Source organism: Thamnophis sirtalis, unplaced genomic scaffold (genome assembly GCF_051295495.1).
Source record: "Thamnophis sirtalis isolate CommonGarterSnake01/CBP01778 unplaced genomic scaffold, rThaSir2_p1.2 scaffold_13, whole genome shotgun sequence".
In the NCBI taxonomy this organism is placed as follows: Eukaryota; Metazoa; Chordata; class Lepidosauria; order Squamata; family Natricidae; genus Thamnophis; species Thamnophis sirtalis.
The window spans coordinates 45,627,760-45,770,646 of NW_028261393.1; the positions used below are offsets into that span (position 1 = coordinate 45,627,760).

At 42.6% G+C, this 142,887-nt stretch overlaps 5 protein-coding genes across 13 annotated transcripts; 3 read left to right on the forward strand and 2 right to left on the reverse strand.

Moving 5' to 3' along the window:
- Window positions 1-2,115: 2,115 nt before the first annotated feature.
- Window positions 2,116-44,085, forward strand: ZNF185 (zinc finger protein 185 with LIM domain). 3 transcript variants are annotated; one of them, XM_087727138.1, is made up of 26 exons: window positions 2,116-2,202; window positions 3,107-3,242; window positions 3,970-4,041; window positions 4,632-4,673; window positions 6,727-6,795; window positions 9,370-9,441; window positions 10,735-10,815; window positions 12,352-12,435; window positions 13,567-13,605; window positions 13,714-13,797; window positions 15,111-15,185; window positions 16,580-16,663; window positions 18,357-18,434; window positions 21,448-21,486; window positions 22,731-22,835; window positions 23,494-23,574; window positions 25,519-25,614; window positions 27,814-27,897; window positions 32,797-32,955; window positions 33,877-33,972; window positions 35,182-35,259; window positions 35,657-35,725; window positions 37,865-37,945; window positions 39,553-39,655; window positions 40,426-40,524; window positions 42,379-44,085. In XM_087727138.1, the coding sequence occupies exons 1-25, from the start codon at window positions 2,178-2,180 to the stop codon at window positions 40,522-40,524; spliced, it is 2,031 nt and encodes a 676-aa protein (XP_087583264.1). In that variant the 5' UTR covers window positions 2,116-2,177; the 3' UTR covers window positions 42,379-44,085. The 3 variants fall into 3 exon arrangements, with proteins under 3 accessions (XP_087583264.1, XP_087583266.1, XP_087583265.1); XM_087727140.1 differs by lacking the exon at window positions 32,797-32,955; XM_087727139.1 differs by lacking the exon at window positions 15,111-15,185.
- Window positions 44,086-48,856: 4,771 nt separating this feature from the next.
- LOC106555229 (SLAIN motif-containing protein-like) lies at window positions 48,857-71,115 on the forward strand. Of its 7 annotated transcripts, none has more exons than XM_087727524.1 (10): window positions 48,857-48,875; window positions 50,545-50,638; window positions 52,841-53,570; window positions 54,946-55,079; window positions 57,854-58,003; window positions 62,483-62,623; window positions 64,161-64,475; window positions 65,190-65,327; window positions 66,402-66,723; window positions 68,938-71,115. In XM_087727524.1, the coding sequence occupies exons 3-10, from the start codon at window positions 52,861-52,863 to the stop codon at window positions 68,990-68,992; spliced, it is 1,965 nt and encodes a 654-aa protein (XP_087583650.1). In that variant the 5' UTR covers window positions 48,857-48,875; window positions 50,545-50,638; window positions 52,841-52,860; the 3' UTR covers window positions 68,993-71,115. The 7 variants fall into 7 exon arrangements, with proteins under 7 accessions (XP_087583650.1, XP_087583652.1, XP_087583651.1 ...); XM_087727526.1 differs by lacking the exon at window positions 48,857-48,875 and adding an exon at window positions 49,010-49,081 and having other exon boundaries at window positions 50,548-50,638; XM_087727525.1 differs by lacking the exon at window positions 48,857-48,875 and adding an exon at window positions 49,153-49,173 and having other exon boundaries at window positions 50,548-50,638.
- Window positions 71,116-71,571: 456 nt separating this feature from the next.
- Window positions 71,572-87,476, reverse strand: VAMP7 (vesicle associated membrane protein 7). The gene is made up of 8 exons (XM_087727530.1): window positions 87,335-87,476; window positions 79,473-79,631; window positions 78,810-78,867; window positions 77,973-78,110; window positions 76,529-76,619; window positions 75,291-75,358; window positions 73,553-73,645; window positions 71,572-72,850 (listed from the first exon to the last, which is right to left on the reverse strand). The coding sequence occupies exons 2-8, from the start codon at window positions 79,616-79,618 to the stop codon at window positions 72,782-72,784; spliced, it is 663 nt and encodes a 220-aa protein (XP_087583656.1). The 5' UTR covers window positions 79,619-79,631; window positions 87,335-87,476; the 3' UTR covers window positions 71,572-72,781.
- A 207-nt stretch (window positions 87,477-87,683) lies between these two features.
- On the forward strand, window positions 87,684-96,735 carry LOC148043169 (DNA-directed RNA polymerases I and III subunit RPAC2-like). The gene is made up of 5 exons (XM_087727235.1): window positions 87,684-87,790; window positions 89,141-89,238; window positions 90,638-90,714; window positions 93,038-93,120; window positions 94,702-96,735. The coding sequence occupies exons 1-5, from the start codon at window positions 87,749-87,751 to the stop codon at window positions 94,747-94,749; spliced, it is 348 nt and encodes a 115-aa protein (XP_087583361.1). The 5' UTR covers window positions 87,684-87,748; the 3' UTR covers window positions 94,750-96,735.
- A 4,519-nt stretch (window positions 96,736-101,254) lies between these two features.
- Window positions 101,255-118,074, reverse strand: LOC106556195 (endothelin receptor type B). Its single transcript, XM_087727236.1, has 7 exons — window positions 117,537-118,074; window positions 109,929-110,041; window positions 109,638-109,842; window positions 107,178-107,327; window positions 105,463-105,596; window positions 103,855-103,963; window positions 101,255-102,865 (listed from the first exon to the last, which is right to left on the reverse strand). Exons 1-7 carry the CDS (start codon window positions 118,026-118,028, stop codon window positions 102,722-102,724), a joined length of 1,347 nt encoding a protein of 448 aa, XP_087583362.1. The 5' UTR covers window positions 118,029-118,074; the 3' UTR covers window positions 101,255-102,721.
- Window positions 118,075-142,887: the final 24,813 nt, after the last annotated feature.

Below are 142,887 nucleotides of genomic sequence, written 5' to 3' on the forward strand. Positions count from 1 at the left end.
ATGGCAGGCTAAAGATTGCAAAGAGCTGCGTTCAAATCCCAGCTCAAATGAGCTCCGAACTTCATTGGGCACTTCTGCCTGTTCTCCCAGTTTATGTAAAATGAACTCCAGCACTTTATGGACTTTTTTTTAATGCGTAAAACAGGAAAAAAAAGCATCCATTACAGTCTGGATTATTTAGAAAGGATAGATAAAGAAAAAACAGTCATGATCAACCTTAGAGAATTTATAATTCTGCTAATAAGTGCCATAAAGAAAAATGGAAGATAGTTTAGTTCACTTTATTGTCATTGCACATTGTACAACGAAATTAAATGCCATCTTCAGTGTATATTATACATAAAAAATAAAACAATAGCACACATCCTTCACATTCCATACAAATGAATTGAAAACCCCTGATATTGCATTAATATTGCACTATACAGTAGAATTCAATATAGTTACCGCTCTGGCATAGAAGCTGTTTTTCAGCCTATTTGTCCTTGTTTTTATTGTCCTGTACCGTCTGCCAGATGCTAATAGTTAAAAAAATAGGGTGCCCAAGATGAGATGGATCTTTAAGGATGTTTTTAAAGTTACCTCTTTCTATCTTGTCTTTTTTTTCTACTTTTCTCTTAGTTTTTCTTTCTTGCTCTTTCGTCTCCCTCTCTCTCTCCCTCCCTCCCTCTCCCTCTCTCTTTCGGTTTAGATTATGGTTTTACCTCTGGTTTTAAAATTTTCAATAAAATTATATTAAAAATTAAGTAACTGTGGGATATTAATCTCAGAGTGCAGTGGGTCCCAACCTTTTGGGCACCAGGGACCGGTTCCGTGGACAGAGGTTTTTTCCGTGGATCAGGGGAGCTGTGGTTTTGCATGCTGCCTGAGGCTTTGCTTATTTGCGTGGACTGATTGCTGGAATGCCATTAACCAGTGGCAGTCCACAATTGGGGGGTTGGGGACCTCTGTCATAGAGAGATATCTGCAGGATGTTATTTAAAAATCAGGATGGTAACCACAGTGGAACAATCAAACCTCTACCCACTTTTTTATGTGGTACCCAGACTAGAATAGGATAGAATAGGATAGAATAGGATAGAATAGGATAGAATAGGATAGAATAGGATAGAATAGGATAGAATAGGATAGAATTAGAATTAATTAGAATTAGAATAGAATTAGAATTAGAATAGAACAAGAATAGAATAGAATAGAATAGAATAAGAATAGAACAGAATAGAATAGAATTGTGTGATTGGACACACAAGGAATTTGTCTTTGATGCATATAGAATAGAATAGAATAGAATAGAATAGAATAGGGAATAGACTAGACTAGACTAGACTAGACTAGACTAGAACAGAACAGAACAGAACAGAACAGAACATAATTCTTTATTGGCCAAGTGTGATTGGACACACAAGGAATTTGTCTTTGATGCATATAGAATAGAATAGAATAGAATAGAGAATAGACTAGACTAGATTAGACTAGAACAGAACAGAACAGAACAGGAACAGAACAGAACAGAACAGGAACAGAACAGAATAGAATAGAATTCTTTATTGGCCAAGTGTGATTGGATTCCCAAGGAATTTGTCTTCAGTGCATAAGCTTCCATTGTACATAAAAGCTATAAGTGATAAATCATGATCATAGTCATCATAAAAAGACATTCATCATAAATCATAAGATACAACAGTGATAGTCCTAGGACACTAAATTAGCAATCAACACAAATCATACTAGGAAACAAAATAAAATAATATAAATCATAAAGATACAAGCCACAAAGTTATAGTCATAAGCAGAAAAGGAGATAGTTAATAGGAAAGATGAGAAGAAGAATAGTAATACAGTCTTAGTAAATAGTTTGACGTTTTCATGGCAATTATTTGGCATGGGGTGGGGGGAACTGTCCCTATGTCTAGTTGTTCAGGTGTGCAGCGCCCTATAGTGTAGCTTTGAGGGTAGAGACCATTCTGACTTTTCCCCCTAACCTATAGAGATCCTAGTTTCCAGAACAGGTGTGTTTTGTGAGTACGGCTTTCTTGGAACATCAAGGGAAGGCTGAGGAGCATCTATTTGCTTTCTGCTGCATTTTACAGGAATAATCTGGTTTTCATTTCTTCTGTCCTAGTTACATTTTTGTGTCAAACGCTGGAAACTGCACCGTGAGGAAGCCAGTGTGAATCATGCTGTCTCTTGGCGCCATGAAAGGTAAATGAACATTATGGGATGCTTAATCCCAAATTTGTATAAACTAAACCTGAAATACGGAGATACCTTGGAGTTATGCTACGGGGTTAACTGTAAATGACAACACAACTTGATTACTTATTAAAAAAATCCAGAAATCAGAAAAAAACAAATAGAGATGAGTCAGGAGGAGTCTAGTAAAGCTTTATAAGATTAACACATTTTATTAAAACCCATAAGCTTTTATGAGCTACAGCTGATGGCATTAGATACGTAGAACAATTAAGGATTTAAATTATGTTGGATTTAAATGGTTGTGCAGGTACAAATTACGCCTGAGACAAATTAGGAGCTCTTTCTCAGTTAACAATTGTAATGTCTTCCAATTGTGTTTATTTGTTGAGACCTTCTGAGATAGGCTGAAAGCAGGGGTGAAATTCAGCAGGTTCTGACAGGGTCTGGAGAACCAGTAGTGGAATTTTTGAGTAGCTGCGGAAAGTTTTGAGTAGTTTGGAGAACCGGCAAATGCCACCTCTGGCTGGCCCCAGAGTGGGGTGGGAATGGAGATTTTGCAGTATCCTTCCCCTGCCATGCCCACTAAGCCACACCCACCAAGCCACACCACACCCACCAAACCACGCCCACAGAACCGGTAGTAAAAAAAATTGAATTTCATCAGTGGCTGAAAGTTGTTGATGGATGTGAACCCAGCACTTATCCCAGTGATGTTTCACTTTTTCCAAAAAACAACCTTGAGATCTTTAAAGCCACTTTTCCTCCTGAATAATCCGGTCAAAACTGTGTAGAATGATGAGGTCCTCAAGACAACTTTGCAGTCCAAGCTTTCTAAGTTTATCTGATACTCATTGGGTTCTCTGCTTTGGGGGGCTTCCAACTTCTTCTTGATCCATATTTTTTTTTTAAGATGGCGTCATCCTACCTAGTGAGGAAGACCGGAAACGGATTATTACCCAAATGAAAGTAAGGACAACTCTGAAAGGGGACAAGAGTTGGATCCATCAGAGGTCTGATTCTGAGGAGAAGCAGAACCACAGTCCATTGTGAGTAGGAAGCAACTCTGCACTAATATTTGCTCCAGTTTCCTGAACATTTTCTTCCCTTGAAAAAACATGGCTTCTTTTTAACCTTCCTGAACCTCAGAGGACACCTCCATACTGTCCTCATGTCCTTCTGGTTTGAGGAGAGCTCAAAGAACGACACTCAAACAGTGTCTGCCTCTCATACACAGGTTTGATAAAATGGGACCCAAATTGTTGGGGAAGTATCCCGACTCTGTAAACCGCTTAGGGCTACAAAGCACTGTGAATTGGTATATAAGTCTAAGTGCTATTGCTAGAAAGAGTGCAGAGAAGGGAAACCAAGATGATTATGGGGCTGGAGACTAAAACATGTGAAGAATGGTTGCAAGAACTGGACATGGCTATTCTAGTGAAGAGAAGGACCAGGGGAGACAGGATAGCAGTCTTCCAATATCTGAGGGGCTGCCACAGAGATGAGGAGGTCAAGCTATTTTCCAAGGCACTTCCAAGGCAAGATGAATAATGGATGGAAACTGAACAAGGAGAGATTCAACCTAGAAGAACTCCCAGACTTCTGGTTTCAAGCCTGATGCCTTTACCGCTAGACCAGACTGGAAATACTTTCATGCACAAGTCATCTCTCTCAGAGCGCAGTGCTAGATCCATTGTAAATTTGAGGTGCTTCATCCAGCCTTGTCCAACTAGAACAATCATGTCTTTATTTTTGACAATTTCTGTCTTCTTCCAGGGCATCTTGTACAGCGCCATCTTCCCACAGAGAACCACAGTCTCCTTCAGCACAAAAAAATATTTCCCCAAAGTGAGTATAAACTTTTTTCATTATATTTTAATTGTTGTATCATATCCATTTTTGGGATATAAATAGGAAGGTATGTGGTGGCTCAGTGGCTAAGATGCTGAGCTTGTTGATCAGAAGGTCGGGAGTTAGGCGGTTCGAATCCCTAGTGCCACGTAACAGAGTGAGCTCCTGTTCCTTGTCCCAGCTTCTGCCAACCTAACAGTTTGAAAACATGTAAAAATGCAAGTAGAAAAATAGGAACCACCTTTGGTGGGAAGGTAACAGCGTTCCGTGCACCTTCAGCATTTAGTCATGTGGCCATCATGGACAGTGCTGGCTCTTCGGCTTCGAAACGGAGATGAGCACCTCCCACTAGAGTCAGGAACGACTAGCACATATGTGCAAGGAGAACCTTTACCTTACCTTTATAAAAAAAAAAAGACACTTCTACAGTATATAGATTAATCCCTTGAATTTTGAGCTCAGAAGAAAATGCTGATATACACTTGTATAACCGGGGAAGGATTGGATTAGCTTCTGTCCTTGAGAAAGTCACAGGGTCACCTCTGATTAAATGGCTCAAAGTTTTTGTCTCTCTCTTTTCCATCTAGTTCTTCTTCAACTGCCACATCATCTTCTGGGTATCTCATCAGGTGAGTCAGAAGAAATTGCAGTACTCAGTTGCATCAACAGAGGGATAATTTCCCTCTGTTGATGCAACGGTGGCGGTGGTGAGCCAGGGTGGTGCAGTGGTGAGAGGGTAGTACTGCAGGCTACTTCTGCTGCCTGCTGGCTGCCTGCAACTTGACAGTTCAAATCTCAGCAGGCTCAAGGTTGACTCAGCCTTCCGTCCCTCCGAGGTGGATAAAATGAGGATCCAGATTGTTGGGGGCAAGAGGCTGACTCTGTAAACTGCTTAGAGCGGGCTGTAAAAGCCCTATGAAGTGGTATATAAGTCTAAGTCAGTGGTTCCTAACATGGGACCCACGCCTCAGAGGGGGGCAATTTGATTTTTAATGGGGGCAATTTGAACCTTGTTTAAACCAAGTTAATGGCCTTTTAGGCTTCCTCCGCATGAGTAGAGTTCACTTTTTGAGTAAAGTAAGAACTATTATGTGACAGGGGGGTGGGGGCACCAGGATTTTATAGATGCTTATGTGCGGCATGGCCAAAAAAAGGTTGAGAACCACTGGCCTAAGTGCTATTACTGTTGCTATAATTTCAAATTCACATAAAGTCATGGTACCACTTCGTACTGCACTGTTGAGTCTACACTTGGAATACTGCATCTGGCTCTGGTCACCAGGATACAAAAAGATGTTAGACCCTAGAAAGAATGTAGGGAAGAGCATCAAGGATGATAAAGAAGTCTGGAAGGTAACTCATACAATGAACAATTGAGAGAACTAGATGTGTCTAGTCCAACAAAGAGAAGGACTAGGGGTGATTGTCCATGGAGATTCTCAGTCATCCAGGTCACGGGTGTCCAAAAGGTGTTTTTTTCAAGAGGCACCTGGACTTCTGTTTTTTCTTTGAAGAGGTTTTGCTTCTCATCCAAGAAGCTTCTTCAGTTCTCCAGAGCTGAACGAGAAGTGAAACGTCTTCAAAGAAAAACCATTTGCCTCCTGAAAAAGCATCTTTGGGGTGACTAGGGGTGATATGATAGCGGTTTTGCAGTACTTGAGGGGCTGACACAGAGAAGAGGAGGTCAGCCTAATCTCCAAAGCACCAGAGGACAGGGCAAGAAGCAATGGGTGGAAGATCATCAAAGAGAGATACAATCTAGAACTAAGGACAAATTTCCTGAGAGTGAGAACAATTAATCAGTGGAATGGTAGAACACAGAATATTAGAATGGACCTTGGAAGTCTTCTAGTCCAACCCCCTGCTCAAGCACAAGGTCCTGCACCATTTCAGACAAATGGCTATCTAGTCTCTTCTTAAAAGCCTCCAGTGATGGGGGCACCCCCAACTTCTGAAGGCAAGCTTACCTCCAGAAGTTGTGGGTGTTCTATCACTGGAGGTTTTCAAGAAGAGGCTGGACAGCCATTTGTTCAGAATAGACATGGGCAGGGGGTCTCTGCTTTGATGGCTGAGGAATTCTAGAAGTTGAAGTCCACAAGTCTTAAAGTTGCCACAGTTGGAGACCCGTGGTTTAAGGTCTCCTGCTTGAGCAAGGGGTTGGACTAGAGCAGTGGTTCTCAACCTGTGGGTCGGGACCCCTTTGGGGTCGAACGACCCTTTCACAGGGGTCGTCTAAGACCATTGGAAAACACATATTTTCAATGGTCTTAGGAACTGAGACACCAATTTTATGGTTGGGGGTCACCACAACATGAGGAACTGTATTAAAGGGTCGCGCCATTGGGAAGGTTGAGAACCACTGGACTAGAGGCTGTCCAAGGTTCTTTCTCACCCTATTCTAGGTTCTAAATTGAAACAGAAAAGAGGGAATCGTTCATTTCATTCAGTATCTGGAATTCCTGCTGTGCGTGCTGATCTTTTTGGGGCCTCAATAACAGAATCCCAGCAGAATATAAAAGCTACCCACCTAAACCTAAGTAGGATGAGGGAATGCAATGGAGTGTTCCATAAGAAGGCACTGACCAGCACTATTCCAGGTTGCAAAGCTTTGCTCTAAGTCCCAGTCTATTCACCTGATGAAATTTGACCCAGGAATTTTCTGGATTTCTCTCTTTCTTCTAGGGGAGTTTTCACCAAGACCATTGATAAGTCATCTCCTTCCAAGACAGCATCCAATGGGACACAGAAAAGGTTGGCCTAAGAGTCAAACTTCAACTTTGTTAGCTTGGTACTAAGAGGAACAGAGGTGTTTTCCTTTCCTTTCCTTTCCTTTCCTTTCCTTTCCTTTCCTTTCCTTTCCTTTCCTTTCCTTTCCTTTCCTTTCCTTTCCTTTCCTTTCCTTTCCTTTCCTTTCCTTTCCTCTTTCCTTTCCTTTCCTTTCCTTTCCTTTCCTTCCCTTCCCTTCCCTTCCCTTTCTTTACTTTACTTTACCTTATTGTCATTCCACCTCGTACAAAGAAATTAAATGCCACCTTCAGTGTACATTATACATAAGAAAACTATAAAAATAAAACACAAACATGCATCTTCACATTCTATACGATTGAATTAAAACCCCTGATATTGCATTAATATTGCACTATACTGTAGAATTCAGTATAGCTACTGCTCTGGGGTAGAAGCTGTTTTTCAACCTATTTGTCCTTGTTTTTATTGTCCTGTACCGTCTGCCAGATGGTAATAGTTCAAAAAAAAAAAGTTAATCATCTGCAAAAAAAATTGCTGGATTACTATGATACCATTACTGGATGCAATTGGTGAGAGCTCCAATTCTCTTTTGCTAGCACATGCATTCAACCCACAAAGAACTGTAAGTATTTCTCCATGTGCGATATCTGGTGGCTTGCCGCTCCCATTCTGGTTCTTTAGTACATTTCTGTCTTTAATTAATTAAAATTCAGTTAAACAGCATCATGTATTGGGGCCCTGAAAGTAGATTGTGCCACCCGCTATCTGGAAGAGTATCCCCCCCCCCAGAAATCTGTATAACTCCCACCCTGGTGATATCCTACAAGGCACATCTGGATCAGCCCCACAGGCCTTGAAGTGGGACAAAATCAGTGGTGGGTTTCAAAAAAAATTTGAACTTACTCTGTGGGTGTGGCCTCCTTTGTGGGAGTGGCTTGACGGCCATGTGTTCTCTCTCTCTCTCTCTCTCTCTCTCTCTCTCTCTCTCTCTCTCTCTCTCTCTCTCTCTCTCTCTCTTGTCTCTGTCCCTTTTCCCTTTTTTTCTTTCATCTCTCTCACTTTTTCTTTCTTTTTTCTTTTTTCATTTCTTCCTCCCTTCCTTTCTTTCTCTTTCTCTCTCTGTGTGAGTCTGTGTGTGTGTGTGTGTGTGTGTGTCAGTGGTGGGTTTCAAAAATTTTTGGAACCTCTTCTGTAGGTGTGGCCTGCTTTCCGGGTCCACTGGTGGAACCTCTTCTAACCGGTTCGGTAGATTTGATGAACCGGTTCTACTGAACTGGTGCGAACTGGTAGGAACCCACCTCTGGACAAAATCCCCTCGAAGAGGTTGCCTTGTACGATTTGACTGTGTTTTGTGTATGTTTGGATAATGGGCTCCTCATGTTTGGTTCCTTATTTTATTGCTCTGGCTTTTTATTATGTAGAATATCCAGAGCCAGTTAGAATGGCACAGTCTTTGAATCCTCATAAATAAACAAACAGGATGCATTTAATTTGTTTCCTTTATTAATGAAAATTAAAATCTGCTTCATTGTGGTGCCACGGTCGAAAATCTTGTTTTGTTATTTATTTATGTCATCAGATTTGGGAAGCTGCCTGCTTTCCAAATGACTCTGGGCAGTGTGCATTACTTAAAAGAAAAAAAGAGTGTGTGAGAAAGAGAGGGATTAAAAAAGATTGAAAAAGAAAAGATATACTGTATATACCCAGACAAAATTTCTCATGCTGTTCCAAAAGAAAACTGTCCTTTGTGGAAAGAAAGCCACATTTTCAAAGACTTTTGAAATCCTTATAGGTTGGGAGCCATGTGAATTTTGGGATCTTTTCCAACGGGAAAGTACCATAGCTTGTTATTTATGTGCCCTTCTACCCCATGTTTCCTTACATCAAAGGGAAACAAAAAAATCTGCTTTTAAAATGAAATATGCTCATTTAGACAGAAAATCTGGACAGCGTACTAAAAGGCAGAGACATCACCCTGCCAACAAAAGTGCGTATAGTCAAGGCTATGGTTTTCCCAGTTGCAATGGATGGCTGTGAAAGTTGGACCATAAGGAAGGCTGAGCGCCAAAGAATGGAGGCTTTTGAGCTATGGTGCTGGAGAAGACTCCTGCGAGTCCCTTGGACTGCAAGGCCATCCAACCAGTCAGTCCTAGAGGAGATCAACCCTGACTGCTCTTTAGAAGGCCAGATCCTGAAGATGGAACTCAAATGCTTTGGCCACCTAATGAGAAGGAAAGACTCACTGGAGAAGAGCCTGATGCTGAGAAAGATGGAGGGCAAAAGAAGAAGGGGACGGCAGAGAATGAGGTGGCTGGATGGAGTCACTGAAGCAGTCGGCGTGAGCTTAAATGGACTCCAGAGGATGGTAGAGGACAGGAAGGCCTGGAGGAACATTGTCCATGGGGTCGCGATGGGTTGGACACAACTTTGCAACTAACAACAAATGCTTATTTACAACAATAACATTAAAATACTCCAGATAGTCCAATGGCTGATTTTGAAACAGCTTGCCTCTCTGCTTAATTTTGGGGCTCTCTCTTTATTGAATCTTTTGATGTACCCCTCCTTTTTTTTCAGTGTCAAGAGCCCAAGCCAGACCTCTCCCTCCTCCCAAGGGCCCAAGATGTCCACTGAGGATTACAAAAAACTGTGAGTATCTCAAAGTAAAGAGGTAGTAGGGCCAGCAGCTGTGCCAACTGGAAGCACAGATAAGAATCATCCTTCAACTGAAGCGGTCAAAGGATCATGGAGGGATGTTTCTTCGTTGTTGTTCTGAGTTACTTTTTCTTCTCTCTCGCCCTCTTCTCCCTTCTCCCTTTTTAAGTAGGTGACATGATTAGAAGTTAGGGAAGAAAGAAAAGGAAATCTTTTTTAAAATAAAAGGTGATATGATCAAAAGCTAGAATAAGTGATAGAAACCAGAAAAGGGGGACTGTTAGCATAGACTTTTTATACAACAAAATGAAAGTAATAACAAGAGAAAACGTGGAATAATTGAATAATGATAGATTATAAATTAATAGGAGTATGCATTATTATTAGAAATATACCATATTTCCCTGAAAATAAGATAGGGACTTCTTTTCTTTTGACCCCCCCGATAGAGGTGGGTTTCTACCAGTTCGCACCAGTTCGGTAGAACCGGTTCGTCAAATCTACCGAACTGGTTAGAAGAGGTTCCACCAGTGGACCCGGAAAGCAGGCCACACCTACAGAAGAGGTTCCAAAAAATTTTGAAACCCACCACTGACACACACACACACACACACAGACTCACACAGAGAGAGAAAGAGAAAGAAAGGAAGAAAGAAAGAAAGAAAAAAAGAAAAAAAGAAAGAAAAAGTGAGAGAGAGATGAAAGAAAAAAAGGAAAAAGGGACAGAGAGACAAAAGGAAGGAAAGAGAGAGAGACAGAGAGAGAGAGAAAGAAAACACATGGCCGGCAAGCCACTCCCACAAAGGAGGCCACACCCACAGAGTAGGTTCGAAATTTTTTTGAAACCCACCACTTCCCCCCAAAATAAGCCCTTGGCCTTATTTTCAGGGAGGTCTTATTATTTTTGAGGTGCAGGAGCCGGGGAGCGTGGTCACCTCATGGCTGCTGTTGTGTTGCAATATTTTCAGGGAGGGCTTATTTTTTGGGGAGGGCTTATTTTAGCGCATGCGCTCAAAAGCCCGACTGGGCTTATTTATCTGGGGAGGTCTTATTTTCAGGGAAACAGGGAATAAGTGGATTGAATGTAAGGAATTTGATTAACCTAATTAGCTTTATTTGTAATAGAACGTCTGAAACTCAGGCGCCACACTGTTCACATGTTGATTTGATATTTTGATTTTAAAAAACCTTTAAAAAAATCCCTTCAACCTCTAACTAAGTGTTTCTTTACTGGCAATTGGAAAAGGAAATCTCTCTCACACACCTTCTCTTTTATCTGTGCTTCAGAGCTCCCTATAATGTTAAGCGTGAACTCTCACAGCCAGGAGCTGGACAACCCTCTGTTTCTCCGGAGGAGCAGAAAAAGAGGTACCTTGATTCTGCGCAACTTGGGGTTCTCTGAGCTTTTTGATGGTGAGAGCCATCTATCAGGGCAACTTGGTCTACCCAACTATGGGATGGAACACACTGCTTCCGCTTTCGCCTTTCAGCCCCAATCTAGGAGCCTTCGCAGGCAGCCACTTTTGAGACAAAGTTTTTTTGTGTGTTGAATTTATATTTTACAGACAAAGAAATAAAAGAAGACTAATATAGATCTATTTCAAGCTATTTAGCTCTCGTCAGCTAGCCATGCCCTTCTGGGATTCAAACCCAGACTACTTGCATATTAGGTAGATGTATTAACCTCCAAGCCACATGCTCTGAACTTGATGGTTTTCTTGCAGACATCTCTTTACCCAAGTGGGTAACATCATCAGTGTTAGAAGTGTTAGAATTGTAGAGAGAAGGAGCAATGTGGGATGCTTAAATTCTCTGAGCTTGGTGGTTTTCTTGCAGACATTTCTTTACCCAAGTAGGTAACATCATCAGTGTTAGAAGGGACTAGGGTTTATAGAGAGGAGAGGGAGGGGGATTATGGATCCTTGGATTCTCTTAGCTTGGTAGTTTTCTTTCAGAAGTTTCATTACCAAACTAGGTAACATCACAGTGTCATCTACGTATATGAAAGTCAGAGATGTAAATGATTCTGAGTGAGGTCTCGAGCCTTTTCTTTTTATCTAATAATAAATGCATCCAGAAGTTCCACAGCTGGGAACAGAGGATGCCGCTTCCTAAGGAATCATATTCTTGGTCCAGCTAATTTAGTACTGTCGACATGCAAGGAATTGTCCACCAGTCTATCTGGAGATTCCATTTTTGGTGTCTTTTTATTACATACAAAGTAGGTGCCATCCCTCCTGTTGAGTTATGGTCTTCAACCGTTCCATCCTTCCTTCCCTGCCATTTTCTTCCCAAGTTGTCAATTATGCTCAAGTTAGGTTAAAGACAAGCAAAGTTCAGTCTGGAAAATCTGAGAGCTTTATAGCATGAACTTAATGACTTATGGATGAAGATATGGATTGAACCAGTTAATCTCTTGGGTACCACTTGGGGGTGGAGCTGAATCAAAGAGTGGGTGGAGCTAGAGTGGAAATGAGTGGGGGATGACGAATTTTATTTCTATTTTTTCATTTTCTTCCTTTCGGCACCAATTTCTTTCCCATCCCGACACTTTTTTCAGGAATCTGGATGGATTTCTTGAATCAGTTGAAATTCAGTCTAGGATGACATTAAATTAATGCACTGCAACTCATTTGAACATCCCTATTGAACAGATGCTGTTGTTCCCAAGGGATTTAAAGGCAGAGTCAATCTTCTAACGTTAAACCAATCTTTGGCTTATTCTCAGTCTAGTTGAAGAGCAATTGGACAGAACAGTCTTTCATTTGAAAAAAAATGACCTGCAAGTAAAAAGTTACTAGGTCGTGGAAAAGAGGAGGAACCTCTTAGGAATGATGCCAGAATAAAACCCCAGGGTTGTTATGATCTGGAATGTTATCTCTTTTTTCATCCTTTGCTTTGTAGGACAGAAGCTGCCAGCAGTGTTTTGAGACGATCAGCCGGCAGAGAACGCTCCTATGTCCTTTCAGCTGCAAAGAAAACTGGAGGGTAGGTTTAAAAACAAAACCATATTGAGAATGACGGCCAATATATGTGTCCCGGGATGCAGTTGCAGAATCCAATCTGGATCGGTCACCAGAACCAAAGGTTTTGTCTTCCGAGCTTTCGGACTTGAGCTGGAGCCCATCTTCAAGGGGACTTCCACGTTGAGGAAAGTTATTAGCAACAAAGAAGAGCACAGATTTTGCTAAATGAAGATCAGCTATAGCAAAACTGGTCAAGAAATTTAGAAAGGAAAAGCTGCAGTATTTATAGCAAGATGTGAAGTGTTTCTACTCTATTAAATAACTTCAATCAACAAAATAATGAAACTTAGAAAAGTTGCAATTTTTATAGCAACACATGAATTCATAAAGTTATTCTATTCTATTAAATAACTTTAATTCACAAAACAATGAAACTTAGAAAAGTTGCAGTTTTGATAGCAACATGCATGTATTTGTAAAGTTATTCTATTCTATTAAATAACTTTAATTCACAAAACAATGAAACTTAGAAAAGTTGCAGTTTTGATAGCAACATGCATGGATTTGTAAAGTTATTCTATTCTATTAAATAACTTTAATTCACAAAACAATGAAACTTAGAAAAGTTGCAGTTTTGATAGCAAATGCATGCATTTGTAAAGTTATTCTATTCTATTAAATAATTTTAATTCTCAAAACAATGACACTTAGAAAAGTTGCAGTTTTGATAGCAAATGCATGCATTTGTAAAGTTATTCTATTCTAGTAAATAACTTTAATTCACAAAACAATGAAACTTAGAAAAGTTGCAGTTTTGATAGCAACATGCATGGATTTGTAAAGTTATTCTATTCTATTAAATGACTTTAATTCACAAAACAATGAAACTTTAAAAAGTTGCAGTTTTGATAGCAAATGCATGCATTCGTAAAGTTATTCTATTCTATTAAATAACTTTAATTCACAAAACAATGAAACTTAGAAAAGTTGCAGTTTTAAAAGCAACATGCATGCATTTGTAAAGTTATTCTATTCCATTAAATAACTTTAATTCGCAAAACAGTGAATGTACTCTTAAAGTGAGACCCTGTTCTTCTGAACGCAAAGTAGATTTCATTTTTTAATATGTAATATCAATCTTGTCTGTTTGCAGAAGTCCAACGCAAGAGATACCAGCCATTGTGGCTAAAAAGTAAGTAAGATTGAAGTCCTTGCCAGTGTGAGCAGAAATGTCTTCAATTCTAACAATGCAGAGGTGGGAGGAACTATATATTTTATTTGAAGGGTGTTTTCTTTAAAGGATTGATGTACCAGATGACTTCGGTCCGCGATCCAGAAGTCAGACTGTACCTGCCTCAGCCTGGTTTAACAGTCGTGGGAAAAGGTAAATAACCCATTACTCTTATTCTTAACATCGCTATGATGATCTGCCATCATCAGTTATCAGTTATTTTCTTCCTCTAGTGTTTACATTTATCACTTATAAAGTGAATAATACTTTCTCAACACTACACAAATGTTTGTGAGGAGATAAACTTTCTTTACCTCATCATTGGACAGGGTGGCTCAGTGGCTAAGACGCTGAGCTTGTAGAAAGTAGAAAGGTCGGCAGTTTGACGATTCGAATCCCTAGCACCGCGTAACGGAGTGAGGTCCCAGCTTCTGCCAACCTAGCAGTTCGAAAGCACATAAAAAATGCAAGCAGAAGAATAGGAATCACCTTTGGTGGGAAGGTAACAGCGTTCCGTGCGTCTAGTGGTGAAGATGTTTGCCTCCCATTTGTAACGTTGAGAGTTCATCCTTGAGATGTTTGCCCTAAGACGCAAAGAAAAAAAAAATCTGCTGTGAGCTCTGTGTAGGCATCAGGAAGGGCATCTGGCCAGTAAACGCTCATCTATACTCAGTCACCCGACTCTCTGTCAGGAATTACAGAGTTATAAAGGGGGAATACCTGAACCGGGAGGCCCTCACAACAGTCACTCGTGCCCTTGTGACCTCTAGGCTGGAATACTGCAATGTGCTCTACATGGGGCTGCCCTTGAAGAGCATTCGGCGACTTCAGCTAGTCCAGAATGCGGCCGCGCGAGCGATTGTGGGTGCACCTCGCTTCACCCACGTAACACCTATCCTCCGCAAGCTGCACTGGCTGCCTATTGATCTCCGGGTGCGCTTCAAGGTGCTACTTATCACCTACAAAGCCCTTCATGGTAGTGGGCCTGGGTACTTGAGAGACCGCCTACTGCCAATTACCTCCACTAGACCGATACGATCGCATCGATTAGGCCTCCTCCGAATTCCATCTTCCAGCCAGTGCAGACTGGCAACTACCCGGAGGAGAGCCTTCTCGGTGGCTGCTCCGACCCTCTGGAACGAACTCCCCGTGGAGATTCGGACCCTCACCACCCTCCAGTCCTTCCGTGCCGCTTTAAAGATCTGGCTGTCCCGGCTGGCCTGGGGTTAAGATTCTAACCCCACCCGAATTGTGTGACTGTTGTGCTCTCTTTTTAATATGTTGTATTGTCTCCATGTTGGAGTATTGTTTGTCTTCCCCCGCCCCTTTTTGAACTGTGAGCCGCCCTGAGTCCCCCCAGGGAAAAGGGCGGCATACAAATAAAGGGGGGGGGAAATTTAGTTGGATTAGTAATTCCATGGTTTGTAGAGGAATCACAATATGCACACCAACTGTTTTGTCGACAGCACTAATGGAGAAAGAAGAACCTCAAAGTATCCTCAGAATGAATCAAGGTTGTCCAATACTTCCGTGAAAACCAAGTTAGTATAATCTGTAATCCCCCCCCCTCCATTAATATGGCAATCAGCCTGACTACAAAACATTAATTTGCTTTGAAATTTCTTTTAAACGAGAAAAGAATTTTTGAAAGATCATTGATGTTGACAACTTAAGTGTGCCAAATTATTTTGAAATAGTGCATTACCATCCATCAAGTAAAATAATGTGTTGATTAAAGTAGCAATTAAACTCGCAGGTGTAAACTTTAATTTCAAGCAGCTATCACGATCAGGTTATAGCCACTGTCAATTGCAAAAAGATATATCTCCTGTGTCCAGATTCATGTTACATTAAGGAAACATCCCATCACAAGATCCCCATAGAGATGAGGAACTCCTCTCTAGAGGTTCTCCAGAAGTTGCTGAACTACATCTCCCAGCATCCTTCACTTATCTTGGGGATTGGGGCTGGTTGAAATTGTAGTTAAGCAATAGCAATAGCAATAGCAATAGCAGTAGACTTATATACCGCTTCATAGGCCTTTCAGGCCTCTCTAAGCGGTTTTACAGAGAGTCAGCCTCTTGCCCCCAACAATCTGGGTCCTCATTTTACCCACCTCGGAAGGATGGAAGGCTGAGTCAACCCTGAGCCGGTGAGATTTGAACCGCTGACCGGCTGATCTAGCAGTAGCCTGCAGTGCTGCATTTAACCACTGCGCCACCTTGGCTCTTATCTGTGGAAGGTTCCCAGATTTTCATTTAGCAAATGCACAACATAGCTGAATCAAAATGTCAGTCTCAGAGAAAAATAGGTTCAATGAATTCAGGACAGATAAGTTTTATAACTCAGGACTGTCCCTCGGAATGGACTCCAAAGCGTATTGACAACCAATACGGTGATCACAAAAAAAAATTGATGCAATATTTACATTTTTACCTATTAACATCTACAGAACCCTCACATCCTGGACATAAATTGTGTCAACTTCTACCCTCCAAATGACGCTACAGAGCACTGCACACCAGAACAACTAGATACAAGGAATGTTTTTCCCCCCAAATGCCATCACTCTGCTAAACAACTAATTCCTACAACACTGTCAAATTATTTACTATTACTATTATTCTTCTCATCCTTCCTAATACCTATATCCTCCCACTCATGATTATAACCATGTTGCTTGTATCTATACAATTTATATTGTTTTATTTGCTTCCTAGTATGATTGGATTGCTTATTAGTGACCTATGACCATCACTAAGTGTTGTATCTTATGATTCTTGATGAATGTATTTTATTTTTCTTTATATGTATACCGAGAGTATATGCACCAAAGAGAAATTCCTTGTGTGTCCAATCACACTTGGCCAATAAAGAATTCTAATAACTTGGATGCCACATTAAAGAATGTTTCTTTTTCTCTTTGCTTTTGTAGTGTTGATACAACCAGCAGCAGAAATGTGGCCTCGAAACCCTACCTTGAAACTTCATTCAACTATTCCACATCTGTGGAGCAGAGGTGGGTTGCTCCCGGTTCAGCCTGGATCGGGCAAACCGTTAGTAGTGGCGGCGGGAGGCTCCGCCCACCCACCTGGACGCTTCTGCGCATGCACAGAAGCATCACGCGTGCGCATGAGCAAACTGGTAGGGAAATTCGGCGACTTCAGCTGGTCCAGAATGCGGGCGCGCGAGCGATCGTGGGTGCACCTCGCTTCACCCACATAACACCTATCCTCCGCGAGCTGCACTGGCTGCCTGTTGGTCTCCGGGTACGCTTCAAGGTGCTACTTGTCACCTACAAAGCCCTTCATGGTATTGGATCTGGGTACTTGAGAGACTGCCTACTGCCAATTACCTCCACTAGACCGATAAGATCGCATAGATTAGGCCTCCTCCGAATTCCATCAGCCAGCCAGTGTCGACTGACAACTACCCGGAGGAGAGCCTTCTCGGTGGCTGCTCCGACCCTCTGGAACGAACGAAAAGGGCGGCATACAAATAAAGTGAAAACTAAACGAAACTAAAACGAAACTAAAAAATTAGAAACCCACCACTGCTGTGGAGAGCAGGTCATGTCCACGACAAACCCCAGATAAGGTTTCTTAGATTTGTTGGTTTATCTAGGGAATTTTCAAACTGCTTGTATGTTTTAAGGAGTAAGATCAGAGGTGGGAGCCGAGTAGGTAGCAACTTGGCTGGCCACACCCCCGAACCGGTTCTATCGGAGGCGCCATAGGTGCTGCCATCTTGTTTTTTGCTTCTGCACATGCGCAGAAGCATTTTGTTTACTATTGTGCACGCACGCGAAGCCCCCATGTGCCCGTAGCACACCCCTGAGCAAACTGGCAGTAGCATAAACTGGAACCCGCCCCTGAGTAAGATGTTCTTTAACTTTCTTTTGGTTAAATGTTCAAATACAGGGTCTCCTTGTTTTTTTGGATCATCTGAGTGTGATTCATTCGTTGCAACAGAAATTGACTGACTGGCTTGTCACTCAAAACTGTTACTGTGTAAGACTGTAACTGACCCAGCTCCCCAAACATGACAAATCCTTTGATGTGAACTCAAAAGATCCCTTTATTAGGAGCGCCAGGAGCCCCAGTAAAAAAGTTTCTCTCTCAGGCTAACAAGTCCCTCTATCCGGAAGAGGGATAGTTGTCTGCCCCATCTGTTCATCTCTGCCCCCCTGCCTTTTATCCCCAAAGCTAGGGTAGGGCTTGCTTGCAGTGGTGGCTCTTCTTTCCCAAGGACCGGCCCATAGATTTCCACTGCTCTCCTCTCCTCTGCCTTCTGCACAGCCGCGCGTCAGGCACTGGACCCAACTGTTCCTCTTCTACTTCATCAGCCATCTCCAGACCTGGGGGCTGTTGACTCTCCATCTGAGGGATGACGGACACCTCTGCCTCTCTCTTCCCCCTTGGAGCTCCCAGGTTTCCCTGATGCTGACCCTGACTCTTCCTGCTCTGATTCGGCTGCTGGAGGGACTGGCAGCTGACAGGCCACAACACCCAAAGTCACCCAATCAGCTTTCATGGCTAAAGTAGGACTAGAACTCCCAAGCTCCTGGTTTTTTAGCTTGGTGCCTTAACCATTAAACCAACTGGCTCTCATTCCTTAACATCTGGAATAATATCACATCTTCAATTTCTCAGTATGATTCTTTTAGCCAACCCCCATGCTTTATTCAACCATAGTTTGTTTTCCTTTTCCAGTAACAAGTCAGACGAGAAGTATGAAACGAGTTCTGGACCTGATTCTGTCCCCAGGATCCCTACTTCTCCCAAGAGAAGGTAAAGTCCACATGGGTCCAAACTATCCTCTAAAGCTCTAAAGGACAAGAAGCAGTGGGGGAAAGCATTAAAGGGAGAGAGTCAAGCTGGAACTAAAGAGATTCCTGACCAATTAATTAAATTAATAAATAAATAATCAATGGAACAGCTTGCCTTTCAAAGTTATGAGTTGTTCCATTGTTGCAGATTTTCAAGAATAGACTAGACAACCATTTAACTAGGTGGCATAAGATCTCCTGCCTTGGGCAGGGAGTTGGAATAGAAGACCTCCAAGAAGACCTCCAAGCCCCATGATTCTAAGTTGCCAGAGTGAACTGTTACTATCATTTTTTATATATATATAAACCAGCTGACAACCCGCTGTTGCCCGGAACAAATCCCCCTTACCAGAGGAAGCCCCCTTGTTTTTTGTAAAACCCAATCCCCCTTACCAGAGGGAACTCTCTTGGGGAGTGCTGTGAAGCTGTCACCATGGTAATTCCACTGTGCTGTACAATTGAAGCCATTTGAAGGCACAACAGGCTGTATTGTAACAGAACATGAATCCAAAATGCACCCTACCACTGTCAAAAGTACTGTGATTTCATACTATAGATATAAGTTCTGCTGGAACACACACAGACACAGACACAGACACACACATATATACATACATACATACATACATACATACATACATACATACATACACATACATACATACATACATATACACACACACACACACACACATATTGTGTGTATGTATGTATATAGATAGATAGATAGATAGATAGATAGATAGATAGATAGATAGATAGATAGATAGATATAGATAGATATAGATAGATATAGATATAGATATAGATATAGATATAGATATAGATATAGATATAGATATAGATATAGATATAGATATAGATATAGATAGATAGATAGATAGATAGATAGATAGATAGATAGATAGATAGATAGATAGATTAGAGATAGAGATAGAGATAGAGATAGAGATAGAGATAGAGATAGAGATAGAGATAGAGATAGAGATAGAGATAGAGATAGAGATAGAGATAGATATATATATATAGATAGATAGATAGATAGAGAGAGAGAGAGAGAGAGAGAGAGAGAGAGAGAGAGAGAGAGAGAGAGAGAGAGAGAGGTAGGTAGGTAGGTAGGTAGGTAGGTAGGTAGATAGATAGATAGATAGATAGATAGATAGATAGATAGAGATAGATAGATAGATAGAGAGAGAGAGAGAGAGAGAGAGAGAGAGAGAGAGAGAGAGGTAGGTAGGTAGGTAGGTAGGTAGGTAGGTAGATAGATAGATAGATAGATAGATAGATAGATAGATAGATAGATAGATAGATAGATAGATAGATAGATAGATACACATACACTAAGGATAAAAGGGGTAACCTGGTAGCTTTTGAAGCCTCAGTTATGAACATGAGATGTTTTGAATGCCCCATGAAACAGACCATAAATGGCAAGGTCAGGACAGGACATTGGTGGGACTTCTACTGCTTCCTGAAGAATGTGCCATGGATTCAATTGGTGTTTTCTGAATTTCAAGGCTGGCAATAGGTATCTGAATGCCATGCACATAAAATGGGTGTGGCTTCCATTGTGCAGTGACAGGCTGATGTCTTAACTATTTTAACGCTCCCCCTTCTTTATCGACACTCCAACCAACAATGGTTTGTTTGTTTATTATACTTGGTGAGGCTAGTTATTGGTCAGTTGAGGGTTTAGGAAGGAAGTAGAAAGGATGAAGAAATGTTTTCTTTAAAAAAAATATAACTACTGCTTATCAATGAATAAAATACAAGAAAAACAAAACCAGGAAATTAAGGGAAGAAGAAAGGGGGAAAGAAAATATGAGCTACAAGGGAAGAAAGAAAAAAATGTTAACTTCTGACTCTTTTTAGCACAGTACAAGATAATATTACAACCTCAACTTTTTACTTTTACACATTAGTATAGCACTAGTCATTTCTATCAAGGGAAGCGGTGGCTCAGTGGCTAAGACGCTGAGCTTGTCGATTAGAAAGGTCGGCTGTTTGGTGGTTCAAATCCACAGTGCCGTGTAAGGGAGTGAGCTCCCTGTCAGCGTTCCAAATATCATGTAGAATTAAATCAGAGTCCAAGGCAAAAAGATCCTTAAAGTTCCAATTTAATAAATCAGACATCTTAGCACATCTGTGTAATCCCAATTCCTGGGATTCTATCCAGTTAAAAGTTCATGATCATCTCCCCACACCCACAAATCTATCACATGGTCCAATCGTCTTCTTCCATGCTGTCATCTCCACCCAGATGCTTCCGGTCAGGTGTAAAAGTGCGGAGACAAAAGATGACCTTGGTCTTCTAGAAAAGAGTGACAACAACACATTCCACAATCCTACTCCTGTCTATTCCCCCCTCCCATCAACTATACTAATGAAACAGCATAATGAAATAAGAGAAAGTGTGGCAGGCCAAAATTCTAAAAGGAATATAATTGCAGGCCTGACACTCCCATTACTTGTCTCAGCTTCTGCCAGCGCTGGCTCTTCAGCTTTGAAACAGAGATGAGCACCGTCCCCTAGACACAGAAATGACTAGCACATATGTGCAAGGGGAACCTTTACCTTCAGTCATTTCTATAACAACAAATCTATCTAATTGGCAAAACCAATGTGAAAGTTCTATTTTTTTTCATCACAAGCACAAAATCCAGAAGTGATCTCCATTTTTTTAATAAAAAAACGTAAATGTATTCTCCTCTTTAAATAGAACAATCAATGTAACCATTGCGGCTTTATCTTCCTTGCTGTTGAAAAAAATATGTATTTCTATTTGCACTTAATAACCCTTATAAACTATCACCATGTCTCTTAATAAAATTCACTGTATTTTTTCAGCTCCTTTAACCTTAAAGGGGGGAAAATCCATTCATTTTAAAACCCGAAGCTTTTCTTTAAAAAACATTTCTAAAATTAAAAAACATTCTAAAGCATGTTTTCTAATGTCACTTGTTTTCTAACCGCAGTGAGAAGAATGAAATGCAGAGTCACATGTTTTTCGACAAGTAAGCTCTCGTCCAAACAACACTTTTGTTTAATGCTTAGTGATGTGCAAAATGTTTTATGCTATTTCGGTCTTTTGAACATGAAGGTTGATTAAATTCAAGGCAGTTTCAAGCGAATATTTTTTTGCAGGAATTTTGAGTGCCAAATGGGAAATAACCATGCTTCTCTGATTTTGTGTTTTGTGTGTGTGTGTGTGTGTGTGTGTGTGTGTGTGTGTATGTGTCTGTGTGTGTGGTGTTGTGTTGTGTGTGTTGTGTTGTGTTGTGTGTGCGTGTTTGTATGTGTGTGTTGGGTTATTGCCAGCATTACTGCCAGTTCGGCGTGCAAATTTTTTTGCACATGCGCGTTTGCACATAAATTGTGTGTGCGCACTTGCTCTGCATGTGTGCATATTTGCACATAAACAAGTCTGCGCATGCGCAAAATGTTTTAAAAAATGGGGAAAAAATAAATTTCTGCAATGAAAATTGTTCTGCGCATGTGCAGAGCCAAAAATCAAAATGCTGGTGCCGTAGGAGAACCAGTTTGGGGGCGTTGCAGGCCTGGGTCACTGCCGGTTCCAGCGACCTAGGCTGCCAAGTTACTACCAGTTCAGTTGAACTGGTCCGAACCAGTAGGAACCTACCTCTGGTGTTGGTGTGTGTGTGTGTGTGTGTGTGTGAGAGAGAGAGAGAGAGAGAGAGAGAGAGAGGGAGAGAGGGAGGGAGGGAGGGGGGAGAGAGAGAGATGTGAAGGAAGGGACAGCCTATTTCCTCCCTTCTATGTTAATAACTTATGGGGTGAGTTCAATTGAAATTCCCAAGATAAGTGATGATTCAACCCTCCTCTTTTGAGACATATCATTTAATTTATGTTTTTAGTTTATATATTTTTTATCTTTTACTATTGTTAGCAGCCCAGAGTCAAATTGGGAAGGCTGTCCAAGGGATGGTCCAAAAGCTTTAAGAGAGACAGACAGACAGACAGACAGACAGACAGACACACACACACACACACAGAGAGAAACAGAGAAGGACAGATACAGTCAGACAGACAGACAGACAGAGAGGGAGAGGGAGAGGGAGAGGGAGAAGGAATTGAACTGACTTGGGGGTCAGCTGAGCTGAACCAACCATGAAAAAATCTCCCTGGGTAGAATGTGAAGACATCCAAACAGTTCTTGACAATGGCAATACATTTTACAAACAAATAAATAAAAATGGGAAACAGGATCTTCATGATAGACAATCATTTTTTTCAACAGATCTGTCCTGGAGCACAAACATGAAATTTCCAATGGAGAAAGAAAACCTAAGGATCCAGACTCAAAAGCTGCAGAATTCTGCCATCATCAGCCAACCACAGAAAAGTAAGAATTCAGGGAGATTCTCAGCATTCATAAAACCAAGACAGACAGAGACAGAGAGACAAGAGACAGATACAGAGAGAAGAGAGAAGAGAGAAGAGAAAAGAGAGAAGAGAGACAGAGAGTGAGAGAGAGATGGAGAGAGAGAGACAAGAGACAGACAGACAGACAGACAGACAGACAGAGACAGGGAGGGAGAGGGAGAGAGAGAAAGAGAGACAGAGAGAGAGAGACAAGAGACAGAGAAGAGAGACAGAGAGAGAGAGAAGAGAGATGGAGAGGGACAGAGACAAGAGACACACACACAGAGAGAGAGACAGAGACAGGGAGGGAGAGAGGGAGAGAGAGAGAGAGTGAAAGAGAGACACACACAGAGAGACAAGAGACAGACAGAGATAGACAGCAGACAGGGATGGAGGGAGGGAGAGGGAAAGAGATAGAGAGAGACAGCGAGAAAGAGAGACAGAGAAGGAGAGACAGACAGACAGACAGAGACAGGGAGGGAGGGAGGGAGGGAGAGAGGGAGGGAGGGAGAGAGAGAGAGAGAAAGAGAGAAAGAGAGAAAGAGAGAGGATGAGGAAGGGAGAGAAAAGCAACCAAACTCAGTTTTTTTCCAGTGACACATCCAATTCTTCATCTTTCTGTCTTCCTTTTTCACCAGGGAAAACACTGACGTATACCCAGGAATGGGGTACAGGACATCTCCTCATCTGGACCACAATGAGGGTTTTGACTCAAAAAGGTACGGAGGAGAAAGGGGACAAATATCCAAGGACTCTGTCACTAGCCTGCTTCCTAAAAGATTTGTATTACAAGTCCTCAACTTAATGACCACAACTGAGCGTACAATTTCCACTGCTAACTAAGCAAGACCGTTGTTAAGAGAGTTTTGTGTCAGAGTTTGTTGCAGAAAGCACACACAGGTAACTGATTCAGCAGGATTCATTAACTTCTTTATATGCATAACGACACATGAATAAATGTACAATACCAACAGCAGATCCTTCCAACGTGGTAGAAAAAGGAGATGAGTTTCAGTTCAGAGTTCAGAGCAGACAACTCCAGGCTAGTTTTGTTTCACAGCACAGACTCAGAACTATAGCCATGCCCAGACTCCAGTCTGTTTTCAGTGCCCAAACCACCCTCATTGGCTTGAAATAGTTGCTATGCCTATTCATTGGCTGACCTTGTTACCATACCCTATTCCAGTTCATGAATACTCTGACATTTTGCCCCATTTTACAACCTTTTTGCCAGGGTTGTTAAGCAAATTATTTGCAATTGTTAAGTGAAACCTGAAGTCATTAAGTGAATCTGGCTTCCCCCATTGTTTTTGTTGGAAACCGGATTGGAAGGTTACGAATGGTGATTGCATGAGACCAAGACAGTGCAACCGTCATAAATACATGCCACTTTCCAAGCGGATTTTGATCACCTGACTGTGAAGATGCTACCACAGTTGCAAGTGTGAAAACTGGTCATCAGTCACTTTTTTCAGCACTGTGGTAGCTTCAATCAATCACTAAAACCATGGTTATAAGTCAAGGACTATCTATAACATTTATGAAAAAATGCCTGTCATTCCATTTTGAATGAGTTGCAGAAGGCTATAAGGTAAAAAAAAAGAAAATAATAATAATAATGTGTTCTGACCCCCTCACTTCAATTCAATTCAATTCAATTTACTTTATTTGTATGCTGCCCTTTTCCCTAAAGGGACTCAGGGCGGCTCACAATTCAAGGGAGGGGAAAAACAAACAAAGTTACAAAATATAACTCCGTCCAGTAACGGATGCCTCCCTCCTCCGTCCAGTAACGAATGCCAAGACAAGCTTAGCTGGAATGCCACAACACTTTATTAGCAGAATTATAAAGCTTGGTGGCTGAACGCCCAAACACAAACGAACAGATAAAGAACCTTGGCAGCAACCCAGACTCTGACAGATACAGATAACAGCTTCTCCAGCATTGTCAATTAAGTTGAATCCTGCAAACAGCCTCCTCCCCAAGTCTCTCCTTATATGTTATCTTGAGAGGAGCCTAATTACAATCACCTGGATCCAGTTATCTTTTGTATCTGCATAGTTGTTCTCTGTGTCTCTCTGCCCACCATTGCCAGGCATCCAGGAGCAACTCCGTTGTCTCCTCCCCACTGCTCCAAGGCCTGACGTCAGGGACCAACTCCCTTTGGCTTTCACCGCTGCTCCATGCCTCAAGTGCCTCCTGGTGGCCAACCAGCCTCTCTGCTCCCTGCTTGGAGTCGGAACCCTGTCCAGGGTCCTCTACATCTTCCAGAGCCAACTCATAGGGCCCCTCGCTGTCGGAGTCTGTTTGCAGCTCCAACGGCTCCTGCTGGGCCATAACAATAATGTATGACTTTTCATGGTAGTTTAATGTTTTGCATTTAAAAGCAGAACTGAAAAAGAATAAAAATCTCCAATAAAACTGGAGGTTGCGGGAAAAGTCTGGGAACACAAACAGCAAAGTTTAAGAGGAACAGATTTGCCAATTGTCTTATTTTTATGGGGTCCTTGGTGCTTGGTTGTTTTCTTGCAGACGTTTCATTGCCAAACTAGGTAACATCATCAGTGCTAGCCTATTAGCTTGGTGAACACCAAGGACTTCGCTGTCAATGCTGAGCTACAAATATTGTCTTCTGTGGGGGGGATTTTATTATTTTTTCCAGGTCTGAGCTACAGCCTGGGGAAAGTAATCTGAGTACCACTGGAATCCAGTGTGAACTTATTCCCAAGAGGGAGGAATCGGATGCGGAGATTTCCAGGTGAATTTTGGATTCAGTAACAAAAACTGACGGGAATGGCAAAATGTTGTGTACAAACGTGTAAAGTTTGCGGCAAAGGATTCCTGCTGGTTGAAATGAAGTACAATGTGATCATCTTTCGCTGCAAACTACAAGTAGTCCTTGCTTAATGATGGTAATTGGGACCATATTAATGCCATCATTAAGCGAGGATCATACTGTTAAGCGATGACCTCGTGCGATCCTTCTGACTTCCTGCTGGCTTCCCCATTGATTTTGCTTCTGGGAAGCCAACCAAGATGGACACAATCCACAAATTGTGTGACTGTGGGACTCTGCCATGCTCAGAAATCTAGGCTGGTTGCCCATTGCCCCAATTGCAATCGCATGACCACAGGAGCGATGCCATTAGCCTCAGCTTCAAGGACCGGTCATAAGTACCACTTATTCAGTGTCACCATGAGTTTGAGCAGCCTCTGAACGAGCGTCATTAAGCAAGGACTACCTGAAGAAGTTCCTGTCCTCTCTTTGGCGGGAACGGAAGGTCAGAAAATCTTTTGATGCCTCTGCCATGCCTGTTTCTACTCAAATGAGAATCACTGAAAGGGTTTTTGATAGCAGAATAGAATTCTTTATTGGCCAACTGTGATTGGACGCATAAGGCATTTGTCTTTGGTGCATAGGATCTCTGTGTACATAAAGAAAAATAAAATAGAATGCATTCATCAGGAACCATATGGTACAACATTTAATGATAGTCATAGGTTACTGCTCTGGCCCCCCTCCGTCCGGTAATGAATGCAGACACAGGCTTAGCTGTTTGCCACTCTTTATTCACAGCAATTATAATCCTATTGGCTGAAAGCCCAGACATGACTCACTGGCAAGACATTGGCAGCAACCAGACTCCAACAGACATGGGAACACAAGGCAGACCAGACAAGGAGTTCTCCAGATTACTACGAATGGTTGTGTCCTGCAAAAGGACTCCTCTCAAAGTCTCTTCTTATATACTCTCTTGGAGGGGCCAAACCACAACCACCTAGGTTTGATTATCTCTTATGAGTCTGTCTCCGTAACTGCTGCCTCCGTTTCTCCGCCCTCTGTTGCCTGGCGTCAGGGACAAACTCCCTTTGATCTTCCCCACTGCTCCATGCCTCAGGTGCCTCTTGGTGGCCAACCAGCCTCTCTGGTCCCTGCTCTGAGTCTGAACCCTGCCCAGGGTCCTCCACATCTTCCATAGCAGACTCATAGGAGTCCTCGCTATCGGAGTCCATCTGCAGCTCCAACGGCTCCTGATGGGCCACAACACGTTACTAATAAGCAATCACATCTTACTAGGAAACAATCAAAATAAATCGTAAGAATACAAGCAACAAAGTTACAGTCATACAGTCATAAGTGGGAGGAGACGGGTGATAGGAACGATGAGAAGGCTAATAGTTATAGTAATGCAAACTTAGTAAATAGTTTGACTGTGTTGAAGGAATTATTTGTTTAGCAGAGGGATGGCATTCGTGAAAAAACTGTTCTTGTGTCTAGTTGTTCTGGTGTGCAGTGGGTAGGAGGGTAGCAGTACATAGAGAAAGATAAAATAGAAGACATTCATCAATTATCATAAGATACAACACTTAGTGATAGCCATAGCTTACTAATAAGCTATCAAATCGTACCAGGAAACAAATAAAACAATATAAATTGTAAAGATACAAGGAGCATGGTTATAGTCATCAATGGAAGAGGTAGATACTAGGAAGGAAGAGAAGAAGAATAGTGATACAGTCTTAGTAAATAATTTGATAGCGTTGAGGGAATTATTTGTTTAGCAGAGTGATGGCATTCGGGGAAAAACTGTCCTTGTGTCTAGTTGTTCTGGTGTGCAGTGCCCTATAGCGTCGTTATGAGGGTAGAAGTTGAAACAATTTATGTCCAGGATGCGAGTGGTCTGTAGATGTTTTCACGGCCCTCTTTCTGACTCGTGAAGTGTGCAGGTCCTCAATGGAGGCAGGTTGGCAGTAATTGTTCTTCCTGCAGTTCTGATTCTCCTCTGAAGTCCGTATCTGTCTTTTTGGGTTGCAGAGCCAAACCAGACAGTTATGGAGGTGCAGATGACAGACTCAATCATTCCTCTGTAGAACAGAATCAGCAGCTCCTTGGTCACTTTGAGCTTTCTGAGTTGGTGCAGAAAGTAAACATACATTCTCTTTTCTTCCTTGGCAGATACACTTCTTTTACTACAGAGAATAGAATTACCTCCCCACAGAACCAGTACAGAGATCAGAGATCAGGTGAAGATTCAGACAGGTAAGGAACTGGCACTCCTGGCAGCTTGGTGAGACACTGCATTGCGCAGAGCAATTGTCCTGCTTTATTTTACACTTCCTGCCCATTCCCCTTCAACGCAAGGAAAGCAGATGTGGCTTTGAAATACCTTTCAAAGAAGAAGAGAATGTCAGAAAAAACTCTCAGGAACAAGATGTGATGTTTTCGGCCTTGTTCAGTAAATGAAGTGGCCAAGAAATACCACAGCTCTTTTGATTGTACAGTCCTTTGGCTGCTTGGTTTCCAGTTTTTCATGGTTTCTTTAAAAGGCTCATTTTTTAAAAAAAAAAATCCCCCTTGATTCAACATGGCAAGTGGTAAGGATGCATTCTCCTCACCTCGATCTGTTTGTAATACCTTTGGAATTAGCAGACTGATTCTGGGCATCGGTGAGAAACAAGGAAAGAAGCATAATTTTGGAATCTTCTAAATTCTGATGCGGTGGCTCAGTGGCTGAGATGCTGAGCTTGTCAATCAGGAAGGTCAGCAGTTCGAATCCCTAGTGCCACGTTACAGGGTGACCTCCCATTACTTGTCCCAGCTTCTGCCAAACTAGCAGTTCAAAAGCATATAAAAGTGCAAGTAGAAAAATAGGGACCACCTTTGGTGGGAAGGTAACAGCGTTCTATGCACCTTCAGCATTTAGTCATGTCAGCCACATGACCACGGAGACGTCTTCGGGCAGTGTTGGCTCTTTGGCTTTGAAACAGAGATGAGTACCGCCCCCTAGAGTCGGGAACGACTAGCACATATGTGCCTCCTGCCAATTACCTCCCTACGACCTATAAGATCACTTAGATTGGGCCTCCTCCGAATACCATCCGCCAGTCAGTGTCGACTGGCAACTACACGGAGGAGGGCCTTTTCAGTAGCAGCTCCGACCCTTTGGAATGATCTCCCCGTGGAGATTCGTACCCTCACCACCCTCCAGACCTTCCGCACAGCCCTCAAGACCTGGCTATCCCGTCAGGCCTGGGGATAAGATCACAATCTGTCCCCACCCGAATGAAGAATGAATGTTGTGTTCTATTTTACTCTTATGTATTGTTTTATGTTTATTGTTTACACCCCCCCTCCCTATTTTATGTAAGCCGCCCTGAGTCCCCGCGGGGAAAAGGGCGGCCTATAAATATTAATAAAATACAAAATACAAATACAAATTTACCCAAATTCCTTTGGGAAACAAGATTTGACCTTCTGACTTCTTGAGTTAGATTCATATTTCTAACTTTAACATAGTCAGCCTTGGGCTTCAAGTCTGACATGTAATAAAATCAGGACACGCATGTGGCATTTGGTGGGCAGACAAATATAATACTTTTCTCCTACATATCTGTCTTTGAGCTCAAGGCCACTCCAACTACTGGCAGACATTAATATTACGGTATGGAAGGACCGCTAATGATTGTTCCTTGTTTTCATTTCTGTGTCTCAGACTGTGTTGTCACTGAGACCCAAAATACTGAACAGAGAGATAAACAATCTAATACATTGGGAAGCATATGTTGAATTGTAACTGTGCATGATTTTAAAAACCCAACTTATTTCATCTTCCTGGTGAGGATGGATTTTCCTTTTTCTTAATCCACTGTGATTCTTAACTCATTGCAACTGGAGATAGAGATGTAGGCCACATATAGCTGCCCACTTGCTGTAGGTGGGTATTAAGTGGTAGCCTGGTACAAGATTGTGGCTTTCGCTGATGGTGGACTATTCTATGTGGGTATTCTGATCTAGGCGTCCCCAAAAAGCACAAAGCAGATTCCTGGTCCTGACAAAACCCTTTTTATTAAACCAATGTGAATTCCTCTCATTCACATTCAGCAAAGGCCTGGCAAACAGTCTTTCAAAGGAGTATTTATGACCACAGACCTTATCTATCTTGGAAAGCTGCCATGTAAAATTTTCCAAATGCAGTGCAGTGCAAGGAAAGACTGGGCACAGGGTCTCTGAGATTCACGGACAGATCTTCACACTCCTGAAATGAATGAACGAATGAGCGAATGAGCGAATTGTTTCCTGCAAAAGCCCACTCCCCTTTTGCTGCTCTTTTATTTCCTATGGGAGGAGCCATTCACCGTCCACCTGTGAGTTTACTCCCAAGTCGACCCTGATTTCTGAGCTGTTGTTTTCTTCAGGCAGCTCTGCGCATTTCCACACTGGGAACAGGCTCCAGCTGTTCTTCTGCCTCACTGCTGCCTAGCTCCGAAGGCAGCTGAGAACTGCCAGACGGTCTTGGCTCCCTCTCTGCCTCTGACACAGAGCCCTCATCAGAGCCTTCCCCAAACTCTAGGACTGGCCCATGTTTCTCCCCAACCTCCTCATTGTCCGACTCTGCTGCCAGCTCTGCTGGCTGGCCACAACACTGGGCTCTCATGTCAAATAGTGTGTTAGGTAGGTCTTTGGCATAGATACCTCCACTGAGATGGGGATGGCAAGTGACAAAACACACGTTGGGGTGTCACAAGGCATACTTTTATCATTTGGTGTCATTGCCATTAGGAACGGACACCTATGATCTAAAGTTGAAGAAATGGAGACATACTTTCCTTATTGTCAGGAATGTCCTTGCCACATTGCTTGGTGGTCTCAGGTTCAGGTCATTGACGGTCCAGCTTAGAAAGGGTCACGAAGCACAGGATGGCTCATCATATTATTTTTCTATCATTCATTTTTAGTTTAGGGGGGTTCCCTGTTTCTAGTTCTCATCTTCCTCCTCTGTTTTCTTCTCTTCTTCTTTTAGTTTAGATTTTAGCTCTGTAAGGAGAGGGAGCTTCATCCCTGGAACCTTTCAAGAAGAGACTGGACTGCCATCTGTCAGAAATGGTGTAGGGTCTCCTGCTTGGGGTGGTGGGTTGGGCAAGATGACCTATAAGATCCCTTCCAAATCTGTCTTATTAAGGTTTCTAAATCAAACCTTGTTTCCTACTTGTATAACTTTGCAAAATGTGGGATTCTTCAACTCAACAACATCTCTATATTAAAAAGTCTTGAAGTCTCAATATATTTAAGTCTTAGTATTTCAGATTAAGCCATCTCCTTCTTTTCTTAAAGGGAATGCATAGATTATACCAAAATCTGAAATTATTTCCTGGCTGGAGGGTGTCAAATGTTAGAATTAAACAATATCCATGCCCTTCTGAGAGTGACGCACTCAACTAGGTTTACTACTAAAAGAGTATTCACATATCTTGTGAAGTTTCACTAAAGGATAATAGGAAATTATTCTAACAATGCCTTTTGTCAATTGATGCATCCTTTTTTCTCGGCATATTAATTTTTATGTTCCTTGTAATCAGTGAATTTGTTCTAAGCGATTTGGCTGTTAGACAACATAAAGAGTGTTTTTCTTCTCTTGCATTGTGTTACATTTTTTATTTCGTGGTGTTCAATCCCTTTAGAACCTGACATTAATTTTACTTTAGAGACCTTTGTTATCTTGATGATTATAGATCACGGCTTATCCTGAACAGGAGATGCCCGAGGAGCATGTTCTTTGCCAGTTGATCATAAGCATCTCCTTGTTAGAATAATTTTAATTGTGTTCTTCTTTCCTTTTGATAGAAAATCTAACCTGCATTTTCACACTCAGTTGAGCTATGTTACAAAGAAGTATGATAAGGCATGTTTTTAAGACTGAATGTGTGATATTTATTATGTATTGCTTATCCATCTCTCCTCATTTCTCATCTTCTGCCCCCCCCCCAAGTTCTTCCCAATGGATTTTTGGGGGTCCTAGATTCCTCAACAACCATGCGGTAGCTTTTATCTTCTTCATCTTGAGTTCTTTTCAAATAGCCAAATATTTTTGATTGATATTTGAAGAATTTTTTTTATTTTTTTTATTAATTTATTTTATTTTATCAGTTTCATATGTACATTCACAATTATATGATCTCATAGCTGTTATTAATAATATGTATTTATAACAATTTTCCCCTACTGTTGACAATATACTTGAAGATTGCTTTTTTATCATCCCATAGATCCATCTTATCTTACAACGGTCCTACTTCTTCTTCCCTCCCTCCCTCTTTCCTTCCCTCGTTTCTTCTCTCCTACTCCCCTTCCTTCCCTCCCTCCTTCTCTCCTTCCCTCCTTCCTTCCCCCCTTTCTTTTCTCCTTCCCTCCTTCCTTCCCCCCTTTCTTTTCTCCTTCTCTCCTTCCTTTCCCCCTTCCTTTCCTCCTTCCTTCCCCCCTTCCTTCTCTCCTACATTCCCTCCTTCCTTCCCTCCTTCCTTCCCTCCTTTCTTCTCTCCTTCCTTCCTTCCCTCCTTCCTTCCCTCCTTTCTTCTCTCCTTCTCTCCTTCCTTGAAGAATTATTTTATACTGAACTCATTTCATGAGAAGTAACTCATGAAATGGCCTACTTGCATCCCTACCTATGTTTTTCTTTCTTAAGATTGGAGTTATTTCTAGGGTTTGTGTTTCTTCTTTAGGATATTTTCATGTTCTCTTTCCTTTATTATATTCCTTCTTCATCGTAATTCTGAGCATATTACTTGGATGCTAGAGCCTTTGGCTTCTAATCACTAACTCCCAAGTAGATATGGTGAGGATTGGAATCTCGGTTGCCTTTTCCATCCTTGTTAGCATTATTAATAGTTTGTCATTTTGCAAACTATTTGAAATGGCTTCTTCGAACCCCAGGCAGATGTGGTGGGTTTTCCTTTCCGCTCAACCTCTTTACATCTGGAGGATGCCACTCATTCCCAGATATCTTCCATGGTTATGAATGACCTAAACTGGTAATTCATAAACTGGAAAGTAACCTTCTAACCAACGCTCCTCTGAGAGGGAGTGAGCCACTACTTTTAGCATGTTAGACCAATCCCAGAAACTCTAATTTACAATCCTCCCTGTGTTGGACATTGGTCTCAGGGTTTTTTCACATCCGGATCGCCAAGGTGGCCATTTTATCAGATCCCCAGAATCTAGAAATGGAACAAACAGGAACAATCAAGTTTACAACCACAGAATGTTGGGATTCAACAATGGAATAGCATCCTACTTGTACAACCAGCCCTTCAACAGCCGAAGGTAATAGTCGGAGAGCAAAATAAGTGGGCCGTTTGTAGGGATGAGAAGATATGTCCAATGTCCCACTTTAGAGAGGATGTATATCTTCATAAGGTGGAGAAGGGGGTGTTTGTTCTATTGAAAGGCCTCGTCAGTCTGAACAGCTGTCCGGTTAAAGAATTTAGAAAAGGGAAAGCAGGATCTTATTATCCAGAATTCTCTTTCTTGTATGTTCATTATTTCATTTCATTTTGTAAGGTTCCAGCAGTTTCCTTGAGCCACCGAAATGCCAAAGAGAGTGAGACTTGAGACAAGGCTTGCAAAAAGTATCAGCTTTTATTTTTGGCCTTAACAAAAGCTGGGTGACAAAACTATATCCAAAACTATATCCAAAACAAAGGCATGTAAGGAACAGCCACACCCTGCAAGAGTAGCTCTGAGTATTATATACATTTTTTTAGGCAGATAGAAACAAATTTTATCTAATCAGAGACAAAGATTCATTAGCAACGTGTCTCTGTCTCCCTTATCTATGGAGTATTCCTATAGCCTTGGGTAGGGGGAGGCAGCCCCGCTTTGCCAAGTTTTTTCAGCAGAATGCTTTAAGGATTTATGATCCAGGAAAACTCCCTAGTTTGGTTCCTTTATTTATGGGGTCTGATATTCCCATGTAACAATTTCTTCTACTAGCTTTCAAAAATGTGCCTAGCTTTGAAGCCATAAACAGAAGCGAGATGCAGCAGTGAGATAACATTTGCAGTAATGCCATCCAGTATCAAGGTTACAATTTTCTAGGCTAGAAAACAACTAATACAATAATTTAAGCAGAAGCCAATATTGATTCATATTGATTCATATACTCCTTCAATTTATTGTTGTGTTGTTGTTGTTTGTTTGTTAAGACTTGAATTAATACATATCTACATATCTATTTCTTCCTAGTATGTCTTACTACCCCTTCAGAGATGCTGGGACTACCGTTCCAAAAAGCCATAGAGTGCCTTTTTATAAGGACATCTGTGACACTGAGAGTGGAAGGTAAAGATTAAGAATGAATATCCTAATATTAATTAATACATGAATTATTAGAATATTTTTTTAAAAAAAATCAGGGCACCAAACCAACTGGATGTCCTTGGGCCAGTCATTCTCACTCATCCCTAGGAAAAAAACAATGGTAAGCTGTTACTGAAATCTTGCCAAGAAAACTGCAGGGACTTCTCCAGGTAGGTCTCCGGACCCTACCCACTCTCATGGCCTTCCGAAAAGCTATTAAAACCTGGCTATTCCGGCAGGCCTGGGGCTGTTGACCTCTGGATTGAGGTCCAGCCCCGCTTAGATTGGGTGCATGTTGTGTCCTTTTTAAATTTGTCGTGTTTTATGTGTTTTTAATCTTTCTTAATTTTTGTTTCTGTAAGCCGCCCGGAGTCCTGGGCGGCCTATAAATTTAATAAACAGTAAACAGTAGTTGCAAGGAATCAAACACTAATTTGAAGGTACCAAAAAAAAAAGAGAGAGTAAATTTCCCTCTAAACTTAGGGTACACATTTATTTTTGCAACTATCCTACAAGGAAGGGTAGTCTAAGGAGTGTAGAGAAAAAAGGACTAGGGGTGACATGGTCACCCAGTATTTGAGGGGCTGCCACAATGAAGAGAGGAATAAAATTATTTTCCAAAGTACCAGAAGGCACGGCAAGAAGCAATGGATGGAAACTACTTCAAGGAGAGAAGGAACCTGGAATTAAGGAGAAACTGCCCAACAGTGAGGACAATGAACCAGTAGAAGTTGTGGGTGATGGAGGGTTTGAAGAAGAGACTGGACAACCCCTTGTCTCAAATTGTATGGGGTCTCCTGCTTGAGCAGGGGGTTGGACTAGAAGACCTCCAAGCTCCCTTTCAGCCCTATTCTGATTAAAGCCACAGATTGGCCATCTTCTGATCCTGCTTTTACAATATCTCAAATCATCCTGCAGATGGCATCAGTGTCATTTATTCCCTGGGTTCTTTTTGTACAGACTGCCTTTCCTAAAGATTTTGTAGGAGTTCATTCATGCTATAGCAGGTGATGTGCCTCAACTCAGAACCTGCAGGATTTACCTGAATGAGTAGATGCATCATTATCCTGCCAACCTTGTTGACTTTTTGCACTGAGAGGATGAAGTGAGATGATCTTGCCTAGAAACCAAGTTTTGAGTATCTGATCTATAAACAGGATGTTATGGTGTTCAAATTTCTTTCTCTTGCAGGAATTTGGCTGATTCCGAGGCTGCTTCCTTTGAACAGAAGAATTTTTCTAACTATGATTCAGATTCCTCTGCATCAGGGTAGGGTATATTAAAGAAAGATGGTTTTTTGGGGGGTGTGGGGACTAGCTTTTCAACATAATGGATGTGGTGACTCAGTGGATTGTCAATCAGAAAGGTCGGCAGTTCAGCGGTTCGAATCCCTAGCGCCGCGTAATGGCGTGAGCTCCCGTTACTTGTCCCAGCTTCTGCCAACTTAGCAGTTCTAAAGCATGTAAGAAAATGCAAGTAGAAAAATAGGGACCACCTTTGGTGGGAAGGTTTTGAAACAAATATGAGCACCACCTTCTAAAGTTGGGAACAACTAGCATGTATGTGTGAGGGGAAACTTTATCTTAGCTTTTCAACATACCAGATATCACATTCCTTATTAAGCAATGCCTCCTCTGAAATGTAGTTCTCTTTTATCCCCCTGTAGCAAAGGCCTCCTCTTTGTGAAAGAATCCATCAAAAGCATGGAATTGTCCTCCTCCCCACGCTACAACAGGTGAGTTAACCAAAGGGAAGACAAGCCAGCAATTCCTGTTGCAATGAAGAAAAATATTGAGCTAATCAGAAGAATTTGCTTGCTTTTATTGTTTTATTGAGGCTCACATTTAGTTTTATTATTTTCTCCTATTATTATTTTCTCCTATTATCTTCACATTAAATAATGTATTTTTTGTTCACTTGTGTCTTCTGCAACATCTAAATACCCTGCATGCCAATGGTATCTCTGTGGGGTCCTTGGTGCTCTCTGAGCTTGGGGGTTTTATTCAGATGTTTCATTACCCAACTAGGTAACATCATCAGTGCTGGAAGGGAGTGGTATTTGCAGGGTAAAGGAAGAGGAGGATTTTGGGGTTCTTAGTGCTCTCTGAGCTTGGTGGTTTTCTGGCAGATGTTTCATTACCTAACTAGGTAATCCCAATCTCATCAGTGCTGGAAGGGAGTGGTAGAGCAGAGCAGAGTAGAGAATAGAATAGAAGTTGGAAGGGACCTTGGAGGTCTTCTAGTCCAACCTCCTGTACAGGCAGGAAACACACTTCAGACAAATGGATATCTAACATCTTCTTAAAAGCTTCCAGTGTTGGAGCATTCACAACTTCTGGAGGCAAGTTGTTCCACTGATTGATTTTTCCTAACTTTCAGGAAACTTCTCCTTAGCTCTAAGTTGCTTCTCTCCTTGATTAGTTTCCACCCGTTGCTTCTTGTCCTACCCTCAGGTGCTTTGGATAATAGGTTGACTCCCTCTTCTTTGGGGCAACCCCTGAGATATTGGAACTCTGCTATCATGTCTCCCCTAGTCCTTCTTTTCATTAAAATAGACATACCCAATTCCAGCAACCGTCCTTTATATGTTTTTGTGGGGTAAAGAAGGCGTGCTTGGTGGTTTTCTTGCAGATGTTTCATTACCTAACTAGGTAACAACGTCAGTACCAGAAGGGAGTGGTGCATGCTGAGTGGAGGAGGATGAAGAAGACTGTGGTGTCCTTGGTGCTCTCTTGAGCTTGGTGGTTTTGTTACAGATATTTCATTACCAAACTAGACAACATCATGAGTGCTAGAAGGGAATGGGGTTTTTCTCTTACTTTTATATCCTAGTGGCTTGCCCCATCAATGTTAGTGGGATTGTTCTTTATGGTTCATCAAAAAGCCTGGTTGTCATCTTTCTGTATTTCTGCAGACGTAGTTTATGCCAAGGTGTTCAATGCAAAGTGCATGCAATAGTAGGCAAATTGCTTTGAAGGTTTCTGGCCTTTTTATTGTAATGCGCTCTACATGGGGCTGCCCTTGAAGAGTGTTCGAAGACTCCATTTAGTCCAGAATGCAGCCGCGCGAGCGATTGTGGGTGCACCAAGGTACACCCACGTTACACCTATCCTCCACGAGCTGCACTGGCTACCTATTAGTCTCTGAATCCGCTTCAAGGTGCTGGTCGCTACCTATAAAGCCCTACATGGCATCGGACCTGTGTACCTGAGAGACCGCCTCCTGCCGATTACCTCTCTCAGACCAATTAGATCGCACAGGTTGGGTCTCCTCCGGATTCCATCTGCCAGCCAATGTTGGCTGGCGACTCCTTGGGGGAGAGCCTTCTCTGTTGCAGCTCCGGCCCTCTGGAACGAGCTCCCTGTTGAGATCCGGACCCTTACTACCCTCCCGGCCTTCCGCAAAGCCACCAAGTCCTGGCTGTTCCAGCAGGCTGGGGGGAGCTGAGAAGCATCTGCCTCCACGGAAATTGTGAATGTTGGTCTTGTTTTTAATATGTTGTCTTTGTCTCGTTTCCCCCCTTTCCCTTGTCTTTTGTGAGCCGCCCGGAGTCCTCCGGGAGTGGGCGGCATACAAGACAAATAAATTTAAAAAAATAAAAATAAATAATTTTCATCTTTAATTAAACATTTCCTCTTTGCCCAGCATTTTTTTATTTTGCTTTCGGATGAAATTTCTTTTCCAGAAAGACATCATGGAACAATGCAGCATTCTATCAAATGCTACATGGACCCCCAGTTTTAATTTTTTGGCTCTTTCCCCTAATCGCAAGAAAGCACAGTTTCAGGAACATTAAAAATAGCAACAACATCTCCTGGATTTAGTCATTTAAAAAAAAACTTGCGGTATAACAATTCCCTCTTTCCTTCTCCAGCCGCAGCTTGGTTGACTTGTCCGAACTGGAGAACCCAAGCTACAGCAGTACCAGCTACCTGAATAACACATCTCCCAAAAGGTAAAGCCAAACTTTGGCATGATGCTCCTGTTGTGGTTTGATATGGGATCCCTTCCAAAGCTGGCAAATGCCACGTTTTCACGAACCCGGGTGGAAATGGGATGATCCTATGGTTCAGTGGTGGGTTTCAAAAATTGTTCGAACCTACTCTGTGGGTGTGGCCTCCTTTGTGGGAGTGGCTTGCCCTCCATGTGACCGGATGGGAGTGGCTTGCCGCCCATGTGACCGGATATGAAGATGCCGATGACACTTGTCAGAACCACCTTAAATTACTTCACACACAGCACTGGCATGCATAAGAATATGATGTAAACTTGTTTTTTAAAAGGCATCTTTGGTTTGCGTTAAAACAACTTCAACACACCCAATGTTCTGATTGCACCACAAACGCAGTAGTCATCCTTACCTTTCACAGAGGCCCTGAGTTTTATAAATAGGAGCATGATAGTGTAGAATAATCATATCCAAGGACCAGTGGTGGGTTTCAAAAAATTTTGGAACCTCTTCTGTAGGTGTGGCCTGCTTTCCGGGTCCACTGGTGGAACCTCTTCTAACCGGTTCGGTAGATTTGACAAACCGGTTCTACCAAATAGGTGTGAACTGGTAGGAACCCACCTCTGCTGTGGTTCAACATCTTGGGAGAACCTACTGTTTTTTTGTTGGGTGAATTACCCTTGGTAAAGGTTGTTGGGAAGTGTTCTGTGACTACAGGGATCGTTTTTTTATTTAGGTTTTCGTGTGTTGTGTGAATTCAGCTAACAATAATTAAGTAGAAATTTGTAAGCCTGAAATCCAGCACATGCAGAAGAATTGTATGAAGACGTCAGTGTCAGGTGTGAAAGATCAGGTCCACAAATGAAGTTTCAATGCAGTGGTGGGATTCAAATAATTTAACAACTGGTTCTCTGCCCTAATGACCAGCTGGCTGGGTGTGGCTCAGTGGTCATGTGACCATGTGGGCGTGGACAACTTAACGTCACTCACGTCAATGGATTAGCCCTGTAAAGTGGGGAAAAAACAAAAGGAGATTTCTTCCAGCAACCGGTTCTCTGAACTGCTTAGAAAGTTAACAACCGGTTCTCCCAAATAAGTGTGAACTGGCTGAATCCCACCACTGGTCCAATGAAACTGATTTATTGCTACTTATGCCAATGCATGTGAATCTTCTCAAATGACCCTTAGCAACTGCTTGGAATTAGATAAGGGACAATGAAATTCAAGGGAGAGGGATTCTCCCTTGAATTTCGTTGTAGGGATTCTAGGCTAGTACCTCTTTTAACTCCAGCCCCCCAGGTTCTCTCACTCCTTTTCCTATAGTTTGTGTGATTTTTTTTTAAAAGTGGGAGGCAAAAGACAAGGTGTCCCCCTTGCAATTTCACACATAGCAGAAGATATTGACATTGAGAAAGCATGCTTGATGCACCTCTTTCAATACGTCACCACCAATTTTGCATCTTATTGATAGGAGGATTTGGCTGTAAGAGCTCTCTGAGTTGCATGTGGTGTAGAAAGCTGTGTATCTTCTTCACCATGAAGGTCTATGAAGCTATAAGCAGATTGACTACTGTCTTTGGACTGTCGTCATCTTCCTTCCTTCCTTCTCCTAGGTCTTTGGAAGATATTTGTACTTACTGTGGCCGAGTAATCCGCAACTGTGCCAAGATATCTATTGAGAACCTCAACATCAGCTGCCATGAATACTGCTTCAAAGTAAGGATGCGCCTGATAAATGTGGTATTCACGGAGTTACGAAGGAGCACCAGTTTGGTCTAGAGCAGCGATCGGCAATCTTAAACACTCAAAGAGCCACAAAGGTCCTAGCCGGAAGCCCCCCATTCAATTCTAGAGCCAACTGGAAGTCAAGTTCCCCTACCACAGAGTCCTAGCATGGCATCCTTTTCCCCCTACTGAATGCACCATCAATTGTGGAGCCGACGGGCAACAGGGAGCTGCAGCAGAGGGATGAAAGAGCCACATGTGGCTCCAGAGCCGTGGGATTAAGGCATCAGGCTAGAAAGCAAGAGACCATAAGTCCCACCTTAACTACGGAAGCCTACTGGGTGACTTTAGGACAATCACTCTCTCTCCTTCTCAACCCAACTCACCTCACGGGGTTGTCGCTGTGGGGACAATAGGAGGAGGAAGGCATGCTGGAATTGAGTTGAGTTCTTGATAAAAGTAATGAAGACGGGATACCAATAAATAAGTCGGGAGGAGAAAATAGGTGGGAACCTTCACTCCCTAACTGCATAATGAGATGTCCTCATCACTGTCTCACAATTTCTGTCTGACCCTCCGAAGCTTTAGCCTGTGAATTCATGCATGGTCCGATTCAGTCACGTGGCAAATGCATTACAGATGGAGCCACGGGTTATTTGTTAGCTGCCTAGCTGCAGAGCAGAGTATACATTTTATACAGGCATGCAAAAGACATGTCCACAGCTAAGTAGAAAGCACTTTTCTTGCTTTTTCTCTCGCAGTGCGGAATCTGCCACAAGCCAATGGGAAATCTCTTGGATCAAATCTTCATTCATCGGGATATTGTCCACTGTGATAAGTGCTACGAGAAGCTCTTTTAGGTGAGCATATTCTGCAAGGGTTAAAGATCTAGAAATCTGGGGATGTTGGTAGAGATCCCCAACACGGCGAACCCTCTGACCTAAACGCCAAAGATTCCTTTATTAGGAATGCCGGCTGCCCTGGCAAAACGTTTATCTTGCAGGCTAACAAGTCCAGCCAGCTGGGAGATGAATAGTTGTTTGCCACATCTATTCGTCTCCATCCTCTGCCTTTTATCCCCAGAACTAGGATGGGGCTTCACTAGGAGCAATGGCTCTTCCTTCCCAAGGGCCTGACCCATGGATTTCCACTGCTCTCTGCCTTCTGCGCAGCCACACATCAGACACTGGGCCCTGCTGTTTCTCCTCTTCCTCATCAGCCACCTCCACACCTGGGGGCTGTTGACTCTCCATCTGAGGGCTGACGGACAGGACAGGCTCTGCCTCTGTCTCTCTCTCTTTGCCACCTCCATTCCCTCTTGTTCCTCGGAACTCTCAGGTTGCCTTGATGCTGATCCTGACTCCCACGCCTCCTCCTCCTCTGATTCAGCTGCTGGAGCGGGCAGCTGACAGGCCACAACAGATCCTGCCTAGAGCACAGAACATAGAAACATAGGACCGAAAGGGACTTTGGAGGTCTTCTAGTCCAACCCCCTGCTCAAGGCAGAAGACTTATGCCATCGAAGTCAAATGGTTGTCTGGCTTATTTTTGAAACCTCCCATGATGGAGCATTTACAATTCCAGGAGGCAAGCTACTCCATTGATTCAATGTTCTTGCTGCCAGAAAATTTGCCCTTATTTCTAGGTTGGATCTTTCTTGAGCAAGTTCTGCTGTTCTGACCCCCTCCTCCGTCCAGTAACGAAAGCCGAGACAAGCTTAACTAGAATGTACTTTAATAGCAAGATCAAAAACTTGGTGGCTGAAAGCCAAGCAAACAAACAGATAAGGATCTTGGCAGCAACTCAGACAAACCTTGGCAACAACTTAGACAAACCTTGGCAGCAATCCAGCCTGCCAAGTTAGTTACAACAGTTCTCTTTAGTCAATATGTTGACTTCTGCAAGAGAGGCGTGTGCACAAGCAGTCTTTTTTATAGTCTGGAGAGGAGCCTAATGACCACCAGCTGAGCACAATTACCTCCTGTAATTGCGTAATTGTTCCTGATGCCTAGTAGGTCTTCGATGGTGTGCATCCAGGAACAACTCACTACTGGCTTCTGGATCACTCTCCCTTGTCTCCTCCCCACTGGTCCAAGGCTCAGGCACCACCTGGTGGCCAACCAGTCTCTCTGCGCCCTGCTCAGAGTCGGAACCCTGTCCAGGGTCCTCCACATCTCCGGTTCCACCACAAAACCGCGCTCGACTAAACCGCGCCCGACTAAACCGCGTCGCTGACGTCATCAACAGGGCGACAACAGCGCGGAGACAGAAGCACGCTGTAAACCCTAAACCTAAAATTAACCCCTAAACCTAAACCTAACCCCCCTAAACCTAATCCTAAACCTAACCCTAAACCTAACCCTTAACCTAACCCTAATCCTTAACCTAACCCTAAACCTAACCCTAAAGCTAACCCTAAACCTAACCCCTACCTTAAGTGGAATCGGCTTGCTTTCAAAGCGCTATTTAAAGCGCCCTTCTTTCTCCGCGCTGGCTGTTGTTGCCCTGTTGATGACATCAGCGACACGGTTTAATCGGGCGCGGTTTAGTCGAGCGCGGTTTTGACGGGTCACGCACATCTCCAGAGCCGACTCATAGGGCCCCTAGCTATCGGAGTCTGGTGGCAGCTCCAACGGCTCCTGCTGGGCCACAACAGGTGCTACCTGTAGTTTGTCAACCTAGCTGACATGTTGCCTGTCCATTTTTCTCCTTAGGTTCCATGGACTGGACCAGCCTGCCCAAAGAGAGAGATATCTGCCTTCATCTGTGTTCCTGGGGTTTTCTGAGGACTCTTTGATCCAGCAAGCATCTTCTTCCCCAGCCATTCCTCCTTCCTCATCTTCAGGCAGGCCAAGTGACTCACATTCAACAACACTGAAGTTAACTCATTGAGGATGCTACATCAGGAAGAGGATGTATTCTGCCCCAGTTTCAACTGGCTGCATTTGGGGAGTCCTCCTCAGTCTTGGTTGCTCATCCAAAAGTCCTTCTGTCCTTCCTTCCATGGAGGCACCTTGGATATCTTCATTCAACTTGACCACCATTCAACTTGATGAAAGAAGGCTTTATACCAGGAATGAGAGGAAGCACGATTATCTATCTTTAAAAAAAAAAAAAAAAAAAAAAGAGGGAGGGAGGTTGAATCATTCTTATCAGGAACGCTTCTTAATCAATTTACCCATGGGAAGTCTTTTAGCCACAGCTAGGAAATGTTCAATTCCAAAACATGTTCCTTGAATGCAAAGGGTTTTAAATGAATACGCAAAATGTTTTGATTCCAAAGGCATCAGGCACAAAACACTATTTTTTTCCAGGAATTTCGGGAGTTTTTTGAGCTTGAAACACTCCAGAATTGTTTGAAGTAAGAATTTTAATGTTTTGCGCACTTCTTAAGTTTGGCTTCTGGCATCCCTAGGAATGTTTCAATTTTGAAAGGCCACGCATCAGCATGGAGGTTATGTCTTCTGCAGTTTTTTTACCATGGGCTGAGGCTGATGGGATTTGAAATCCAAAGCACCAGGAGAGTCACTACTTTGTTTATTCTTGTTTTACCCAGAGAAGAAATTATTGAGTGAACTCAGTTTTTCAAACGTGGCAAAACTTTAAGCTCTGTGGATTTCAACTCTAGCATGGAATTCTGGGAGTTGAAGTTCACACATTTTAAAGTTCCCGTTTGCAAAACATTGAATTAAATGGTCCAATTGTCCTATTCAGTATCAGGCAGCTTCTTCTATCTACAGCTGTTGTATTTCCCCCTCCTATCATAATTGTCTCTCTGGGGAATAATTACTTTATAAATACCATTGATTCCGTTTGAGATTATACATTCTTCATTGTTGGGAAATCAGTTATGGTTAATTTCTTAGATATTTGTATCATGTTTCTAAAGGGATAAGCGTATATGTGAGATAACATTCTTTTTGCAATATCCTTGAGTTTTAATTCCTTTACACCTATTCTCTTCAGACTCAAGTGAAGAGAATTATACTGAAGCTTTCAACTGGCTATTTAGTTAGTAGCTTAATATATTTTTGTATATTAACCAAAAAACGGGAGTATATAGATATAGATATGAGGAAATATATGTGATCATTTTCTATGATGAGTATATTAGAGGTTTTAACAAACAAGTAAGAAGGGGAAAAGATAAATAGCCTCATTCTCAGTCTCTGTTTTCTGCACACAATATCAATTTTAACTTGGGTCATTGCCTATTTCCAACTACCAATGCAAAACAGTGGAAATAGGCTTTTCCTGAGCTAAATCCCTTACAGTACATGGGAAAAGATTGTGGACATTACTCAGTGTGGGAACAGAGGCTCAATTGACAGCAGAGTTAGCTTTGTATATTTTGGAAATAAAAGAAGCAATATGCATGATAATCTAAAGACGGAGAATGCTATAACGTCTCCAATAACCCTACACTATTGTTTTGTGAAATGAATGTAGATGTTGCGCACAAGATTCCCTATAATTTGTTGACAAAATATTGGGAGACAGATGTTGAGCATCTCCAAAGCCATTTCCCCTGAATGCTGCCAAGGGAAGGTCTTCTGCATTTGATAGGAGCAATCGGTGTCGGGGAGGTGTTTTAATTCTTCTCTTGAAAGTCAAGGTCAAAAAAACGGGTATCAGAATTCACCTTCCCAACTGCACGATTCCAGGATGCCAACAGCGCCAACAGACGTTGGCAGCTTGCTAATTGCAGCTCTGTCACAATTGTCTCTCACTGTTCTGACTTAGGCTTCACCAAATCATGAAGCAGAATCCTTGTCCCGACAAAACTCATTTTTAATTAAGCTAATGTGAATTCCTCTCATTCATATCTGCAAAGTCCCAGCAAACAGTCTTTCAAGGTTGAATTTACAACCACAGACTTTATCAGGCTTGGAGAGCTGCCAGGCCGATATCTTCCAAATGCAATGCTGTACAAGAAAATACTTGGCAAGGAGTCTCTGAGAGTCACGAACCAATCTTCACACTAATTAAGGGAGCTAATTGTCTCCTGCAAACTTCACTCACCTTTCGTTCTTTATTCCCTATGGGAGGGGCCATTCACCATCCATCTGCGGCCTTACTCCCAAGTCGACCCCTGTTCTTTAGGTGTTCCCTTCTCCTGACAGCTCTGTGCATGCGCACACTGGGAATAGGCTCCAGCTGTTCTTCTGCCCCACTGATGTCCGACTCCGAAGGCACCTGATAACTGTTGGAGGGTCCTGGCCCCCTCTCTGCCTCTGACACAGAGCCCTTTTCCCAGACTCCAAGACTGGCTTATGTTTCTCCCCAACCTCCTCTCTGTCTTGAGTCTGCCATCAGCTCTGCTGGCTGCTGGCAGGCCACAACACTCACTGGTGCCCAATGGAGGGTTAGAAGCAGGAAGCTCAGTCAAACCGGAAATGTTTTTTTCCTCTTTCCCTCCTTAAGTGGTTCCCTCTGCTAAGAACGATGGTAGAAAAAGTAGTTAGTTAGAGGTGAAAAATGACATCAACTGGACCTCACCCCATAATACTGAGACAGGAAGATTCATTCATTCATACAAAATGCTTCATCTAAAAGGGCACATTGAAATTTTTTGTTGATGGAGAAAATCAACCAAGATAAGACTCTTTGATGATTCAGTCTCAAAGCTGAGGACAATATTTTGATGGCCTCTGGAAAAGTCATATTTAGCTACATTAAATCTAACTTAATGAACAATTCCTACCTTCACAAGTATGTGTGAGTAGTTGGTGTGAAACTATTGCTTTGCCCAACCCATAATCCTCCAGGTATGTTGGACCCCTACTTCCATAGTCCTCCATGGGGCTTAACTGGCTGAGAATTATGGGAACAGTAGTCTAACATTTTGGAAAGGCCTCTCAGTTGGGCAAGGCTGTTTACAAACACAAGAAATAAAAAGAAAACCCCAGTTGGATGAGGTCTGTTTTTTTTAAAAACTAAATATTTATCTTCTCTGCTGATATCCTGTTAAGGTCAACTTTTGCTTCCTATTCATTGTGCAAAGGTGGAGTTTTGCAAACAGCGCATAGAGTTTACCTAAGCAGCATAGACGGAACTGAACTGTCTATTTCAATTTCCCTGAGGACTTGTATCACGGAAAGGTTGCTTTAGACAGGCACCGCTAGGTCATTACGAAATTTTGTTTTTTTGTTGCTGTGCTGTTCTTCTGCCTTTCTGTTGTTGTTTTTCTGAAGCAAATTCTAAATTGCCACATTCAGTTCCAATAAATGTTCTGTGCAGAAAGATTATTGGAGTTTTTCCTTGAATGTGTTTTGACCTAGGCTTCCCCAAAAAGCAGGAGGCAGAGTCCTGGTCCCGACAAAAACCCCTTTATTAAACCAATGTGAATTGCTCTCATTCACATTCAGCAAAGGCCTGGTAAACAGTCTTTCATAGGAATATTTATGACTACAGACCTTATCTAGCTTGGAAAGCTGCCAAGTAAATATTTTCCAAATGAGGTACTGTGCAAGGAAAGACTGGGCCAGAGACTCTGAGATTCACAGACAGATTTTCACACTCCTGAACAAATCTAATGAACGAATTGTTTCCTGTGAAAGCCCACTCCCCTTTCGCTCCTCTTTAATTCCCTATGGGAGGGGCCAATCACCTTCCACCTGTGACTTTACTCCCAAGTCTACCCTGATTTCTGAGTTGTTCTTTTCTTCAAGCAGCTCTGCGCATGCACACACTGGGAACAGGCTCCAGCTGTTCCTCTGCCTCATGGCTGCCTAGCTCCATAGGCACCTGATCACTGCCAGACAGCCTCGGTCCGGTCTTCGCCTCTGACCCAGAGCCCTCTTCTGAGCCTTCCGCAGCATCCAGGACTGGCCCATGCTCCTCTCCAACCTCCTCACTGTCTGACTCTGCTGCCAGCTCTGCTGGCAGGTCACAACAGAATGATGTGATGTATTTTCCAATGCAATATTGGTTTGGTATCTTAGGCGCCAAATAGGCCTGAGGGAAACCTGGGCACTGCTGAGATGCTATAAACCACCCTTCAATCAGCACAATGCTTGGATCTTGTTACAAAAACACTCTGGCTGACAAGAGACAGTCTGGCCAAATAATTAAGATTAGGTTCTTGCGTTGTTGCATGTAACAAACGCACAATTCTCAGTGCCACTCTCCAAGCATCCCATATAGCCTGGGAATCCATGAAGTGGCAGTTCCCGGAATATTCAGCACACCGTTGAGTAAGGCTCGAAATAGATCATGGGTTTCCAGACAGATTAGGATGTTCAGAGACTGCATACATGTCTGCTGAAGAGGCTTTAATTAGAATTAGAACACCTAATGAAGCCTGGAGAAAGTTGATTTGAATTTTATTCTCTCGGCGTTCCAAAATATTTAAATTGAAGGTTTTTTAAAAAAAAAAAACAGTTGCAGTTGTTGAATGATAAACACAGGGGGAAATGTTAGCTTCCAACACTATTTCTGTTCCAAATATTTGCTGGCCATGTTGATGATGGGTCATAACAAGCTTCCTTCCTTCCCTCAGTTTATATAGCCTTCCATCTCAAACAGGTGACTTACTGCGGAGTTGTCGCCACACTGGTGGGCTGCTCATGTGTCCTTGCCTAATCAAAAGGAAAACACCAGACAAAATTCCTTGGGATGAGCAAAAGCCTCGAATGATAATCGAAGGGCTCTTTTATTAGAAAAAGTTAGTTACAGCGTCATCAAAAAGGAGCGTATCAAAAGGCATATATAATCACACATGGCACAAGTAAACTAATGAAAAGTTCACAGCATTCTACAAATAAACCAGTAGAAAAACACATCATGGCAAAGGGTGGGCAAAGGGGGAACAGAAGATTACAAGCTGCATGGCATTGGGAGGGGGAGAGAGGGAATAGAAAGTTATAGCACAGCATAGGGGGGAGAAAGGGCATGTGTGGGAGTAGCTGGTTCACATAGTTCTTGTTACATGATGCTGCATAGTGAGTTATGACCGTTAGGCCAGAAAGATGTTTCTGGTGCGATGTTTTTGCATCCCTGTGTATGTGTGTTTCAGACAGCAGAAACTGCCCTGCACACAAACACCCGGAATGAATTCCAACACTTACTTCATAGCTTCATGCAGATTTGGGGGTGGGTTGCATCCCATCCCAATGTCGCTGAACCATGACTTTCAGCATTCCTTATTAGAGCCACTTCCACTGGGGCTACTAAAAGTTATAATTTATCCAGAAGGCCACAGGTTCAAGTCTCTCCTCGCTAACCTCTGCAAACGCATTTTAATTTTTTATAACTTTTTATTGCCCTCAGAATGCATTTACAAACATGCACTTTCCTTCTCCTCATTCATTATTCTCCAAGGCACCAGAGGGCAAGACAAGAAACAATGCTTGGGAACTAACCAAAGAGAGAAGCAACCTGAAATTAAGGAGAAACTTCCTAACAGTGAGGACAATTAAGCAGTGGAACCGCTTGCCTCCAAAAATCATGGGCACTCCATCACTGGATGTTTTTAAGAAGAGACTGGCAGTTACTTGTCTGAAATGGTATAAGGTTCTCCTGCTTGAGCAGGGGGATGGACTAGAAGACCTCCAAGATACCTTCCAACTCTACTCTACTCTGCATTCTTCTATTCTATTCTTTCTATTTCATTCTCTATTCTACTCTACTCTCTTCTATTCCTATTTCGTATTCTATTCTCTTCCCATTTCTTATTCTATTCTATTCCTATTTCCTATTCTATTCTCTTCCCATTTCTTATTCTATTCTATTCCTATTTCCTATTCTATTCTCTTCCCATTTCTTATTCTATTCTGTTCTCACATCTGTGCATTAAACTTGGCTTGGCTACAAATGGGATATCCAACGGAGGCCACCGAGGAAGCAGGTTCCCCACGCACGGGGCGCGTGGGAGCCCCGCGAGAAACTCCACGCGCTCCTTGCCAAACGCCTCTTTTCCAGCCCATCGAACCAGCCAGCCCGGCGCGCAAGCGCACTATTTTGATTTTTTAAAAAAGAGCAAGCGGTCTTTGAGCGCCTAGGGGAGGTTGCGCTGGAGCGCGCTGGCTCTTCCCCTCCCGCTCCCTCCTTGCAGCCAATCAGTTTCCTTCCTCGGTCCCGCCTATGCAAATGACGGCGCGACGTTTAGCCAATCGGGCCGAGGAGGAGAAGGAGGCGAGGGAGTAGCCGCGGCAACAACAGAGGCGGCTCGGCCTGCGCGTGCGCGAGGCGGCGGCGGCGGCGGCGGCAGCAGCGGCAGCAGCAGCGGCAGCAGGTGAGCGCGGGCTCCGAAGGTCGCTCGGCTCCTCTCAGGCGGGGCATCGGGCCTGGTTTCCCTCCCCTCTCAAGCTCTCGGAGCCGGGTTTCCCCCCCCCCAATCCTCGGCCTCCATCCTTCTCGGTAGCCGGCCTTCAGCCGTCCTCGCTTACCTGAAAGGGTCCTGGCCTGGCCGGGCAGGTGAAGAGCCCCCCCACCCCGCGTGACTCTGAGGCGATTTTGGGGCCCTGTGGCAGCTGCCCCTCCCCCACCTTCTCTTTTGGCTTATTTGGGTGAATTCGTGTTCTGTCTATGTAGGGTGGGAGGGTGGGGTGGTCTTTATTGGGCGGGGAGGAGGAGCTGGAGGGGAAGCTGTGTGGTCTCTGGGCTTTGGGTTGCTTTCTTTGCAGACGTTTCATTATCCAGCTAGGGAACCTCATCAATGCTGGAGGAGTGGGGGTTTGAGGAGGAGGAAGACGACTGTAGTGTATTCTGTGCTCTCTGAGATCAGTGTATTTCTAGCAGATCTTTCATTAACAAATTAGGTGACTTCATCAGTGCTGGAGGAGAAGGAAGACGACTATAGGATTTTGGGTGCTTTTCTGGCAGATGTTTCATTATCCAGCTAGGGAACTTCATCAGTGCTGGTGGAGAGGGGATTGGAGGAGGAGGACTGTGGGGTCCTTGGTGCTCTCTGAGCTTGGTTGCTTTTTTGCAGACGTTTCATTACCCAGCTAGGGAACCTCATCAGTGCTAGGAGGGAGAGGAAGAAGAGGAGGAGGAGGAGGACAATGACTATGGGGTCCTTAGATTATGGGGACCATAATCAAGCTCAGAAAACACCAAGGATCCTATAGTTATGTCATTCTCCTCCTCCTCTGATGAGGTCACCTAGGTTAGGTGTCTTATTATTAGTTAATTATTAAGACTGGGCAATAAAAGGTTTGGAAGAAAATCACCAAGCTTGGAGAGCACCAAGGGTCCTAAAGTCCTTCTCCTCCATCCCCCTTTCCTCCAGCACTGATGAGATCACCTAGTTGGGTAATGAAACATGTAGAAGAAATCCACATAGATCAGAGAGCACTCACAGTTCAAACCCTGAGCTACAAAAATTCTCCTTTCAGAGACTGGCTTTGCTAAAACTCACCTTCTCTCTAGGCAGTAATGTGGTTTGTAGCTCTTTTGTTTCTCTCCAAGAGCATCTTCCCCTCTTTTTCATTAATTTAGGACAATCTCTTTCCTGGGTTTATTTTCTGGGAACTCCTCTCTTTCCCTCCTCTTTCCCTGCAAAAGCCTTCCCCAGATAGGAGTGGGGTTCAGAAATAAATGAGGCTGCACCTGTTTGGTTGGGATTGCGTGGTCCTCCCTCCTTAAAACTCCGCAAAGGACACCATCGGTCCTCTTTCCTTCTCCATTCACTTATTTCTCTTGAGAAGTCCAACTTGGGAGTGTTTAAGAGGGACCTCCCTCTGGGCAGGTTGTCTTGATGTTCTCCTTTTTCTCTTTGCAACATCTAACTTTTTTCCTTTGAGATCTGGCCACCGTTTCTCCTAATTGCAGGAGGAAGGTGCCTATGTAGCAGCTTCTGGTGATAAGGTAGTCTCATACCTCCTCCTCCCCTTTTCTCCCTGTTGCGATGGCACTGCATATATCCTTTTCTTCCTCAGCTCCATGCAGTTCCTGATGACTTGGGCTGTGAGGTCATCCAGTGAGACCAGGGAGGTTCTGCCGCTGTGATTGTCTTTGACAGATGTGCTGGTAAGAATTTAGTCTTTGGAACTGCTGAAGGTAACAGAGGCTAGAATGATGCCTTTTCAGTTGCTGTTACATTTGTTGTGGGCAGGTTCTGTTGGATTGCAGCAATCTGCTTGAAATAGGATCAGAAATTGTGAAATGCAATAGTATGTTTTGATTGTATTTTTTTTAGTTGGCCTTCTAAATTGATTTAACAAAAGGGGACTGTTTTATAAAACTTGGGCAGGGCAATATAAATTGTGTTATGTAGCATTAGACCCATATATAGTTTTTGTCTTGATGTGAAAATGAGATCTATGAGTTGCCTTTGAAAATACGTGGCAATAAGAGAGCTTAGCATATCTGGTGAGAGATGCTACAGTTTCATTCTCAGCAGTTTTCTTTTTTTAGACAAACCCATTCCTTACAACGTTGTTATTTTCCTGTGGATGGATGCCTATTATCTGACTCAGATTATAGGGTTACTATACTTTTTTTCCAAGTAATTAAGAGCACATAAAACTCTCATGACGGTAGTCATTTAGTGACTAGGAATTAGATTAGAAAGATTATTGGAAGGATTCTTCCTCCTCTTTTGGTCTTTGAACCAAAATTATTCAACATTATTTCTTATATTGCTGTTTACTTTATATATATACCATATTATGAGGGGATGGACTCCCCCCATTTTGCCTTGTAAATGGGCACACACTGACATTATATTTTGATTTTTACTGCAGGAGATGCTTAGGAATTTAAAAATTGGTTTTGTTTTGCAAGACTTGAAAACTTGGACACAGGAATAATTTTAAATTACCAACAATATTATTTGTATTAAGTCCTACTTAGAATAGAAATGATAGAAATAGGTACCTAAATTATTGTTTTTTGTTTTTGTTTGTTTTTCCTCATTTTTGGTGCACAGCATTTAAAGTAGGATAATAAAATATTGATAGTGTCCTTGTTTATATCATTCTATGTATTTGCTTTATAATTAATCAAGAAAAGAGACACTACATGTTCTCTCTCCAGTGTCACTATTCTTTAAATGAGCATTGAACTATAGTGAAGTCTAAAATATTTTCCCAAACAGTGATATATGTATATTTATTATATAATAATGTATAGGCTGCCTAATTCCTCAGACTATGCAAAATATTTAGTTTCTAGCTTTAAGCACTAAACTACTGTTGGTCCCGGATTTAATTTGATTTCTTATCAAAGCTTGAAGAAACATGATTGAGTAAATGGTGGGGGTGGAGCCACATTTTTACAGTGTGTTTAATGAGTGAAATGTTCCGTTTTTCTTCCTTCAATATTTAATCTTTCAAAATGATAGTGTTACAAACTGCCACCATATGGAACTGCAGTAATATGTTTGATCTTTCAGATCTTTAATTTCTGAATCTTCCTTTTTGCATAGACTTTGGCAACACTTTTCTTTGAGTTTCCTTTAGATCCGTAATATTTAAGGAGACAGAGTTGGGTATATTGTTTACTAAATGACTTTGCCAAACAAAAGCTTCTGTTGAAAGTGCTTCTATGTGGGCAGGTCTGGTTGGATTTGGGAAGATTCTTTTCTTTACAAGTTTTCATTATAAATGTCAACTTAATAGTAGGTGCAGATTAGCCATGTATCTCATAGCGGTCATTACAGTTACTGCTTTTACCAAAGAAGCGTTAACAATATCAAGATAGCCAGTGTAAATAAAACATAGTATTCCTGCATAGGGACGCGGTGGCTTAGTGGCTAAGATGCTGAGCATGTCGATCAGAAAGATCAGCAGTTTGGCGGTTTGAATCCCTAGCACCACATAACAGAGTGAGCTCCCGTTACTTGTCCCAGCTTCTGCCAACATAGCAGTTTGAAAGCATATAAAAATGCAAGTAGAAAAAGAGGAACCACCTTTGGTGGGAAGGTAACAGTGTTCTGTGCGCCTTTGGCATTTAGTCATGCCAGCTACATGACCACGGAGACATCTTTGGACAGTGCTGGCTCTTAGGCTTTGAAACGGAGATGAGTACTGCCCCCTAGACTCGGAAACGACTAGCACATATGTGCGAGGGGAACCTTTACCTTATTCCTGCAGATAAATTGCTTTCAGATTCACTAAAGCATTCTTGCTGTGTCATCACACTGAATACATTTAATTAAAAGGAAAGCCTGATAGTTTATGTGTGTTCATTGTTTCTTTAATATCCACCTTCTGCGGTATCTCTTTCTAGCAAAATTCCTCAGGGGGTCCATGAAGATGGTCGTTCCTGGGAGCACCAGTGTAATTCAGCCGGACCATAGTCTTGGGACGGAATTGAGCCGAAGCTCAGCAGAGAACTCAGTGATGGGTCCTGATACAGAGTCAATGGCTGATCAGGTGGGCCCTGAGCTGGAAGAAGTGAGGAAATTGCAAGAGCTTGTGAGGAGGCTTGAGCTCCAGAACCAGCAGCTGAGAACTAGAAGCTTGCGAAGTGTGCCGGAGGCCAAAATGCTGAGCCAAGCTGATGCTGGAGTGGATAATTGCAATTCCAGGCTCAATGGCATGGAAATGAATAATAGCATCAACGTACTAATGGATAAGCAGGAACTGCAAATCGTGGCAGACCTGCATTCAGCCCTGAGTAAAATAAGGTCAGACGCAGAGGAAAGTGGTAAGTTCTTTAAAAAGGATGCAGAGGAGAGCACAATACATCACGGTTGTGAAAACATTTCTGACCAACAGCCCTCCGGCACAAAGTTTGTGAGCAGTACCCAGACGCAGAATAGCGATGCTAACACAAACAACGTCCCTCGTTGGGATTGCAACCCCACGGTTTTGCTAGAAGATTTTGTCACATCTGTTGAGCCAGTGCTGCAAATGAAGGAAGCCAACACAAACGCGGAAGATCCCTTGGATGAAACAGCTCTGGATGAAGTGGAATTACTGGAGTTAGAGAATGGCAGCGATGAAGAGGACAGCTGGTATGTACTATATGAGATTACATATTGTAGCTCTAAAGGATTCATGATAAAAGTGAATAAGGCTATAATCATATCTTCCAGAGCATATTATTATTCTGTTTCTCTTCAGTCCATTGGCCCTCAAAAACATCAGTGAGCGCAGCAGTGTGACAGGAAAATGATCAGTGTGAAAGAAAAGAGATTTAATTTGTGAAAAAAACCTCTGGTCTAAAATGTTTTAAGAGAAACAGAAAGGAAAACAGGTGTGGGAAACCAGGAAGGCTATATTTCTAATCAAGATTGCCACTTTTCTCATAGGAGATTGCCAAATGGAATGAAGACTCTTGACAAATATAGTTCCTTAAAGTATTTCTATTAGTATCACAGGTATTTGCATAATAGTTGATCTGTACACATAGCAAAACGTAAGATGTAAAGGTCACCTTAAGCAACAATTCCTTAAGTAACCATTCATTAAGCTCATTATTGAAGAAATAATTGGATTATATGAAAGGGAGGACTGGATTATTGGATCCCCCACCGGGCAGTAGAAGATGCTTGCTAGACGTAGGAAGGGGGCTACACTTGAAAAAGGGGCTGAAGACTTTTAAAAAAAAAATGAATAAGTTTTGCTATATGGATTCAACGTTATAATTAACTCCTATGAAATAATACAGGGGATAAGTTGCTAGGCCAATTTTTGTTAAAATCACACATATTTCCCTAAGTGCATCTTGAAAAAAAAAAGATAAAAGTAGATATTGCATTGCTACTACCCAATCCTTGTTTCTTTTACACAAACATTAAAACGTTTCTCCTACCATTGATGGTTATTTCCTTAGCCATACACACACACACACACACACACCATTGCAGCATATCCCCTGGTCACGTGATCAAAATTCACATGCTTGGCAACGGACTCGTATTTTGGTCACAGCATCCTGGGATCATGGGATTACCTTTTGTAACCTTCTGACAAGCAAAATCAATAGAGAAGCCAGATTCACTTAACAGCCATGTTACTAACATAACAACTGCAATGATTTACTTAACAACTGTGGCAAGCAAGGCCATAAAATGGGGCAAAATTCACTTAACAAATGTCTCATTTAACAAAAGAAATTTGAGGCTCAATTGTGGTCTTAAATGGAGGACTACCTGTTTGTTCGAAAAGGAAACAGACTTATGAGAAAGTACAGTAGATAGATAATTTCATTATCGGATGAATGATGAAATTTGGATCCATCTTAAAAATGGAAGTAATTTTGTCTGACCCCAAATAGTTAAGAAAGAGGAAGACTTCTTATATTACTTTCCTTGCTGTAATATTTTTGATAAAATACTAATACTCCAAGCAAGCTGTCAAGTTAAACTTTTTACCTTTCCACTTAAGGCTGTATGTTTCTCCGAGAAAACCTCCAACAGATAAAAAGGAATCTCCCCTGAAGTGGTGTAGACAGGTGTTGGATCACCCTAGTCCTGAAACTGAGGCAGCTTGCCGTACCCTCCTCACCAGACTTGATCAAGGTAGGCCCACGTTTTGTCTTGAAAGAAGCCTTAAATGATCACCGAGGAAGCTAATAGGATTGATTTGTTACTATTGCACTTTTAAAGAACTCAGAATAATGGAGATAATGGAGAAGACTCGAGAAAAATGAATTGGATCATAAGATCAGTAATAACAGATTGCATTTGCTTGATACAGATCAAACCCAGTTATATTAAGCTTAGCGCAGGGGTGTCAAACTTAATTTCATTGAGGGCCACATCAGGGTTGTGTTTGACCTGGGGGGGGGGGGCAGCATGACGTCACTTGTGTCGGGTCCCTGTGGTGGCCCGAGCGCTCTGCCAGCGAAAACGGTCTCCTGAGCTCAGTTTTCAGCTGTGACGGCCTCCTGCCAACCCTCTGCCAGCAAAAACGTAACTCTGGCAGAGGGACCACAAGCCAGTCCTTTGCTATTTCCAGGTCGGCCCCAAGGGCCAAATCTAAGCACCCACGGGGCAGATCCAGACGCCAGGCCTTGAGTTCGACACCCATTGCCTAGTGCTTATGTGGGGTATCAGTGAGCTAATCACAATAATGATTATTTGATTTATATCCTGCCTGTATTTTGTACAACTCAAGATAGCCTATATCAGTGATGGTGAACCTTTTATGGCTTGCCAAAAACGGGGCAGCGCAGGGGGTGTGTCGTGCGCGGGTATGCCACATCCATAATGCTTTGCGCACGACCAGCACTCCCCCCTCCCCCATTTTTGGTGTGCTTTTTTCACCCTCCCCAGGCTCCAGAGGCTTTATAGGAGCCTGGGGAGGGCGAAAACAGCCTCCTCCTCCGGAGGCCCTCTAGAGGTTTCAGGAGCTTCCCTGAAGCCTCTGGTGCACAAAGGAAAAAAAATGACCCTACGAGCAAACAGGAAGTCACTTCCGGGTTGCTCGTAGGGCCGGTTTTAACCCTCCGGAGCGTTCAGGGACCTTCAGGCAACCCGCTTTGCTTGTAGGTTCATTTTTCTTGCCCTCCAGAGCCTTCAGGGAAGCTAGGTGGCACGTGGGCCTTAGGTTCGCCACCACAGGCCTATATTATGCTCCCGCCTCCTGTTTCCCCCCAACAACTCCTCTGTGAGATGGATTGAGTTGAAAGAGGATGACTAGCCCCAAATCACCCAGCCATCTTTTATACCTACCTCTAGATTTGCCCTAAATTAGAAAGCTTACATCATCCTTTGGACTAGATGTCCTAGTTGGAGAATTTCCTCTGCCCTCATAAGGATAGATTAGAATAACAGAGTTGGAAGGGTCCTTAGAGGTCTTCTACTCCAACCCCTTGCTTAGGCAGGAAACCCTACACCACTTCAGACAAATGGCTATCCAAAATCTTCTTTAAAATGTCCAATGTTGGAGCATTTAGAACTTCTGGTGGCAAGTTGTTCCACTTGATATTAAGATTAAGATATCTTGGGATAATCTTTTAAAAATATGTTTTGCAAATCTTAAAGGAAATACTTTCTTTCAAATGTTTTTATGTTGTACTGTTTCATTTCAAATAGTCCTTTAATGTAACTCATTATTCACACATATATAAAACTTTACTAGTTGGTACATGGTACTTAAAAATATATTAAAAATATTTTAATTCTGACACCTACAATACATTTAGTACTGTAAGTTGCTGCCCTCTGAATGGTTATAATTTGAGTACCTTGCTACTGTGGAAAATGTTAATATTATAGTAAATAGTATAGAATGGTTTTAGAGAGATTTTTGCATGAAAACTTGATTTTGTCATCTGGCATCATATTACATTCTCAGGGAAACAGAAAAATTGTATAACACTCTGCTACTTAAATACTGTTGTTTTTTTTGAAGTGTGTTAAGTTGAACACTGTAACAACTTAAACACATTAGCAAGTTTGTCAACAAATAAAACAAACTTGTCAACCACTCCTAGAATATGAGGACAATGTAGATCAGAATAAACTGATTGTTTTTCATAAATAATGCTGCTTCTTTTTGAATTTTCAGTATTGTTTTAAATCTCAGCTCCTAGGTAATGATGGGAAATCTTTATTTGCTTTTAATAGTTCCATGCCAAGTTTTTTGGGGGGTTCTTGATGCTACAATTCTACAGTTCCATCATACCTAGCCAGAAAGAAGCATTTTGAGAAATGGACCCAGAACAGTTTTCCCACTAGATAATATTTTCATTAGACCACCCTACCTGTATCTGTCCTTGATAACTCCAGAAACTTGATTCATGTTGAAATTTTTTGACATATAATATTAGTATCTTGTAAGATTGTCCAGGTGGAAAACTTACACCTTAATGTACATCCACATTCCAGGATAAGAGATGGCAAGCTATGCATTTCTTCATTGGAGAGAAATGCCATTATACTGGATATGTTCTCATCTAGCCTGTTATTTGGGAAGCTGTAGAGAAGAACCACAGCTCATCTTTCAGAGTTCCCTTTAGCACTTCAAACCGACTCATGTATGTCCAAGGTGAACATTGTAAAATTCACACCACAGCATATATCAATCTGACACCTGCGAGTCCCGGATGCTAAGACAGGATAGTCCATGGAGAACTAAGGATTTTCTTCATTTGTTTTAATTCCAGAGATGTAATCTGTCAGCCATAATTGGAAATTGAATTTATTGGTTTGTATCATGACTCAGGGGGTGAGTGTGTCTGGCATGTAACGCATGCAAATGTGGTTTGACATTCTCTCCCTCTCTTCTCATCTGAATTTCTGTGTTTAACATGGTAACAATTTGTGGCTTTTTTTGTATCTTCCTTTAGCAAGTAGGTGGAAATCCCTGTATTGCAGTCCATTGGCATCTCCAAGTGTGCATAACTTGAATGCAGACACAGGGTCCTGTAGCAATGCACTAAACTCTCCTGGGCACTACAAATCAACTAACAAACCACTACTAACTTGCGGTAGCTCAGGTATGGCATGGCATCTGGGATACTTTTTAGAGGAATGGAGGTGGGAAATGCATGCCGAGAGATGTGCCTGGTTTGCTTTGTTCAGTTTAACATGATGATCTAAGCTAGGGGTGTCAAACACAAGGCAATGTAGTTGGATCGGGTCCGCGGAATGGCTTGGAAAATGTAAGGGGCCGCCCTGCGTCACTTCGGCCTAGTCTACCCAATGCGAAGAGGAAACTTCGGGCCAGCGTGGCTTCAGCCCGGTCTACCCAGTGCAAAGAGGAAACATGCCAGCAGTTTGGGGAATGGTGTCAAGATGGCCACACCCACCCAGTTGCCCCCCCCCCCCCCTGGAGATCAACCACAGCTCTGATGCAGCCCTCAATGAAATTGAGTTTGACACCCCTGATTTAAGCACTTCTTCAGCTAATGCTTCCAGAAATCTTCTTATTTAAATCTTGCTTCTTTGTGCTAATTTCATTTCCCCCCCCCCCTCAAAAAAAAAAGGTCGATTCTTTTTGTGATCAAGGACCATTGTCTGGCCCATCTTCTTCACGCCCAGGGCATTTGATTATCCATTAGGAAAATGGAGACTCCTCTTTAGCATGGCATTCTTATGTTGCTTTATGTGTGTGAAAATGTTTTAACTTGCATGTATATACCCTCCCCCACGGTTGGTGAGAATTGGCTTATATAGGTAGTCTTCAACTTACGACCTCAATTGCTGTCAACATTTTTGTCGTTAAGCAAAACATTTGTTAAGTTTTGCTCCATTTTACGACCTTTCTTGCCCAAGTTTTCAAGTGAATCCCTGCCGTTGCTAAGTTAGTAATGCAGTTGTTAACTGAATCTGGTTGTCCCATTGACTTGGCTTGTCAGAAGGTGGCAAAAGAGGAGATCACATGACCCCAGAATACTGCAACCGTCATAAATACGAGTCAGTTGCCAAGCGTATGGATTTTAATCACTTAAACATGGGGATGCGGCAATGGTCGTAAATCTGAAAAATGATAAGTTACTATTTTCCGTGCTGTTGTAACTTTGAACGGTCACTAAATGAACTGTTGTAAGTCAAGGACTACCTGTAGCCCTAAGTCTATAATAAATAGACCTACACATTTCTTGTCTGCTTTGCCTGAAGTTTTCCAAAAGTTGAAATGACCAGTTTGCCTTGGAGACAGTAACTGAAACAGCTTGCAAAGCTCACCGAGTTCACATTGCTGTACAAAGTGTTAATTTGCATTTATAACCAGCATTTAAAAGCCAATCTCTTTATTGCATGCTTGATTTTTTTAAAAAATAAGGACAAATAAAACAGTGAGGCCATTTTCTAAATATTTCTTGGACATTTGGTTTGGAGAAGAGAAAACCTATTCGGACTAAATTACTGATATCTTACATTCTAATAAAAAACAATACTGAATTGCCTTTTTCAAGTGGAGGCTATAACACTAACTTGTACTTGATTATTTTTGTCTTTTTATTACTGGAATTCCTAGTAATCCTTTCCCCTTTCCTTTCAGTCACAGAAACTGTGCCCAGTTTATCTGGTTTGCTGCCAATTCAATGTTTTCACTTCCCTAAAGACAGATCAAAGAGCAATACAGAAATTACATTCTAAATGTTTTTTTAATATTTAGATTGAATTATGTAACCAATTATCCTTTCAGAGCAATGAGTGAACCTAAAAATACTTTTTATTTTTTATTTTTAGTGCATTAATGAATTATAATATAGTATCCTCAAACTGCAACTAATGAGGAAATCTAACTGCCTACATACCAGGCAGCTTTTAATTGGATGCACTTGCTTGCTCTGCAAGTCTTAAAATTTGGCATCTCTTTCCTTTGCAGACCTTTATCCTGATTTTGATCTCAGTCATGTGAAAATTCATTTTTTTGCTGAACTGGAAATTCTCCTTCCACTTGATGGAGCCACCAATGACATTAATCAATTAGGGAATGGGGAAAAAGAAATCCTTACAGACCTTGCTCTCAAATCTTATATTTTGCTGATACTGTATAATAGGGGTGTCAAACTCGATTTCATTGAGGGGCCGCATCAAGATTGTGTTTGATGGGCGTGTGTGGCGTGGCCAGGGGTGTGTGGCCAGCTTGACGTCACTTGTATCAGGGGCACCTGTAGTGGCCTGAGTGCCAGAGGAAACGGGCTCCCAATCTCTGTTTTCAGGTGTGGCCCTCCTGAGCTCTGTTTTCACTGGCAGAGACTTCCAGGAAGCCGTCTCACCCAAAAACAGAGATTGCGAGCCCATTTTCGCTGGCAGAATCACCGCGGGCAGGTCCGTCACTGTTTCCAGGGCAGCCCCGCGAATCAGATCTAAGCATTCCATGGGCCAGATGCGGCCCTTGGGCCTTGAGTTTGACACCCTTGCTGTATAGCAATGCAATAGTGGTGAATATCTGTATAACAATATATAGCTAAGATATTTAATGGTGTACAGCAAAGCTGGCTGGGGAATTCTGGGAGCTGAAGTCCACAAGTCTTAACGTTGCCAAGGTTGAGAAACATTTCTGTACAGAGTTTTTTACCCAGACACGTTGCTGTTCTAGTTTGCTTCTGTTATTTATACAATTAGCAGTTGTTCGCATGACTTCAATAAATCAGTTGCAGCGATTGGACAGGATGAGCTCTAGACAGACTGGGGCTGCCCCGTGGCAGTTTTAAGTCTTTGATCTTGATTGTCTTCTGGATCATTACCTTTCCACATGGTAATTTGTTTTGGGAGGGAAGCTCCCATTGAAAAGAACAAGAATTTTATTTCTCCAATGAATATTAAGTGCACAGGGTGGATAAAAATAGATGATTTAAAAAAAATGTTTTTAAAAAATCAGATTTTTAAAATTTAGATTGGATTTTTTAAAATCAAATTTATTTTGATAAATGGAGCTTAGTTATGTAGCATGAGGCTATATATTCTGCAACATTGGGACTGTCAATGAGTCAACAGCAGGTCAGAAGAGGAGCTGTTGCCAGACAGAGATTACAGTTGCTCTTTAAAAATTATGATTTAAATTGAATTGATTTAAATTAAGCCTTTTTACTAGTGATTTAAATTGACTTGATTTAAATCAAATTCACCTGTAAGTGCAGAGCCCTCACTCTAGATTGGAATAGCAGTAAGGTCTGTTTTAATTTCTGTACCTAAGTTTTGATCTGCTCCCCTTGTTCCCTCTGAATTTACTTTTGAAAGCTATCAAAACTGTTGCTAACTCAGAATGGTAATCTCTCGTTTGATCCTACACTGCTTTAATAATTTTAATTGCTTTCCGAGTAACAAACATGACAGTGCTGCTTAGGAGGGAATTAAGATTCCTGTGGCTAGTCACGGATGCTTATCCTACTTAAACACACACGAATCTTACCCTGTAATTAGCTGAGTTTCTTGTTTAATGACTAAGCGACTGCTGCTTTCAACATGTTCAGGACTTTACAAATAAGTAGCCTGCTTGTCTAAAAATAAGAATCTGCTCTGGTCAGTCAAGCAAACAATGTCCCCCCTCTCTTTATGTCAAAATAGCCTATAAAATATATTGAGGAGAGAGCTAGAAACAATCACTTGTGAACTAGTAACATGTTTACAATGCAACGTGGTGGCCAAAATGTCTGGCTCTCTTGTCTTGCCTATTTTTTAAAAAAACATAACTTTTCTCTCTGAAGTATTCAAACCAAAAACAGAATATGTTTTGCAGCAGGCTTGGGCACTATCTTAAATTCACACTCAGAATTTGAAAAGATTAATTTTCAAAAATCCTCATCCAGCTGCAGCAGAAAGTGAAGGGTCATCTAGACTGATATAATCTAAGAAGCTCTTGAAACATGAAGAACTGATGATCCGGTAAAGCCAACCCATGTTAATATTGGCATGTGTGCTCTTCTTTAGTAGAGGATGGTGACTCATATCTTCAGTCGCATGCTGTTAGGAAAACCCTTCACTCATAGTATAAAAACTAAAATTACTTTGTAGCTAATAAACTAAGTTGACTTTGCATTCACAAACACAAAATAGTTTTGTGTTTCTGGTGCTGGAGGAAATGATGTAATTATGTTTGACCTAATTTTGATGACTTTCTGTGGCTCCATCCAAACTATTTTACAGGCCATAATCCTTTTTTTCCCCTGCACGTCACAGAAACAGAGTTGCCAAAGGTTTACAGGAGGCAACTCGGAGTAATGCCCATTCATCTGGGACATTAGGATAGGTAAAGATTAACTGAAATGATGGTTTTTTAATAACAGAATTCTACAGTTAGAATTCTATATGGCAGGACAATTTCCCTCCTTATTGAATATTGAAAGAACTCTCTCACTTTGAAATCATTGCTGGTCAATCCTTACAATAAATTTGTTTACCTTGTAAGGAGTTTTTTGAGTACAAAACTAGAAAAAAAATGTGTACTACGACTGTATATTTTAAAATTGTATCTGTAGCGTTTTCACCCTCACCCTCCTATTCCTTCTCCCCCACCTCTTTCTAAGGTTACTTGAACATGCATTCAGCTTTGAGCTCTCAGTCTTCTGTCGATAGCGAACTTAGTACCTCAGACGACTCGATTTCAATGGGCTACAAACTGCAGGACTTGACTGACGTGCAAGTTATGGCCCGCCTCCAGGAAGAAAGTAGGTGAAAGCAATTGACGGTATTTCTGTCTCTTACGGGAGAATTTTTTTCCCCCTTAGAAACCATAATACAAAATATTATTTTTCTACTTAGTGAATTTTCTTTCATTCTAACAACCCAAGAGAACACATAGATCGTTTCTTAGGTGGGCAGTTGGGTGCCACTACAAGTAATTAAGATGTCCCCATTTAATAACATGAAGAAACATGTATGTTGCTGCTTTGGCTTCTGTCTAGAAGCACCTGCTCTTGAACTCATTGCAGCTGCTTCTGAAGTACATGTGTGTTCCAGCATAGTTTAACAATCTTTGGGGAAAATAGCAATAGCACTTAGACTTATATACCACTTCACAGTGCATTACAGCTCTCTCTAAGCAGTTTACAGAGTCAGCATATTGTCCCCAACAATCTGGAGAAGAAAGTATTTTCTTCTCCAGATTAAAAAAGAGAAAGAAAGAAAGAAGAAAGAGTCTTGCTTTTAGAGCAGGTTACATTAGACTATCTCATTATGGATCATTTAGCCTTTGTTAAAGAACTGCAGCATTGCACTATGTTTCTTATAAACTAAGGTCATTTATAGCTCAGTATATTGCATCAAACATTTGGTTTCTTACTCACAAACGTGTAAAATGAAAAAGTTATAGAATGAAGAAGTTGATATGCTGATGTTTGCCTAAATGTCTGAGGGAAGCCCTGTGGATTTACAACATGCTGTCACCATCAAAACTCAGGATTGTTACTCTGCCCTAAAATGCAGAATAATGGCTACGAGTGCTGAAATACATGTAAACTATTTGTTCTGTGATTAATTGTGTCTGCAGATGTTAAAGCTAGATTGTAGCCCTCATTTTGGCGCCTTTAAAATGATTGAGGCTACGAGCAGAAAACGCTGCCGTTGCTTCGTGTGGGTTTCATTACCTTCGGTACACATCTGATGTGGTTGCTTTCATGTTTGCTTTGCTAGCCCTTTTGTGGGAAATATTAAAATATCATCACAGGTTTGTTAAAACAGCCTCATCAAGAAGTAACTATGTCTTCTTGAAGACAAATTAAATCTAATTTTAATTTTTGTAATTTGGTAAAAGTTCTTTTCCTTTTCATAGGCAAGTTCAATCTGTTTATGTTCATTGACAATAATTTTATTTCTTCCTCCATTGTTTCACTTGTAAATGGGCCTTGTCATTCTAGTTGATCTTATTCCTTTCTCTTCCTTTGCCCTTGCTCCCTCTTGTTCTGCTCTTCCTTTTTTTCTGTTTCATTTTCTTCTTGTATATTTTCCCCTATTAGTTTCCCCTTGTCTTTTATTATCTATTTCCTCTCTTTTCCTTCGTTCCTCATATGAACTTAAGTGATGATCATAGAATTCAGGTGCCTTATCAATGGAATCCAGACTATATCTTTTTTTCATTCCAGGCGACTAATATTTCCTCAGGAATCAAACATCTGAAATTTACATCCTACTTAATCAGTTGTCTCGTTCAGGAATTGGTATTGCTAGAAGTAACCATGTCTTCTGTTGGCCATGGCCTTACTTCAGGTCTTCGCCAGGATTGTGCCTCCAGCTCGGCCTCCGTTTCCCGCCGCAGTTCCAGTGCCTCTTTACACTCCTTGCGCAGGGGCACCTACAGTGACCAGGATTTTGACACATACAGTTTGGAAGACGAGGACGATGACTGCTCTTTCTCCTATCACAGCAGCCACAGATACTCTCCATCTCCACTCAGCTCACCGCGATGCCAGTCTCCGTCCACAAACGCAGATTACGGGAGAGCCACAAATACCCGAATTCGGCCACCGCGAAGGACAGTGCAGAGCCCAATGCAAGATAGACTGAAGTATTCTTCAAATGAAGGTGTGTGCTCCCATTTCGGAATCTCGCTGGGTTTTTGAACCAGCAGGGTTTGAGTTAGGGTCTTATTTTCTTTTGGGCCCCAAAATAAGCACCAGGGCTTATTTTCTGGGGGTGTCTTAATTTCCCCATGTACAGGAAACTCATTTCTTCTCCTTGCTCGCAGTGGGGCAGGAGGCTGCGCAGTGTGCTAGTGCTGCCGCCGCAAGGCAGAGGGGGTGGAGCTGCCCTGCACACCCTGCACTGGCTCCCCATAGCCAGGCCACACATGCCCCGACATCTGCCTCTCCTTGCGGTAGCGGTGACTCCGTCCAGCAGCCCCGTCCAGCAGGGCCACGTGTGGCTACCAGCCCACTTCTGCTTGCTCACAGGCACAATGGAGCAGGAGGCCGAACGATGCGCTGCTGCCGCAGTGGCAAGGCAGGGGAATGGAGCTGATCCACGCGCCCAGGACTGGTTTACCTTAGGGAGATAAGCCAGTGAGGGGCACATGGGGAAGCTCCACACACCCCCCCCCCCCATGGTACAGTGAGCAACCAGACAGAATGGGTGGGCGGCTGGCTGCACAGGCTCTTAAGTGGGGCTTATTTTTGGGGGGGAAGACTTATATTAGGCACACACGTAAAACATGCTAGGGCTTACTTCCCAGTCTTGTTTTCATGGAAACAGGGTAGCAGCAGTTGGATTTTTCAGTTCCTGTTATGTTATCATTCACAGAGGAACTGCGTCACAGCATGCCTAACCTGGCTAGGACCGGTCTGCGATCTTTGGAGTCAGTAAGAAATAGCCGAAGCTTGGACTCAGATTTACAGATTCCCAGTAATCGACTCTCTAGAATCCATCAGGAATCCATCAGTAAGTTGGCTGCTTCTTCTCTGAGTGTCCTATAACATTTCAGTCGGTGTGATGACCAATGTAGGAAATATAGCATGTTGTTTGAGCGATCTTACAGGTTTTAATGAGGCTGCGCGTTCCCTGAAGTAATGGTTTTCAGTTTGGGAACCTTTGTTTTTAGTTATTTCAATTCAGAATAAAGCTGGAAGGGACCTTAGAGGTCTTCTAGTCCAACCCCCTGCCTTACAATTTTAGACAAGTGGCTTATACATTAAGTATGACTTAATTGACACATTAATTGGTACATTGAGTACAATAAACACTAAGTACAACTTCCCTTAAAAAAAAAAGGCATCTCAAACAAAAATCTTTTCCCGCCGATAGAATTAGAGCCTAGCACCATTGCTTCCAAATCCACTTTTTAGAAACACAGCTTTTAAATCTCGCATACGATTTGAAATAATGAGGTCTCTCTCTCTTAAAAAAAAACACTCCAGAAGTTCTTTTAGAACTTCATCTGGGATATCAGCCTTCTCTGAAGAAATGTACCAGATCACAGTCATTCTTAGTGTAGACGTCTCAGTTGGGTTATTCTAATGTGTTCTTCCTAAAGCTGCCTTTTGAATATTGCTCATAAATTTCAGCTGTGCCGAATACAGCAGCTTCGTTTGCTGTCATACGAGTTGTATCGCTACGTGTTTTGTCAAATGAATTGGCTACTAATTTAATTTGCGGTGCCCTGCTAGCAGTTTGAAAGCAGGCAAATATGCAAGTAGACGAATAGGTACCACTTCTGTGGGAAGGTGACAGCGCTCCATGCCTCTTGGCCTAAAGTCATGCTGACCACATGACCACCGAAATGTCTTTGGAGAAACACTGGCTCCCTTGGCTAAGAAACGGCCCCTTAGAGCCGGACAAGACTGGGCAGAGGAAACCTTTACGTTTTAATTTGTGGATTCAGTTGACAATTTGACTTCTGTGCCTGGATCAGGTTTAGCCGTGTGACTTTGCCTGAAAACGTTTCTCTCCTTCTGATCCCCAAATTGACCCTCGTTTTATAATATCGTCTTTATTTCTCCTCCCTTCTGCTTTAAGGTCTGACTCCAAATAAGCTCCGCTATTCATCTGGTGCTGGGCAGTCCCCTCTGACAGTCCGTCAGCCTGTGAAAGCAGGGCCCTGTGCTAACGCTCTCCTCACCCCACGGCAGCCAGTTAGATCTGCTGGGTATGCTAGCCCGGCTGGCCGAGTCCGAAAGCTACAGTCTTCCACACTGAACCCAAGCGCTTCGAGTGGTGGCAGTTCAGTGTACCGGAGCAACAGCGTGGCCACAGGAGCAAAAAGCACTCTTCCTAAAAATAAAGCATCGGTTGCAGGAGCATCCACTCTGAAGAGCAAGTTGAGCCAGCCAGCCAAGAGGTGAGACTTAAAAGCTCGTACAGAGGAGTATAGGTAGTCCTGGACTTGTAACAGTACCTTTGGCGACAGTTTAAAGTTAGCTAGTTTACTAGTTTACACCTTCAGTGTACATTACAAATAGCAATAGCAATAGTTAGACTTATATACCACTTCATAGGGCTTTCAGCCCTCTCTAAGCAGTTTACAGAGTCAGCATATTGCCCCCAACAACAATCCGGGTCCTCATTTTACCCACCTCGGAAGGATGGAAGGCTGAGTCAACCTTGAGCCTAGTGGGATTTGAACAGCCGAACTGCTGAACTGCAGTCAGTTGAAGTAGCCTGTAGTGCTGCATTTAACCACTGCGCCACCTCGGCCCATATAAAAACACCTCCTTCACATTCTATACAATTGAATTGACAACCCCTGATATTGTATTAATATTGCACTATACTGTAGAATTCAATATGATTACCGCCCTGGGATAGAAGCTGTTTTTCAGCCTATTTGTCCTTGTTTTTATTGCCCTGTACCATCTGCCAGATGGTAATAGTTCAAAAAAAGGCTGCCCAGGATGAGATGGATCTTTAAGCATGGTTTGAACTTTCTTAAGGCAGCAGAGGCTATAAAGCTCTTCCAAAGAGGGTAGAGGGCAACCAATGATCCTTTGGGCAACAATGTTAACCCTCTGGAGGGCTGTCCTATCTGCCACTGTGCAATTGGCAAACCGTACACAGGGGCAGTAAGTTAAAATACTCTCTATGGTGCAGTGGTAGAAGGTCACCAGCAGTTTTCCCATTCAGGTGTTTCTTGAGAAGTCTCAGGTAGTATCATCTCCGCTGGGCCCTTTTGACCAGGGCTGCAATGTGAGCGCACCAGGTCAGGTCCTCGTTAGGACAGTTCCAACGGTACTGAAAAAAGTGACTTATGCTCATTTTTCACACTTACAACCATTGCAATGCCTCCATGGCCATATGATCAAAATTCAGGCGCTTGGCAACTGATTCATATTTATGACAGTTGTGGTGTCCCAGGGTCATCTGATCAGCTCTTGCGAACTTCTGATCAGCAAACTCAACGGGGAAGCCAGATTCACTTCCCAACGTTGGTAACTTAAAAACTATAATGATTCACTTAACAACTGTGGCAAGAAAAGTCATCAAACGGGGCAAAACTCACTTAACAAATGTCTTGCTTAGCTTTGCCAACAACATTAATCTCAAGTGTCTTTTCCAATTGCCAGATTGCTAAGAAAAGGGGCCAAATGAGCAAGTCAAGAGAAAGACGCCAGCTCAAAGCTGCAAAGATTTCCCTTAACTGTAAAGAATACCCCTTCCTCCTTCCCAGTTTCAGACTGGATCTAGGGAGGAGAGCACAGGGTTGCCCCGCGATGCATTTCGGAAGCGCAACTGAGAATAATGATCAACTTGACTTGCATCTATAAAACTGTAGGATTGCTCCTTTAAAAACTTTATAACCTACCTAGAGTTGTGGCCTGCCAGCGGCCAGCAGAGCTGGCTACAGATTCGGACAGTGAGGAAGTTGGGGAGGAATATGGGCCAGTCCTGGAGTCTGGGGAAGACTCTGATGAGGGCTCTGCATCCGAGGCAGAGAGGGGTCCAGAGCCATCCGACAGTTATCAGCTGCCTTCGAAGTTGGAGATCAGTGAGACAGGCCAACAGCTGGAGCCTGTTCTCAGTGTGCGCATGCACAGAATTGCCAGATGAAGGGAACAGCTAAGGAAGAAGGGTGGACTTGGGAGGAAGGCCACAGGTGGATGACGAATGGTCCCTCCCAGAGGAAATAAAAGAGGAACGAAAGGGGAGTGGAGTTTGCAGGGGACAATTAGTTCATTCCTGCATTCTTGCCAAGTATTGCGGCATCTGAAAGATATCGGCCTGGCCACTCTCTAAGCTTGATCAAGGTCAGTAATTGTGAGCTATCTTGAAAGACTGTGGGAGAGGAAAGACTTTGCTGTAGAGGAATTAACTGTAAATTAAATAAAAGGGGTTTATTGGGACAAGGACTCGGCTTCGTGCTTCTGGGGAAGCCTAGGTCAGAACACGTAGTTTTATTCTGAAGCGATCTAACAAGACTGTGAGCCAAAACAAATAGCAAAAGATATTTGCTTTTTAAATAAATATTTTTTTAGGACTAGTGCGTTAAGTCTCCTGTCTCCTGATTACTGTTTATTGAAGTATTGTGTAAGTAAAATGTTTGTCTGTACACCAACAGATATCCAAAGGCCAACATACCTGTGGACGACTCTTGGAAAGATGGATGTTATTGAACCAAACCAAAAAAAGGAGAACAATGACTTGTTTGTTGGGTTATGTAACTGGACAACAGCCCAGCTGGCTGGGCAGGAGGACACGCTTGAGGCCTCCATTTCCTCCCCATTGCCACCACGCTTGACAGACTGGAATGATGAACTTGGGGACGTTTGCTTCGTTTTGTCTTGACAATGGACTTTGTTGCCTGGTTTTTGTTCCTGCTACTCTTGTCTTACTGCTGAGCCTTGATTACGATGGTTCTTGTGCCAGAAAGTACAGGTGTGGCCCAAGGCACACATTTGAAGATTCTCATGGTACACAACAAGGAAGAAGAGCATGGGATGGTGCTCCTGTGGCAACGAGACATTTTTGGGTCTGTGAGGGTTTTGGGTTCCCCCCCCCCCTTTGCAAAAGGCAGCTAGATAAGGAAAACATAATTAGAAATGACTGTTTCTTATGTCACTTGGTGTAAACTTAAAACTTTTCTAGGAAATTCAGTTGTTTTTTTACTTGTCCCGAACAGGTATCTTCACTACTTTTATCATTATTATAAAACTTGAAAAGGTTTTTTTTAAAAACAATAGCTAGTGCATCATCTGTCACAGAAGAATGTCTTAAAAGCTTGGTTATCCCCGTTGTCTCCAAGACTGTTTATGTGCCGTTTGCCTGCAGGCTGATAATGTGAGGTCTTATTTACCCATTAGCTCTCTTCCTTTTATCTTTTAGCTAGGCAAGTTTTTGTATGGGTAGTCGCAATACTTTTGCCGGCTAAAAAAAATGCACTTGGAAGTGTTTCGTTCTCTCATAATCGTCACTTAATTCCTTGATATGAAAAACTACCTTTCTGCTTTTGTACAAGTCTTTTCTACTATCCAGGGTTTTGGGGTGGGTGGGTGGGGGTGGGAAGGTTTGTTTTGGGATGAAGGAACTTGTTTTTTAAAAATGAAATCTGTAGCTCCTGGAGTTTACCAAATGCAAGAATACAATCATACCTGGGAATGCAAGCTGGCCCATCCGCCAACCCTACTTCTTGCCACCAATGTGACTTGATATTGTAGTTAATAAATGTGAAGGGGGCTAGTGCTATCTTGTCTTTAGTAGCAAAATTTGTGTCCTGCTGCTTTCTTTACATAGACAGATCTACGGACAGTCCTAGACTTAACAAGTTCATTTAGTGACTCTTCAAAGTTACGACGGCACTGAAAAAAAGTGACATGATCATTTTTTACATTTAAAACTCTTGCAGCATCCCCATGATGACATGATCAAAATTCAGACACTCGGCAACTGACTCATATTTATGACGGTTGCAGTATCACTGGGTCATGCCATCACCTTTTGTGTCCTTCTGACCAACAAAGCCAATGGGGAAGCCAGATTCACTTAACAACCATGTCGTTAACAACTCCAGTGATTCACTTCACAAATGTGAATCATTTTGTTTGCGTCACAAATCACTTTGTGTAACGAAAGTCGTAAAAGCTCACTTCACAAATGTCTCCACTTAGCAACATAAATTTTGAGCTCAATTACGGTCATAAGTCAAGGACTACCTGTAGTAGATAGTATCCTGAAACAAGAAAATTAGTGTCTTCTCTCAAACAAGATTCATCACGATGATGTTGGGAGAAAAATAATACACTGACACTTAGCAAATGCATTGATATAGTTAAAGCTGAGGCGGTGACCCATAAAAACACACAAGGAGAATTCATGAAGCAATTTTAAGCTTTCCTGTTAGTCATTTGCCAAATGAATGAACACTTGCTACAGTTGGACAGTTTGTATTTGTTGGACTGAGTGATTTCCTTTTGATCCAGAAATGTTAATAACACTTAATTGTAACCACACTGACTTAATCAGTAGGTATAACTACTACTTGCTTGAAATGCTTCGTGAATGAGCTCACTGGTCATCTCCTGCAATAGGATGGGGACTTTAAACAAGCATGGTTATACAACATTCTCTGCTTGCTTTTATCCTGCCATACTTCCTGGAATAACAGCTGAAATTTAAGAGATGGACCAGCTGGCACTCAAGGGTGTTTTCAAAGGGTCATCAGACAGTAGAAGTAAGTAAGACAATGTGTAAACAGATGTTGAACAGCCACACCATAAAATGTTTTTGCCCAATCAGAATGCACCCTGATAAAAATGGCTATTACATTATAAGTATTACTGGATGTATACTTGTAAAATAAAGGCTGGCCGGAATTCGATTTCAGATTTTCAAACCATTCTATAAACACTTAATTTTATTTAACCAAACACAAGGTTATGGGCAAAATATGACTTTGGACCAGTTTTGTAATTCACACTGGGGGTAACACATCTATCCAGTTTGCTGGCAGTGGTCCTGAAATTGTTTGCCAGTGCTGCCTTCTGGCAAACTTGCCACAAGATCCGAGAGCCACTGCTACCACATGAAGCTCCTAGCAATGTGGAAGTTCTTAGATAAGTGCTAAGTATAAGCTCTGAAATAAGCCCACTGATTCCCCCCTGCCCCTACTTTCGGATCTCTCTTTTCTCCAGGACTTTTACAAAAGCAGTCCCGGCTGTCAAGAAGGTATTTGACAAGAAAAAAAACTGAATATCAATTGTCTGCAGTTAAGTACATTTATTTAAACAGATTTAGATTTATTTTACAATAATGCATCAGTGCATTTTATTAAAAGAGGAAGCAGTTTACACAAAAGGCATTCAAAATGATAGAAAATTAATCACCGCTATTGACATTTTTTTTAAAAAGACATGCACAATTAATTCAATGTGGGCTTGTTCCTGCAAAGACATTTGGAGAGGAAGACCAAAGATAGGTGCACCAGTTTTTACTCTGCGGTATGCTGAGAAGAGTGAGCAGAGACAAGATCATAAAATGCCAACACGGGGGGAAGAATCTTCCTATTTAAGATTCATCCTCCTTTACATTATGCACGAATGGGAGGGATTTTTTTAAAAAGTTTTTCACAAGTAATTTACGGCAGTTTGAGATTAAAAATTGGTTTTCAACGACTTCATGCTTCTCTAACTTTTAGGGTTTTTTTTGAACTAGGCGCAATAGGTCCACCACGCTCAAAGAGAAGAGGGCAGTCACTAAATCTTGCAGAGAGTGTGATTCTTTGGAGGCGCTAAAACAGTATTTACACACACCATCTGGAAATGAAGCCAGAGGACATTCCAAACTAGGCGAGAATGACGAACCCAAGACACAAAAAAAATTACAAATAGCAGCAATGTTACAGCAACGTTGATAGTTACACATTTACCAGTCACTCGAGTTGAAAAGCAGAAGCGCTTTCACTCGCCCCGACGAAAAAGGGCTGCCAAGGAAGCTTCGAAGGGAATAAAAGCCACAGCCTGTCATGAATTTTAAGAAAGGCACTGCAGGAAAAAAGCCGTTTTAGTAAAAAGAGCTGATGGCGTCGCTGGGCTGGGTCTGTGAGAAAGAACTCGGTTGACTTCAGCAGTCCCCACTCACTTCTCCCCCACACACACACACCAAAGGTCTACGGGGCCTTCAGCTCCCCCAACCTGCTCCCCCAAGTAAAGTGCAAAGCATGGGGATGCAAATACTTTAGATACCTCCCGTTGGTCCATTGCCCTCCTCGCTCTCTCTCCCTTCAGGAAGTCCTGCTTGTTTATGGAGAAAAACATCCTTTGGGTCTTGAAGGAGTATACCTTACAAGGTGATAAGGCAAAAAAGACTCTTGAGTGTCCTGGGAGGATGAAGAGAGTGAAAGTCCGCAATTGGATGACATACATTCCTGTGCGCACGTGTGCTTTCATGGGGTGGATCACCACGGGCGGCTATTTCTTCACGCAGCTTGGCCAGGAGAGGCCCCCGCAGGCAGCCGACACAATGATGTAAATGATGACCTATGGGGGGAGGAAAGCGTTTAGCGACTTCCGTCCTCTGCGTATCACAGCAGGAAGAAAAGTTGATTAAAACAGATGAAGAACAGTTGGACAAACTGGGTATGTCTAGTTTAATGAAAAGAAGGACTAGGGGAGACATGATAGCAGTATTCCAATATCTCAGGGGCTGCCCCAAAGCAGAGGGAGTCAAGCTATTCTCCAAAGCACCTGAAAGCAGGACAAGAAGCAATGAGTGGAAACTAGTCAAGGAGAGAAGCAACTTAGAAGAAATTCCCTGACAGTTAGAACAACTAATTAGTAGAAGAACTTGCCTCCAGAAGTTGTGAATGCTCCAACACTAAGTTTTTAAGAAGAGAATGGATAACCATTTGTCTGAAGTGGTGTAGGGTTTCCTGCCTAAATGGGGTTGGACTAGAAGACCTCCAAGGTCCCTTCCAACTCTGTTATTCTGTGTTCTTTAGTCCATAAGACAACCTGTAGGCCAGTCACCTGAGTGTGCAACTGCACAGCAGCAGAACAGCTGCCTCACTATTTCTCTCGTTCAAATGGACGTCCTCCCATAAGGGGAATAGATCTCTTGTGGCCCATTAATTCATTTATAGACTCAGAACAAGGACAAAAGGACATAACGAGTCATTTCCTTTTATAGCCGGCAGAGTTCCTTCCCTTCGTATAGGGAAAAAAATACAACCCCAAACTTACAATGGATACGATGACAACTATGATGGTGAGCTTGAGGTTCTTCATGCACATTGCTCGAGCCAGGTTCCTACTGGTTGTTTTGAAAGTGACGGACTGGAAGGGGGAAAGCACAGGAGAGGATTTAACAGACCACACCCAACATTTCATCAGCCTGTTCGGAAGACAGTATCAGTTCCTCCCCACCAAAGGGATGCTATGTTCACTCTTGTTTTAATTCATATTTCCAATGTACCTTCTGGAATGCCTTTTCAATTTTTTAAGTCTCCTATGCAAATCCCATGCTTGACCTTCAAGATCACAGCAGAAGTAACCACACTGCCCTCTGCTGGAGGTTCTTGACTAGGCTTTGCTGACATTCAGAACACAGGTAGTCTTCACTTAACGACTCTAATTGGGACAACTCACTAACCCGCAGGGATATATTTAAGCAAAATATCACGTGGCTGCCTAACAGCAGCAGTCCTGGCAATCCTAGGCAGTTCTTAGGAAGCAACCTGGATCCAAGCCATTGCCAGAAGGCGGCCAAGGACGGTTCCCACTTCAACCCCTCTGCCCCATCTCTCTCCTTTTGGCCGCCCTGCCCGCCACCAGACCGGGTGCCGTGAGGCAAGAGGGGCAGTTGTAAACGCAGACAGAACTGAATGTTGTTCATGTGACTGCAGGGAAATGCAAACAGCTAGAACTTCAAGGACTGATCGTAAGTTCATTCAGCAACCATAACTTCTAACAGTTGCTGAATGAATGGATGTTAAGCGAGGAATACCCATACAGTAGAACCTCGGGGTCACAAATGCTTCTGACCACGACCAAATCGGGTGCTGACCAAAAAATCCGCTAAATGTTTCACTCTGGTCGCAAGCACATCCTCGGGTGACGATCAAACACAGGCGTGCCAATTTCCCCTTCCGCGCCAATTGTTTTTAATATGCACATGCGCAGTCAGCCTTGCTTCCGGTCACGACCAAATCAGGTTGCGACCTCAATCCTGGAATGGATTACGGAGGTTCCACTGTATTCCCAACGACTGGCTTTTTTAGGCAATGTTATTCCCTTTGCCTCTGCTAGACTGCTTGATTTTATTTATTTATTTATTATTTATTTATTTGTCTTGTATGCCGCCCACTCCCGGAGGACTCCGGGCGGCTTACAAAAGACAAGGGAAAGAGGGGAACAAGACAAAGACAACATATTAAAAACAAAACCAACATTCACAATTTCTATGGAGGTAGATGCTTCTCAGCTCCCCCCAGCCTGCTGGAACAGCCAGGACTTGGTGGCTTTGCAGAAGGCCGGGAGGGTAGTAAGGGTCCGGATCTCAACAGGGAGCTCGTTCCAGAGGGCCGGAGCTGCAACAGAGAAGGCTCTCCCCCGGGGAGTCGCCAGCCGACATTGGCTGGCAGATGGAATCCGGAGGAGACCTAACCTGTGCGATCTAATTGGTCTAATTTTTCTCTCTGCTAGGTCAAAAGATTGCCAAGCACCACACGTTAATTTTGCTCTGCAAAGGGAAATTATTGGCTGGGTAAATAGAACTCTAGTGAAAAAACATCTGGCTTTACTGTCACCAATGCCAACCTTAGAAGATACTTTCCAAAAACGTGCTCTACCTTCTAAAATGCAGCTAGTTCAAGAGGACTTGTCTTCTATTCATTTCCTTCCCGCACCAATCCTGCAGGCCTCCCCTTAAGACAGAGCCAATCCTAAAGAATTCACACACACACCCATCTTCAGAACTTACCGAATCCACAAGATTTTCCGTTTTGTCTATCAGCAGTTCCAGCTTTTCTCCTCTTTGAGCTACGAGATCTTGGATGAAAGGGAGAGCAATTATAAGAATTTCAATGGAAAGAGCAACTCTCCCACAGTATTTTCCTAAACCACAGAAATTTGAGTAAAATCGTCACACTGTCCTCTCTTTCCAACTCAGGTACTTGATTTAATTATATCTGGAGCAAGTTCTTTAATTAAGAGTTTGGGAGTCTGAGGCACCCCTTAGAAGCTCATTGAGGATATAGTAGATTGGGAAGCTAAGATACCCCTATATGAACTGAACCGAACAGCAAGAATCAGAGAAAAGTAACCCAAATTACTTTTGTTCCACCCAATCTTTTTTTCCTAAATAAGTTGAAATGCAGTCCACCCGCTTCCTGTCCCTTCCCACTCATGCCCTCCCACACAAAGCATCTTCTTCTTGTGCCATATCCGCCATCGGACATTGGCGATCATGTTGGCAATCCTATTTTTACCAACAGCTGCACGAAAAAGTGCTGCTGAATTTTGTCCAATCTAGTCCCTTAGATTTTGACGCCAGCATGTTCTTCTTCTGCCTGGACCTCCTTTGCCTTCAATCTTTCCTTGGAGGATTAAGTGAAGGATGCTGTATTTTTATGGATGTTGCATCACATGTCTGAGATATTATTTCGCTTTTTCATGGTTTTGATGATTCTTTCCCAGGCGGCTTATCACCTCCTCCTTTCTGATTTTGTCAACCCAGCTTATATGTTACAGCCACCTGTAAATCCACCTTTCAAATGCTTCTAGTCTCTTCAAATGGCTTTCTGTCATAGGCCAACTCTCTACTCCACAAAGCATCAGCCCTTGCCAAATACATCTACAGTGGTGTAAGGTAAAGGTAAAGGTTCCCCTCGCACATATGTACTAGTCGTTCCTGGCTCTAGGGAGGCGGTGCTCATCTCTATTTCAAAGCCGAAGAGCCAGCGCTGTCCGAAGACGTCTCCGTGGTCATGTGGCTGGCATGACTAAACGCCGAAGGCGCACGGAACGCTGTTACCTTCCCACCAAAGGTGGTTCCTATTTTTCTACTTGCATTTTTTACCTGCTTTCAAACTGCTAGATTAGCAGAAGCTGGGACTAGTAATGGGAGCTCACTCTGTTACGCAGTGCTAGGGATGCAAACTGCTGAACTGCCGACCTTCTGATTGACAGTGGTGTATAGGGGTTCAAGTACACCCGTACCTATATTACGGACCATGATGCCTTTGAGTTCATCCACCTGAGCCTGGGTCTCTACCACCTGGTCAGGACCTTTGGTCTCTGAGTGATATTTCTAAATGGAAGAAGAACAGAGGAAAACTCAATGCTTCAGAAAATCAAAGATGTGAATGAGCAGCAGAGATGAAATTGGGGGAGGGTATCTGTAAACCAAGTCTAGTTAAACATATAAACAAAAAAACCCTAACCTATAATGCACTCTTGTGATGCATTGGCACAACGAAGCATCCAAGAAATAAAATAATTTTTTTTGTTGTTGTTGCCTTAAGTGACAGTTGCACAGACTTCAGAGCCATATTTTAAGGAAGCCAAATTAAAGAATATGCAGAGACCTGGACCGCCATAGTTGCTAGATGAGCTAACTAGGTTTAGCAGCCTGGAAAAAGAGCATTTAAGGAAGGCAGGATAAAAGTCCTCAACAGCTACAAAGCTACCATGTAGAACAGGGGTGTCAAACTTGATCCCATCGCGGGCCATTATCAGGATTTTGTTTGCCCTTGGGGGAGCTTGGGGGCGTGGCCTGGTAGTTGCGGCTGACTGCATGGGTGGGGTTGGGGTGGGCCAGGGCCGGAGTGGCATGGGCCAATCCTTCGTTGTCTCCAGGACAGCCTTGCAGGTCAACTCTGGGCCTATCATGAACCGGATCTGCTTCTCTCCTTCATTAGTTTCCACCCATTGCTTCTTGTCCTACCCTCAGGTGCTTTGGAGAATAGTTTGACTCCCTCTTCTTTGTGGCAACCCCTGAGATATTGGAACACTGCCATCATGTCTCACCTAGTCCTTCTTTTCATTAAACTCGACATACCCAGTTCCTGCAACTATTCTTCATATGTTTAGCCTCCAATAGCAATAGCAATTAGACTTATATACCGCTTCATAGAGCTTTCAGCCCTCTCTAAGCGGTTTACAGAGTCAGCATATCGCCCCCAACAACAATCCGGGTCCTCATTTTACCCACCTCGGAAGGATGGAAGGCTGAGTCAACCCTGAGCCGGTGAGATATGAACAGCCGGACTGCAGTCAGCTGAAGTAGCCTGCAGTGCTGCATTTAACCACTGCGCCACCTCGGCTCTTATTCAGTCCCCTAATCCTCTTGGTTGCTCTTCTCTGCACTCTTTCTAGAGTCTCCACATCTTTTTTTACAATTTTTCAAGGAAAGCTACAAGGGTTAGAGTATTTAAAACAAGCACACCCATTTTCCTATGAGGGTTTTTTAAAAGAGGCAATAATGATGCAACCTCAAAAATGATCCTCGTTTTAAAAGAAAACTGACCCCCCGGTTTTAACTCAACCCAGCCTGTCATCAAAAGATTAGACGGTCAACGCCTGGCTCCAGAAGAGGCAGGGGGTGTGCAGTTCCGCTTCCCAAAAAGGAAGGACCTTCTGAATGACGGCACAGAAATCTCACCAGCTGCGCTGCCAAAACACTGGAAAACTCGCTGTTCATGGCGTAGGGCAAGGCGGTCTGTGCTCGAGACCCATAAGTGGTCTGAAACCTCTTCTTGATTTCGTTCAGGAAGGTGAAAGCCCGGGAACGCTCGAAGTTCTGAAGAGAGAGAATGAAACAGACATGGGTTAAACACTACACGAACAGCTTATTTCCCGCAGAGAGGTAAAGTAGGCAGTGAATGACTAGAAAGGACATAAATAGACCTAGGAACTGTATCTAAGCAGGAAGTAGCAGGGTCAGATAACGAAGACTGATAATTACTCTGCTGACAGCAAAGCCATCTTCAGTCCACCATTGTTGATTATACGGGGGAGGGCCTTCTCTGTGGCTGCTCCGGCCCTCTGGAACGATCTCCCCGTGGAGATTCGGACCCTCACCACCTTTCAGGCTTTCTGCAAAGCTATCAAGACCTGGCTGTTCCGGCAGGCCTGGGGCTGATGAGTTCCCAGCCCCACTTGAATTGTTGCGTCTGTGGTGTTGTTTTTAAGCTGTTTTTTGTCTTTGTTTTTGTCTTTGTTTGTTTTTGTATTTCCCCCCTCCCCACCTTGTTTGTTAGCCGCCCCGAGTCCCTCGGGAATAGGGCGGCATACAAGTGTAATAAACATACAACATTGTTTCTTGGAAGGAAATATGCTTATCAAAACAAAAGGATACAAAAGCCAAAAGCAAGCCTTTTTGGCACAGCCATAGCCCAAGGGTATACCTCTGTATTTGCCCGCTTCCAGCAACCCACCTTTAGAGCGTGCAAATTTTACCAATTTTGCAATTCCCCACTGCAGCTTTCTCAGTACTTACATCATCTGTGATGCAGAGGTATATAATCCGGTCCTGACAGATATAGTGGAACAGGTAACTGAGGGGAGAACAAAGACACCGAATACATTTGCGGAGTAGTGGTATAAGCATTCCAAGGTTATTTGCACATCAGTTGAAATGGGAATGCTAACCCTTTTCTTTCCTGCTCTCTTCCCCAGTCCAGCAGCCAAATGGCTCTTTTCATTTCATCCCGTTATTTACGTATTTATTTAGGGAACTAATATTGCCGCTATTCGCACATGGCCATCAAGGTGGCTTACAGAATATAAAACCTCATATAAAAACAATAAAACTAATAAAAGAAGGGTCACATTGTAATAAATTAATATAATAAAATCACCCTCCACCCCGGCAACAGCACCTCACGAGTCATTTAATGGGCTCCATCCTGCTCTGGGTTCCCCAGGCCCGCTGGCAAAACCAGGTCTTCAGCGCCTTCCAGAATAGTATTAGAGTGGAGGCCAGTTTAATCTCTGGGGGAATGAGGTTCCAGAGAGAGGGAGCCACCACCGAGAAGGCCCTTCTTTTGGATCCCACCATGTGTATCTCCCTAGGGGATGGTACCTGCAACATTCCCTGCCATCCCCTGTTATTGCTTTCCATTGATTTTTTGTTTTCCTTCCCTCCCCAGAATATACTCACTTTCCGTGCGAGTAGGTGAGCTTGTTGTTTTCCGACGGTATCTTGGCCAGGATCTGCTCTGTAACCTCCAGGAAATTCCCTCCGCACCATGCATGCTTGGCCAGAATGGTGGAGCCCCTGGCTACAACCGCAAATAGGATCGCCATAGCTGGAGGCTGGCTGCAAAGAACAAGAGACACAGAATGAAGGTGCTTCTCCACAGATCAAAGCAGGGCCACCGCAGCACAACACAGTCTGTGCCCCTATTCTGTATACAGCTGGAAAAAGGCAAAAACAACCCTATGCAGAAATTCTATGTGGGGAAAAAACAGTTTCCCCCTTTTCAAAATCCATGGAAAAGCAGAGTCCTGTTCAACCATAATCAACACAGGGGTAGGAATTCAGCCGGTTTGGACCGATTCCAGCGAACCGGATGTTTATTTTAATCTGGTTCATCAAACCATAGTTGCAAGGACTGACCCCACCCACTCTGGCCTTCCCCTCCCAGGAGTCTCCACGCGGCCCGTTTTGGATGCCAAGTAAGTGCAGTGTCTACGTGGAGGCTCAGAGAGAGTGAAAAACGGGCCTACCGGAATTCTGGAAAGGAGCCTGTTTCTGGCTTCCAGAACGCGGGGGAGGCCATTTTCACTCTCCCAGAGGCTCGAGGAAAGCCTCCAGAGGTTGGGGAGGGCAAAAATGCCCCTCCCATGATGGTGGAGACCAAGTAGGCCACAACCAGGAGCCGAGGTGGCGCAGTGGTTAGGGTGCAGTACTGCAGGCCACTTCAGCTGACTGTTATCTGCAGTTCAGAGGTTCAAATCTCACCAGCTCAAGGTTGACTCAGCCTTCCATCCTTCTGAGGTGGGTGAAATGAGGACCCAGACTGTGGGGTCAATATGCTGACTCAGTTTGCTAAAAATCTGTAAACCGCTTAGAGAGGGCTGAAAGCCCTATGAAGCGGTATATAAGTCCAATAAATAAATAATAAATAAATAAATAAACCACTATAGCCATGCCCACCCAGTAACTGGGTAGAGAACCGGTTGCTAAAATGTTTGAATCCCAAATTAAATATGCTTTTGTCCTTAGCAGGGACTTGTAAATTCCTGTCACCTAAAACATGTGCCCTCCCAAAAGATACAGGAAGCCCTTGACTTATTATCATTCATTTAATGACCATCAAAAGTTACAACAGCATGGAAAAAAGTAACCATCTCTCCCCCCCTTACAACTGTTACAGCATCCCTACGGTTAGGTACCGTATCAAAATTCAGATGCTTGGCAATCGGTTCATATTTATGATGGTTGCAATGTCCCAGGGTTGCGTGATCACCTTGAGCGACCTTCAGACCAGCCAAGTCAATGGGGAAGCCAGATTCTCCCGACAACTGCAGAGACTTGTTTAACTGTGGCAGGAAATGGGGCAAAACTCACTTAACTACCGATCTGCTTAGCAACAGAAACGTTGGGGCTCAATTGTGGGCGTAAATTGAGGACTACCGGCACACAGACCCAAATTAACAGGTCTTGCAGGATACATTGCATTGCCGGAATAAGTAGGAGAGGAAAGGAAGCAGATAATTAAACTGGCAGCTGCTTCCCCTGAAATGCAGGCCAGGGATCAAAGTGTAGGGCAATGTCCTAACAGCTGCTTTCCACTTGGTCTGTTTTGGTTACGTGCCATAGCAGTGGTAGCAACAGCAGCACTGAAAATCCGCATTCTCTGCAAGAGGTCAGATCCTTCCTTCAGGTAATCTAAGAGCAGACGCCATATTGCTTTAAAGGACAACTTTAGCCACTGGCCATTACAGGAGATTTACACAAGGCAAGATGCAAGATCACCTAGCCAGTGTTCCCAGAGTATTAATACAGAGTATTTCTTCATGTTACAGGAGGAATTCCCATTAAAACTGACTGCCACGTTCCTCAAGTGTTGGTTCTTTGATGTTGTGGCTGTGAGGACTACAAAACATCCGTCAGATTTGGACAACATAACTCGAGCAATAATAGTTATAGTTATCTTTGTCCTAAAAGGGCCAGCAGAATGTTAGGGCCTTGGGCCTGTTTAGCTGGACAGGGAAATATAAGAGATAATCAACAAAGCAGAGGTCCCCTACCCCTGGTCCTTGGACTGGCACAGCCCCGTTCACAGGATTCAGGCAGCCCACAAAACCATGCCCCCTCTGGTCGGTGGAAAAAGCTCTCTCCATGGAACCAGTCCCTGGTACCCAAAAGGCTGAGGGCCACTGCCATAGGGCAAATGCTCAGTTTTGGGAATAACAATATGTACAAATTCCCTAATAGGGACTGGGTGATTATCTCCCATCACTGTTTAAAGTCTTAGGACCATAAACGTGGAGTTATATTACCCAGGAAAATGGCTCTCCCAGGGTCTGTTTGCAGTCTATCATACCATGAAATGAATGCAGAGTTCCTAGGGGGCTTATCAGATCTAAAATCATGCAAGAAAAAATATATCTTAATCTCTCAATTCCACAGGGTAATTCAATTCAAGGTACAGCCACGCACGGGAGAGATATATTACTTCAGTTAAAGTCACAGAATGTAGATTTCCAGATCTTTGAAACTTTGATTAACCAGAGATTTACCCTCACTTCCTTAACATGTTATAATTAATTCAAACTCTTGTGTGGCCAAATCTTATTCTGCTACAGAACAAGGCATTACAACAGAAGAAATACAGGTGTGTGTGTGTGTGTGTGTGTAGCAGTGAAAGAGTTATACGGCACTATCAGCTTCCATTCCCCTTTCCAGTTCCTTCCTAAAAGATAACAGCATTACAACAGGCTCAGGAACCACAAGATCAGTTCTTACACATGTCGTCCAAATGCTTGGCTTTCTCAGGCTTCCCAATGTAATAGATCAGAGCCCTGTTTGCGCAACAATATCTCACATATTTGAAATTGTTGCCGTTGCCCTGTAAATGTTGAGCAAAGCTGTGTTCCATTTATCTTCTACTTTTTGGGGGCCTACATTTCTGGAAGGGAGTTAGAAGGCCATTGTTGTAGTCTTAGATCCCTGTTGCTCAAGGTGACTAAGCAAAAAAAGAAAAAAAAGGTTTTTCCTTACTTACTTTGACCAAACTTTTTTGATGCCTTCCCTACATTGCTAGTTTTATTCACTTTCATTTTATACCCAACTCGAGGGCCAAACTTTGTTCCAGATTGTCTCCTTATCTAAATAAGACACTATTCGCTCTGTGGAACAAAAGAAGCAATGTTGTTGTTCCTTGATTGTTGCAAACTTTCCTAAATAATTCCTAGCTGACTCTTTCAAAGGGGGGAAAAAAAACTTTCCCTGCGATCTCTCTGTCCCCAAAAATACAGTGAGGAATATGACCTCACTACCACCTTGTTTCCCCGAAAATAAAACAGGGTCTTATTTTCTTTTGACCCCGAAATACACTATATTGCCAAAAGTATTCGCTCCCAACTGAATCCGATTATTTGGATGGGTGAGCGAATACTTCTGGCAATATAGTGTAAGTGCTTGGCCCTATTTTCAGGGAGGTCTTATTATTTTTGAGGAGCAGGAGGCGGTGAGCGTGGTCACCTCATGGCTGCTGCTGTGTTGCAATATTTGAAGAGCCGAGGTGGCGCAGTGGTTAAATGCAGCACGGCAGGCTACTTCAGCTAACTGCAGTTCTGCAGTTCGGCTGTTCAAATCTCACCGGCTCAGGGTTGACTCAGCCTTCCATCCTTCCGAGGTGGGTAAAATGAGGACCCGGATTGTTGTTGGGGGCAATATGCTGACTCTGTAAACCGCTTAGAGAGGGCTGAAAGCCCTATGAAGCGGTATATAAGTCTAACTGCTATTGCTATTTTTGGGGAGGGCTTCTTTTAGCCCGTGTACTTAAAAGCCCAATTGGGCTTATTATCCGGGGACGTCTTATTTTCAGGGAAACAGGGTATTTTAATCAATCTATATCCGTCCCTCTTATCTCAGTGAAAAAAAAACTGCAAGAAATTGAAAATTCTGCTCTTCTTCCCTCAAGGGTATGCTTTTGATCCTACCCCCACCCCACACATATTCAATCACCTTTTCCATAAAGCTTGCAGTAGGATCGCTTAAAATCACATCCTTACTGAATAGATCTAGATAGCCTGGGGGGAAAAAAAACCTTCCTTCCCTCCCCCAGGTCAGGCTTGACTACAAGACTTCCTGTACAGACATCAGCTTTCTCCCGTTGTGCAAAATGCCACAACTGACCTCCTCCCAAAACCTGGAAGTCATCGGGAACATTGTAGGTAACTGCTTTAGGTCAACTGTCTTAAATATGCCATACTTCAGTTGTAGTTACTTTCTGATTAAAAGATAAAAGACTCGATGCATAATTTATTATTAAACTTATATGTCACCTGTACGCCACGACTCTGAAAGGAAGTGGAAAAGACAAATTAAATACAGTAGAAGAATGAAAGATAGTATGGACCATGGACTCCTTCCCCCAAAGGCCTGAGTGAAGAGCCAGGATTGCCACTGCTTTCTTCTGGGATCCAATTTGTTATTATTACATCCTTTATTCCACTTATAAGTAAATAAATCCACTGTGACTTTCCAGGCTGGCTTACAGGGGTGGGACATCCGAGTGGCCTCTCATCCCTTCCTAACCAGAAAGGATGCTGAATAACAAGGATCAAAACACTTTGGGGAGAAAGAGCTGGGACTGAGGGGTAAAGAGACCCCAATCACAATCCAGAGAGGTAGCTTGGTGTAGGAGTTCAGGTGCTGGCTGCAAAACCAGGAGAAACTCTCAGGCATGAAAGCCAGCTGGGGCAATTAGGTGCCAACTACTCTGTCTTAGCCCACCACATAAGGTTGTTAGGGAGAAAATGGGAGGCAGGAGTAGTAGGCATGCTTGCTGGCCTGAGTGATGGGAGAGAGATACATGATAAAGGAGAGAGGGGAAGAGGGAGGGAGAGATGGAGAGATCAGATAGATAAAGTAGACAGGGAGAGAGAGGAGAGATAGATGCAGATGATAAATAGTATAGGCAGATAAGTATGGACAGATGATAAATGATGATATGGATATCTAGAAATGGATACATTTTTAGATATACATATGAATATACAGATATATCTAGATAGGGATATATCTACATTTTTATCCCACTATATATCCCATATAGTGGGATAAAATTGCAATACCAACATCCCAACTCACTTCCTAGGTTCCTGGTAGTGGGGAAAACATGAAGATCAAACTGTATGGATGTTCGCCGCCTCGAGCAATTTAAAATTTTTATAAAAGTCACATAAATCAACAAACAACAACAACAGCGTGGTACTTGGCTGATACCTAGGAGGCTGGCAGCAACCCTTATCAACCATCAGCAAAAGTCAATGGTATTTGTGATATATTTTTGAATGTTCAGTTGATGGAGTTTCATGTTAGTGAATAAAGTATATAATAATAGATAATAATAGAAAAATAATAGAGTAATAATAATAGAAAGATATAATGATAATTATAATAATAACAACAATAACAATAATAAAAGAAAGGACTGAAAATTTCACACTTGGTGTACATGGATGATTTAAAGCTGTTTGGTAAAACAAAAGTTGAACTGAATTTATTAATTGAAAGCACAAAAGAATTTAGCCAAGACATTGGTATGCAGTTTGGAATTGACAAATGTGCAACAATGGCAACCAAAGTAGGCAAGGTCATAGAAGATGATGGAATAGAATTTGAGAATGAAGAAATGATAAAGGCAGTAAAACCAGAAGAAGGCTACAAGTATTTTAGAGGCCTTTGACTTAATGCATAATAAAGTCAAGGAATTAACTTCAGCCAAGTACATTCGACGAATTCACAAGATATTAAAGTCCAAATTGAATGGAGGAAACATCATAAAAGCCATAAATACCTGGGCTATACCTGTGATTCGATACTCTGCAGGAATAATTGACTGGACCCAGATGGAGTTGGACAATTTGGACAGAAAAACAAGGAAGCTTATGACAATGAATCATGCTTTGCACCCTAAAAGTGATGTTGACCGATTATATCTACCAAGAGCAGAGGGTGGTCGAGGACTCCTACAAGTAAGACTGTGGAAGAAGAAAAACACAGCTTGAATGATTACATTCAGAAAGGTGAAGAACCAATGATTAAGGAAGTAAATAAAGGAGGCCTTTTAAAGACAACTAAGTCAAAAGCTGAAAATAAGAAAGAAGTAATTGAGAAGCGTGCTGAAAATTGGAAAAACAAAGTTATGCATAGCCAATACTTGAAAAGTATTGAAGGCAAAGCTGACCAAAAGCTAACTTGGAACTGGTTAAGATCAGGAGCACTGAAAAAAGAAACAGAAGGCTTTATTTTGGCAGCTCAAGAACAAGCCTTAGCCACAAACTATATGGAGGCAAAAATTCAACATGATTACCACCAACAGCAAATGTCGCCTCTGTAATGAAAGATGAGACAGTCGACCACTTGATCAGCGGCTGCAGCAAAATTTCACAAACTGACTACCTACAACGCCACGACCGAATTGCTAAGATCATTGACTGGAAATTGTGCCAAAGGTTTGGATTTGAGTACAGCAAAAACCACTGGGAACATCAGGTTGAGAAGGTTTTAGAGAATGAGAAAGTCAAGATCTTGTGGGACTTCAGAATTCAGACTGACAGGCACTTGGCCCACAACACACCTGACATAACAATAGTTGAAAAGAAAAAAGTATGGTTCATTGACATTGCAATACCTGGAGATGCAGGAATTGAAGATAAACAGCAAGAAAAAATCACAAAGTACTGGGACTTGCAAATTGAAGTGGAGCGACTGTGGAAAAAGAAATCGTGTGTTGTCGCAATTGTAATTGGAGTCCTTGAAGCAATACCTAAAGGGCTGCCTCGCTATTTGGAAATTTTAAATTTATCAGACTTGAACATTCTGATTCTACAAAAAAAATCCTACTTGGAACAGATTATATCTTCCGACATTACCTTAACTGTTCCTAGGTCCTTGGTTAGGACTCGAGCTGTTGAGCTACCAACCAGCCCCAAAGGCTGTGAATCTCACCAAAGATTAATCACATAATAATAATAATATATCACTGTTCCTGGAGGTGCCAGAGTCAAAGAAAAAGAACTAGAAAAAATCATGAAATATCGCGACCTGGCCATCGAAACTACAGTTATGGATGAAGCATGTAACAGTGATACCCATTGTCATCAGGGCACTTGGCGCCATGTCCAAGAATTTTACAAGATACATCCACAAATTGCAGCTTCCTGCAATAACACCAGCGGAACTGCAAAAAAACTGCGCTACTCAGAACATCTTATATTTTAAGAAGGTACTTGGTTGATACTTAGGACGCTGGCAGCAAACCGTATCAACTATTAGCACCAGTCACTGGTATTTGTAATACATGTTCAGTTGGCTGAGTTTCATGTTTAATAATAATAATCCAAAGGCTGTGAATCTCACCAAAGATTAACCACACAATAATAGTAATAATAATAGGAAGAAACCCAGGTCGGCCCTCCGGCCCTTGTGCCAAGCCAGCCTGAGTGCCATTGGAGGCTGAAAGGACGGAGGAGAGACCCCTCAAGGGCGGGGGGAGGATCTGGGTTCAAGCCCCTCGTCGGACACAGGAATTAAACGGGGTGGGCGTCCTACTTCGCAGGGAGGTTGTTAGGGGGGCAAAGTGTGCTCTTGGGGGGGTTCGCCTCCCCAGCGTTGCCATGGCGACAGGGCGTCGACCTGCCGACCGTTGCTGCCTCCTCCGGGGGGCGGCAGGAGGGCTTGAAAGCGGCCCAGCGGAGCGGAGACCCCAGGCGAGACCCCCACCGTCCGTTTCCCCCGGCTCCGGCCAGGCGCAGACGCGGAAGGCAGCGCCCCATCCTTACCTCGCTGGGCGCCCACCGGGAGCCCGTTTCGTTTCGCTCCCCTTCCTCGGCTTTCCGTCGCGTCTCTCGCCGAAGAAAACCAAGGCCACGTGAGCTTCCGCCGCAAAGCTGCCAAGGCTTCTGGGAAACCGAGTCCGGCCGCAAGAGACGGAGGGCCGAAGGCAGGAGCCGCGATGCTTGCTGGGAAGCAAAGTTCTTTCGCGCGGAGGGATGCGTGTGAAAGGCGGAAGTAGCCACCGATTGGACGATGGGGAGGAAGTAAGGAAACTCGCGGCCGGGAGGCGTTTTAACCCCTTCATTATAGAGGCGTTTCCCCAGGAACGCTTCTTGTTTGAAAAGAAGTGGGGGGAGTGGTTTCCTGACTTGGAGACTACGACTCCCGGCATCCCCTATGCTCCTGCGCATGCGGGAAAGATGGGAGACGAAGAGAAGCAGCAGCCGCGCGTGCTGCAGATGGTAAGGCTGGCCGCAGGGAGGTGGGCAGCGTTCTTCTAGGCTAGCAGGCAGAAATCCAGCAGGTTAAGCCTAAAGCAAATCAGCAACCACCCATTAATTATAATTAGTGGAAATTGCTGCAGTATTTCTCTTTCTCTATATATATTATCTATCTATCTAGCTAATCTCTGTCTGTCTATGTCTGTCTGTCTATCTCTGTCTGTCTATCTCTGTCGGTCTATCTATCTATCTATCTATCTATCTATCTATCTATCTATCTATCTATCTATCTATCTATCTATCTATCTATCATCTATCTATGATATAATCTCTGTCTGTGTCTGTCTGTTTTCACCTACCTACCTACTTACCTACCTACCTACCTACCTACCTACCTACCTACCTACCTACCTATGGCTACAATAGCTGGGGAAAGGATGGATGGATATAGAGAATAAGTAGAAGAAAGGAAGGGTATTCTACCCTCTAATACAGGTGTACTGCTCTCAAGCCATTTTTGCCCAAAGAAACCCCACCTTTTATAATAGAATAGAATAAAATAAAACAGAACAGAATTCTTTATTGGCCAAGTGTGATTGGACACACAAGGAATTTGTCTTTGGGACATATGCTCCCAGTGTACATAAGGAGAATAAAAATACATTCGTCATGAATCATAAGGTACAGCACTTAATGATAGTATAGGGTACAAATAAGCAATCAAATCATACTAGGAAACAATCAATATAAATCGTAAGGATACAAGCTACAAAAGTTACAATCATACAATGGTAAGTGGGTAATAGGAATGATGAGAAGATTAATAGTAATGCAGCCTTAGTAAATAGTTTGACAGTGTTGAGGGAATTATTTGTTTAGCAGAATGATGGCATTCGGGGAAAAACTGTCCTTGTGTCTAGTTGTTCTGGTGTGCAGTGCCCTATAGCGTCGTTATGAGGGTAGAAGTTGAAACAATATATGTCCAGGATGTGAGGGGTCTGTAGATATTTTCACAGCCCTTTTTTTGACTCATGCAGTGTACAGTCCTCAATGGAAGGCAGGTTGGTAGCCATTGTTTTTTCTGCACTTCTAATTATCCTCTGAAGTCTCCGTCTTGTTGGGTTGCAGAGCCAAACCAGACAGTTATGGAGGTGCCGATGACAGACTCAATAATTCCTCTGTAGAACTGAATCAGCAGCTCCTTGGGCAGTTTGAGCTTTTGGGGTTGGCGCAGAAAGAGCATTCTTTGTTGTGTTTTTTTGTTGATGTCTTTGATGTCAGGTGTCCATTTTAGGTCTTGAGTGAGATATGATAGAACCTAGAAATTTTACCTTCCAGCTTCTGATGTTATTTCTCTTCCTCTGTCTGTAGGTACGAGCTGAGGGGTCGGATAAGAGCTGTGTCACGTTTGTGCTCAACAATGAAGATCACACACTTGGCAATTCTTTGAGATACATGATTATGAAAAAGTGAGTGTAAGGTTCTGTTGCAGGGTGGATCCCAACTTTTCTTATTCGGAAGGAGAACTATTTTTCCTTTGAAGACAAAAAGCTTCAAAGGGTACAGGGCCAGTCCTATAACGCCCCTTTAGATTAGATTAGATTAGATTTATTACATTTATATGCCGCCCTTTTCCCCGAAGGGGACTCAGGATGGCTCACAAATCAATCAGGGAAGAGGGTACAGACAGGGGAATAAAAAAGACGAGACATAACAATCTTTATTATTATTATTTATTACAACTCTTTAAAATAGCTGGTTAATTGTTCTAACTGTCAGGAAACTTCTCCTTAGTTCTAGATTGCTTCTCCTCTTGATTAGAAGCATATATCTTCTTATTTTATTTTATTTATTTATTTTTCAACCAAATTTGGTACACAGAGGATTTACCCTCTCGAAACAGATCCTAGAGGGTGGGGAGAGAGAGGGACACCCCTGGAGTGTGTGTGTGTGTGTGTGTGTGTTCCAGCATAACTCTGGAATGCCTGGGCCGTTAAGAAGAGCAAGTGCGGTGTCCTAGAGCTGAAATTGTTTCTGATATCATGGGAGGGTGAAGTGATAGCCTGGGCCGTTAAGGAGAACGAGTGAGGCATTCTAGAGCGGCAATTGTATGTGATGTCAGTTCCTTTGCAGCTTCCTCCCGTGACATTCACCTTCCAATGGATCAATGGAGAAACGCCTGATGGGTTTGGGGCATATATATATGCAGGTTTTGGTGTATTCGGATCTTTTCCCGTGTGAGATTGAGAGCATCTTGGCGACATTTCGACGAGATCCCACTCGTCATCTTCAGGCTGTGCGAGCAAAGCGTGATCGGTGCTGCTGTCCCTCTATAAATACTGGTGGCGGTGTGTGGAGTGCTGGCTCTGTTGCTGCAAGCAGATTGGTTGGCTGTGTTGTAACATCTTGATTAGTTGATGAAGTTGATGTTTGCAGATTAGTCAGCTGTTTTGTAACCTCCTGTGTGGCTGAGGTACTGGCTGTGTGCCTATTGTTCTTTTGTGTTGTAATGACCTGGGTAATGGGGTGTGTGATGACCTCCTGAGCTCTATTTTAGTGATAGCTTGAGTCCTGTACTGCAACCTCCGATCACGCTTTGCTCGCATATGCACGAGGCCGAAGACACCAGCCTGAAGATGACGAGTGGGACCTCGTCGAAACGTCGCCAAGATACACTCTATCTCACATGGGCAAAGACCCGAATACACCAAATATATATATATTAGATAACATATATCCATTTGAGTACTAAATGTAGAGCCCAACCTTTCCTGGCGTATGATTTTCAGAGCATCAGACAAACAGAGAACATCCTTTGATGTTTTCCCCTCTGCCTCTGTCACAGTCTTCTCTTTCTTTTTCCTGCAGCCCTGAAGTTGAGTTTTGTGGTTACAGCATCACCCATCCCTCGGAAAGCAAAATCAACTTCCGCATCCAGAGCAGAGGTGAGAGCGCTCAGCCCTTCTTCCTGGGGGGCGAGGGGGGGCAGGAGTGGGGCAACAAAAATAGGCCGGCCATCTTCTCCCTTTCATGAGAAAACCTCGTGCCTGCTTTTTCAGCTCACGAGCTCCATTGCCCCAGGGAGTCTTGTCTTTCCAGAACGATGACAGGTCACCCTCCAGTGAAGGGCAAGGAGGAAGCGGATTCTGCTCTAATTTGCCGTTAAACCACAGCAACAAGGATTGTGTCTGTAAAAGAGCTGCGTAGAAAATTCAGTTTCTGGGTAGCTAAATCTTTTTTGGTCTCCTGTCAACATTTCAACTTTTTTTTTTTTTTGCATTTCTGTTAAAAGCAGATCTCTTTCAAGTTTTGCAGGGATTTAAGATAGCCTTCCCTCCTTAAAATTAAACTTTGAATGTGTCCCCCCCCCCCCCCCACACACAAATTAAGATTCTTTCCTCACCCAGTCTAGGCTTTGACATGTCATTTGGACTCTGGTATAACAAACCAAGAGAAAATTTGCAGCGTGATTCAGAATGTAAGATATTGGCTAAGAGACCCAAGAATGGAAAGTTCCCAGGTAAATCCTGCTTCTGGTATGAATTGGGACAATCCCTCTCCAAGCCTGAGATCCTTTCCACCCGGTTTAAGGGAGGCTAACACGAAGTACAGAGGCTGCTCTAAGAATTGTAATTAAATAGTGTACATGAAATGGATTGGTCTTCAGATGCTACCCAGGCCTTTGGATAACTTGGTTGTCTGCCTTTGATGACCCAAGAATTGCATGCGAGGATATATGCAGAATATATAGCAGTGATGGCAAACTTTTTTGGCTCGTGTGCCGAAAGCTGGGGGAGCGCGGGGGGGGGGGGGGGCGTGTGCGGGCATGCCACACAGAATGCTATGTGCACGACCCCAGGGCGAATGCTCCCACAATCAGCGTTCCCCCCCCCCCATTTTTGGCATGTTTTTTTCACCCTCCCCAGGCTCCAGAGGCTTTTAGGAGCCAGTGGAGGGTCAAAACAGCCTCCCCCCTACCCGGAGGCCCTCCGGAGGCTTCAGGATCTTTCCTGAACCCTCTGGAGTGCGAAAAACCGGCCCTACAGGCAAACCGGAAGTTCAGGAACGTACTTCCGGTTTGCTCGTAGGGGCAGTTTTAGCACTCCAGGGCATTCAAGAGCCTTCAGGAGGCTTCCCTGAAGGCTCAGGAGGGCGAAAAAACCCCTACGAGCAAACTGGAAGTCACTTCCGGTTTGTCTGTAGGGCCAGTTTTAGCCCTCCAGAGCCTTCAGGGAACGCTCCGAAGGGCTAAAACCAGCCCTACGAGCAAACCAGAAGTATGTTCCTGAACTTCCGGTTTTCCCATAGGGCTGGTTTTTTGCCCTCCGGAGGGTGAAAAATGGCCTCAAAAGAAGGCCAAAGTCAGCTGGCCAGCGCGCACATGTGTGCTGGCCAGCTGACAGGGTAATGCCTCGCGTGCCCTGACAAATGGCTCTGCGTGCCATAGATTCACCATCACGGATATATAGACAGCACAAACTGCAAGGCAGGGGAGGTTAAAAAAATACTCATAATCCTAGTCATTCAAGGCGAACCCCCTTGCATGACATAAGTCCGAAGGGATGGCATTCGTTTGCACTGACGTGGCTGCCATCTTGCCTTAAACAAGCAAGGAGATCAGCTGGTGGGAGATGCAGGGAGTTCAGCTCCTTTTCTGATCTTCCATGGTCATTGCAGACTGGGAGGGGTTTTTAAAAAATGCAGCCTAATAATTACTGTTCACATTACTAATTTACAAGGCAAAGCCACGAATTGGAGGATAAGTTATTTTTATCTTATTTGGGCCCTGGGAGATTTGTATGGATCCCAGCGTTTCATGTTGACCATCTTATTGATGCCACCTAAAGTCTGATAGGATGCGGTGGCTCAGTGGCTAAGACGCTCAGCTTGTCGATCGGAAAGGTTAGCAGTTCAGTGTTTTGAATCCCTAGCGCCGCGTAACGGAGTGAGCTCCCGTTACTTGTCCCAACTTCTGCCAACCACTCCGAAAGCACGTAAAAAATGCAAGTAGAAAAATAGGGACCACCTTTGGTGGCAAGGGAACAGCATTCTGTGCTCCCTCGGTGTTGAGTCATGCTGGCCACATGACCACGGAGACGTCTTCGGACAGCGCTGGCTCTTCGGCTTTGAAACGGAGATGATCACCATCCCCTAGAGCCGGGAATGACTAACAGGCATGTGCGAGGAGAACCTTTACCTTTTAAAGCCTGATGATGTCAGCAGCATACAAATCATATAAATAAATTTGATTTTTCTCTGATCGCACAGGAGGCCTACCTGCTGTAGACACGTTCCAGAAGGGACTGGAAGACCTTATGGGTGTTTGCCAACACGTGCTTAACACATTTGAGGTAAGTCAGAGTAATTTGCCTGGCAGAGAAGATATAACATCTCAATAAAGGAAATACAGAAGACTGTAGGTAAAACCAAGGCCAAAGTCCTGAGGTTTTGAATGGAGCAGGGAGTAAGAAACCTGATACGGAACATCTTGAAAACCCCAAACTGTTCATTGGACAGTGTAAATAGGGGATCGTCAAAGTCAGTAGCATGGTGCGCTATAAGATAAGCAGGCATAGTCACAAGCTTTTAGGTTTATATACCATTCCATAGCACTTCATAGCATGCTTCGAGTGGTTTGCAACGTAGAAGTAGTATTTCTATGTTGCCCCTAACAATCTGGGTCCAGAATACAGTAGAGCAGAGCAGAGCAATAGGAATAGAATGGAACGGAACAGCTGGAAGGGACCTTGGAGGTCTTCTAGTCCAGCCCTCTGCTCAAGCAGGAGGATCTATATTATTTCAGATAAGTGGCTGTCTAGTCTCTTCTTAAAAACCTCCAGTGATGGAGCGCCCACGATTTTTGAAGGCAAGCTCTGTTCCATGGATTAATTGTCCTCACTGTTAGGAAGTTTCTCCTTAATTCTAGGTACCTTCTCTCTTTTGTTAGTTTCCAACTATTGTTTCTTGGCCTGCCCTCCAGTGCCTTGGAAAATAAATTGACCCCCCTCTTCTTTGGGGCAGCCCCTCAAATACTGGAACACTGCTATCATGTCGCCCCTTGTCCTTTTTTTCTCTAGACTAGCCAAACCCAACTAGCCATACCCAGTTCCTGGCTCCATTCTAAGGAGGCTAGAATCAGAGTCCCCTGAAGCATGAGAAGGGCGGCAAATAAATTTGATAAATAAGTAAAAAAAAAAAAGACATCTGTGAAGTTCCCAGAAGATGATCTAATTAATTTACAAGCCTCGAGACAAAGTTCAAAAGAAATCCATTCGTTTATTAGGATCAACATTCTGACATGTACTCCTGCGGAGCCAAAACTGGCTTCCGCTTAATTGCGTTTGAACTTTACCCCTCTATCTCCTCCCTTCTATCATGCGTCATAGATCATATTCACAAACTAGGTTGTAGAAATATGAGATCCAACTCTGGCCGAAGGCATGCATGGAATCCTCCCTCGAATGCCAACCTGATAATAGTCATGGCAACGATTTACAAGTTGACAACATAAATGAGGGGATCTTAATAAAGCCATCATTGGTGGCCATTTTCATGCCGGGATGCAGAGGTGGTATTCAGCAGGTTCTGACCAGTTCCGGAGAGCCAGTAGTGGAAATTTTGTGCAGTTTGGAGAATCGGTAAATACCACCTCTGGCTGGCCCCGCCCCCATCTATTCTTTGCCTCCCAAGTCCCAGCTGATTGGGAAGAAATGGGGATTTTGCAGTATCCTTCTGCTACGCCCACCAAGTCACGCCCACCGAGCCACCGCCACAGAACTGGTAATAAAAACTTTTGAATCCCACCACTGTCGGGATGGTGAAGCAACAGACATCCGCTAATCAAAAGACTGGACTAACTGTCTTTTACTGAAGTGCTTATCTCTGATTCTGTAGACCAAAAAGTCAGAACCTTTCTTTGTGTTCTATTGCAGGCAAGTGTAGAAGAATACAAGGCCATGAATGATTTGACAATGCAATAGTGTGCCGACACCCACAGAATGGGTAAACCTCTGCATACAGCGACGGGTTTGGGGACTACGACTTATTAAAAGGACATTTTGGTTTTTTTATTTTAAAAAAATATCTCTTTTTCTAAGACCTGCGTGATGGGATCCACATTCTCCCTTTAAGGTTTACAACACGCCTATCGTCAGGGAGCGGCGAGAATCCTACGTTAATACTGCAGGTATTTTAATTCAATGGTGGTAACTCTTCAAGATCTGAAAGTTTCTAGGTTTTCCCCACCCAAGTGAAAGTTCAAGTCCCTGGCCAGCACTCACATGTCCATCACATGATCCAATCAATCACCAACCCAACTGGAGATGCCTCCCAGTCACGCCACTCCAGGTGCGGGGCAAGATGTCCTTGACGCTCTGAGAAAAGGAATGTTGTTATGACTATATATCCCCCATACTCCATATGGTGTAACAGGGCCCAGCGTCCACCACATGAACACACGCAGCACGCACGCACATGTGCACAGCGCATGCATGCGTCCTTACCTCCTGCAATGCCTCCACGACGCTCCAGATGCTTGTCGGAGTGTCGCGCAGGCGCTGTATGCTCCTTGCGCGTGCGTGGAAGCACCAAAGAGCTCAAATACAGGTAAGGAGGGCAAGCGGGTGGGCCCTCCGGAGCACCGTACAGGAATGGTACCCAGTGCTCCTGGCAGGCACTGTTATGCCCGGACTGGGGCGTACCGCCTCCAACACACCACTGGTGTGGACATACGTTCTGTTGTGCCCAAGGGAAGGACATGAAAAGTGGGTGGAAGCTTAAGAGAAAAAAGATTGAAATAAGGAGGGATTTCTTAACCATGAGACCTATTAAGCAGGAGTGGCCTGCTTCTGTGGTGCTCCATGAAGGGAGGGTTATCAAACAGAGGGAATCAATCAATCTTTATTATGATCCCAGACAACCAACAGAGGTTGGGCCAGTGGTGAAATTCAATTTTTTGCTTCCGGTTCTGTGGGAGTGGCTTGGTAGGCGTGGCTTGGTGGCCATGGCAGGGGAAGGATGCTGTAAAATCGCCATTCCCTCCCGATCAGCTGGGACTCAGGAGGCAGAGAATAAATGGGGGCGGGGCCAGCCAGAGGTGGCATTTGCCAGTTCTCTGAACTACTCAAAATTTCTGCTACCGGTTCTCAAGAACCTACTGGATTTCACCCCTGGGTTGGACAGTCATTGGTCTGGGATGATGTGATGAGGATTCCCGCTCTGGGCAGGGAGACTGCAGTGGGAGCCAGAAAAAGCCAATACAATCCTAAGTTGCATTAACAGAGGGATACAATCAAGGTCAAGGGAGGTACTAATACCACTCTATAAAGCCTTAGTAAGACCACACCTAGAGTACTGCATCCAGTTTTGGTCACCACAATATAAAAAAGATGTTGAGACTGTAGAAAAAGTGCAAAGAAAACCAACCAAGAGGATTAGGGGACTGGAGACTAAAACATACTATTGACATTTGCAGGAACTGGGCATGGCTAGTCTAGTGAAGCGAAGGACTAGGGGAGACATGATAGCCCTGTTCTAATATTTGAGGGGCTGCCACAGGGAGGAGGGGGGTCAAGCTTTTTTCCAAAGCACCTGAAGTCCAGACAAATAATGGATGGAAACTGATGAAGGAGAGATTCAACCTGGAAATACGGAGAAATTTTCTGACAATGAGGAACAATCAAACAATGGAACAGAAGTTGCCTTCAGAAGTGGTGGGAGCTTCATCACTGGAAGCTTTCAAGAGACTGGACTGCCATCTGTTAGAAATGGTGTAGGGTCTTCTGCTTGTGTGTGTGTGTGTGTGTGTGTGTGTGTGTGTGTGTGTTGGACTAGATGACCTACAAGATCTTTTACAACACTCTTCATCTGTATCACCCCCATATTGTTGAAACTACAAAATTGACCCAAGGGAGACCAATACATTGGAAGGCTTATTTATGTAGTATTTGCCTAAATCTTTGCCCTGATGCCTTGTCTCAGTCTTTCATTTGTGAGAATTTTTTGGTTGAAACTGAATTAAGATTCCCTGACAGTTAGAACAATTAACCAGTGGAACAACTTGCCTCCAGAAGTTGTGAATGCTCCAATACTGGAAGTTTTAAAGAAGAGATTGGACAACCATTTGAAGTGGTATAAGGTTTCATGCCTGAGCAGGGGGTTGGACTAGAAGATCTCCAAGGTACCTTCGAACTGTCTTGTTCAATATTCTATAAGACAATACAGGGTTTTCCATGCCAATGTGCGGAACTGAACAAAAATCTTTCGATCCCTTTACAACAAAACAGTTCTCCCTCAAAAGTTTTAGATGCTGTTGCAAATTGTGTTCTGTCAAGGTTGTTGAAAGCGGCTTCAAATCTGTTGGTCGCATCTTGTCGACCTGTTACTACAAATGTTGCACTAATATCTGTTAACCAGCATTTTATTCAGAAAAAAAAGTGATTCTCATTTTAGTCTACATTAAACACACGTTATAACTTGCATAGACAAGCAGAAAATCCTAAATCCTAATAATATAGTGAGAATATTACAAACTCTTCAAAGGTTACTAAAGTTTAAAAAAACCATAAAGTACAGTTGCTTTGGATCAGCTGGAATTTAGGAAAGATTGGATTCAAAATTAAATCTCTCTCAGACCATCTTTCTGAATTAAATTGGAAAAATTTGGAAAATTGGAAAGCTACTCTGATAGAGGCCTAAAGGTAATTTAGCATTACGGGTATTCTTTAATTTATGACAATTTGTGCAGATTCTCAGCCATCCAGGTCATGGTTGTCCCAAAGGTGCTTTTTCAGGAGGCAACTGAACTTCCTTGGTTTTTTCTTCTTTTGAAGACATTTCACTTCTCATCCAAGAAGCTTCTTTAGCTCTGACTGGATGGTGGAGAATGGAAGGATTTATACTCCTTGTAGACAGCTTATCATTTGCATCCTTTTAGAGTCGGATGTGAGTATGAATGGATTTCCATAAAAATTGCAGACTACAGGAACCATTTGCACTACTCAGGTGACTGAGGACGTAGATAAATCCCCATGTGGCCTCAACGACCCTCTAAAAGGATGCAAAGGACCAGCTGTCTGCAAGGAGTATCAATCCTTCCATTCCCCACCATCCAGTCCAAGAAGCCTCTTGGATGAGAAGCCAAACCTCTTCAAAAGAAAAAACAAGAAAGTTGCTTCCTGGAAAAGCACCTTTGGGATCGCAACAATATGTTTAATGATAGTTCAAAATTTTGATGGTGTCAGGAAAAGCAACTTACAACCCATCCTCAAAGTGACCACTGTCACAGTCAGCTGATCACAATTTAGCACTTGGCAATCGGCTCACATTTTTGCAGTCATGCAATCACAATTTCTGACCTTCCCAGCTGGCTTCTGACAAAATCAGTGGAGGGAGCTGGGTTTGATTAACGACTCTGATTCACTTAGTGACGATATGATTCAGTTACCAACCACAGTAAATTGGTTGTTACTTTGGTCCAGCTCAGTGCGAAATTCACCGTAAGTTGAGAAATACCTCTAGGACAGGGGTGTCAAACTCGATTTCATTGAGGGCTGCATCAGGTTTGTGTTTGACCTCGGGTGAGCGTGGCCAGCTTGACATCACTCGTGTCAGCGAAAACGGGCTCCCAAGCTCCGTTTCCGGCTGCGATGGCCTCCTGCAACCTTTAACAGCTAAAACAGAACTCGAGGGGGGGTTGCATGTGGGCCAGTCCCTCACTGTTTCCAGAGTGGCCCTGTGGGCCAGATTTAATCACCCAATGGGTCAAAACCCTTGAGTTTGACATCCATGCTCTAGGAGGTTGAGCCCGAAGGAAAGACACTAAATTGGATGGAGTCCCAGTAGATGGATCTAGGGTCAGTGGTGGGTTGCTACCGGTGCGGACCAGTTCAGCTGAACTAGTAATGGTTTGGGGGGCCGGGTTGCTGGAACCGGCAGCAACCCAGGTCAGCCACGCCCCTGAACCGGTTCTCTGGGTGCCACCACAGGCGCCACCATCTTGTTTTTCAGTTCTTCGCATGCACAGAACAATTTTAATTGCATTGTGCATGCGTGTGCAGTGCACATGAAGCGCACAGGTTTGCAGCACGCCCACGAGCGAACTGGCAGTAGTGCCTGCTGGAACCCACCCCTATCTAGGATTATAATTTCAGTCTTTTATCAGTAATCTATTTAATTCGCTTCCTAGCATGAGGAACGTAATGAAAGCAAGGGGTGAGGGATAAAGACAGAAACATTGGCAAGATCCAAAACAGAGGGCACTTATATGCATTCCGGAGGATAGCAATAGCAATATAGCAGTAGACTTATATACCACTTCATAGGCCTTTCAGGCCTCTCTAAGCGGTTTACAGAGAGTCAGCATATTGCCCCCAACAATCTGGGTCCTCATTTTACCCACTTCGGAAGGATGGAAGGCTGAGTCAACCCTGAGCCGGTGAGATTTGAACCGCTGAACTGCTGATCTAGCAGTAGCCTGCAGTGCTGCATTTAACCACTGTGCCACCTTGGCTCTTCTCTTTCAGGATCTGCTGTGGTATCCTAAGCAAAGAAATCTTTCTAAATAGGAGAATATAATATAATCACATATAACCAGCTCATAGATTGACAACATACTAGAATATCTGCACTCAGGGATTGGGACATACATATATATATATATACATACATACATGTTTCTGGAGTGGTGAAAGGTAGGCATTCTGTAAAATCTTGCAATGTTACTTTTAGGATTCGTGACATTTGGGGCCAGAGTGGCACTTTCTCCTCCTCAAACAGGACTTTTGTTTGAATTTGGTGTCATCTCGTTCTTGGCTAGGCTTAGCTTGCACTACGTTGAAGGTTATGGTGGCTCACTGTCAGTGGTGGGTTTCAAAAATGTTTAGAACCTCTTCTGTAGGTGTGGCCTGCTTTGTGGGAGTGGCTTGCTGGCCATGTGACTGAGTGGTCACATGGCAGTCGTGTGACTGGGTGGGCGTGGCCAACTTGTAAAATGTGGTAAAACTTAATGCTCTTGCTTAGCAATCAAAATGTTGGCTCAGAAACTCTGGCATTTGAAGCATGCAAGTCTTAAAGCTGTCAAGTTACAAGACCCTTGAACCCCTAACCATTTGGACAACAAAATCCCCAGGGGTGTTCTAACTTGACAGCTTTTAGACTTGTGGACTTCAACTCCCAGAATTCCTCCTCCAGTCATGTTGGCTCAGAAACTCTGGCATTTGAAGCATGCAAGTCTTAAAGCTGTCAAGTTACAAGACCCTTGAACCCCTAACCCTTCAGAAAAAACCCCCCAGGGGTGTTCAAACTTGACAGCTTTAAGACTTGTGGACTTCAACTCCCAGAATTCCTCCTCTCGCTCTTCATCTTGATGATGTGCGGACGGGCAGAGGGAGGGAGTTGGAACCGGTTCTAAACGGCACTGTAGATTTGTGGAACCTCTTCTATAGAAGAGGTTAGAACTGGCAGGAACCCACCCCTGCTCACTGTGTATTACAGTGATAAATCCACCCGTGTTGTTAGTTTAGGGTTTTGTTTAGTGGTGAAATGTAAAATGTTCTCTGGCCATGGCTTGGTGGGGGGGAAATCATGTGTGTGGGTGGGTGTGGCCAACTTTTTTTAATTTTTAAAGCATTTTTTATTACCTATTTGCCTGAACCGGTAGTAAAAAATGCTTTAGGAAGTGAAGAAAAAAAAAAGGTTCAACTGTGCTGGGCAATTCTGGGAACCTTCCCCCCCCCACACTTTTTAAAGCATTTTTTCCCTGCCAGTTCGGGCGAACAGACAAGAACAAAATGCTTTAAAAAGTGGGGGGGCGGGGGAGAGAAAGTTTCCAACGATCCCGCGGCTCACAGCTGAGCCATGCGATCCTCGGAAGCATTTTTTTACTACCGGTTTACTACTGGTTTACTAGGGAACCAATGACAATAATCCCTACTGGTTCGCGCAAACTGGTGTGAACCGGTAGACTTTCACCCCTGGTTTTGTTAACTTGGATTCTAGCAAAAACAAGATTCCACCAACTATTAGTGAGTCGGGCATCGAAGTTGAATTTATATGGGACTTGTTCCAGATCTTCAGCTTCATGGGTGATGTGGTCTTCTAAGAACATCTCACCTTTATTATCTTCCAGAACCGTGATGGCAAACCTGTGGCACGCGTGTCCGAAGTGACAGATGGAACCATGTTGCCTGGCATGCGCGGAGTCACCCGTTCCTCTTTTGGGTTTCTGGCGTGCATGCTTGCGCAATGATCAGCTGGTGTTCGTACATACAGCAGTGCCAGAAACTGGAAGAGCTGGTCTTCCATTTTCCGGTGTGAGCATGCATGCTGGCCACCTGACTGTCGCATGCACATGTGCACCAGTATTTGGAAGATTAGCTGGCTGAAACCAGAAGTTCATTTTACCGCACGTGCATACCCCCTGGGCAGCTTCTCTTCCAGGTTGTGGCCCAGACGAGCACGCATAGCCCATGTATGTGTACACGCTCCCTTTTCCACACTTGGTGTCGAAAAGGTTTGCCATCACTGCTCTAGAACAATAAAATACAATGCCGGTATTTCTTGTAGGGTCTATTTCCTGACATGACCTAAACCGGGACAGGCTGTTATCAATCTTGGAAGCTAGAGAGAGATGTGTCTTTTGACATAGATAGTCAAGGTATCTCAATCTTGAGTTTCATTCTCACGCCCTCCTGGTTCTCGGGGTCAAGATGACTTCATAACAGTTGCTGCAAGCCTTCTCCAAGGTTATTGCCCAACACCCTTGTACCTAATGCTCATTCTACTCTGCAATTAATGGGTGTTACGTTACACTTATAACCCACTCTTCCTCTAGTCTCTTAAAAGCACCTGATATGGATCTTCCCACACTTTGTCCCAACTACAAAGAATCTCTCACCTTAGATTAAGCTGAGAGATATATACTTTACCTAAAACCACCTGCTTAGCTTCAGGATTGATTGAAAAAGTCAAACTGAGTCTTACTAGTCTTACACCAACAGTTTCACCACAAGGATAAGTAGTGACATTGTCCACTAATCGTGGACCTTCCTTGGTGGGAAAAGGAACAGATGATATGATTAAATGTTGCAGCATAGAATTAAAAAAGGGTCATTTACATATTTATGTCTGGGGCGCAAGCTTGTATTATGATGTCACTCTGCATGCCACCATTTCGATGTAATCTCAGTTGCAGATGAACTACAAATCCCACTGTGTTTTCTTGGAAAGGAACATGGGTAACGCAAGAGATTCCATCTTCCTATCCTGTCCTGTTCATGTCAGAGGCACCGTTTAAGGTGCTTCTGGGTTGAAAGGATTAGCCAGTGATATCACCTTTGCTAGGGGACGCCCCTGTTGAGTTGGAGCGAATGATGGGAGCTTACCCTGCCACATTACACCCGGGGCTCGAACGCGGGCTTGCTAACCGCCAACCCAGCATCCCAACCATGTGGGCCACCCCCTTCCTTCCTACCTACTTAGCTGAAAAAGAAAGGAATGCCATGATCCTGGAGCTTGGATGAGGAGGCAGTGACAAGCGATGTTTGTCCACTGAGAAATAGCTCAATTTCCCAAGTCTGTGTCAACCCTTAGCCCTTTTCCATTTTCTCCTGGCCCAGTATAACCCCCTGTCTTCTGCTTGGTGTAGTCCCCCTTATATAGAGGGGGGGGGACTTCTTATGCCCCTAAACAATATTTTATTCTGTAAGGAAGAATGAGTAAATATAAGAAGGTGATAATTATTAAAAGATCAAAAAAAAGGAAGAGAAGAGCAAAGCAAAAAAATTTAGCAGGGATTTTGCAAAGGGCTGTGATTGAAGTTAGATGATTGAGATCAAGGCTCATCCCTGGGGAAGAAAATTGAATTCAAGAGGAATACCCCAAACCAAAGTCCCCTATCCAAGATGTCCATCTCAGAATCCCAATCAAATTTCCTCGTTTTGTTTCTTCCTGAGTCTAAGCTGAACTGCACTTGTTACTCAAGTGAGAACTGCTCCGGTCGAGTTCCTGCCCGTTGGCTTTCCATTTTCCCACCGATCCCTTGTCATCTGTTGGGAGGATGCCCAGCGTTGGCCGTTGGCACCAACAACAAAGGCAGGACTAGGAGAAACAAAACAGAGGTCATTTAAGGCAAGAATGGAGAGGCTGCAGGCTTCTGGTATTGGTTCCTCTGTCCTTACCCAGTATTGGAGGAGAATAAGTTGAGATTGAACAGACCACAAACAGGTTCATCAATCACCAGTGAAGTTTGTCTCATTTTTTCCTGACTCAAGATAGGCCCAAGAAGTCACTAATTGTAGCTGTGCCTTCCCACCCTCTGTCCTTCAGAATTACATCATAGCAATATCATTCTAGACATATACTGTATATACAATATACTTATATATTTTACAGCACGCTCTGGGTGAGAATGTATTTTACAGTCCCCCAACAATCTGGGACCTCACTGACTTTGGAAGGATGGAAGGCTGAGTCAACCTTGAGCCCCCTCAGGATTGAACTCCAGGCTGTGGGCAGAATTAGCCTGCAATAGCGCACTTAACCATTGCTCCACCAGCCACCACCAGGTCTCCAGTTAAGGTGGCGGTAACCACAGCTAGCCTAATTCTGCTTGCTAGGGTTAAAGAGAAGGGATTGTGCTCTCCACCCCACAAGAGATGATTTGATACTGCTTGTAAACCATCTACTTTTCATCTGAGTGGAGTTGGAGCCAAAAAAGATTGCAAGACATAGAACTAAGGAACAAACTGTGTGTTCTCAAAGAATAGGGATTTCAATCTTGAATCGGGACCAGAAGTTTCATCTTCCGAGCTTCTGGATTCATGCTGGAACCCTTCTAGTTCCCTGAAGATGGGCTCCAGCACGAGTCCAAAAGCTCAGAAGATAAAACCTCTGGTCCCGATGACCAACCCAGGTTGGACCCTGCAACATTATCCTGGGACACCCACATTTGCCTTCTTTCAGAAGAAGCGTAATAACAAAAAGTTCCTTTCTATTTTTGATGATACAGATCTGATGCCTCTGTTCAACATGTCGTCCTCTCCCTCCCTCCCTCCCATCACATGCCATCTTTTCATCAGCTCTCTTACCTGAAAGCAATTCTTAAATTTCCGGCTAACAAAATAGAGAGCCACAGGGTTGATGCAGGAATTGAGAGAGGCCATGTTGATGCCGAAGTAATCCATAACCAGAAGGAAACTGGATGGAAGGAGACAAGAAAGAGCCATCAGGTAGAAGCAAGAGAACATCTTCAAGGACAAAGTTAACTCTTGATGACTCCAATAATATATCCAGCGTTTCTCTTGGCTACGGAAGAGGTTCTCATTGCCTTCCCAGCTTCTGGAATGTTTTTTCAACTTCCCAACCTAGTTTGTAGCCTTCCCTACTTTATCTTATTCAATTATTAACTAGGATTTAACCCTCTTAGCTTTCTCTATTAGCAGAGCTGAGGTCAAGCTATTTGTTTTCTTTGACAATTCTTTCAGTTCAAGCCAAATTATCCAGATCTTCCAAAGGACTGCTTATGCCCTGGTTAGTTTATGGCTTGACTGTTGCAAGGCACTCTCCATGGAGCTTCCCTTGAAGACCACCTGGAAGCCCCAACTGGTTCAGGATACATTAGCGTGACCAGTTGTGGGCATGCCTTGGCATAGCCATGTAACATTTATCTTCACTGGTTGCCAGGTTGCTTCCACTTGCAATTTGAAGTGCTGGTTGTTACCTATAAAGATATACATGGCATAGGGCTTGATTACTTGAGGGACCACCTGTCGTCCAAAGTATCTGCCCAGCTAATTTGATCTTGTAGGGTTGAGGCACTCTGGGACTCTTCAATTAAACAAGGAGTCCCCAGAAGTGGCAGTTTTAAGACTTGTGGACTTCAGCTCCCAGAATTCCCCTGAGTGGTTGAGGTATTCTGGGAGCTGAAGTCCACAAGTCTTAAAGTTGTTTGGAGACCCTGGATTAAATCAACCCTTATCTTGCAGAAGAAGCTTCCTGAAACATAGGAAGATCCTTGTGAAAGGATCTTGACAAAGGATCTACAATAGCAGTAGACTTATATACCGCTTCATAGGCCTTTCAGGCCTCTCTAAGCGGTTTACAGAGAGTCAGCATATTGCCCCCAACAATCTGGGTCCTCATTTTACCCACCTCGGAAGGATGGAAGGCTGAGTCAACCCTGAGCCGGTGAGATTTGAACCGCTGACCTGCTGATCTAGCAGTAGCCTGCAGTGCTGCATTTAACCACTGCGCCACCTTGGCTCTTACACGCATCACATGGTGATGAGTACTAAATCTTCTGTCCTGATGATGCCAGATTCACTTCCATGATCAAAGCAATAGTTAGATCAGCCTGAAGACCTTGCATTTTGGGGAAAAGGCCATTAAAATCTTGACATTGGTTAGTACCAAGCTTCTTTAGATGTTCATCACACCTTCACAGCCCTACCTCAAGACTTTACATTGCTTTTGTCAAAGATGTGTGCTGTTCATAGCTCTCTTGTTTACAATTTTATGGAGCTTCCCTAATGGATGTTATCATGAAGGTCCCAGCTGGGGTGGAAAGATGGCATAGCCATAATTGAATCAATACATTTAAGAATCTATAAGTAAAGCAAGTAATTGTCCAAACCATTTAGATTTTTTAAAAAAAGTCTCAACCATCACCGCATGGCATTTCTGTGTATTGATCTCACCTAAGCAGCTCACATCTATCCACATCTTGTGGGTCATAGATGGTTTTCTTGAGGATCCTACTGAGATGAAGAGGAAGCCAGCAGAGGGCAAAGATAACCACGAGACAGAACACTGTCTTGGCCACTTCTCGGCGCTGGAAAACACACATGTTATCATTGACATGAACAGAACCTTGGGAAAAGATGAAGCATTCTCTCATACTTCATCCTGTCTTCTCCAATGTTTAGGTCAGTCCTTACAAGCTTCAGCCTTTTCCTGCTTCCCATTTTATTTCTCTTTTCCTCTTGCTTCATTTATTTGGGTTACGGTTGTCTTAAATTGCTGTTAATCACCCAGAATGATAAGGTGAGATGAAGAGCCATATTAAACTTTCAAATAAAACTTAAGTAACTTGGTCCTTAACACCAATAAGACCAAGGAGCTTATAGTGGACTATAGAAAGAATAGATCAGACATCCAGCCCTTGCTTACCAATGGAGACCGAGTGGAGCAAGTGACCAGTTTTAGGTTTCTGGGTGTCATCATAAATAAGGACCTGACCTGGGTTAGCTCACATTGCAGCCCTGGTCAAAAGGGCCCAGCGGAGATGATGCTACCTAAGACTTCTCAGGAAACAACACCTGAATGGGAAAACTGCTGGTGTTCTACCACTGCACCATAGAGAGCATTTTAACTTACTGCCCCTGTGTCTGGTTTGCCAATTGCACAGTGGCAGATAGGACAGCCCTCTAGAGGGTTAACATCATTGCCCAGAGGATCATTGGTTGCCCTCTCCCCTCTTTGGAAGAGCTTTATAGCTCCCCCTGCCTTAAGAAAGTTCAAACCATCCTTAAAGATCCATCTCATCCTGGGCACCCCCTTTTTTTAAAAAAATAAAATAAAAATAAAATTACTATAAAATAAAATAAATTGCAATAAAATAAATTACAATGAAATAATAAAAAATAAAATAATAAATACAATAGTAAAATAATAAAATAAAATAAAACAAATAAAATAAAATAAAACAAATAAAATAAAATAAATAAAACAAATAAAATAAAATAAATAAAACAAATAAAATAAAATAAATAAAAAAACAAAACAAAATAAAACAAATAAAATAAAACATCAAATAAAACAAATAGAATAAAATAAAACAAATAAAATAAAAAAATAAATAAGGTAAAACAAATAAAATAAAACAAATAAAATAAAACAAAACAAATAAAATAAAATAAAACAAATAAAATAAAACAAATAAAGCAAATAAAATAAAACAAATAAAATAAAACAAATAAAATAAAACAAATAAAATAAAACAAATAAAATAAAACAAATAAAATAATGCAAATAAAATAAAACAAATAAAATAAAACAAATAAAATAAAGCAAATAAAATAAAACAAATAAAATAAAACAAATAAAACAAAACAAATAAAACAAAAGAAATAAAATAAAACAAATAAAATAAAACAAAATAAAAATAAAATAAAACTAATAAAATAAAACAATGAAATGAAATGAAATCAACTGAAAGATATGTGACCCCAGACAATTCCTCTTCACTCAATGCAGCCCAGGGAAGCCAAAAGGTGGGACAACCATGATTTAGATGGACAATTATGGAACAGTGGCAGGAAACTGAATGATAAAGTAAGGAAACCCCTCCCCTCCCCCTATGGTGTTTGAGCCAAAGATGAAAGTCTGCTCGATCTTAGCTAGGGGATCTCACCCGTTTCATGTGATCATTGAGGGCCAACCTCATGCCGTTGCTCTTGCTCAACATCTCGCAAGACATGAGGGAGTAGAAGACCCCAGTGCAGGCCAAAGGCAGGCAGAAGTAAAACCCAAAGAGCCACCAGTCTTTCACATCCTGGTAAAACTATAGAAAGAGGATAAGAAAGAAACAACATTCGATGAGTGAAATGCACCGCCGAGCTCACTCGCCTGCAGAAATTGGAATGGTTTTAAGTTTTGTGGCTGTGAGAACCAGCCAGGTCTGTCTTCTTAAAGAAACTGTAGTTAAACAATCCAGTTATTTAACCGTAGTTAAACAACCCATCAGTGGTGGGTTTCAAAAAATTTTCGAACCTACTCTGTGGGTGTGCCTTCCTTTGTGGGAGTGGCTTGCTGGCCATGTGACCTGGTGGGAGTGGCTTGCCGGCCATGTGTGTTCTCTCTCTCTCTCTCTCTCTCTCTCTCTCTCTCTCTCTCTCCTTCCTTCCTTTTGTCTGTCCCTTTTTCCTTTTTTCCTTTCATCTCTCTCTCACTTTTTCTTTCTTTTCTTTCTTTTTTTATTTCTTTCTTTCTTCCTTTCTTTCTATTTCTCTTTTTTTCTCTCTGTGTGAGTCTGTGTGTGTGTGTGTGTGTGTGTGTGTGTGTGTCAGTGGTGGGTTTCCAAAATTTTGGGAACCTCTTCTGTAGGTGTGGCCTGCTTTCTGGTGGAACCTCTTCTACCCGATTCAGTAGATTTGACGAACCGGTTCTACCGAACTGGTGCGAACTGGTAGGAACCCACCTCTGCAACCCAGTGATGGCTATGTTGTAGGAATTCAGCCTTTTTTTTTAACCATGTCAGGCAAGTTCTGGAGTGCAGGACATCTACCCAAGCTAACTCAGAGTAAATAAAGATAGGCTTGTTCTAGAGAGTGCTTTCGTCTGCTTTTTCTGTATTGTGGATGAACAGATTTCACCAGAATCTTGCTCCACATAGACTCCTGCCCAGTGGTGGGTTGCAGGCGGTACGCAGCTGGAGCATTGTGGAGGCTTGCGGAGGCTAAGACATATGCATGTGTGTGCATGCGCACTGTGCACGTCCATGGGGGCGCGGCCGGGCCCGTTCCAACCAATCTGGACCCGCCCACTGCTCTCCCCCCCACTGTAGCTGTAGGGAATAGAAGCTCTTGCCCCTATCTCTCTATGGTGCCCTTTCTATTTCCAAATTTGGGGGGGGGGGTTGATAAATTTTATATATTTTATATTCATTGTTTTTAAGGGACGTTAGCTCTTCAGTCACATTCTGGGTTACAAAACATATTTGCCAAGCAATCATACCATGGAAAACTTTGACTTAGATGGTAGGTGGCACTCAGAGCCCTCCCTGCAGGCACGCCAGCCGTCACCCAAGCCCAGCTCCACAACGCATGCGCCCAAGCTTCCCACCAGCCAGCTGTTCTTCGGGTCTCTGCCATGCATTCTCAGGGCGCATGCAGAGGATGCGTGCACATTCACAGGGTGGGGAGGCGGGATGCATGTCTGGGGCCAGGGTGCTCACCCATGCCCCATTTTGGAAGGCCTCCTGCACCAACCTGGAAGCCAAAATGGGGCATGGGGGAGCCACACGAGGCCCACCTCTCCCCATTTTTGAGTATGGAAGGCCTCCTGCACCAACCTGGAAGCCAAAATGGGGCATGGGGGAGCCACACGAGGCCCCCCTCTCCCCATTTTTGAGTATGGAAGGCCTCCTGCACCAACCTGGAAGCAAAAACGGGGCATGGGGGAGCCACACGAGCCCCCCCCATTTTTGAGTATGGAAGGCCTCCTGCACCAACCTGGAAGCAAAAAAAATGGGCAAGAGGGGACATAGTGCATGCACAAGGGACGCATGTGCATGCATGGGGATGTCCATGCACATGTGTGTGGGGCAGTATCAGTGGTGGAATTCAAATAATTTAACCACCGGTTCTGTGCCCTAATGACCATCTGGGTAGGTGGGGCTCGGTAATCATGTGACTGGGGGTGCATAGCCAACTCAAGGTCACTCAGGTCGATGGGTGCTTCGCCTTAGCCGTTACAATGTAATAAGGGTTAACTGGAGAGGCAGTTTCTGTAAGCAGGACAACAAAGATTAGTCTAGAAACAACACCAGAATGTTTCCTTCCTTCCTGCCTTCCTTACAGGATTAGCCCTGTAAAGCGTAAAAAAACAAAAGGAGATTTCTTCCAACAACCGGTTCTCCCAACTGCTTAGAAAGTTACCAACCGGTTCGCCCGAATAGGTGCGAACCAGCTGAATCCCACAACTGGACAGTATGCATGCATGGGTGTGTGTGTGCTCGCATTGCATTTTGGGGTTTCGTGGGTGGGTGGGTATATTTTGGGCATGGTTAACCATCACAATCATACATTTAACGTTAAGCCTATTGGTTGGTCAACTTCTCTGTTTCCTATTACCGCCAAAGGAAACAACCCACCGTCAAAAAGCTGGAGGTTTGCTCGGGAGCCAGCAAGCAAACCCAGTGGATCTGTTCCCTGTATTCCAGTTTCACCAAGTCAAAAGCGATGGCTTCTGGGATAGCCAGGATGATGGCCACGGCCCAAATGAAGGTCACCTCCACTGCCTTCCACATGGGGATCCCAATGCCCTGGATCCGGCTCCAGGAAGCCACAGCTCGGTACCTAGAGGAGAAACGGAGGAGATGCTCTTTGCCAGAGGAAAAGGTTATTCCGTCAAAACGGGAAATGCTCGGAAAAGACTTGATTACCGGTCTATGCTGAGAGCACAAAGGCTTAGGACGGTGATGCCGACAGAGGCCTTCTGTATGAATGGCACCAGTTTGCAGATCTGCACCCCGAAAGGCCAATCTTCGGCAAGAAGCTGGGAAGAAAAACAAAGGAAGGAACTCAGCGTTATTTCTCCATCATGAGCCGTGGTGGCGCAGTGGTTAGAGTGCAGTACTGCAGGCTACTTGTGCTGACTGCCGGCTGCCTGCAATTTGGCAGATCGAATCTCACCAGGCTCAAGGTTGACTCAGCCTTCCATCCTCCTGAGGTGGGTAAAAAGGGGACCCAGATCGTTGGGGACAATATGCTGACTCTGTAAACCGCTTAGAGAGGGCTGGAAAGCACTGCAAAGTGATATATAAGTCTAAGTGCTATTGCTCTTCCCCATTGACTTTGCTTGTCAGAAGCTGACCAAAAGGGGATCACGTGACCCCGGGACACTGCAACCGTCATAAATATGAGTCAGTTGCCAAGCGTCTGAATGTTGATCACGTGACTATAGGGATGCTGCAATGATCGTAAGTGTGAAAAATGGTCATAAGTCACTTTTTCAGTGCTGTTTTAAACGGTCACTAAGTGAACTGTTGTAAGTCAAGGACTACCTGTATAGTCTCTCCAGAATCATCATCATGTAATAGAATGCGTCCTTGACTCCCAGCATCTCGGGGCTGTTAAACCTGCTGGCTTTATATTTTTATTTAGAATCTGTCCGTATACGACCCCTCTATCAGTGGTGGGTTCCTACCAGTTTAGACCGATTCGGCTGATCCGGTAGTGGTTTGGCGGCCAGAGTCGCTGGAACTGGCAGTGACCCAGATCTGCCACACCCCCGAACCACTTCTCCCGGCAGCGTCATAGATGCTTCCATCTTGTTTTTGGGTTCTACGTATACACAGAAAATTTTTAATCGCACTGCCCATGTGCGCATGGCACACATCAAAGGTGCATGGCACACATCAAATGCATGTGGCATGCATCAAAGGTGCATGGCACTCATCAATGGCACATGGCACTCATCAAGTGTGCATGGCATGCATCAAAAGCATGTGGCATGCATCAAAGGTGCATGGCACTCATCAAGGGTGCATGGCACACATCAAACACATGTGGTATGCATCAAAGGTGCATGTCATGCATCAAGGGTGCATGACATTCATCAAGGGTGCATGGCGTGTATCAAATGCATGTAGCATGTATCAAATGTGCATGGCACTCATCAAAGGTGCATGGCATTCATGAAGAGTGCATGGCATGTATCAAACGCATGTGGCATGCATCAATGGTGCATGGCACTCATCAATGGCACATGGCACTCATCAAGGGTGCATCGCATGCATCAAAAGTCTGTGGCATGCATCAAAGGTGCATGGCACTCGTCAAGGTCTCTTCAAGCTCTATTCTGATAAATTGATGCAAACTATTGATATACTATTTCTTCTATTCTGATTCCTGACTTCTTGCCCCTGACCCCTATCTTTAAAAATGCAAAGAGCAAGAAAAGTGGGAACTTAACATAAAAACTACCAGGTGCCCCTAAAACGGAATTAAGAAGGCTAGATTTTATTGTAATTTATGAATGGCTGACAGTCAGTTGACAGCCAGAGAGCAGAGCTGGTCCACCCTCTCCAGACTGAATTAGTTCTTTCCCTGAAGATTTATGCATGTGGTCCAACACGAGCCTTTCCTTTCTCATAATCGCTCATGAATGGTGGTTGTATGTTTACATTCTCTGCATTTCTGGGTAATCTTCTGACCTAAACAGAAGCCAGGGAGAAATATTAAAATGTTAACAACGTCATTAGCTACGAGGTTGAACTACACCGCCTACAGTCTGACTTAAGGATAGTACACAAAACTGTCTGTTGCAATCTCCTACCTGTCAACGACTACTTCAGCTTCAACCACAATAATACACAGGCCAACAATCGATACAAACTCAAGGTAAACCGCTCCAAACACGATTGCAGGAAATATGACTTCAGCAACAGAGTGGTCAAGGCCTGGAATGCCTTGTGAATACATCTACATTTATCCCTCTGCAGTAAAGGCTAACTTTGACTCCAGGAACATTTCATGCCTGAGATTTGGTCCCATCGCAGAAGAAATACAAGTGGTTAGAGATATCACGCAGCTGTATGGTAGGATCCATAAATAGATGTCGAATGATTGCATAAGAATGTGAGATGCAAAGGACAAAATTTGCAATCCCATCAGTAGTTTTGACCAATACCCTGTAAGGATTATACAACAGACCACTGGGAACACCGGGATCTAGGTTCAAATGGCAGCTGGCATTCTAGTAAAACCAGTTAATTTTCTTTCAAGCCTAGAAAAAGTATTTTGGGGGGGGGGGGGATCAAAAGCACACCCTTGAGGGAAGAAGAGCAGAATTTGCAATTTCTTGCAGTTTTTTTCACTGAGATAAAGGGGATGGATATGGACTGATAAAATACTGTTTCTCTGAAAATAAGACCTTCCCCAAAATATTGCAACACAGCTGAAGCCACGAGGTGTCCACGCTCACTGCCTCCTGAACCTCAAAAATAATAAGACCTCCCCGAAAATAAGTACTTATTTCGGGGGTCAAAAGAAAATAAGACTCTGTCTTATTTTCGGGGAAACATGGTAGTAACATCTCCGAAAATTGTGAAGATTATTCTGTAAGCATTCATGGCAGTTGAACTGTCTTGCAGACTGCAGTTTTAATGGATCTTTCTTTCTTTCTTTCTTTCTTTCTTTCTTTCTTTCTTTCTTTCTTTCTTTCTTTCTTTCTTTCTTTGTTATGCTGTGGGAGATTGGATGGCAATCCTTTGCTTAAACTTATTTTTTTTTTAAATAATAATAATGGGAGACTGCCAGGAGTCTGAAATCATGTGGTATACAAATTGAAATTGATAAATAAATGAGTCATTGAGGTTAGACTGAGAAGTATTTGTACTAGACGGAATAGTTCCAAATAAAGCTTATGATAAGTTAAATGAGGAATGAGTAAAGAACCCCAGATTTAATAAGTGTAAACAGCATTTATGAAGATTCAATAAGTGTTTGTTTCCTACTAAACAAAACTCCATGTAAGTTACATTAAGAAATGTTTGCTCTAGGAAACTTAATCATTAAAGACAGCTTTATTTTCGATTTAACTGAAAATATGTGTTTTGGTTGATTTTTTTTTTACTTACTTGAACTTTTGCACGATATTCTAATTTTTCGGGTTTCACCTGTACAAGGATTATCTCAATTTTAAAATCTTTATGACCTTCTAACTCTACTTCAACAGCCAGAATATATAAGGGGGTCACTTATAATTTTGGGATTACTTATGTTAATGTCTTTATTTGCCATCTTTATCATTTTTATTTTATTATTAGCTGATAACCTGGCATTGCCCGGTTATTTCTTTATTCTAATCCATACATTTGTCCTCAAAAATAATCCCGGGCCAAACGTAGTACTGTGGAGTATTGTGAAGCCATTACCATGGCAACTCCACTGCACTGTACAATAGAAGCCATTTTACGGCAGTACGGTAGAAGCCATTTTAAAACACAACAGGCTGTATCTTAACAGAACACCCCACCCCTCTGAGGCACATTAGGGATGTCTTACCCCCACAATATTTGTTTCCAGAAAGTAAGTTATCGGTATACCAAGTTTGGTTGAAATTGCTTGAGGTGTTCCAGAATTATGTTGGAACATACACACACAGCCAGATAGATAGATAGATAGATAGATAGATAGATAGATAGATAGATAGGTAGGTAGGTAGGTAGGTAGGTAGGTAGGTAGGTAGGTAGGTAGGTAGGTAGATAGATAGATGATAGATAGATAGATAGATAGATAGATAGATAGATAGATAGATAGATAGATAGATAGATAGATAGATATGTAGATAGATATGTAGATAGATAAGATATAAAATACAAAAAAGAAAAGAAAATAGGAAATGGAGAGAAAGGGAACGGGGAAAACTGGAAACACTGGGAACAGGCTCCAGCTCTTCTTCTGCCCCACTGATGTCTGACTCCGAAGGCAGCTGATAACTGTCAGATGGCCCTGGCCCCCTCTCTGCTCCCGACACAGAGCCCTCATCAGAGCCTTCCCCAGACTCCAGGACTGGCCCATGTTCCTCCCCAACCTCCTCACTATCCGAATCTGCTGCCAGGTCTGCAAGCCACTGGCAGACCACCACAATGGTTTTGAAATGAATTGCTGCAGATTCTTGTAAGTATATCGTGCGTTATTATCAGGGAGTTCCTGAAAGTGGAATAATTGGAATTAGGAACATGGAATAACCGACTCCTAACTTCTTCAAATATTCTCCACCTCCTGTTAAAAAAAATTTAAACTGGTAATGCTGAACTTTCGGTTCTTTTTCTTTTGCAGAGCAAAGCTGTGGGAGCAATGACCAAAGTCAGTAGGAGGAGAACCAGAGGTGGGTTCCTGCCAGTCCGCACCAATTTGGTAGAACCGGTTCGTCAAATCTACCGAACCGATTAGAAGAGGTTCCACCAGTGGACCTGGAAAGCAGGCCACACCTACAGGTTCCAGAATTTTTTGAAACCCACCACTGACACACACACACACAAACACACACACACACTCACACAGAGAGAGAAAGAGAAAGAAAGGAACAAAAAAAGAAAGAAAGAAAGAAAGAAAGAAAGAAGGAAAGAAAAAAGAAAGAAAAGGAAAAAGGGACAGAGACAAAAGGAAGGAAAGAGAGAGAGAGAGAGAGAGAGAGAGAGAGAGAAAGAAAGAAAGAAAGAAAGAAAGAAAGAAAGAAAGAAAGAAAGAAAGAAAACACATGGCCAGCAAGCCACTCCTACCAGGTCACATGGCTGGCAAGCCACTCCCACAAAGGAGGCCACACCCACAGAGTAGGTTTGAAAAATTTTTGAAACCCCCACTGAGGAGAACAGTGTTACAGGTGCAAAGCTAATTCCAGGCAAAAGGTGAGAGGGATGGCAGCTTCTCTCCAAAGGATCTCAAAATATTTGGATCCTATACATCCTCCACAAGGACATTTCCAGATTGAACTAAATCGGGTTCTTCTCTAAACTCCAACTGCTATAGGAGATATATACGCCAAGTTAAGGGAGATTGCTTTTTGGAATCCTTGCCAAGTTGACTTCTGATTACATTCAAAGGAGATGATTGTGTAAAAAAAAAAAAAACCCAAACAGAAATATCTGGGAAGGTGGAGTATGTGAAACAATTATGTTTCACAGATAGTTTGGCCTAGAGGCCTCCCATTTAGTCACATTTCACTCCCTTTTGACATCTGATTAAATTCTGGCTCTTGGACAATAGCTCTACTGTTCCTTCTACTGCAATGCTCTACTAGTGGTGGTAGGGAAGAATAATGTTGTAGTAGGATATACTGTATGCTCCATGCTTCCATTCTGATATTAGCAATGACTTTCAGTTCTCCTTATTCTTCCACATGCAAGTTTCCTGGTTTGTGAAGTCGGTACGGTGACAGGAGCAGAATGTTTTCAGTACCGCACCAGAAGGATATTTTTGGCCCCAAAAAATCCTATCCTATGTTTCATAGCCATATTTGTCACTTTCTTAGAATCACAGGCAGGGGTGAAATTCAGCAAGTTCTGACAGGTTCTGCAGAACCAGTAGCAGACATTTTGAGTAGTTCGGAGAACCGGCAAATACCACCTGTGGCTGGCCCCAGAGTGGGGTAAGAATGGAAATTTTGCAGTATCCTTCCCCAGGAGTGGGGAAGGAATGGAGATTTTGCATTATCCTTCCCCAAGATGTGAGGAGGGAATGGAGATTTTGCAGTATCCTTCCCCCAGGAGTGGGGAGGGAATGGAGATTTTGCAATATCCTTCCCTCCAGGAGTGAGGAGGGAATGGAGATTTTGTAGTATCCGTCCCCTGGAGTGGGGTGGAAATGGGAATTTTGCAGTATCCTTCCCCTGCCACGCCCACCAAGCCACGCCCACAGAACCGATAGTAAAAAAAAATGAATTTCACCACTGAGTAGGATGTATGCTCCATGCTTTAATTCTGATATTAGCAATGACTTTCAGTTCTCCTCATTCTTCCACATGCAAGTTTTCTGGTTTGTGAAGTCAGTAGGATTATATTTATCGGGTGACAGGAGCAGAATGTTTTCAGTACCCCACCAGAAGGATATTTTCAGCCCATAGAAATCCCATCCTAAGTTTCCTAGCCATATTTGTCCCTTTCATAGAATCATAGGATTGGAAAGGACCTTGGAGGTCTTCTACTCCAACCCCCTGCCCAAGGCGGTAGTCCTTATATCATCCTGGACAATCTATTCTTGAAAACTTCCCACAATGGAGCGCCCACAACTCCAGGAGGCAACCTGTTCCATTGATGAATCATTCATACTGCCAGTAAATTTCTCCTTAGTTTTAGGTTGGATCTCCCTCTGATGAGTTTCCATCCTGGCTGGAGAATTCTGGGAGTTGAAGTCCACAAGTCTTAAAGTTGTCTAATTTGGGGACCCTTGCCCCACACTATTTCAAACAAATGGTTGTTCAGTCCCTTCTTAAAAACTCCCAGTGTTGGAGCATTCATACTTTCTGGAGGCAAGTTGTTTAATTGATTAATTGTTCTCACTGTCAGGAAATTTCTCCTCAGTTCTAAGTTGCTTCTCTCCTTGATTAGTTTTCACCCATTGCTTCTTGTCCTGCCCTCAGGTGCTTTGGAGAATAGCTTGACTCCCTCTTCTTTGTGGCAGCCCCTCAAATATTGGAACACTGCTATCATGTCACCCCTAATCAAGGCTCTCTTCCCTGTAACAACCATTTAAGTAGTGGAAGATGGCTATTAGGTCCAGAAGTTGGTTCCTACTGGTTTGGCCCAATTCAGCTGAACTGGCAGTGGTATGGCTGTGTGGGTCGCTGGAACTGGCAGCGACCCAGGCCTGCCACACCCTCGAGCTCCCTGGTCGGCACCATCAGCTCTGCCATCTTGTTTTTAAGGTCTGCGCATGCGCAGAACAATTTTAATTGAAATTTGCATCCAGCGTGCATAGCGGCCATCCAGCACATGCCCAAGCGAACCGGCAGTAAAGCCAGCCGGAACCAACCCCTGCTTAGGTCCCTCCTAAGCCTTCTCTTCATTAATCTAAACATAGATCTCTTTCTTTATGTTGGACTGTACTATTTCAATCTATAGATCACAAAAGCAGCAGGACCTGCCAGGTTAGATGGCCAGGTCTCTGAAAAGGACCATTAGCATCCCTGCTATTCAGACCCATCTTCAACTGCCCTTATAACATCTGATCAATTTTTGGAAGTTGAGCTACAGAACGATAACTAACCATCACTTGACATCAGGGATCAGACTGGGAATTTTCTGTAGCTACTACATGGATGGTACCAATTTCTATGGACTCTTCCTGGCTTCATCCCAAGCAGATGCATCTCTTTACATCATGCATGTTGCTACCATTGCCAACCTTATATCTAAGCCTCTGTTGACTTCATCTCACCGATCAATCAAGTGGAGCTGGATTTGAAAGGAAGGGTGTCATAGCAACGTGATAAACCCAGTTGAATAGCAATGGTAAGTTATAAGTGGACGAATAAAATAAATAAATACCTTATACATATTTACGGGCAAAGCAATGAGGATGTAGAAGAGGTCTCCAAGGGCTAGGCTGGCAATGAGGACGTTGGGCCCATTTCTCATGCACTTATTCTTATAGATGATCCTGAGCAGGGTGGAATTTCCAATGATGCCCACGATGAAGATAGTACAAGAGACAAATGTGTTGATGTACTTGAAGGCTTCCCGGATTTCTGTTGGCTTCGTACACATGACTGGTAGAGGACCTTGTGGGGTGGCATCTCCAGAAAAGTCCTTCGACTGGTTGGAGGGGAGTCGCTGATCTGGGAAGACACCTGCTTGGATCATCTTGAAAGGTGGATCTTCTCCCAGAATCTCTAAAGATATGGTGCTGTCTTTGAAGCTGTTGGCTGTCTGGCTGGAGACACTCAAGATCAGGCAGGAGGCCAACGCTAGAGTAGTGAGATGTCTACCCATGGGGAAGCCAAGGTCAAAAACCCACACCGTTTTGTGTGTGTTGAGCATTGCAGTATTAACGATGTCTCCTAAGGTTGTCCTATTCTCATCTGCAGGTGGACGACACTTACAAAGAATCTGGATAACAAGAGAGAAAATATAAAAAGTGATATTAATATAAGCATGGCTTTCTTTTCATTTGGTTATTGTTCATAGAGGATAAGGATAAGTAACCCACAGAGCCCATGGGTCTTATATACGTACTCCCTATTTGAGTGGATCTCAGAGTCTCTTCTACTGCTTCTACTATTCTATTACCATAGAATTTTGCTATTAAAGTTGATGAATTAAACCCTAGGGTTGCAAATAAATAGGTATCTGCTTCTGTAGCTTCTAAAGGACAAGAAGTAAACTAAAAAAAATAGAACATGTGACATTCCAAGTTAAAAGGAAAACGTTAGAATTGACAGATGATAAGGTGATGTTTAAGCAAATAGGAAGCTGGGCACGCACAGTCTTACAAGTGTTATTTACTCCTCTTGATAGAATAGACCCTTATGGATTTAATGTTGGAAACTATGTAAGATCTGGGGAAGTACTAAATCCCTTCCCTCCAATGTCACCAGGAGCATCTGCCATACCAATGAAGGTGGAAGCGAGACCCTCTGTTGAATTAACAGGTCTGTTCTTTCGTTATTTGCTTCTGTGCCAACTAATGAAATTTTACTTAAGAAAGGTGTCACAGAGAGCTACATTTGGCCCATGCATGTCAGTAATGTTCCTCAAAAACTCAACGTCATTAGCTTCAATTACACTTTTCACTTTGTAAGGAGAAAGAGAAAGCCATTCTTCAATAACAATGGATAGCACAAAGGCAAGCAACCCATTTTCCCTTTAATAATTATTTGGTTGGAGTAATGCTTTCTAACCACTGCGCCACCAGAGCCGTAATGCCACAGTAGTTAAAATGCAGTATTGTAGGCTAACTCTGCCTGTAGCCAGGAGTTCAATTCTGACCGGCTCAAGGTTGACTCAGCCTTTTATCCTTCCAAGATCAGTAAAATGAGGATCCAGATTGTTTGAGTGCAAGATGCTGACTCTATAAAATGCTTGGACAGTGAAGCACTGTGAAGTGGTATATAAGTCTTAAGTGCTATTGCTATTTCAAGTCCCATCCAGCCACAGCATGCATGATAGCAAGGACATATAAAAATTGTACTGTGTATGGGATAAGTTACCAATTCCTAATATCTAGTTGGGTTTGATTAAGGCATGATATCATCAAAATATGTTGAAGTTAATTCTGAATGCGGGAGGTCAAAATGAGGGACACTGTCTTGGTTATTAGAAAGAAGAAACATCTTTCAGTTAAAGATGAAGTCATTGGGACTTTTAATTTTATACAAACAGTAAATTAGGTTAAATTATATTTCAGTTCTGTCCACATACTTTCTGATTTATTCTAACAGCTTAAGGTAAAGGTAAAGTTTCTCCTTGCACATCTGTGCTAGTTGTTCCCAACTGTAGGGGGCGGTGCTCATCTCCGTTTCAAAGCCGAAAAGCCTGTGCTGCCCGAAGATGTCTCTGGGGTCTCGTGGCTGGCATGATTAAACACCAAAGGCGCGCGGGGGAATTGTGGGTCTTAAACGCCCACGCATTTTGAAGTTGCCAATGTTGAGAAATACTGCTCTAGTCATTTTCTCCAGATTCATCTCCTCTGTTGCTTCCTTTTTCCTTTAGTTCTCAACAATTTCCCCCCACAATTTTAAGACTAACCCTTTCTAAACGATCCCTGTGGTACACATACTCCCAAAATGAGGGTCCACATATCACCAAAACACGGATCACCAAAACATGTATCCAAAATCTGAGCAAAACAACCACTTGTCACCATCATTTTGCATGCATTGAAACCGTAGCGAGATTCCATCCACTGCTAGCCTGACACATACAACTTGTTTATGTTCGAATTCCCATTTTGTTACCTTGGCCAGCTGGTCAAAGGAAGGAATATTCCTTGTGTTGTGGTCTTACACTCCAGCTTCCCCTTTCACCAAAAGTAGTTCTTCTGTTGTGGCTTGCTGGTTAGAGCTCCCTAAATCTGGTGCCTCAAAGAAGATGTGGCTAAATTCGGTTTGCTGAAATCATCCGTCAAGGATGAACAGTTCTTATTTAGGGGCTACAGCCAATAACATGAGACCAAGGAGCTGAGGAAATTGGATGGGCAGGATAAATTTTGTCATGTGGGAGGAGGAGAACACAAACAAGTTATATGCTTCAGGCAAGGGGAAAGTGGAGGAGGGGGCAGTTATGGGCTAAGGAATCTCATGTTTAGGAAGCAGATCCCAAAATGCAAACTCATCTGATTTTCAGCAATGGATTATTGATAACATGTTTTGCTTCTCCATGTTTCAATCGGGATCTTTGTTATTGTTGTCTTCTGATAAAAAGAGCAAGTTTTGCTCGTGAGATAATCTTCCTCTGTTTTTTTCCTCACTTTTTCTCTCCTTACTTTTTCCCCCCTTTCCTTCTGTTCTGGTGTATAGCGTTCAACCTCGATTTTGACTATCAATCTTATAAATGGATAAAAGGTAAAGGTTCCCTTCGCACATATGTGCTAGTCGTTCCCGACTCTAGGGGGCGGTGCTCATAGGCTCCAATTACAATTGGGACAACACACGGTTTCTTTTTCCACAGTTGCTCAACTTCAATTTGCAAGTCCCGGTACTTTGTGATTTTTTTTCTTGCTGCTTGCCTTTAATTCGTGCATCTCCAGGTATTGCAATGTCAATGAACCAAACTTTTTTCTTTTCAACTATTGTTATGTCAGGTGTGTTGTGGGCCAAGTGCCTGTCAGTCTGAATTCTGAAGTCCCACAAGATCTTGACTTTCTCATTCTCTAAAACCTTCTCAACCTGATGGTCCCAGTGGTTTTTGCTGTACTCAAATCCAAACTTTTGGCACAATTTCCAGTCAATGATCTTAGCAACGCGGTCGTGGCATTGTAGGTAGTCAGTTTGTGAAATTTTGCTGCACTCACTGATCAAGTTGTTGACTGTCTCGTCTTTCTCATTACAGAGGCGGCATTTGCTGTTGGTGGTAACATGTTGAATTTTTGCCTTCATGCAGTTTGTGGCTAAGGCTTGTTCTTGAGCTGCCAAAATAAAGCCTTCTGTTTCTTTTTTCAGTGCTCCTGATCTTAACCAGTTCCAAGTTAGCTTTGGGTCAGCTTTGCCTTCAATATTTTTCAAGTATTGGCTATGCATAGCTTTGTTTTTCCAATTCTCAGCTCGCTTCTCAATTACTTCTTTCTTATATTCAGCTTTTGACTTAGTTGTCTTTCTGGATGTAGTAATCATTCAAGCTGTGTTTTTCTTCTTCCACATGCTTTGAATTACTATTGATCTCGAATAAGAAATAGATTGACCCATTGACAGGAATACACTACCGTTTATAAACCATTTTCTTATTGGTAAACCCGCCATCCTGGGCCCAACATTTGGGAAGCCAAGCTCTGCCTGTCACAAGCCAGGACAAAGGGTGAGTGATAGAGGAGTAACACCTCCTTAAAAAAACCTTGGTCCAGCTGGCCTGGCTGGGAGGACCTCGTAAGGGCCCCTTTCCAGGGTTACAGGAGAAGACGGTCCACGGTTTAGAAGGCAGAAGAGGGCTCTACGCTCCAACGGCAGATACAGCAGCAAAGCCATCTTCTAAAGAGAAGGGAAACTCTGATTACAAACCTCCACTGCCTTGTGGCTCTATCCACTACTGGATAGAAGCTTCAGGAGGCTTCAGGAGTCAACCTCGAGCAAAATCTTGAGTCCCGGAAACAGTTCGTGACTGTGTACAACCACTTTCTGGAAACTCCTGTGACACAGCTGGAACCAATTGTATCGGCTCTGCCGTTTTTATTGGACTATTTCAGCGACGTGGAGAGAGGGGATCTGCTGCTTGGGTAACAACCCATATTAATCCGTGACCTGACAAAAGGGCGAACGACAAAACTGCGCCGACTAAACCGCGTTGCTAAAACCGCGATGTCATCAATGCACCAACAACAACGCGGCGACAACAGCGCGGAGACAGAAGGGTGATTTCAGTCGACAGAGGGGCAATTTAAGTTAAGGTAAGGGTTAGGTTTAGGGTTAGGTTTAGGGTTAGGTTTAGGGTTAGGTTTAGCGTTACATTTAGGGTTAGGTTTAGGGTTAGGTTTAGGGTTAGGTTTAGTGTTACGTTTAGGGTTAGGTTTAGGGTTAGGTTTAGCGTTACGTTTAGGGTTAGATTTAGGGTTAGGTTTAGCGTTACGTTTAGGGTTAGGTTTAGCGTTACGTTTAGGGTTAGGTTTAGGGTTAGGTTTAGAGTTAGGTTTAGCGTTACGTTTAGGGTTAGGTTTAGGTTTAGTTTTACAGCGCGCTTCTGTCACCGCGCTGTTGTCGGCGGGAATCAGCACTCATTCGTCGGAGCGCTTTAGAACACGCCGTTTTGTCACCGCGGTTTAGTCGGGCGCGGTTTTGTTGTTCGCCCTTTTGTCGGTGAACCATATTAATCTACCCAGGCCTCATGCTCTGGAGAGGACATTCCAGCTTTGACTTCTTTCCAGAGCACGATACCATAGTCTTTTGAGACTGAAGGATGCCAATGAAGGATCTCATTGGTAAAGATGAAAAAAAACGGAGGAAAATTGTATCCCAGTCACCCATCATATGGTGTGTCTTGTTGCATTATACGGTTTGAGCATTAAGACATCACACAGCTGCTCCTTAAGGCAGATCTCTTTTGTGTGTTCAAAGAACTGCAATCAACAAGGGTGCAGCAAAGTCACCAGACTGAGACTAAAATTGGAGACTCATTTTAGGTTTTGAATTAGGTTTTTGGGGGAGACTGGACCGAAAGCAAATTAGATCTGCTAAGCCTAACAGATTCTTAATACTGCTATTGTAACAGTTTTCGAGATATGGGGTAAAATGCTGTTGAAAATCATTCTTTTTCTCTTAAATTTTGGTACCATGATTTTGGAGGAGCCTGAGCAATGGTTAGAAATAAGTTCTGGAGATTCTGATGTGGACCAAGCGATATTTGCTGGCCTTCTTTTTCAGTCCAAATCTCCAAATTTTGTAAATGGTTTTGGTTTCCATAAAAAAATTGAGGAACGTTGAGTAACTCCAATTCTTACTTCCAGGTGTAGAGAATTTCTCTTATATGAGTCTTATCTAGCATCAACCACATCATAAATTATCTACCAACAGTATATTTACAACCCCATGGCACAAGAGAATTCTCCTAGATTCCATGCAAACATTTCTTATCTATAAATCCTATCTAATTCAGCATTGCAACATAAGAAATCCTTTTTGGGTGATGGCTAAGATCTTTAGCAGGTGAACTATCTGAAGGAAGGAGCTTGCAAATTGTCTTGGAAAAAATATAGAAATGTATTTTGGAAAATATTCTGGGCTACCAGTAACATGAGACCCATACCCATTGACATACCGAATATAAAATAACAGAGTTGGAAGGGACCTTGGAGGTCTTCTAATCCAATCCCCTGCTCAAGCAGGAGACAATTCTGGACAAAAGACTGCATAAGAGCCGAAGTGGCGCAGTGGTTAGGGTGCAGTACTGCAGGCCACTTCAGCTGACTGTGATCTGCAGTTCAGCGGTTCAAATCTCACCGGCTTAAAGTCAACTCAGCCTTCCATCCTTCCGAGGTGGGTGAAATGAGGACACGGACTGTGGGGGCAAGTTGCTGACTCAATTTGCTAAAAAAAATTGTAAACCACTTAGAGAGGGCTGAAAGCCCTATGAAGCGGTATATAAGTCTAATAAATAAATAAATAAACAGAGGGATAGAATCTAGAACACATAAAGTGTTAATACCCCTTTATAATGCCTTGGTAAGGCCACACTTTGAATACTGCATCCAGTTTTGGTCGCCATGATGTAAAAAAGATGTTGAGACTCTAGAAATAGTGCAGAGAAGAGCAACAAAGATGATTAGGGGACTGGAGGCTGGAATTATGTCTAGTTTGATGAAAAGAAGGACTAGGGGGGGACATGTAAACATAATAAACATTATCAAGTAGGAAAAAGAATTGACTGTACTAAGCAAAACATTTAGAAGAAAGATGACTCAGTTACGGCTTTGGAGAGAGACAAAGATAAAGAGAGAGATGAAATATGTACCCCTGGTCTGGACATAACCAATTAACAATAAGAATGGGCTAATGCTGTAATACAGCCAGAAAATTCCAGTTTACAGGACTCCATGACCAAATGTGGGTGAAGTAGGGATCAGCTGCTCCCAAAGGCCATTTCCATAAGAAACAGCTTACAGAGCAGAAGTAGTTCAGAATAAACTAAGTTTCGGGGACTGGAGGCTAAAACATATGAAGAACGGTTGCAGGAACTGGGTATGTCTAGTTTAATGAAAAGAAGGACCAGGGGAGACGTGATAGCAGTGTTCCAATATCTCAGGGGCTGCCCCAAAGAAGAGGGAGTCAAGCTATTCTCCAAGGCACCTGAGGGCAGAACAAGAGGCAATGGGTGGAAACTAATCAAGGAGAGAAAGCAATCTAGAACTAAGGAGAAGTTTCCTGACAGTTAGAACAATTAATCAGTGGAACAACTTGCCTCCAGAAGTTGTAAATGCTCCAACACTGGACATTTTAAAGAAGAGATTAGATAACAATTTGTCTGAAGTGATGTAGGGTTTCCTGCCTAAGCAGGGGGTTGGTCAAGAAGACCTCCAAGTTCCCTTCCAACTCTGTTATCCTAAATGGTTGTCCAATCTTTTTCTAAAAAACAGCAGCAATTGAGCACCCACAATTTGTGAAGGCAAGCCTTTCCACTGCTCGTTCTTCCTGTCAGGAAATCCCAGCCTCTTCTTAAAAACCTCCAGTGATGGAGGACCCACAACTTCTGGAGGCAAGCTGATCCACTGATTAATTGTTCTCACCGAAAGGAAATTTCTTCTTAGCTCTAGGTTGGATCGCTCCTTGATAGGTTTCCATCCATTACTTCTTCTCCTGGTCCTGTATGGATGAGATTGATCCCCTCTTCTCTGTGACAGCCCCTCAAATATTGGAAGACACATTTGTGATTCACTTTTATACATGATAATTAAATTGAGTTGTTAATTCATTGAATATGACAATAGATTAAGGGAATTGTAATGAACATTGAACAGTAAGAATTCTTATTTAATGACAATTAAGGGTGATATGGTAAAATGGAGAGGGAACATGAAATATACTTACAGTGGGAAACTATTGAGATTTAAAGACAGAAACTCAAATTGGGGGCACTTAAGGATGTATAATTATATAAATATAATGATGAGAATAGCTGGGAACTGTAACCAGGTCTTCATCTCGGCCAAACTTAAGCTGGGTTAAAGGCACAATGACTATATATGTATACTTTTTTGTTCTATTTCTTTAATAAAAAAGGAGGAAGATATATGTTAAAATTAAATATGTATATTGAAAAGGAATTATAAATACCATCAACATAAAATGGAGCTCGCTCAGAAGCTGAAATACACCAAGCAAATGAGATGGAGAGCGTGAAGCAGAGAAGAGAGGTAAGGGAAGAAGAGAGGGATGGGAGAGAGGGCAGGGGGGAGAGGAGGAGAGAAAGGAGGAGTGGAAGGGGAAGTAGAGAAGAGAAGGAGGCAGGGAGGGGAAGGAGAGAGGGAGAAGAAAGTGATGGATAAGGTACAAATATGGTGTACGGAGAGCAGAAGAGCCAATAATTGTTTTTGGGAGTTGATGGTAAGATGAATTGATGTAAACATTTAATAATACAATACGATGTTGGCTATGTAATAGTATACATTAAATGCAGCACTGCAGGCTACTTCAGCTGACTGTAGTTCTACAGTTCGGCTGTTCAAATCTCACCGGCTCAGGGTTGACTCAGCCTTCCATCCTTCCGAGGTGGGTAAAATGAGGACCCGGATTGTTGTTGGGGGCAATATGCTGACTCTGTAAACCGCTTAGAGAGGGCTGAAAGCCCTATGAAGCGGTATATAAGTCTAACTGCTATACATGTGATTATATGTTATGAAAATGAAAAAAATAAAAAACGTTAAATGTTAAAATATTGGAAGACACAGAAGTGCAAGACCACAACTTTATCAACCTATGGATATTTTTCTTGTTTCTATTCTCAGCCAGAAGGACTAATAGTCATCAGACTCATCTTCATATCTTCAAAGCAATCTACTATCCAGATAATGTTTTATGAACAATGGGACAAAGTAAGGTAGAATCCCTCTAACTTCTTTTTGTTTGCCTGTCCCATGAAATCTACCACTTTGGCCTCGTATCAAATAAATGAAGAGGAAACTAACATCAGAACCGTAACGTTCAACCATCAGTGGAGGAATATTTCAACCTTAGAACTTTCTGTCATTGATCGGAAAGGGGTTTTGCCAGAACAAAGGAAGTTCAAAGCCGGCTGAGAATGAATGATGGCTGAGTTATATAATTCATCAAAAGGTTCTGTTCCAATTCTTGAAACTGTGCTGGTATAAAAGTTCATTTCTTTAATAAAAAAAAATCACGTCTCATGAGAATTGGCTTATTATCCAATACCAAGATAATTGGACTATCAACAATTGTTTTATGAGTAATCATGATTAACAAGATGCTTTCACTGATCATGTTTTCTTCATTTCTTTTCATTTCATTTCCCTAATTTACAGTTCCCTATCACCACCACTAATAGATACTTACAATTTAGGGGGGGGGGGAGAATAATTTTTGCACCTGATGATATGGACTGTTATGGGCCAGACAATCAAGAAATTGCAATAATTTTCATGTTGATAAAACACAAGCCCAATATAACCATTTTTTTCAAAAAGGCTTTTGAAAAGCCTGATTTTTAAAATGGTTAAATTGCAAATGAGTAAAAATAAAAATCTAGGATTTCTGTTAAAGTACGCAGTACCAATCTTATAAATAAGAAATCAAGAGATGTCTGCAGAAAATAAAAAAAATGGTATCTAAACTGATGTTCAGTTTGATGAACATGTTCAAACTGATGATGAGTATGAAAGATACAGATGTTCTATTTTTGAAATTAGGAACAGCAACATCAAAACTGATGTGTTTTTTTTTAATTCTCATAATAAGAAGGGATGAAGCATGTCTGAAACTCTTAAGAGATAAAATTTTGGGTTGTTTCATCTTTCCAACTACGTTTAAATATATTCAACCGGATAGTGAGAACAATGAACCAGTAGAACAGCTGGCCTTCATCACTGGAGGCTTTTAAGAAGAGACTGGGCAACCACTTATCTGATGGTAGAGGATCCATTCAGCAGGGGGTTGGACTGTTAGAGCTCAAATTCTTTCTCTTCTTCTCTACTCTACCCCAACCTATCCATGTTTCCAACAATAAGTTTGATTAATTCCATTCTTGTACTAGTACGTTTTTAAAAGTTCACACAAAACTGTGTACTTCTTTCATTTTCTTTCAGTGGAACAACTTGTCTCCAGAAGTTGTGGTTATTCTAACACTGGAAGTTTTTAAGAAGAGAATGGACAACCATTTGCCTGAAATGGTTTCTTGCCTGAGCAGGAGGGTGAACTAGAACAGTGTTTTTCAACCTTTTTTGTGCAAAGGCACACTTTTTTCATGAAAAAAATCACGAGGCACACCACCATTAGAAAATGTTTAAAAAATTTAACTCTGTGCCTATATTGACTATATATAAAGTAATTTTCCCACGGCACACCTTACACTATGTCACGGCACACTAGTGTGCCGCGGCACAGTGGTTGAAAAACACTGAACTAGAAGACCTTCAAGGCCCCTTCCAAGTCTGTTATTCTGTTCTATTTTGCCTCTGACCTGATATCCATAGATTTTGTGAGCTGTTTCTTCTAACGCAATGTATTTGGGTACATTATATTTGTATGCTGTTGTGGAAATTGGTATAGTGCTTTGGCAAGTTCAGAAAAGTGCAAATTATGGGGGGTGGGAACTGATTTTAAATTCAGCATTAGTTTGCAAGTGCAAATTTAGATATATTCACATTCAAATATAAGCTAAATAAAGTTCTCCCTAATTCTTAATGTTGCACCTCCCAAATTACTTTGATGATCTCCATGGAAAGGAATACTTTCAGAAAAGTATTCTTTTCATTCATTCTTTCCTTCTTCCTTCCTCCCTTCTATCCTTTTCTTTCTTTCTTTCTTTCTTTCTTTCTTTCTTTCTTCCTTCCTTCCTTCCTTCCTTCCTTCCTTCCCTCTTCCTTTCTCTTTCTCTTCCTTCCTTTCTTTTTCTTTCTTTTTTCTTTCTTCCTTCTATTTCTTCCTTCCTTCCTTCCTTCCTTCTTCCTTTCTCTTTCTCTTCCTTCCTTTCTTTTTCTTTCTTTCTTTCTTTCTTCTTCCTTCCTTTCCTTCCTTCCTTCCTTCCTTCCTTCCTTCCTTCCTTCCTTCCTTTCTTTCTTTCTTTCTTTCTTTCTTTCTTTCTTTCTTTCTTTCTTTCTTTCCAGTTCCTCTTTTTCCAGCTTCAAGTATCATAATATCCTTGCCTCATTTCAGCAGTCCTAAAAACGGATTATTCTTCCTTCTGAATGAGAATCAGTTCATTAGAAAATTATTTTGGATGTCCACGTTTCAACAGGATGCCATTGAAACAAATGGATTCTGGGACCTTTACTAAGGGAAGGACCTGTTTTCTACTTTGCTGAACCTATAAGAAACAATCCAGTTAAAACCAGAGTTGAAAAGGTTGAAAAAAATAAAATAAAATCATAAAGAGAAATCACAAAAAGACATTCAGATGCCGAAGACAGGACGTATTATCTGAGACCAATAAGATTTGTCTGGCTTCACTTGACTTGAAAAATCTATTGATGAAGCACAAAGGCAGAAAATAAACATTAGCACGTAGGAAAAAGAGTTGACTGTACTAAGTAAAACATTTAGAAGAAAGATGACTCAGTTATGGCTTTGCAGGAAGATGAAGATAAAGATAAAGAGGGAGAGAGATATGAAATAAGTACCCCTGGTCTGGACATAACCAATTAGCAATAAGAATGGGCTAATGCTGTTATACAGCCAGAAAATTCCAGTTTACAGGACTCCATGACCAAATGTGGGTAAAGTAGGGATCAGCTGCTCCCAAAGGCCATTTTCCAGAAGAAACAGCTTACAGAGCAGAAGAAGTTCAGAATAAACTAAGTTTAGGGGACTGGAGGCCAAAACATATGAAGAATGGTTGCAGGAACTGGGTATGTCTAGTTTAATGAAAAGAAGGACTAGGGGAGACATGATAGCAGTGTGTCCATATTTGAGGGGCTGCCCCAAAGAAGAGGGAGTCAAGCTATTCTCCAAGGCACCTGAGGTTAGAACAAGAAGCAATGGGTGGAAACTGATCAAGGAGAGAAGCAACTTAGAACCGAGGAGAAACTTCCTGACATTTAGAACAATTAATCAGTGGAACAGAAGTTGCCTCCAGAAGTTGTGAATGCCCAAACACTGGAAGTCTTTAAGAAGATGTTGGACAACCATTTGTCTGAAATGGTAGAGGCACATGATGGCACATGAACCGTTGCCCCAGTTCAGCTCTACCGCACATGCGCTCGTGCCTCCCGCCAGTCAACTGGACTTTGGGTCTCTGCCATGCATGTTTGGCGGGTGGGGCGCATGTGGAGAGCTGTTTGTACATGCACAGCGGCGAGGTGCATGCAGGGGGCCATGTGTGCATGCATGGGGGGGTTGTTGGGCGCATGTGCTGCTTCAGCCCGCTTCACCTGAATTGGTAGTGGAATTCACTGCCTGGGTCTCAGAACGGACAGTAACCCTGGCCTGTCATGCCCTTGAACTGGTTCCCTTGCTGTCACTTGGCTGCCGCCATTTTGGATTTTAGTGACTGCGCATGCGCCGTTCAGTGTAAATTGTTCTGCGCATGAAGAAGTGTGTGCCCACGTATGCTGTGCGCATATTTGCGAACCGACAGTGACACCGTCAGCAACCCATCCCTGCTACACATACTCGTATTGTGACCACTATATATATATTATTTATCAGCACAAATAAAACACAAATATAACAAAGGCAACAGTAAAAATATTAGGTTTCTGTCGTGATGGACTCTTGTGACGAGCCGATTGACAGAGAATGGAAGCAGTTAGCTTCCTCCCATAATTGGGGCTTACCAGGGTTTGTGACTCTAAATATATACCTTCTTCCCTGGCTTCAGCTGATAAGGAGGAGACCTGTGGCTTAATGGCTAAGACTTTCGCCTAAGATGCAATACAGCACAGGTTTGAATCCCAGTAAGGGTATGGTTAGCTGATGACAGCTAAATAGCTTGAAATAGATCTATACTAGTCTCCCTTTATTTATTTATCAGCACAAATAAAACACACATGTATGTATGTATGTATGTATGTTTGTTTGTGTGTTTATGTTTGGGTATGTGTATGTGTATGTGTATGTGTATGTGTATGTGTATGTGTATGTGTATGTGTATGTGTATGTGTATGTGTATGTGTATGTGTATGTGTATGTGTTTATGTGTATGTGTATGTGTATGTGTATGTATATGTATATGTATATGTAATGCATATTTGTATATGTGTTTATGTGTGTATGTGTATGTGCATGTGCATGTGCATGTGTATATGTAATGCATATGTGTATATGTATATGTATATGTATATGTATATGTATATGTATATGTATATGTATATGTATATGTATATGTATATGTATATGTATATGTATATGTATATGTATATGTATATGTATATGTATATGTATATGTATATGTATATGTATATGTATATGTATATGTAATGCATATGTGTATATGTGTATGTATATGTGTGTGTATGTGTATGTGTATGTATATATGTATGTGTGTATGTGTATATATATATACACACACAAATACACACACAAACACACACACACACACATAGCTGGGAGAATGCTACGGATGAATAGGTCTCGTCTGAAAATCAAGAACACTTACAGGCATCAGTTGGTCATGCAGATTAGGGGATGACTGGCTTAATGAAATCCTATGAATGGAGCCGTTCTTTGCAAAACACAGAAGGGTCTCTGTGCAGCTGAGCGGATCCAACCCTGGCTGGCAAGTCACAAGTAGGGCATGTGATTGGGAAACTCTGAACAATAATGGGCTCCCCTATTTGGGAGCGTTTTGTATCGAAATCCAGATTTTAATGGCTCTCGTAGAACATCCCCAGAGAGAACTCCTCCTTGCTCCCCATAGGAGAAATATTGCCCTCCCGGCTGTTGCTTCTTTTGGGAGTCCTGAAATGATTTAAGGGAAGAAGCTTCTTTTAAGCCCAAGTGTTCGCGGAATGCTTAGGGAGCCAGAATAATTTTAAGCGAGGCTCTGTATTCCCTCTTCCCTCACACAATGGCCCTTGTTTCAGAAATACGGTTTTGCAGATTTACTGAATGCCTCTTGTCAGTTCGTCTATTTTTAAACTCATAGGATGGGATGGGGAGGATAATGTAGTTTACTTGACTTTATTGCCTTTGCACCACATACAACGAAATGAATCGCCATCTTCGGTGTACGTTACACATATAAAAACACACCACATTCTGTACAGCTGGATTGAAAACCCCTGATATTGCATTAATATTGGGGCCATGCAGGAGCTGCCCTGAGTCCCAAGCTTGGTTGATTCTTCCTTGGTGATGATGTAATGGAAGGCTTTTGGGATTCCTATTATGGCTCTGCCTGAAGGAGGTAGATCTTTGTTATGTAGAGTAGACTGCCTCAGGCCATAATAGCCCATTGACAAAGGCGTGAAGTGTGTGTGTGAGTTTCTTCCTCCCTTTTAGGGGGAAATATTCTGCCCTTTGAATATTTCCTAAACTAGTTCATTTTTTCTAGCAGTGGAGTGGGTGCTAACTTCCTACATTAGCAAAACTGGAGAGACATTTTAAAAAACCCACACATCTTAAAGTGGTGGTAGGAAGGTTGAGCATCTTGAAAACATGGAGAGGTTAATTGAAGGCATGGGGCAAACAAGCTTTAACCTCCCTCACTTGCCGTTGTTATGCTGACGGCATTCAGCAGGCAGATTTAATGAGGCCTGGTTACCTGGCTTCCCAATTAACCTCTTGTCCTCAGACAGAGCAAGTTTCAAGCAAGGTCTCCCACCATGGAGACCTCCAATTTTGTCAGGCTTCAGGTGAACGGAGATGCTGCTTTGGCAGACAGGTTCATAGCCTCCTCGTGGGCCAAATAATTCATATTTAATATCATGGACACAGAAACTTCAGGATACTGTAAAGTTTTTTTTTTACTGTACATCCATATTGAGCCCAAATATAATTATATTAAGGTCATGTAATCACCAAGTGACACAGTCTAATTTCTTTTCCTTTTTAAAACCATCCTGACATTGCAGTAAAGGTAGCCAGGATGATGCATTTCTTGAAAAGTAAGGCTGCATCCCAACCTTCCGATTTTACCACGACTGATAGTCCTCAACTTACAATAGTTCAAACAATGGCAGGAGGGAAAGTGACTTGTGACCATTTTTTCACACTTACAACCATCACAGCATCCCCATGGCCACATGACCACGGATGTCCCACCTTGACAACTTTAAGACTTGGGGACTTCGTCTCTCAGAATTATATTATTTATTCTATTCTATTTTATTTTGCTTTGTTTTATTATTTTATTTTATTATTATTTTATTTTATTATTATATTATTTTATTATTTTATTATTTTATTATTTTATTATTATTTTATTATTTTATTATTTTATTATTTTATTATTTTATTATTTTATTATTTTATTATTTTATTATTTTATTATTTTATTATTTTATTATTTTATTATTTTATTATTTTATTATTTTATTATTTTATTATTTTATTATTTTATTATTATTTTATTTTATTATTATATTATTTTATTATTTTATTATTATTTTATTATTTTATTATTTTATTATTTTATTATTTTATTATTTTATTATTTTATTATTTTATTATTTTATTATTTTATTATTTTATTATTTTATTATTTTATTATTTTATTATTTTATTATTTTATTATTTTATTTTATTTATTGTTTCATTGTTTCATTGTTTCATTGTTTCATTGTTGTTTTATTGCTTCGTTGCTTCGTTGCTTCGTTGCTTCGTTGCTTCGTTGCTTCGTTGCTTCGTTGCTTCGTTGCTTCGTTGCTTCGTTGTTTCGTTGTTTCATTGTTTTTTATTGTTTTATTGTTTTATTGTTTTATTGTTTTATTGTTTTATTGTTTTATTGTTTTATTGTTTTATTGTTTTATTGTTTTATTGTTTTATTGTTTTATTGTTTTATTGTTTTATTGTTTTATTGTTTTATTGTTTTATTGTTTTATTGTTTTATTGTTTTATTGTTTTATTGTTTTATTGTTTTATTGTTTTATTGTTTTATTGTTTTATTGTTTTATTGTTTTATTGTTTTATTGTTTTATTGTTTTATTGTTTTATTGTTTTATTGTTTTATTGTTTTATTGTTTTATTGTTTTATTGTTTTATTGTTTTATTGTTTTATTGTTTTATTATTTATTTTATTATTTTATTATTTTATTATTTTATTATTTATTATCTTATTTCTTTTTATTTATTTCTCCATAAGTACAAGTATGAAAAACACATGAAAAAAATGGCACAGATAAATGGATCTAATAAGTAAAACAAAGCCATAAACACATTAAAAAGTACATATAAATGGGGACAGTAGGACAGGGACGGTAGGCACGCTGATGCACTTATGCACGCCCCCTCAGGGACCTCTTATGAAATGTGTAAGGTCCATGGTAGACAGCATAAGGTAAAAGGTATGGGGGTTAGAGGAACTAACAACTGGATCGGTTACTACATTTATTACTCTATTGCTGAAATCGTTTTTCCTGCAATCAAGATTTGAACGGATTACATTTAGTTTGTATCTATGGATAGCCCTTGTGTTATTGTGGTTGCAGTGAAAATAGTCATTAACTGGTAGGATGTTATGGCAGATTATCTTGTGCAACTAAGCTCAGGTTGGAACATAAACGGTGTAGTTCAAGGTTATCTAGGCCTAAAATTTCAAGCCTGTTGCAGAACCGGTAGCAGAAATTTTGAGTAGTTCGGAGAACCAGCAAATACCACATCAGGCTGGCCCCACCCCTATCTATTCTCTGCCTCCCAAGTCCCAGCTGATCGGCTGGGTCTTCTTTTGTTGCCCTGGACAGGAGAACGAAGCTGGAAAGCAGGTTAGTGGGGTGGGGAGGGAATGGGGATTTTGCAGTAACCTTCCCCTACCATGCCCACCAAGCCACGCCTGCAGAACCAGTAGTAAAACTTTTTGAATCCCACCACTGATTAGGGGACTGGAGACTAAAACATATGAAGAATGGTTGCAGGAACTGGGCATGGCTAGTTTAGTGAAGACAAGGACCAGGGGAGACTTAATAGCAGTCTTCCAATATTTGAGGGGCTGCTACAGAGAGGAGGGGGGTGTCAAGCTATTTTCCAAGGCGCCCGAAGGCCTGTCAAGGAAGAATGGATGGAAACTGACCAAGGGGACATTCAACCTGGAAATAAGGAGAAATTTTCCGACAGTGAGAGCAGTCATCCAATGGAACAGAAGTTGCTTTCGGAAGTTGTGGGAGCTTAATCACTGGAGGCTTTCAAGAAGAGACTGGACTCCCATTTATCAGAAATGGCGTGGGGTCTCCTGCTTGGGTGGGTGGGGGTTGGACTAGAAGATCTCCAAAGTCCCTTCCAACTTTGTTATTCTGTGATTTTGTTAAGTCTCCAGCCAGTGAGTGGTGGGTTTCAAAAAAAATTCGAACTTACTCTGTGGGTGTGGCCTCCTTTGTGGGAGTGGCTTGCTGGACATGTGACCTGGTGGGAGTGGCTTGCCGGCCATGTGTTGTTTGTCTCTCTCTCTCTCTCTCTCTCTCTCTCTCTGTCTGTCTTTCCTTCCCTTTGTCTCTCTGTCCCTTTTTCCTTTTTTTCTTTTATCTCTCTCTCACTTTTTCTTTCTTTTTTTCTTTTTTATTTATTTCTTTGTTCTTTTCTTTCTATTTCTCTCTCTGTGTGAGTCTGTCTCTCTCTCTCTCTCTGTGTGTCAGTGGTGGGTTTCCAAAATTTTTGGAACCTCTTCTGTAGGTGTGGCCTGCTTTCTGGTGGAACCTCTTCTAACCGGTTCGGTAGATTTGACGAACTGGTTCTACCGAACTGGTGTGAACTGGTAGGAACCCACCTCTGTCTCCAGCCAACATTAACCCATCCTGGGACATCCGATAGTTTTATGAAGTAGTAGGGAATCACTTTTTCAAGCCCACAATGCAGATACATCGTCCAAGCTGCAAATTCCTCACGTTTCCAAAGTTTGGAGCCCAAAGCCTCCGGAGTGGTGGTTTGCTGCCTTCTTTCTTCCCTCTCCTGCCAATGTTTGTTGCATACTCAGAGTCAAACTAAAAGGCGTTTGGGGCATGCTGGAGGCATGTAGCTTTAATCACTGGTGGAAAGTCTGTTGAAATACATTTCCTGCTGTGCTGGGGTGTTAATAAAACATCTGTCCTGGGGTATGTGTGATTTCTTTCTCTCTTTGGTCATTCATCTCTGTTTTACTCTCATCTCCTTAAGAAAAAAAAATAGGTTTCCCAATTTGGAAGTAAGCATAGCCATAAACATAAGCATTTCCAACAAAGCTTTTTAAGAACCCTAGAAATGAGAGGAGAGGGTCCCATATGGGCACCATCCCCTCTCCCTATTTCTCACGATCCTCTCTACATTTCAAACCAGCTTCTAATCACAACTGGGGACTAATTTGGGGTGTTTAAATTAGGCTACGTTCGTTACTGGCAGGGGCAAAGGAGATAAATAGCCTCACCTTTCTGTTGGTCTGCAACCTGCATTTACCTGTTTGCATGCATGTACGATATTGGAAAGAAATAGTGGAATGGAAGCAAACCAAGACTCAGAACAATTTTAAGTCTCCTAGGAATTGTGTTAAAGTGATTTTGTGCTTGGCACTAATCCTTTTCGGTCCCCAGTTGGGGTCTCTTGGGAGGGGGGAATGGGGTTAAAAAACTCGAGCTGGCCACAATTATGGAATCAAAAACTCGTCCCTTTTTTTGCATACATTCTACTTGTGTACCAGGTGTAAAAGAGGCAGCACTTTGATTGCATAATTGTGACTACTACCGTACTCACTTTTGTTGCCAGCAGTTTAGACATTAATGGCTATGTGTTGCGTTATTTTGAGGGAACAGCATATTTACACTGTTATACAAGCTGTGTACTTACCACTTTAAATTGTAGCCAAGTGTCATTTCTTCAGAATTGTCACATGAAAAGATATACTTAAATATTTACAAAATGTGAGGGGTGTACTCACTTCTGTGATATACCGTATCGGTCACAATAATCTTGGTTTAGAAGTAGGGCCAAGAGATGATCCATGGTGTTTGAATTCCAAAAGGAGAAATAATATTTAGAAAAGAGCATGATGTTAAATAATTATTTAGACATTGGATTATTTACTTACCTAGGGAGCTTCCTGATTCTGTGATCGGGAGATAGTACACTTTCTTCTTCTTCTTCTTCTTCTTCTTCTTCTTCTTCTTCTTCTTCTTCTTCTTCTTCTTCTTCTTCTTCTTCTTCTTCTCCTTCTCCTTCTCCTTCTCCTTCTCCTTCTCCTTCTCCTCCTCCTCCTCCTTCTCCTTCTCCTTTCCTTCTTCTTCTTCCTCCTCCTCCTCCTCTTTCTCTTTTTACTCTTTCTCCTTTTCTTTCTCCTCCTTCTTCCTTCCTCCTCCTCCCTCCTCCTCCTTCTTCTTCCTCCTCCTCTTCCTCCTCCTCCTCCTCTTTCTCTTTCTCTTTTTCCTCCTTCTCCTTTTCTTTCTCCTCCTTCTTCCTTCCTCCTTCCTCCTTCTTCCTCCTTCTTTCCTTCTTCCTCATCATCTTACATATTTTGCATGTGCATAAAATGGACTAATTAGCTTTCATAACTTGAGGAAAGGTTTGTTTTGTATTGACATCAAAAGGACTTGCTTTGAGTAGATGTGAATGACATTGCTCTTTATTTTGAAATAAATATACCCAGCAGGCTTGATTGCTACAATAATTCATTGCAGCTGACATTGGCTCAGAGAAGTAGTCAAAAAGTCAATAGGTTGAGAACCCGTGACCAGATTGTCAACAATCACAAACTAAACTGAATAGACTTGATCCATAGCTGGGCGATACAGTATTGTTTTTAATGTAATTCTCCATGACACAAAAGAGAGTGCAGACTTTTAGGTCTTCAGAATTCAAAGGAAACATTCAGTTACGGATTCTGGATTTTGTTGTGGTTGCTTTTCATTTGAGCAGGAACAAAATCCAGTTCCAGGTTGACCTTGCATGCACCTGACCTAGTCCAACAACTATCTGAGGACCCATGTGCCACTGTCTTTGCAGTGGAAATGCATGCCCAGGAAGCACCCAAAATACAGTAGATGCCTTCCATTGGATGTTTCAAACACCAGGTTGGTGTTTCCAACAATGCAAACTTCAACATTTCTACTCAGAAGGATTTCATCTTGACTTCAATGTAGCTTGACTCCCACCCAAGAACTCACCATTTGGTCCATGTTTTGGGTCTCCCAGTATTTGGTGATTACAAGGCCTAATGTTCCCTGTATTTTGATATCAGTCTAGAGCACGGGTCAGCAACCTTAAATAAGAGCCACAAAGATCCTAACCAGAAGCCCCCCGTTCAATTCTGGAGCCGACCAGAAGTCCGGTTCCCCACCATAGAGTCTCCTCCTAGCACGGTATCCTTTTTCCTCTGCCAACTGAAAGTCTGGTTCCCCCTCCACAGGAAAACCCACCCCTTGCCATAGAGTCTCCTCCTAGTGTGCTGTGTCCCCCCCCAACTGGAAGCTCCTCTCAAAATTGTGGCACCGAGCATCAATAGGGAGCTGCAGCAGAGGGATGAAAGAGCCACATGTCGCTCCAGAGCCACAGGTTGCTGACCCCTGATCTAGAGGAACAATACTTGGTTGAAGTATTAAACTTAGGACTAAAATCTGAAGTCTCTTTCATCCATGATCCACGAAAGCTCAAAGTGGGCTTTTGGAATACTCATTCTCTCTCAACCCATCCTATTTCATAGCATTATGGTTATACGGATAATCAGAAGACGGAATTCTATGCTTTCCATCACAAGCTGTAGAAGGTATAGCAAAGTTTAACTCTAACATATCAAAAGTTTTCATCGAAAAAGCCATCTGGATCGCAGCGGTTGGGAAAGGATGGTATAGAATGCCGTACTACCATTTAAAACAGATCCTGATTAATGTTTCATCATTTGGGCTGCATTCCTTTGAGTCTTCTTACTCTTATTCAAAGTTTTTCGTAGGCTGTGTTAGGTAAGCTCCCTGTTGGGAGAGCGAGTGTATTCAGAGAAGCATTGTGAGAGTTGTATTGGAGAACACACAAACCAGCATACAAAGACACTGCAGTTTAAATAGGCTTTTACTTTCGTGGAAATAGAGGTATCAGAGTCCATCAAACAATCCAAGTCATACACGGATAAGACAGTCAGTCATCAATGTCTTTCAATTAAGGGATAATCCAAATAACATAGTCCAGTATCATACAATCAGTCAAAGTTTGCTAGAAGTTGCAAAACTTACAATAGCTCACGGCACTTTCTAACAGCCAGCTTCCAAAACACTCAGATCAGATCAGCCCAGCATCTAACAGAGAACTAACAGTCATTCTGGCTCCCTCTTATGGCTGATTGAGGAAAACAGCAACCAATCACATTTTACAGTATGATTTAAAGAAACAGGTACAGCATTGCTAAATGATTTATATATTACCAACCCAACCGTTAGAATATATTCCTAACAGGCTGGCCACTGTTCTCCTCTTTGTATAAGAGGTACAAGATACTAGATACTAGAATTAAGTTCTATTGTAGCCTATCACATTCAGAATGTCATCATGTTAAAGACGATGATGCAGGAAAAGGACAGGCTGACCTGGATGTCAGAGTTAAATGTGTTATCAGTTTGGAATCATTGCATTCCACAAGAGAGCTAAGTCTGGTGCCCTGTGAATTCTGCTGGCCCTTATCTAACTTTACGGCAATTTAACTTTGACTGGATTCTTTTATTAGAGGTAGGAAAAATAAACCCTTCTGCGCTCTGAACTCAACCAATGTTCCCTGTTATTTGCACTAGACAGATGTTACAAACACCTGTATTCTAGTAACATTATTGCAGGTTCTCTTTTACTGTTCCAGGTCAAAAGCTGATGCCATTGAATGCTAATCATGGAGAAGGTCCTAGATTTGGACTTTTCTTACACACAAGTTCAATGCATATCAAGCAACGAAGGAAATGTAGCATCTTATTCATCCGCGCCTTGTCCTTGTACAGCCCACACTTCCATATCTGGCAATATTCTACTACTGCATATTTGATTACATATTCAAAACATATACAATTGACTACATACATAAATGCAGACATGAACATTGCCCATTTGGACCTGGATCATGCATTTGATCGTGCAAGATGCTGCATTTGTTGATCTGGCAAGTGGATCCTGCGCCTGTGGGGTGGGGGCTGGAGGTGGAGGAAGGAAGAGGAGGAGGAAGAAGAAAAACAAAGAAAAAGAAGAGGAAGAGGAAAGGGAAGAAGAAGAGGAGGAGGAAGAGAAAAGAAAAACAAAAAGAAGAGGAAGAGGAGAAAGAGGAAAAAGAAGAAAAAGAGGAGAAAAAACAAAGAAAAAGAAAAGGAAGAGGAAGAGGAAGAAGAGGAAAAAGAAGAGGAGGAGGAAAATAGAAAAAAGAAAAAGGAAAGAAAGAGGAAAAGGAAGAAGAAGAGGAGGAGAGAAAAACAAAAAGAAGAGGAAGAGGGAGAGGAAAAAGAGGAAGAGGAAAAGGAAGAGGAGAGGAGGAGAAGGAGAAAAAAACAAAGAAAAAAAGAGGAAGAGAAAAGGGAAGAAGAAGAGGAGGAGGAGAAAAGAAAAACAAAAAGAAGAGGAAGAGGAGGAAGAGGAAAAAGAAAAAGAAAAAGAGGAGGAGAAAAAAAAGAAAAGGAAGAGGAGGAAGTGGAAAAAGAAGAGGAGGAGGAAAATAGAAAAAAGAAAAAGGAAAGGAAGAGGAAAAGGAAGAAGAAGAGGAGGAGTAGAGAAAAACAAATAAAAAGAAGAGGAAGAGGGAGAGGAAAAAGAGGAAGAGGAAAAGGAAGAGGAGGAGAGGAGGAGAAGGAGAAAAAAACAAAGAAAAAAAGAGGAAGAGAAAAGGGAAGAAGAAGAGGAGGAGGAGAAAAGAAAAACAAAAAGAAGAGGAAGAGGAGGAAGAGGAAAAAGAAAAAGAGGAGGAGAAAAAAAAGAAAAGGAAGAGGAGGAAGCGGAAAAAGAAGAGGAGGAGGAGGAGGGGAGGAGTAGAAAGAAGGAGAAGGAGGAGGAGGAGGAGGAGGAGGAGGAGAAGAAGAAGAAGAAGAAGAAGAAGAAGAACAACAACAACAACAACAACTTTTTTTGCTATATCTTCAAGACCGCCGAGAGGAGCAATGGTAGAATCTGACTCTGTTAATGGCATTTCCTGACAAGCAAAATACACAACCTTTTGCGAGCCGCGGCTCCCGTCTGCAGACGGACAGAGAAGCTGCAAAAGAGCCAGAGGGAGGAGGACCATGCTTTGGTCCTTGGTGACCAGTAGATGGTGCTGATAGGAAAGTCATCATGGAGCTCCTTCTATTTTTGCTGGCCATGATTTCCTTGCTGCAAAGAAATCCTCTCTGCTTGGCTCCCTTTCCTAGCAGTAAAAATAACTCCCCCACCCCCGGCTCCTGGGTTCACTAGAGGGGACACCCAGAGTTATTTATGACATCCAGAAGATTCCCGAAAGAGCAACGTTCTGCAGCCATTCAGAAGCCACAAAGAGAAATGGCTGCGTGGGGGAATCGCCTCAGATTTGCTAATGGAAATGAAGAGAATGGAGATTCTTCATCTTGGACACTGGTGGTTCAATAATAGGCAGGCACCCCTGGGTTGAGGTTGGACGGGGAGAGGGAGGTTGGTTCCCAGAGACTCTGGCAAGGAAGGAGGAACTTCTGGGAAACAGCCGGACTAGGATGGCGACCTGAGAAGGAGACAGAGCAGAAGTTGTGTGGAGCAATCCCCATCCCCACGTGGGTTAAGAGGGCACGGTTTCCATGCCGCAAATTATTTTTCAGGCGCTGGGTTTTTAATTGCAGAGCTCCCTGTTGTAAATCTATCTTTCCCAAACTTTTTCATATTTATGTGCAAGGAACGTGCCTTTCTTGGTGCACCCTCCCAAATCAATTGAACGCTCTCCTCTTCTCTCTCTCCCTCTCCCTCATTCCCTCTCTCCTCTCTCCTCTCTCTCTTCCTCTGTCCCTCTCCCACTCTCCACTCCCTCTTCTTTCTATCCTCTCCCTGTCCTCTCTCTCCCCCTCACCCTCCCTCCTCTCCCTCTCTCTCCATCCCTCCTCTCTCTCTCTCTCTCACTCACTTTCTCCTCTCTCTCTTCTTTCTCCTCTCTCCTCCCTCTCCCTCTCCTCCCTCCCTCCCTCCTCTCTCTCTCCTCCTTCCTCTCCCTCTCTCCTCACTCTCCTCTCTCTCCCTCTTGCCCTCCCTCCTCTCCCTCTCTCTCCATCTCTCCTCTGTCCCTCCTCTCCCCCCTCTCTTTCTCCTCTCTCTCTCTTCTCTCTCCTCTCCCCCCTCTCCTCCCTCCCTCCTCTCTCGCCCCGTTCCTCTCCCTCTCTCTTCTCTCCCCCTCTCCCTCTCCCCCCTCTCTCCCCTCTCTCTCCTCTCTCTCTTTCTGTGTCTCCCACTCCCCCCTCTTTCACACACACAGAGTGCAGCTGCCTGTTCCATGACGAAATCCATTTTGATAGATCTTCTAAACCCATTCCAACATAAATCTGTTAGGGATTTATTATGTTCCCCTAGATGTGGTTTTTGATTTTGTCATTATTCAAAAGGAGTTCTCTCCCACACTGTTATTCTTCACCAATGGTATCCAGCCACCTTATCGGGGAGAGGGGCAGCATATAAATTTAATAAATAATAATAATAGTAAATAAAATAGCAGATGAATATGCATATACGTAACTGGCAACAATCACCATTTTTGTCTTAAAGCAATTTCCCAAATTATCCGAATCATTTCAGTCCCAGTCTTCCAATAACGTCAACATCTTATCCCCATGTCTTCTACAGCCCTTCAGAACACTTTTTAAAAAGGGTAATTCTGAGGCAAAAAAAATTGTAATGCTCACATCCAATTTGTTGTCAATTTCTGCCCTGTTTGTCTTTAGTAAGTCTTCTTGGAGTTGAGCCCAACCTTTGAAGTAAAGGTAAGGTTCTCCTTGCACATATGTGCTAGTCATTCCCGACTCTAGGGGGTGGTGCTCATCTCCGTTTCAAACCCGAAGAGCCAGCGCTGTCCTAGGAGGTCTCCATGGTCATGTGGCAGCATGACTAAAAGCCGAAGGCACACAGAACGCTGTTACCTTCCCACCAAAGGTGATCACTATTTTTCTACTTGCATTTTTTACGTGCTTTCGAACTGCTAGGTTGGCAGAAGCTGGGACAAGTAACAGGAGCAACGGAATGAACTCCTATTACTTGTCCCAGCTTCTGCCAACCTAGCAGTTTGAAAGCACATAAAAAATGCAAGTAGAAAAATAGGAACCACTTTTGGTGGGAAGGTAACAGAGTTCTGTGTGCCTTGGGCATTTATTCATGCCGGCCCCATGACTACGGAGACGTCTTCGGACAGCGCTGGCTCTTCGGCTTTGAAACAGAGATGAGCACTGCCCTTTCAAATTGGAAATGACTAGCACATATGTGCGAGGGGAACCTTTACTTTTGCCTTTACCTTCATGGAAGGCAGTTCAAAGGTA

Coding starts and splice junctions, on each gene's coding strand:
- ZNF185 (XM_087727138.1), top strand. CDS start 2,178: ATGCTGTCTCTTGGCGCCATGAAAG. Junction 12,436..13,566: donor GCTGCAAAGAAAACTGGAGG/GTAGGTTTAAAA, acceptor GTCTGTTTGCAG/AAGTCCAACGCAAGAGATAC. Junction 39,656..40,425: donor GCCATGAATACTGCTTCAAA/GTAAGGATGCGC, acceptor TTTCTCTCGCAG/TGCGGAATCTGCCACAAGCC.
- LOC106555229 (XM_087727524.1), top strand. CDS start 52,861: ATGAAGATGGTCGTTCCTGGGAGCACCAGTGTAATTCAGCCGGACCAT. Junction 55,080..57,853: donor CCTCACCAGACTTGATCAAG/GTAGGCCCACGT, acceptor ATCTTCCTTTAG/CAAGTAGGTGGAAATCCCTG. Junction 66,724..68,937: donor TTGAGCCAGCCAGCCAAGAG/GTGAGACTTAAA, acceptor GTACACCAACAG/ATATCCAAAGGCCAACATAC.
- VAMP7 (XM_087727530.1), bottom strand. CDS start 79,618: ATGGCGATCCTATTTGCGGTTGTAGCCAGGGGCTCCACCATTCTGGCC. Junction 76,620..77,972: donor GTGTTTTGGCAGCGCAGCTG/GTGAGATTTCTG, acceptor TCTTCCATTTAG/AAATATCACTCAGAGACCAA. Junction 73,646..75,290: donor CGGAAAATCTTGTGGATTCG/GTAAGTTCTGAA, acceptor TCCCCCTTCCAG/TCCGTCACTTTCAAAACAAC.
- LOC148043169 (XM_087727235.1), top strand. CDS start 87,749: ATGGGAGACGAAGAGAAGCAGCAGCCGCGCGTGCTGCAGATG. Junction 89,239..90,637: donor AGATACATGATTATGAAAAA/GTGAGTGTAAGG, acceptor TTTTTCCTGCAG/CCCTGAAGTTGAGTTTTGTG. Junction 90,715..93,037: donor CTTCCGCATCCAGAGCAGAG/GTGAGAGCGCTC, acceptor CTGATCGCACAG/GAGGCCTACCTGCTGTAGAC.
- LOC106556195 (XM_087727236.1), bottom strand. CDS start 118,028: ATGCTCAACACACACAAAACGGTGTGGGTTTTTGACCTTGGCTTCCCC. Junction 107,328..109,637: donor AAACCTCCAGCTTTTTGACG/GTGGGTTGTTTC, acceptor CTCTTTCTATAG/TTTTACCAGGATGTGAAAGA. Junction 105,597..107,177: donor TCAATGATCACATGAAACGG/GTGAGATCCCCT, acceptor TGTGTTTTCCAG/CGCCGAGAAGTGGCCAAGAC.